The 144,179-nt window shown below is 45.3% G+C and overlaps 4 protein-coding genes across 4 annotated transcripts; 3 read left to right on the top strand and 1 right to left on the bottom strand.

The window, feature by feature from the left end:
- The first annotated feature begins 49,442 nt into the window (after positions 1-49,442).
- Positions 49,443-78,474, top strand: LOC146196009 (arylsulfatase B-like). Its single transcript, XM_084596902.1, has 9 exons — positions 49,443-49,523; positions 53,875-54,034; positions 54,716-54,828; positions 55,281-55,391; positions 59,532-59,657; positions 65,673-65,799; positions 67,255-67,554; positions 73,469-73,986; positions 78,276-78,474. Exons 1-9 carry the CDS (start codon positions 49,443-49,445, stop codon positions 78,456-78,458), a joined length of 1,719 nt encoding a protein of 572 aa, XP_084453028.1. The 3' UTR covers positions 78,459-78,474.
- Positions 78,475-89,254: 10,780 nt separating this feature from the next.
- LOC146196008 (uncharacterized) lies at positions 89,255-92,677 on the bottom strand. Its single transcript, XM_084598003.1, has 2 exons — positions 92,449-92,677; positions 89,255-92,180 (listed from the first exon to the last, which is right to left on the bottom strand). Exon 2 carries the CDS (start codon positions 92,122-92,124, stop codon positions 90,964-90,966), a length of 1,161 nt encoding a protein of 386 aa, XP_084454129.1. The 5' UTR covers positions 92,125-92,180; positions 92,449-92,677; the 3' UTR covers positions 89,255-90,963.
- Positions 92,678-101,959: 9,282 nt separating this feature from the next.
- Positions 101,960-104,681, top strand: LOC146196007 (alpha-(1,3)-fucosyltransferase fut-3-like). The gene is made up of 2 exons (XM_084598002.1): positions 101,960-102,096; positions 102,849-104,681. The coding sequence occupies exon 2, from the start codon at positions 102,856-102,858 to the stop codon at positions 104,392-104,394; it is 1,539 nt and encodes a 512-aa protein (XP_084454128.1). The 5' UTR covers positions 101,960-102,096; positions 102,849-102,855; the 3' UTR covers positions 104,395-104,681.
- Positions 104,682-133,244: 28,563 nt separating this feature from the next.
- Positions 133,245-133,781, top strand: LOC146196006 (uncharacterized). The gene has a single exon (XM_084596901.1). It carries the CDS (start codon positions 133,245-133,247, stop codon positions 133,779-133,781), a length of 537 nt encoding a protein of 178 aa, XP_084453027.1.
- The last annotated feature ends 10,398 nt before the right edge of the window (positions 133,782-144,179 follow it).

The following is a 144,179-nucleotide window of genomic DNA, read 5'->3' as shown; positions in this document are numbered from 1 at the left end:
TCAGAGACTTGGAATGGGAGCAGTTAGGGATAAGGGTAGATGGAGAATACCTCAGTAATCTGCGATTTGCTGATGACATTGCCTTGCTAAGCAACTCGGGAGATGAACTACAAATAATGATTGATGACCTAGACAGGAAAAGTAGAAAGGTAGGCTTGAAAATCAATATGCAGAAAACTAAGGTAATGTTCAACAGCCTCGGGAAGGAATAGCAGTTTACATTAGGTAGCGAAGTACTGGAAGTAGTAGGCGAATATGTCTACTTAGGACAGGTAGTAACCGCAGATCCGGACCATGAAAAGGAAATAACAAGAAGAATAAGATTGGGATGGAGCGCATTTGGCATGCACTCGCTGATTATGTCTAGCAGCTTACCGGTATCGCTAAAGAGGAAAGTATATAACAGTTGTATCTTACCTGTACTCACCTATAGCGCTGAAACGTGGAGGCTAACCAAGAGAGTTCTACTTAAGTTGAGGACAACCCAGAGGGCTATGGAACGAAAAATGGTAGGGGTAACATTAAGAGATAGGAAGCGTGCAGAGTGGGTCAGAGAAATAACTCAAGTTACCGACATTCTAGTGGAAATTAGGAAGATGAAATGGACATGGGCAGGACATGTAGTGCGAAGAGAGAATAACCGATGGTCGCTTAGGGTAACAAACTGGATTCTAAGGGAAGGAAAGCGTAGCAGGGGGCGGCAGAAAGTTAGGTGGGCGGATGAGATTAAGAAGTTCGCAGGGGTCAAGTGGATGCAGCTAGCACAGAACCGGGTTAAGTGGAGAAATATGGGAGAGGCCTTCGCCCTGCAGTGGGTATAGTCAGGTTGTTGTTGATGATGATGATGATGATGATGACCCATGAATCGAAATGCGGTGCGGAGGACAGATCGGCTGACTAACTACCACCATCGAAACGATCGAAAAAGCAAAATGAAACGCGCTGCTGTTCTATCCGTTTTGGTCATATAAAGCAGCATAAGCCAAGGAGCCGCGTAAAAAATGTCAGTGTAGGCTTCCTCGCGTTTCGCTTCCATAGAAACGCAGCCGGTGCGGCCGTTACTGTCCTGTATTCAGGCCTGGCAATCTACTGCTGTCGCATTTCTGAAGTTCTAAAAAAAAGTACCTCTCATTGCTCTACATGCGGTAGACGATGGAGTGGGGCTTGAATAGAAGCGTCTTTCACTGTGGCGGTGTACATAGCCCGTGTGTAGCTTTATCGATAGCCCCCAACTCAGTGACAACTTGCAGATAGCTGTGTACAGACTGCTATTGTATGATTCTCTTTCGCAGCGTGATAAAATGATTGAGAGCTTTTCACTCAGTTTGGCCGACGGTCGACGAGCCCCTGAAGCACAGTGGCGCAGGATGCATAAATAACTATGCTGAGGTAGCGCTCGCCGCGGCACTGTCTCGCCGGTAATAACGGAATCATGTCAGTTCTACGCTTTATCGACATTCATTCTCGATGTTTCGGAAACCAGTTATGTTATAATGTGCGCAGATTGCACTTAAAATATGAACTGAACAGCACGAACGAAACATTTCGCCAGCAATTTCTCCAAAGAGAGTCTGTTAACTGTAGACCGCGTATAGGAAACCACGGTACAAAAGCGAGAGGGGGTAGCGGCAGCTCAGGAGCAGGAGATAGGAGGTGGTGTTGCTTTCAGTTCATTGACGGGTTTTAAGAGAGAAAGGACAGAATAAATCTTGATGGCGTCTGGTCACAGAAGGAGAGGGTGATGCCGATACTGGTAAGTGCAGTCCGCGTGTTTCATACCGTGTGAGTTAACGAAAATTTGACTATCAGTGTAAAGTTTTTCAATACTCCAGGCTCGCATATTTAGTGCGCATACGCTAAGCTTATAAGATGAATTGAATCATGAGATCTGTTTTGTATTGCAAAACCAAAAACATGGCAAGTACTATACATATTTAGACTACAGTCAGGGGCGGACTAAAAGCGCCCATCAGTGTAGATGAGGCAGAAGATGAAAACGATGAAGAGGAGGACATCTGAAGCTTAACTTGAATGACTTGGTGTTAAGAACGTGCATAAACCGACTACATAAATAACGCAGTGGAAAGACACGCTAATCTATTTGCCGAAGTCAGGTTCAATGCGCACTGCCGGAAAGTTTTTTGTTTCCCTTTTTTTTGCAAGCGGTTGCTCAAAAGAGGCGCCACAGCAACTACTGCGAAATTCAAGAATTCAGGTAGCCCTGCTTCTGCATTAAACGATTTGAAGCTATAGGTTATTCGCTGCGTTTCTTTCTAGAACTAAAAGGGCTATACGGCTATGTTGTTTTTATCTAAACATTACATGGGTCTAGAACAAATTTTAAATAAGAAATCGCGGTTCCGCTGCCTTTGGTTTACGTAGACCACCTATGGTCGAATTCACGTAAAATCGCCAGTCCCTATATCTGCGTTTGAATGAACAGCAGAACGCGACTTGTAACGTTTAAACATCTTAAGCTACAGTGTAGTGACCAGGAACTGTCCCGAATTCCTGATAAGGCTTAGCACACAGAACGCGGAGTAGCTAATATTGAACAACAGATGCTCTCCTATGAACTTCCGAAACAATGTAACATGATCCGCAATAACACCACAACTTCTATCACCTAATTTTCAGTGTTCTAAATGATACGTGCCCTACATAGTCGGACTCGCTTTCGATGTCAAACTATCGTCACTATCCCGTCAGTTGACAGTCGGTGCTAGTCCTGCCTTGTTTTTTGACTATCCGCTGTTCTTTGCACTCATTCGACAAAATGTCGTACAGCAGCATTTTAACGCTTATATTTTTCTTATAGTTTCAGAATATATTTTGTTTATTAACTTCGTCTGGGAAGTGCGCTAATACAGCTGGATATAATGCCTTCCACTGTGTAGCAAAAGGTGCTGTTGTCGTCGTATATCTGTCGCCAACCTCACCTCTTCGCTGTCGGAGCTTGGCCAAGGCTCGAGGCCCGGTGACAGCGGCACTTCGGGAGACACTGCAGGCGACCGCTGGATGTCTGATTGCGGTGACCTGATGTGCTCGTTCTGCACTCGTCTTTCGTTCATGCTCTGAATGGGGCTGAGCACCTGCGAAAAGTGAGCCAACCCGTCTAATCGCTGCGCGACGCAGCAGTTCACGATCTCGCTTGTATCAACATGTATATATATATATATATATATATATATATATATATATATATATATATATATATATATATATATATATATATATATATATATATATATATATACATGAAGGAAAGAAGCCAACAGTCGGCGAGGCCAAGGAAAGCATTGGGGATTATGTTTTATGTCTTTCTTTTTAATTTTTACTTGATTAATAACGAAAATGAGTAATATAATCTGCTTAGGGGAAAGATATTTAAACACAAAGTAGAAGAAAAAACAACGTGCCGATGATGGGAACCGAACCCACGACCTCCGAATATCGCGTCCGGTGCTCTTCCAACTGAGCTACATCGGCCGCTGTCCCCCCTGCTACTTTCTCGGGTATTAATGTTGTCTGTATACAAACCTTGAGAGTGTACCATCGGCACGTTATTTTTCCTTCTACTCTGTGTTTATCTTTCCCCTAGACAGATTACATTACTAATTTATGTGATTACCGAAGTAAAAATTAAAAAAAAATCAAATTACAATCCCCAATGCTTTCCTTGGCCTCGACTGTTGGCTTCTTTCCTTCATAAATCTCGGGCGCCGCATGTGTGTAGACGAACATTCCACGCATTATATATATATATATATATATATATATATATATATATAGTCTAAAGAAACTACAAAACCGTGTTAAAAATACAACAAAATATTCTGTAATGCTGTTGTAAATGTCAGATGTTTCTGTAATTTTGTAGTACTTTTTTGTGATTCTGTAGTTTTTATGTAGTATGTTTCTATTGGTCTGCACTTCTATAGCACTTTTCTGATGTAACTACAGAACGTTCTGCTGTCGCATGTTTTCTGTCAAAAAGCGCCCATATATTCTATCGTAACAACTGAAAATATTCTGTAGTTTTTTCCAACTTGGATGGCTCAGCTGTCAGAGACATTCTAATGCCCTCGTTTGGAAGTTTTCTTTCCAAATTGCTACTTTTCAATTTTTTTTTTAGCATGATACGATTTGTCTGCAACGGAAGTGACGAAAATGAACATGACTGGAATTAGGGTGTTCAAAAAGAAGTGCAAGCGCGATAGAAAATTTATTCCTCGAATCAAAACCGCTATAAAAAGCGCGTCAGTGGACAACCTTCACGTTCAAAAACATAAGCAGCACTCGAACTATTTCCTCGGCAAACAACGAATTGCTTAACCTAACCCTGATTTTTGTGGCATGGCTACGACGCTCAATCTCGGGCGCCGCATGTGTGTAAACGAACATTCCGCGCATTTTCTTTTATTCCCATGGCCGCATGTCACGTACTGACAAATACCTTTCTATACTGACTACAGCACCTACTGGGAGATAGGTAAAGAAAGAAAAAACTTTCAAACAGTTTTAACTGCTATTATAACGCGGCTGACAGATCTTTTCGTCAGGTCGATTATTTCAGAGGCTGACTGGATGCGACAATCTAATGCTTTTTATACAAAGATGCTGTCTCTGTACTAAATTCACTGAGAGGGTTTATTTGGTATTATGCCAATATTCCTATGCAATATTGAGCGGCGCAATATCACATTACGAGACATGAAGTCATCAAACTATACTTCAGACCATGAAGGATGAATAATAGCGCGGAGAGTCGCAAGGATTATAGAACGCTGCAAGTGGAGATTTAGATGAGATTATGAGGCGGAAAAATGTGATTCTCGCGTGCACATTAAACCTTTATTTTACTCAAACAGCGCCAATCTATTTGTGGTGGTCCACGTTAATGATATTTTTACAGTGGAATTTGCCTAGATTCGTCAAACTCTGTTTAAGCATGCAAAACAATGCTTTGTCTTCGCGACCGAAGGATACGAATCAGACAGGCTTGGCCTCTAAAGAAATGCGAGACACACCGTCTTCCTTGGCCTGTCTCGAGAGGTGCGCGCTGTTTTTACCGCACGATCTCGTTGAGACGGGCAGTGCCAGAACCCGTGCAATGGCCGTTTCAAATGCGTACAGCTCGCGCAGCCTATCATATAGGCTTCTTTGGCGGCGCCGATTTATTTAAGGTTCTTTCGCAGGCGACATTGATCTAGTTTGAAGTACACAGACAGATTTCTCCAGCACCACTACTGTATCGCACGTAGAGGAAGATAATCAAATTTTAACTATAAATAAGCAGGTCCGTTCGGACAAGATGTTTTCTGAACAGACTTTATTAAAATAAAGTGGGGAGTTTCACTACAGCAACCCACAGCCGGGAAATGATCCCGTGGAGATTCCCCTAATCTCTCCTGGGAAGTAGTGCAAGGAGAAGACGACAAATGAAAAGGGATTGGATTGAATGGAATAGGGTCATATGAGATCGAAGGAAATGGTGAGAGCGTCGAATTCGCCAAATGATCTATTTGATTGAGTCGAGCTCCTTTTTGGGTCTCCTAGGAGGACGAGCACTCGCTTTAGCCGATTGTGCGATACTTGACCTCTATAGAGCATCCCACCACTGCAAGGCGCTTGTCGAGTGTCCGACGTTTGAAACAGGTCCCCTAACGTGAGGCCGCTTTTTCAGTTCCCTGTCCCCCACGCCAGGTTCTCACACCCCGACCCTACCCGTGATATTAGAGAAGTGGATTTCGCCGCCGTGAGGAGTTTTCCTTCCTACTTCAAAGTACTAACCAAGTGATCAGAGGTTGGACTCTGATGCACTCTGGTAGACACCCGTTCCCTGGGTTCCTGAAGTCCCATCCTTGCTATGCAGTTATGCCCGCTGTTAGCACCGAAGGTGACATCCTACAAAGGATGCACTCCCCTCTTGGTATTCTACAGATAGCCTGTTGCTCACAGGGCTACTAACCGCTTCCGTGGTAGACGCTTCCGCGCTCTTCCCGCGCTCCTACGTGTGTCGGTCACGTTCGGAACCATACTAGGTGCTTTAAAATTCTCCCTTGCTGCTATTAACCCCTGACACCATTTAAGAGTGGTACTGTGTGCTTTAGCACCTTTTCGTACTAGGCGTTTCCACACCTATATGCCGCCAAGCAGTTTCCAAGTTTCGGTTCTACTACCTTCTCATTTGGCTGTTATTGCCACCAACTTTTTCTCTCTTTCGTTCCTAAAGCACAGTTCCCTAGAACCAAGCCTTGGTTGGCCCCAGCCGTCAGGCCTCCGCGAAAACCCGCTCTCTTCGGCAACGGAAACCAATTCATTTGCTGCTGAGTAATGCCTCTTTGGCACGAGGGAAAAGTTTAATCCAGCATTCAGAGCCAATGAACTGAGCGCCACCGTTCTCTCGGCAGCAGTCAGACCGACACTACCGAGTCGGACATCGCTTTGAACTCTCTAGATTACCGCATTCCACGCGCCCTGTCCAGAACCATTTTGGACCTGCCGCCGCAACCGGCAATGGGATAACGTGGGCATGGCACGCTCACACTGCCAAGGGAGCACGTTGACTACTCGCTGGGAATTTGCCACCCCTTAGTATGTGCCCCGGCTGCACCTGTAGTGACCGCTGGCTGTTGTAATTGAGTAAAGGCAACCGTAACAAAATTGGCCCACTCTACCGAGGGGGGGAGGGGGGGGGGGAAGAACTACGCGTAAGTCACCCGCTTGATTTTAGCAGTCTGCAGCCGATTTCAAGCATCCCTGGCATATCATGACGGTACATCGCTTGTGCGAAAATTCTGGAGGAAGCTTAAGCTTCGCCTTTGAGGGTATAACACGACGGCGTTGATGGCAGCCGTATACAGCTTCCCTTGCGGTTCCCCCTTCGCCTATATATAGGCTCTGATTGCTTAATTACTTAAGATAATTAGTGCTTATAATATATCGCAAATTTATTTTAGCATACATGCCAAAGCTGCCAGGTTATCAAGCAAGCGGCCGTAAGCAAGCGCCCAGCATACAGCTCCGCTTTAACCAAGCCATAATGCGTGGCTTTTATGGCCGACTCGGCGTCTCCGAAACTTGGAAGTTGAAATGTTATCTCATCTCAGATCAACCCGAGTCGACAGCTCCTCAAAGTGTGTGAAATTGTGGGGTTTCGATCGGTGAAATAATCCTAAGCAACATCAATGCTCGGCTATTTCTTTTAATGCCACTCTGGCTATTGGTAGGTGGTGCCAGTTATACCGCCCGCTAAGCCATGTCCTTGCTTTTTCGCTCATAACGTCGACAACACCGGATTTCTGCAGAACAGATATTTAACACCCTCGCACTAAATTTGGAGACTTATTCCTTTCCATATTTTTTATTTATTCCTTCCTTTTTTTCTTCCTGTCTTATTATACCTGCAATGTATGTATCGCTCAAGGTTTTTGGACTCCAAGCCATAAAGACGGTTAGTGTTAGGTCCAATGCCCAATATAGTGAATGTGTAAGTACAAGGGTAAGCGGGTTAAGCAGCAACGGCTCTTAGAAAACTAAATGTAAAGGAATGGCACAGCAAAACTCACACAGGTTTTACACTTCTCGAGAAAGAATAGCCTACATGAGGGTACAACATATCGTTATTTTATCAATCATTAGAAATACCATATCAAGATTGGGCATCATTAAACTTGATTAATCTTTTCCCGTAAGGATAATGGCATGGCAAGTGACTGACATTGCGATAAGCGGCAAGTCTCGTGGTTTTATGGGGAGTCTGAAGAGGTTTAGGGAAGTGGGCAATTAGGTTTAAGGATACTATGCTATAGTCTTTAGTACAACTAACCGGTAGCAGTCTCAGCTATTTGAATAAAGGCTCTGTTTGTGTCAGGGCCCTTTGAAAATGTAACAATACTATTCAATAATATTAGCCAGCGGCCGATTTCATCCAGGGAGATTATATTTACGTTACAACAAGATTCTCTAGAGTTGCTAAGCTGGTTGCCAAGAGTTGCTCTAGAGTTGCTAAGAGTTGCTAGGCAATACGAAGCACAGGAAGACAAACACCCCTGAGCATTTTGCAACAAGCAACAGGTATAAGCAAGTTTTGGGCGTACACTGCGTGCCTGTTTTTTTCTAGCTGATTGAGGCTTTCAAATATAGTACCCAGATAATAAACACTGAAATCGTTAAAGAATCCCAGGTTATCAAAATTTCCGGAGCCATTCACTGCGACGCAGCTCTTAGCCTGAGTCGCTTTGAGACGTTAACACCAAAAACCATACCGAACCAGTAATTTATGACAGTAGTTCTAGACTTGCATCATTAGACGTTTAACTGGTCATAAGTAATTTCGACCGCTATGAAATATATTATGCTTTTTTTAACGTTCAATGTAACTTATTCATAATAAACCGTGTCGAAACTCCTTTCGTTCCTCCAGTTTTAGTTTCTAATCCATGCATTGTATCAAGAGATAAATATTAGGGAGATTTCATCGGTACACATTATGGTCTAGCAATGACAACAATTTAGGAAGGCCTTTTGCATAAAAGGAACAGAACGATCGGACCAGGGGTCGTCCCCTGCGGCACACGGCTGATGCAGAACGGTTACTGGGTGGGTCTCTGACCTCCGTCCCTGTAGCCGGAATCTTGTGTGCAATCTTAAGTTCACTAGGATAAATCACATGGTCTAGCAATGACAACATTTTAGGAAGGCCTTTTGCATAAAAGGAACAGAACGATCCGACAAGGGTCCTCCCCTGCGGCACACGGCTGATGCAGAATGGTTACTGGGTGGATCTCTGACCTCCGTCCCTGTAACTGGAATCTTGTGTGCAATCTTAAGTTCACTAGGATAAATCACTGTATCTAGAGAGGGAATAATCGGTGCATGCTGAGAGAAGTCGCCTCTCTATGCCATACTTTATCAATCCAGAGGTATCCCATAAGAATCAGCTGCCTTACTTCCTTCGTTGGCATTACTGTAATTACTTCAAGAAGATCTCTAAATCCCAAAACTGATCGAAACCCTGTTCAGGAACTTTTGATCACTGACAGCCTGTGGAAGCAGCCCGACTGTGTGGAGACACATATTCATGAAATACCCGTTGAAATAATCCACTTCTTCCGAATCGTCCCCTTCGGAAAATGACTGAATGTCACAGGGAGGCCCATTAGCACCATGCACAATGTGTCAAAAAGGTTTTGTGCTACTATCACTTTGTATTGCACAACCAGAGAGGTGAATTTTCTTTCTCGCAGTCACATCAGTCCAGCTGAGATGTCTTTATTTGTTTGAACTTATTTACAAAAATCATTACTTTTCTTACAAGGTGATTTATGATAGAAATTTTTTCCTTGATGACAGCGTAAAATCTTAAGTCTAATCATGGGGCCGTGGCTTTTCGGTATTTCATCTTGGATGTTTTTACTGAGCATTCAGACACAGAAATATTACGTCGCGTTAAATGGGTTTTGTATGCTATGCCTTACGGAAATCCCATATCTGCTCCAGATATGGAACATATGCTGCCAGATACAAATATATCAGGCAGCAAATAAGACCTTATTTGGGCCAGATAAGGTCATATATGCGCTAAATGTTGCCCATATATGGCTCAGATTTGGCCATATCATGCAACATATAATCCATATCTGAACGGGTGACGGGACCTTATATGGCTTGATCAGGGGCATATATGGTATCCTCGCGACCTTATGTGGCCTGATAAAGGGCATATATGTCATCGTCATGACCTTATATAGACAGACCAGGGCCATATGCCTGGCACAACAGGACTTTATATAACCTCATCGGGGCCTTAATTATGTACGCGCCATAGTGATTGTATATTAGCAATATATGGCTTTTGTCTACCTTCTGCAAATATTCAATATTGGCATCATGTGGTCGAGCTTCAATTTTTCTACACTCAGCATGACCTGCATGCATAGTGTTAATTGTATCCAATTTAGAAAATAGCTACGACTCCTAATAGTTCATATATTCTGCAGATTTTGCTCTACTATAATTATTACACCATATGTTCCTTAATCCAGGAGGGCGCTGGGTTATGGCTACATGCTCCTCTTTCCGTCTACTAACTCGCATTTTCATTTAAAATGCGGCGGCAGTCCGGTGCAAAAACGCATGGTCGGTTAAGTTGAGCGATTCAAAATATCAAGAAAATGATGGCAGTTCAGTATACGGCCCCCTCCGAGCTGTCTAGACGGTGACTCACCCTCAGAGACAGCTGGCGGTTGCTACGTGGAGGGCCGCACTGGCTAGACAGTGACTCCTCCTCTCCCACGTTCTCTTCCCTCTCAAACAGCGGCGGCCCCTGCGTCGTGGGCTCGCATTTCATCTCTCCTCCTCGCTGCCACGCTCTATACCGCGTAGGCCGCGAGCTCTCCGTTTTGTGTGTGCTTGCTTCTTTCCCCTCCCCCTTTCAACTCCGTGCGCCTAAGCACTTGTCTCGTTCCTTTCGCTGTAGCAGACATCGGAGTTCGGTGCGGCTGGCGGGCGTGCTGCATGTTGCGTATGCTGGTGTGTGTCTGTGCCAGCGCCTGTTCGCTATTAGCTGTCTGCATGTAGCCAAAATGCGACAGCAAACCTACAAGAGCTTCAGTCTGACTGTTGGCACAGAGGAAATTACTGTGACCCACTGCGGGTGCAAGCTGCCTCCCCAGCATTGGCAGCGAACCTGATGGTCGATTGAGCTTTTCGAGGCTTCTGCTCTGGGTGGCCCGGCCAAATATTCACCATTGCGTCGGATCGCACCCTCATCGTGCCGCCTCATCTTCACGCCCGATCACCAAAACCGTGAGCGTGACACTTTTTGTCGGGAACTAGCACTTGCCAGCCTCAGGATATTGTTCACTTTATTATTTTCATGGAAAAAAATTCCAGTCAATAAATTGGATGGTAATTGCGAGTATGTGATGTTTTTCCGTACATTTCAATGCTAATTTGTCTTTCCCTCCAGCAATTTTAACAAATTTCAGTGGGTGGATAGGGTGCTTCGTTGTTTATTATTATTATTATTTGCACTACCTAAGTAGCTTCATGCTTGATTTGGTTTAGGGGCAGAGCAGTCGCTCTCATGACAAATGCCATCGGACATGCTTTTTTCTTTGTTTTCTCTCTTAATTTCGAAAGCAACCACGAGTTAGGCGCGTTCGCTCATTTTGCACTGCAGTCTCTGCTTAACGTAACACCAGTACTTCCTGACAGAGTATATGTACTTTGCTAAGGTTTAGGTATTATCAGCAGACCCAACAGTGTGTGTTTTATTGCCCTGCGTTCTAGCGGTACCTTTTCCGGGTATCGACAAACCTTTAAATTTCCTTTCTAGCCGTTTATTTTATTTAGCTTCGCAAGTAAACCAGCTCAAACTAAAAGCATTTACTGGTTAAAGCTCTGTGTGTAAATTAGAGTAGAATAAAAATGTAATATCTAATTTAAAGGGTAATGTCTTTCACTTTAGCTTCTCGTGTAGACATTATTCTGTTCAGATATCCCATTAGTTTGTTATAGTATCGCGCCTAAATGAGTAGAATCTCAATATTTACTAATGGATGAGCATGTCTTTGACCCTCGGTATACACACGTAATTCAGGCCCGTCTTTGAGCGATTCCATATAGGCAGGGAAAAAAGAAAACCTGTGGTTTCAAAGCTATTTCCTGTAAGGTTTGAAATAAAAGGGGAAATTCAGGTTTCCTTTGGCAAACTGATTGAGCGTGCGTTTAGCTGGAATACTGAAATTGTCTTGTGTGTGTTGTAATAAAGTGTTATGTTGATATGCAGATATATAGATCTATAGTTCAAAACCTACATGCCATGCGGGCTAGATCTTTAAATCAGGAAATGGGTTAACAAGGCATATCTGACCAGATATGCCTTATCTGGTACTCGAAATCAGGAATTGGGCAGATCAGGCAATACAACCAGATATGCCTTATCTGGTACTCGAAATCAGGAATTGGGCAGATATGCCTTATCTGGCCTAGATCTGTCCTAATATACCATATCTGCCCATTTCCTGATATACCTGACGTGGATTTTTTTATAAGTCCAGATATGGCATTTTTGTAAGGGATATTAACACCATGGTTAGAGTTGTTATAAAAGTTCGGTATGCCTGACACATCGCGCAACATGACAATCTGTCTGCGTATGCGATGCGAGAAAGGTGCTTGAAGTTTTAGCACTTCTGATCTTTTGCACACCAGGAACATTGGCATAAAGCCCGCTATAGGTTAGCTGCATATACCAGCGCATTGTCCGGTTTCAAATGATATTTCATTTGACAGATGCCGGTAAGTTGCAGAGGATGGTTTTTCAAAATGTATGCCACTATATATAAAAGAAGTACAGCACGCACTATAGATATGCACGTTGACCACAAAGTATGTTTCAGAACACGGCAAAACAGGACGAATGCTTACATAATTAATTATAAGGAAATGCCTTACGGAAATGCCATATCTGGACTTATAAAAAAATCCAGATCAGGTATATCAGGAATTGGGCGAGATATGGTATATTAGGACAGATCTAGGCCAGATAAGGCATATCTGCCCAATTCCCGATTTCGAGTACCAGATAAGGCATATCTGGTTGTATATGCCTGACCTGCCAATTCCTGATTTCGAGTACTAAATAAGGCATATCTAGTCAGATATGCCTTATCAACCTAATTCCTGATTTAAAGATCTAGCCCACATGGCATGTAGGTTTTCAACTATAGGTTTATATATCTGCATATCAACATAACATTTATTACAACACACACAAAACAATTTCAGTATTCCAGCTAAACACACGCTCAATCATGTTTGCCAAGGGAAACCTGAATTTCCCCTTTCATTTCAAACGATACAGGAAAATAGCTTTGAAACCACAGGTTTTCTTTTTTCCCTGCCTATATGGAATCGCTCAAAGACGGGCCTGAATTACGTGTGTATACCGAGGGTCAAAGACATGCTCATCCGTTAGTAAATATTGAGATTCTACTCATTTAGGCGCGATACTATAACAATCTAATGGAATATCTGAACAGAATAATGGCTACACGAGAAGCTAAAGTGAAAGACATTAACCTATTAAATTAGATATTACATTTTTATTCTGCTCTTTTACACGCAGAGCTTTAACCAGTAAACGCTTTTAGTTTGAGCTGTTTACTTGCGAAGCTAAATAAAATAAAGGGCTAATAATTGAAATCGACTATTGAAAGGGAATTTAAAGGTTTGTCAATACCCGGAAAAGGTACCGCTAAACCGCAGGGCGATAAAACACACACTGCTGGGACTGCTGATAATACATAAACCTTAGCAAAGCACATATAGGCTGTCAGGAAGTACTGGTGTTACCTTAAGCAGAGACTGCAATGCAAAATGAGCGAACGCGCCTAACTCGTGGTTGCTTTTGAAATTAAGAGAGAAAACAAAGAAAAAAGCTCGTCCGATGGCATTTGTCATGATAGCGACAGCTCTGCCCCTAAACCAAATCAAGCATGAAGCTACTTAGGTAGTGCAAATAATAATAATAATAAACAACGAAGGACCCTATCCACCCACTGAAACTTGTTAAAATTGCTGGAGCGAAAGACAAATTAGCAACGAAATGCACGGAAAAATATCACATACTGACAATTACCATCCAATTTACTGATCGGAAAATTTTTCCATCAAAATAATAAAGTGAACAATATCCTGAGGCTGGCAAAAAGTGCTAGTTCCCGACAAGAAGTCTCACGCTCACGGTTTTGGTGATCGGGCGTGAAGATGAGGTGGCACGATGAGGGTGCGATCCGACGCAATGATGAAGATTTGGCCGGGCCACCCAGGGCCGAAGCCTCGAAAAACTCAATCGACCATCAGGTTCGCTGCCAAGGCTGGGGAGGCAGCTTCCACCCGCAGTGGGGCACAGTAATTTCCTCTGTGCCGACAGTCAGACTGAAGCCCTTGTAGGTTTGCTGTCGCATTTTTGTTACATGAACACAGCTAATAGCGAACAGGCGCTGGCACACACACACACCAGCATACGCAACATGCAGCACGGCCGCCAGCCGCACCGAACTCCGATGTCTGCCACCGCGAAAGGAACGAGACAAGTGCTTAGGCGCACGGAGTTGAAAGGGGGAGGGGAAAGAAGCAAGCACACACAAAACGGAAAGCTCGCGGCCTACGCGGTATAGAGCGCGGCAGTGAGGAGAGATGAAATGCGAGCCCGCGACGCAGGGGCCGCCGCTGTTTGAGAGGGAAGAGGGGAACGCATGAGAGGAGGAATCACTGTCTGGCCAGTGCGGCCCTCCACGTAGCAACCGCCAGCTGTCTCTGCGGGTGAGTCACCGTCTAGACAGCTCGGAGGGGGCCGTATACTGAACTGCCATCATTTTCTTGATATTTTCAATCGCTCAACTTAACCGACCATGCGTTTGTGCACCGGAATGCCGCCGCATTTTAAACGAAAATGCGAGTTAGTAGACGGAAAGAGGAGCATGTAGCCATAACCCAGCGCCCTCCTGGATTTAGGAACACATGGTGTAATAATTATAGTGCAGCGAAATCTGCAGAATATTTGAAATATTAGGAGTCGTAGCTATTTTCTAAATTGGATACAATTAACACTAAGCATGCATGCCATGCTGAGTGTAGAAAAATTGAAGCTCGACCACATGATGCCAATATTGAATATTTGCAGAAGGTAGACGAAAGCCATATATTGCTAATATAAAGTCACTATGGCGCGTACATAATTAAAGCCCCGATGAGGTTATATAAAGTCCTGTTGATGCCAGGCATATGGCCCTGGTCTGTCTTTATAAGGTCATGACGATGCCATATATGCCCTTTATCAGGCCACATAAGGTCGCGAGGATACCATATATGCCCCTGATCAAGCCATATAAGGTCCCGTCACCCGTTCAGATATGGATTATATGTTGCATGATATGGCCAAATCTGAGCCATAGAAGGGCAACATTTTGCGCATATATGACCTTATCTGGCCCAGATAAGGTCTTATTTGCTGCCTTATATATTTGTATCTGGCAGCATATGTTCCATATCTGGAGCAGAAATGGGATTTCCGTAAGGGAACCACAGGTGGCATTTCAAGAGGCACCTAGAAGCTTCGCGTCTGGGAATGCATCTTGATTAGATGACATGCACCGTGTAGCGCAGCAAGTTCTGCGCGGGCTCTTAGGCGGGGAAGCTGAAGGATCCGCCGCACGGTGTTTTTGAGCGGCTGTTATGTAGATTAGTAGGACAGCGACGGGTGCAAAACGCTTCACATTCCGCCTGCGCGCTTTTATTATTTAGGAGGCTTTGTTGGAACGTTCATGTCGGGAATTATGGACACCCGGGAAAATTACTGGGCGAAGCTAGCCATAGCATAGTTTCGTCATCCGGTTTCAAAAGAACGTCGCCACTGAACCTGACCTAGTATGATTGGGGTGTTATATTATGTTATATCAGAGGAAAACTGCTACACACAGAAATGGTCCCATGTCTGTGTGTATAATTTCCTTTTGTTCCAGTATGAGCTCGATGCTGGCGGATCACTGCCGCCACAGTTTTACACACAGCTTTAAAAGGGGACACTGGAACTTAGCAAGTCTAGTAGCTCAAGCCGTGATTGGGAGTTCTTGCCCGTAGTTTCTACTCGCCGTTCAGCTTCTATGTATGTCAGCCCCAATGACAATGAAAGCATCATGGCCACCGGGAGCATAGTCCGCGATGGCCATACCCTGCCAAAGATTTCCCAGCGATCACCGTGAGCAGTAATCAAACCACGACGCAGGAAACTAGATCTAGCAAAACACTTCCGCAAATAGTACAAACTAGACTATTGAATCCGAAAACTTAAGGTTCACGCAATGCGATCTTCTCTAGTAAAATAATTCACAGATGAGCACAAACCAAAATCCACCAGAAACAATTCACGCTACTCTGTGGCATAGTCGTTCCGTACATGGTAAGTCACCACGCCGAAACGAGCCTGTGCCCTTCCCATATACCTGCGTTAATAACCCTACCGGTAATGGCCGGGTCACCACCTCCACACGCTATTGGCCATAACAGGGGGAAGATCATACATTTACATCATATATCACAAAAATGGTGCTTTCTTTTTCATGAGGGGTTATAAATCGCAATTTATTTACGTGTCTAATGGTATTGTATCTTTAGGAAACATTGAACCAGCTTTACCACCATCATAGAATGGCGCCAGGCTGAACAAGACGATGTAAGCTGTGGTGGACAGTGCGGCAGGCACAACAGTCACTTTACCTTGATGTTGGTCCTGGATCTGGTGCGTGGCGATGGCGGAGACTGTAGGGAAAAAAGATCAATTAAATTTTCAAGGCAATGTAATGCTGGCGTCTAGTTCATGCTTTCGAGATCTGTGACATGCCTCCTACTTGGTGCCCGCAGTAGCCCCCAATATAGCCCGAGGGCTATAATTGTTCTAAGCCCAGGAACCGGTCATTTTAATTTTGAACTTCCTGACAGGAATAACAAAACACACAGAATGCTTATATAAAAGCCAATAAGCACATCCAACACCACAATTTCATCGAGAAGCCGCTGCAATCTGTCTTGCTTCATGCACGTGAAGCAGAATGCTGACATGTGGACACCGCCTTTACGATCTCTTACAGCAGCGCAACTCATATTCCACTCAGCATTCCAGTTTAGTGCAGAAACGGCAAGCTGTTCTGGACATCATGACTCTGTTCTGTCAAATACCTTAGGACATTAATTTTGCTGTGATAAACCAGTACTGATATTAACTTTTTCTTTTTATTCCAGTGAAATGGTGGTGACTGAGACACTTTCAACCCTCATAAAAGAGAAAGAGCACTTTAAAAGGTCAGGTATTGAGAGCCGCGCACCTCGGTAACTTGCTTGCTTGGCATCTCTAATGGTGGGCTGCGAACAAGGACAGGTGCGGGTCCAGAGACGGCCTCCGGGAGAGTGTCTGGCTGAAGCACTTGGCCAACCTTCGCATAGCCGAGGTCGCTGTATAGCACGTAGTCATCGGAGGATGCCTGATGTTTTTGTCCAGGTGGGAAAGCATAAGAATGGCTTTGGTAAGCATCTGCTTCTGCGTTAACCGCCTGCGAGGGACGAAGCAGTCTTGCGGTCATAAATAGGAGTACGCCTGCATGGGTAATTCTCTGTACAACCAGGCGGAATACTAGGGCCTAATCATTTCGACGAGAACAGTTGCCAGACTAAAATGCAACCTCTAGCCGCAATGAGTCTCAGCGCAGTTGAGACCGGCTCTTGTTTTGGCCTATTTAATTTTGCTTTGCCCTGAACAAATGTTCTCATTTCAGTTCTACCGCCTACACATTATACTCCTGTTAAAAACAAAAACTGAAAATTTCAAATATTTCTAACATGCAAAATGCGATACAGTTATATTTCACCCTTAATCTGGGACATGACTCAACTGCGTTAATGGCTTGCGTCTGGCTCTCATTGCCATTCGCGTGCATGCCATTCGCTACTCTATTGATCAACAATATTTCAATTGGTGCGTCTAATGCTTCACACATATTCATTAACGTGCAGTCTTAAGCTACCACAACGAAAGTAAGACCACCTCTCATTGATATAAAGCCACGCTTTAAGAAAGCCGTACAGACATTTTATGTGGCGCAGGAGCAGCTTATCCGACTCGGGAAACAAGTGTGCCGGGCTCGATCCTCCTCCTCTCCTAACTCAGCCGTGACATGTCATTGCTTGCATTAGATGACGCGCCGTCCAATCCAATTATTTCCTGGCAATAACACTTCCTAGCTATTGCCTTCCAGATATATGTTTGTGATATATCGCCCATGCCGCAAGTCAGTCGGCACGCAAGGACACATGGATGGAGGCGTGAATGGTTGGATGTATGGGTCCGTTTCTTTTTTAACGGTGTGACGCCAGAGGCCACTGTCCTCGGTACTTTCTTAAGGTGCTGTAAATTCAGCATGTCAAGCACATCTCCCAGTACGGGAACCGATATTCAGTTACCCCAATCAATGCTTTGGAGAGGAGTGTTATTACAAGAAACATTGCGTGGCAAAGCACTAAAAATATAGGCGTATAGGCGTATATATGTCTCGCTTATTGATTACCTCGGTATACTTAACGATTAAAATCAGAAGTCCTAAATACCAGCGCTTAAACTGCGCGTTGCGAAGCACCTCCTCGTCGGCCGAGATACTTTCCGCCACTTTTTAGTTGCAAAAAACGGAAGTACCTTGGAAGTATCAGTATTTACCATGCTCACTAGATTGCCCTTGTGATAGGTTTGACGTGTTTTTTTTTTTATTTTGCCATGTCCTTCAATAGTTAAGGTGTTTTACTCTGCAATGATTTTGCACAGGTCGTTCGGAGCTCTCTATATAAACATGCCCGACGTACGAAAAGTCCTAGACATCGTAGAAACTGTTGTGTATAATCAAGATTCTCGCTTGAGCGATTTGTTCAGCAGAGCGGTCATTTACTGATAATTTAACGAGCACAAAAAATCGGAAACGCTTCTTCAAATGGTTGCAAACTAATTGCCGGATAGATGGTCTACGAGCACGGGGACTGAACAGAAGAACGGGGGCTGAATACTGGAAAAACCACAAATATTGCATTTAAATATGCGCTAACGTCCATATTACAAACGTGACAGCAGAAAACGCAAATAGTCGATGACAGACAAAGACAGTTTGATCGCGGCACCGCCTGCTATTAACCTCCTGTCTGCGCATCCCGCTCAGCTAACGACAAAGAAAACGCGGCACCGATTCCTCGCACCAGCATGTTGTGAATATCCTCGAACAAGCTACATTAACGGGGAAGAAGCCTATGATGCGTTCCAAACGTTTTGCCCTCTGCCATTAATGGCAACCGGCACCAGTCAGCCAAAGCGGCGTAGCCTGAAGGCGCCTTTAATAAAACATATGCACAGGTGCCGTTCGGGGCGCCACATATCTATCGCAATCTGCGCGACGTCTTCTCTGACGCTTTTCACAAAGGCAACAACAAACAACAAAATGGGGTAAAAATGGGTCGTTGCAAAACAAAAATACAAAAAACAGCCTCAGATCCGCATGACGATTAGTCCTTCCAGGGCCGGGCGGAAAACCAGGGACGCCGTGGCATATCAGAGGACGCTCATCAGAAGATACCACTTTGTTTTTACAGCCAATCTAGCTCTTGACTTTACTTGCTGGATAATGAAGAATTCTGTGCCTGCCGTTTACAAGACTCGGAGAGAATAGATTACGAAATTTTATTTGCTCTATTTCTTTTCTGCGGAAATACTGTAGCCAGTGGCAAAAAAGCTAAATTTGTACGTAACAATATCGCATGTCTAGTTATTAGGCAGCATGATCTAAAAATGAATGGTTTGGTTTGGTTTGTGGGTTATAACGCCACACAGCGACTAAGGCTATGAGAGATGCCGTAGCGGAGAGCTCCGGAGATTTACACCACCTGCGGTTCTTTAACATGCACTGATATCGGACAACACACGGGCCCCACTCCGGTTCGCCTCCATCGAAACGCAGCCGCCGAAGCCAGGATGCGGTCCACAGGTAGGTGGGCACAGGTAGTTGTGCGTGGTAACCGCTACGCCACATCGGCGGGGCTAAAATGTATGAATGACATCGTTCTGCACCTGTACTATTCTCGCTCAAGGGTTTCGCTCCTCATTTAACCGCGTCAGTTGGCAAAAATGAACGTACCTTGCTCTTTTTTAGTTCCGTCATAATATTCAGTCCCAAGGAAGACGTCCCTAGCTCCTGGTTTCTTCTTCTCCTTCTCGTTCTTGCCTGTACACCTATGGCACATACCCAAAGTGAGGGCCTGGCCAGGTTTTAGTGCAGGTACAAGAAATGATTGCATAATCCTGACTTGGGCGGTACAAAATATAAGTTAAGAATTAGGAATCAGGGTTAGTAATATGGAAAATTATAGCATTTGTACGAACCAACCTTTTAAATATACCGAGGTGCCTCGTCATTCTCTTCGCGCTCTGAAATTCGCGATTGAAATAAAGAATAGTTATGAGCACTGAGCCGTATGTGGGCACTTAGATGGCTTCAATTCAGTGACTTTAGGCGACCTGATGTGCCCACTCAATGGCCCGAACTTTCCACTGACTCACTGATTATCGCAAAGTAAACCCATGGCTTTCATTACCAAATATACATTTTAGCCCCATTACCATTTTCTATTAAAATGAAAGTACTTCTGGCGCTCGCATTGCAAGGAAGCAATTTCTTACCTCTCCAATAGTATTGTCCCCACTGGTAGCCCCAGGAATATATACAAGCCAATTTCAACCGTTAATGTAGTTACCGGTTGCGAATGTTTGTCTTGTTCACTAGTTGCTTCTCTATTCCTATCGGTTCTCTCAATTAGTGCTCTCATCGACTGCTCCTCAACGATTTGTACCGTAACATCTCCTGTCCCCTAATTATCCGTCTTAGATCCTTTTTATTCCTTATCTATATTAACCACTTTCCTAATTCCATGTACTCCTATATCAAACTATTTGCTGAGGATTTTGTTCTCTATAAAAAATGCTAAGTCCAAACGACTGCTGCCTCCCCCGGGCTAACCTTAACAGTACCTCGAAATGGTGTCATAAAGGCTAATGACACCAAATACCATCACATGTAATGCATGAGAGACTCGTATCTGGAAAATAGAGTTTTAACAAATTAATCAATCAGTTAGCCGCTCCTACTCACTGGCCTAATCTGGCTTATAACGATGCACGTCTTCGTCTAGTGGACTGAAGTGACGCGTGGGGTCTAGAGGGGACGGGGAGGGTGCTGAAGCGCTAAAACGACGTATTTCCTTGGTTCAGTTCAGTTCAGTCGTTCAGTCGTGTCCGACTCTTCGTGACCCTATGGACCATGTCACGCCACGCTTTCCGGTCTCTCACTATCCCCCTAACATCACATAACTTCATCTGCAGTGCCTCGAGGATGCCATCTAACCATCGCGTTCGCTGCCTACCCCTTCTCCGGCGACCCTCAACCTTTCCCAACATCAAATCTTTCTCCAGCGACTCCTCTCTTCTCATCAGATGACCAAAGTAGCTGAGCTTTAACTTTAGAATTTGACCCTCCAATGAGCAGTCAGGGTTTATGGTCGACAATATCGACTGATTTGACCTTCTGGCAGTCCAAGGAACTCTCAAGAGTCTTCGCCAGCACCACAATTCAAACGCGTCATTTCTTCGGCGTTCAGCCTTTTTGACAGTCCAACTCTCGCATCCATACATCACAACTGGAAAGACCATAGCACGAGTTATATGGATCTTGGCTGGCAGACTAATGTCTCTGCTCTTTACTAGGCGGTCGAGGCTAACCATTGCTCTCTTTCCCAGAAGCAGGCGTCTCCTAATTTCATGGCTGCAGTCTCCTTCCGAAGTAATCTTGGAGCCCAAGAACAAAAAAATCTGTCACAGCTTCCACTTCTTGTCCATTGATGCTCCAGGACTTGATAGGGCAAGACGCCATGATCTTTGTCTTTTTAATGTTCAGTTTAAGCCCAAACTTCTCACTCTCTTCTTGTACGCGCATCAGAAGTCTATTGAGTTCCACTTCCCTTTCTGCCATTAAAGTGGTATCATCCGCATATCTAAGGTTGTTGATACGTTTTCCAGCAATCTTCACTCCAGCTGAAGACTCGTCCAGACCGGCCTTCCTCATGATGCACTCTGCATATAGGTTAAATAGGCAGGGCGACAGTATGCAGCCCTGCCTCACGCCTTTCTCGATCGGAAACCAATCAGTAAGACCATGCCCAGTTCTGACTGTGGCCTTTTGCCCTTCATACAGGTTCCTGAGGAGACAGATGAGGGTAGGATGGGGGTTGTGCCTGTCAATGTTTGTGCCCTGGATGATGAATTACCGTTTTTCTCTCTTTCTTTATTTCTTTTCTCACTATACTATAAAAAAAAGAGCCAAGGGAAGCGAAAGGAGAACGTGTCCGTGACAATTGATCATTGCTTTATTCTGTACCGTGATGCTATGTTCTTTTGGGGCATTCTACAATGAACTCTTGAGAAGGACATTGATATTACATCATATAGTAATAGATTTTGGCCTGTTGACAGAAACTCTGTTGTGCCTTATAATCTGTTTGTGCTGATAGGATTGCTCAGTCGTTACAAAAGCCGTGGGATGGACAGATATGCCGGGCGATCATAATGTTCCAAATCCGTGTTTTGTGAGCAGTACGTGTATATGCTGCACGCAGAGAACATCCAGACCGGTTGCATACCCATATGCATGTGTGTGCGTCCCTGAATTTTAATATTTTGATAATGTTGAAGTGTCGGGTTAAAGTACGGTGGGCTCGTATCAAGCAGCCCGGCAACTTCAGAGAGGAATAGTTTGAGTAAATAACGTTTTTAATATTTTTACGGATGTTTTCTCATGCAATAAAGAAAAAAATCCCGGGCGTGCTGCAGTTGCCTAAACTGTTCCGCTTGGTATCCAAGAGATGGAGGTTCAAACCATGTGGAGAGAGAATTTTTTTATTAATTTTTATCACCTTCACGATAGACAAGGCCAAATATGCTGCGCGTTTCACAATCTCGTAAGTGGCGCGATGCTGCAATTCAGAAAACTAAACTAGGTACGAACGGGTATAGAGAAGCTGCTCTTAAGATGTTTGGATCGCGATATAAAATTATCCTCAGCCATTAAAAAGACATGTCCAAGGGGTGCATTCTGTTTTTGAGCAATACAATAAATATGACGGAGTTGTCATATTTCTTTGATGGTGAGGGGCGGCTCAGATGTTGTGACCTCGCCATTTCGGTTCAGCGGTGGCGAACTGTTCGTGTGTATGTGGCTGTTAAGCAGCAGTATAGGAAAGTGTTTTTCTTGTCATTGACAAACCTCCTGCTCAAGGGTCGGGAAATTTTACTGTTGGGAGATTTCAATTGCTTCTGTAACAAACACGATAGATCAGTATATCATGCACGCCATGGCCTCAGTGCTGCTGTTTCACTGACTTAGTTTGTGAGCATAGCCTTGTTAACATTGGCCCAGTAAAAACGATAGTATATATTTCACGCACTTGCAATCGTCTTCGAATGCCCGATTTGGTAGGATCTACGTTTTTGCTGGCACATTATCTACTGTGCATGGATACTTGGTGAGAACGATATTTTTTGCGACCACTGAATGGTATCTGCTCGGATAGGAAAGCACACTAAGCGTCTTCTCCAACCGCAGTAGGAGCTATGGAAACTAAATAACTTCCCTCTTTAAGATGAAAATTTTCAGCGTGCTGTCAAAAGCGGGATCTCCTTAAGCAGGATGTTAAAAGTCTTGCTAATTGAAGCATTGTTACCGATCACATTCTTGAAGCATCTTCGCATTCGTGAACTGAAGCGCATCTTGAACGAAGTGTATCAGTAGGAAAGAATTTCTCCGGGCTTGTATCTTGATGAAATCACCTAAAGCGCAGGTACAATAGTTTAGTGCAGAAAAATATCAGAGTGCCTTGATTAGGTCGCGAACACCGAGTTCGTTATAGTAAAACCCTCTTGCCGCGCTTTTAATGATGAAAGCAAGCTGCTCTTTCCAAGGAGGTTCTATGAATTCGCTGCGAAAGTAATACGTACAATGACACGCTAGATATCCTTAGTGCCTTCTTCAACTATTATGCGTGGCTCTTTAGCGGTAGTAATACCACAATTAGTAGGTCAAATTTCAGTACTTTAAAAGATTTTCCTTGTCTTGAAGACGTGCAGCGGAAAACCATTGAGGGGCCTATTACTTCAAATGATGTTAAGTTGACCAATTGTTAATTACTGGGCCAGAAGTCCCCTGGCCCGGATGGTCTAAGTAGTGAGTAGTATCATCTGTTTATTCCTAACTTAGCACCTGCCTTACTGGAAGCTTTTAGAGCATTTTATGACATAGGCTTGTTGCCTCCCACGTTCTATAATGGCCGCACCATATTGATCTCGAAAACTATGGGCGCATGTCGTTTAACTGTTGAAGATTATCGTCCGATATCCTTATGCAACATGAACCATAAGGTATTTGCGAAGGTTCTTTCTTCTCGTGTGCAGCATGTGTCATTAGATTTATTAGGGCCACACCGAGTATGTAGCATCAAAGGCTGTAGTATACAAAACCATATTCCTATTGCACGTTCCATGTTCGAAAGTGTCAAATAAGATCAATCAAGTTGCCCTAATTCAGGGTCAGATGAGGTCAATCAAGCTGCCCTAATTCAGATTTGCTAGCGAAATATTTTTATAAGCTGCTTCCCGATTATTTGTTTGCTCTATTCATCATCGTCATCATCACCGGCCTGACTATACCCACTGCAGGGCGACTTCCTCTCCCCTATTTCTCCAACTAAGCCGGTTCTCTGCTAACTGCATCCACTTGACCCCTGCGAACTTCTTAACTTCATCCGCCCACCTAACTCTCTGCCGCCCCCTGCTACGCTTTCCTTCCCTTGGAATCCAGTTGTGCAAACACTGGTGATGTCTCGCTTAAAGGAATTGAAATAAGTTATAAATCAGCCACTATAAGACAGATTGTTAGTCAAAACTTAACCAAACCTATTCTGCTTAAATAATCTCTTCGTCAGGGGTGCCCGCTATCGCCTTTGTTATTCCGGTTATATCTTGAATCCGTATGTCGTAGTATCATCACGAACAAGGCAGTTCGTGACTTCTCACTATCGTATCGTGAAATTAAGATTTTGGCTTATGCTGATGGGCCTAACTGAGCGTTATGTTTTATATTTCAGGTATGCCTCTTAGCCTTGATAAATCAAACGGGTTCTGGCTTGCTTACAGGACTAGAAAACTTTATACCGGCATCAGATGGGATTCCGAAGACATACAATATCCGGTGATTCCCATGCATCAATATCGCAATAGTAGGCCTTTCTGGGATTCGCAGATATCTTAAGTTAGGCAACAAAGCAAGGCTTGGATGGGTATGGAGCTGTTTCTACTTGCACGAGCACACGTTTGCCGCGTCTTCTTGATCTCGAAGCTTATCTCTGTCATGCAGGTGCTGTATTGTACAAGAAACAAAATACGATCCATGCATAGCATTTTGCTACTTTAGTTTGGCGCTCTGAAAGGGAGCCTGGGCGTCGAGACAATTTATTCCTCCCTCTGGAGGCTGGTGGAGCGAGTCTTCAGTAATTGTTTGTTCATCAGCTTGCTTCAAAGTTTTCGTTTTAAACAAGTCCTCCCTTCAGCCTAGTGGTGTATAGATAATTATGTGCCCATTAGCCTAATTGGTTTTGCTCCCACTGGTCATAGGAGCGAGGGTCTTTCGTGAGACTTTCTTAAGGAAGTTGCCGACACATACCATTCGCTCACCGTACAGTTCTCTTTAGAATACCTATACAGTCTATCCAGAAGACAGACGCCAAACGTTCTGATGGAGATGCCATTTTCTGTACCGATGTTTTTGCAGCCTTACTTCCTCTATCTAGACAATAGTGCATTAAATATGGTGTAAGTAATGTAAATACCATCCGCCTCAAAGACAATATTTTTTAAACTTCACACGTGAACATTAATGTCAAAACGTGACTTTATGCAAAAGGCAGTTTTGTGCCATGGTCAGTGGACTGTCGCCTGTGTCAGCAGCCTGTAACTATACATCATCACCATGTATATTGCCGTGATGAACTGTTTTTGGGGCATTCTTCAACGGACTCTTAAACAGTACATTGATATTATGTGCTCTACTATAAGAGTTTTGCCAACAATGGAAACTTCTGAGGTTCCATGTGATGCTCATGGGACTGTTTAGCCTGTGGAAGAGTCTCATGACAAATCGCCACACAGAGCCACCGCAGTCATCGAAGTCTCTGTTCAGAGAACAGTGTGCTATGGTGGGGGGGTATATGCTGCGCAGGGTCGACCTCCTTCTTAGTTAGCTTTACTTGATGCATGCATATGTCTCCCGGAATTTTGGTGTGTGGGCAAAGTGACAGGTCGATTATGTTACGATTGTGTATGACAGGTTGCGGAATGCGACCTCGTTAAATAAGGCTTGAAATACTTCCATGGTGATGCTGGTTTTGAGCCCCGGGTCAGGACGAATTTTTCTTTAACTACGAAGTTTTTGAGAAAGCTGTATAGCTTTCCTTCTACTCCACCTTAGGGGATTCCTCTAAATATTTCACTAATACTTTTTTCTGACTTTTGAGAAAGCTGTATAGCTTTCCTTCTACTCCACCTTAGGGGATACCTCTAAATATTTCACTAATACTTTTTTTCTGACTGATTGCAGGCCAGAGGCTAAGAATAAAGCACAAAACAATTTAACATCCCACTATGTGTTCATTTTCAAGCAAACAATACGTAGTTTATGAAGAAATGGAAGTAAATAGTCGCATTATGCGACTTGACAAATCGCCTATCAGCTGTCAAGGGGAAAGCTGAATAGCGTGATGCGCTACAGCACTGCCGCTCCTGGCGATTTCTTTTGTGACATGGTGCCGTCTGTACTCTCTTCAGTTCTCTCAGGGTGCCCTCTTCACTCCTACATATTCCTCTGACGGCTGCCTTTGCTCTGACTCACGTTGTGCGTAGAGGTATTGGAGGCATAAAATTCGTCATCAGTGCATATTTACTGCTACTGGAGGAATAATACCGCTCGCATATCTTTCCAGTTACCCTGTCCTGTACTTTCTGCATACAACAGACCCAAAAAAACAAATTAATCGCATTTTGTCACCTACCTTTCTTCTTACCCCAAATCACATGTCGTGCCCATGTACATTTTTTCATCTTGATTTCGACTACAAATTTAATAACACAAATTGCCTTGACTCATACTGTGCGCTTCCTGTCTCTTAATGTTACAAATACCATTCTTCGTTTCATAGCTCTCTGAATTATGCTCAATTTAAGCAGAACCCTTTTATTTACCCTCAACGTTTCTGCCCAAAAAGTAGCGTTAAGATACGTCTCATCCAGTTTCCCCTTCTGTGATTTTGATAAGCCGCCTCGATAGTCATCACCTACGAGCACTTGAAGAATTTGCTGTATCGCAATCTGATTTCATTTTCAGCTATTTTTATTTCCTAGTCCGGATTTGAAGCTACTACCAGACCAATATAGTTGTGCAGACCTGCTACTATACTCCTTTACACTATGCTAAAAGGATTTATCTACGCGTCTCCCCTGGCGGCGCACGGTACGGGTGTTGTATGCGTTACGCTAATGGTCTTACTGTTCGTGCCTCTGAGAGGGGTGGTTTCTGCAATCGCAACGTTAAGGTCTCCATTAAAGCATACTTTTGCCAAGGCTGCTGTTCTCATTTTTTTCCACTCACTACATATCTAGTTCCCACACGATGTCATTCCCTGGCCAGAGTCCCCGTGCTGGTGCCCGTTCCATGACAATGTTGGCACGTGCTCTTCAACTGTCTCGCATACTGCGATAGATTAGTTGCATTCACGCACTCACGGACTACCTTCCGCTGGCCGAAACTTTCAAAGTCTCCTAGAGCTCGAAATTGAAAGGCCATTTTGACTCTCCTCCAAAAATTTCAAATGCTACCTTGTTATGGCCGAAAACCACGGGTCAGTGCGCAATAATCTGTGCGGTGCAGTATATAGACGGCGCTTAACACACAATGCAACTCAACGTTTAGGCATAGTTTATGCAGTTCGTTCGGCTTAAAAGCTGTCGGTGTCATAGTAGTAGTGGTTGCCGGCCCCGCGTGTCGGAAATAATCAGCGGTTCTGTAAAACAACTAACTGGTCGTTTAACATTGGTTGCACTCGATGGAAGCGAAAGCTTCATGTACAGTCGTGAGCAAAAGTGGTATAAAACACTCAGTCGGTGACGGAGCTCAGGAAAACTGCACATAAATGCCATGTAACGAAAGCGACAGAGACAACGACAGTTACACGTGTATGTGGATGAAAGGGGGCACCGCCACTGTTGTCTCAATCTTATAGAGCTATTGTTAGATGAAGTTGCGATGCAGTTTACCTGAGCTCCGCCATCCGCTGAGTGTTGTATACCACTTTTGCTCACGACTGTACGTGCATATGCCGATTACCAAGCTTGGATTAAACATACTGTACGTTTCTCCAAACATAAGGCCTGCTCTTCATCGGTCTCTTCGACGCGCCACCTATTCAGGGCCTTTTTCCGACGTGCCTTCTTCCCATTCCGACGGGCTACTGTAGCAGGGTGTTCGTCCTCCTCCTCCATCTCGCGCAGTGTTGTAACCTAGGCAGGAGCCCGAAGACTCCTAATTGTACACGTATCGCCCATTTAGCGTCCTCTACTTCCAAGACAAAGTGACGTCAAGGTCACATCCCATGACCTGGACCGACAGTGAACTCGGGCCTCTTGGTGGCCTGATGTCCTCAAAATCACATGGCGACTACCAGGCTTCACACAGAAGTTTTACCAGTATTTCTCTCTCAAGGTGAAAACCGTGCAACCCGACATCGCTTCAAACGATCTTGACCTTGACAGGGACCACGGGCCACTTGATAGCTTACGTCACTAAGGCCGAAAATGACATGGCCAACACTAGATCACGTGACCTTGACCTTGAGCGTGGCCATGGGCCGCTTAGTGGCCTACGTGACTATGTCCCAAAGTCGCATGGCGACCACCAGGCTTAACACAAAAGTATGACCTCTAAATCTCCCTCAAGTGGACAAACCCTGCATACTCGATGGCTCGAACTACGTGGCGTAGTGAAGCTTTCGCTTCAAACCGCATCATAGTAATTTTTGTTGTAGTCATTGATGAGTGATTGGCATGTGGTAGACAACTAGTTGATAAAATATTTAGATGATATTTGAACTTAAAAAAATTAATAAAAAGAAATAGTTGGAAAACGCAGGCGTTCAAAAGTGTCGAATTCCTCAAAATGAAAAGGCAATGTCTGATGATGCTAATGAAGAGAATTTGTATGTAACTGGTCAGTTGCATACCTGAAATAATTGAAAAACTAAAAAATGCAGTCTATGATGTCACACTGATCAGAATGGAGAGCCACGTTGGCTGATGCTAAATATCTGTATCGGAAGAAATAAAAAAGTTAAAGGAAAACCTAGAAAGTGTGAATTGAAAATCATTGTCCCTGATTATGAAAGGTCATCGCTTCATACCTTTAGCGGCGAAGCTTAACTGTTCTCCCAATTTTTGTTGGGTATTTGTTTTCTCGTTCGGCGTGCTGTATCTGCGAAGTCACCTGGGTTGTACGCTTCTCATGTCGTTTGAAGTGCCTCAAGCTGATATATAAAACAATGAGCTCGGGAAAAGTTAAGGAACGACGCACCGTGGCCTACAGTGACAACATGGTGTCTACCGCCTATGCAATATTAACTGGTGTAGCGCTGGGCTTTCACGTGCTAGCTCTTTGCAGTGTCTCGCGTTATAAAATATTAGAGCAGGAATTAGGGCAAAAAGAAAATTTGTAGGGATGTTATCTTAGATGACAGAAAAATAGATCAGAACATATAGTATATGCCACGTTTCGAAAAGAAAACCCAAGGTAGCGTCGCCACTCTCGCCAGTGTAAATTCCAAGAGATAAAATAGTTATGAGCCAATGTTATGAGCTGTTTCTTGGGACACACAGAGAGGGGGATGTTATGCTCACGTTTTGACATTTTTACTCTGCTTATTTTTCTTGTCGGCTTTCCTTTATTCAGACATAAGAAGAATATATGGCAAGGCAGGAATGGTGTTAATTGGCTTAGCGATCATTCAGCCAAATGTTACTTGAATGTAGAAACACCTCAGTATTAAAACATGCAAGATCTTGCACCAAGAGTATAGACACCCAGATCTCACAGATACATGCATTCACAATAGTTGTCATTTAACACTCTGAACGCCATGAGTAGTAAAGTTCAGTATCTTCAAGAAATACTAGAAGGCGAAACTCTTCCCCTCATATTGACCTTCTTTCGCGCATATAAGCTACATTTGGCACCGATTCTCCGGGCATTTCTGTCGTTTTGCAAAACGTGAGGAAACCCTTCAACTCTGCAACGCAAGGCGCTCTTAAACATAAACACACCATACAAGATCAAACCGGAAATCATCCTCACATTTAATGCTGCTTGTTTTGGCGTTCCCTAGTTACAATTTTTTTTTATTTTTCAACGATGAAAGCAGGTGGAAACGTGGTCTAGTGTCTCGGTGTATATGGACTGCTTTGCCGGCGTTCTGTGTATAAAATAAATAAGAGAAAAACTGCCTCAAAATAAAATACTGAAAATCAGACGAGTTCAAGCGGAAATGACAATGGTGGCTGTCGCATGCAGAGGCCCCCAGCTGCTAAGCGGCGATACTGCTCTTTATCGGAAACATGCGAGGGCACCGGCTGTCATTGCTACGAAGATATATGCTCGCCCTGCTCAAAATCAAAATGAATAACTTCGAAGCAGATGGCTTCATATATTTCACCTGGCGGAGATCGGCTGTTTTAAGGGATGGCTGCCCTGCTTATTCTCCAACGGTGCCACGCGCATTAATTTCAGCAGCCCTGTAGACTAGAAAGCATTGGCCTCCCTTTGGACAAGTGACGTTCGACTTTAGTGTCACTAGCGTCGGTTATGCGATAAATTTCGGCTACACTCTACGCGGAGCGTACAAACCCAGACATTTTCGAAAAGTGTATTTTATACACGCAAATTATCGCATACAATAATTATAACATAACTGTAATGCACCTTTGAATCAACGTTCAGGACACTTCCAATTTTGAATTTTGTTTTTCAAAATGCCACCATCTCATCGGTTTTATCAAAGTATTACCACTTCGGTGCTATATTTGAGCCGATTTTAGAAGCGAGGCTTGGCTACAATTAGAAAATTAGACGATGCTCATAAACGTGTTTATAACGTTTTTTTAATAATAATTCAGCACATAGACCTAAATTTATAGTAGATGTCTGTGAAAGCTGCACCTTGGCACGAATTGAGTTTGGTGAACTCAGGCCACTTGGCTTGAACAAATTTAGGACCATTCCGCTTATGAAGTCGACTCCCTTCCATGATAATGATTGCAGAGTAAACACAACACGGAGCAGATCTATAAATGACCTTCTAGTCTATGTTCCGCTTATCCACCTCGAAGCATACAGTGAAATCATAGCATTTATCATCCATTGCGGCAGGCAGCGTGGAGAAAACTGGACATCTGCGGCTTAGGCAATAACTAGAACTCAATCAAGGATTCCAGCCCGCATCTCGTCTGGAGGAAACGGCCGACCTGAACGTACACATGAATTGACTTTGCATACATACACTATGGTGAGGCAGCCAAAAATAATAAAACATAATGTTCTGTCAAACTACTCACACTTACATTTATATTAGACGCTCCTCATGGGAAAATCTAAGTAACTTTCCGTGGTGTTAACCCTTTCACTGCCGAGTATTTTGGGGACTACAGCACGCTATCTGCCGCATATTTTATTTTTCAAAGAACTATATTGATAAAACCAAATAATATGTACAAACACTGCACGATGGCGGGCGTTTTTTTACATATGTGCTCCGTACAAATCTTATGCTCGTGATGCGCTACAATGCTGTGCAGGATGTGTTTAATTATTATTTTAATTAATCACTTCATATTATATATTGGTTTTTGCATTCCTATACCACACGATCACTTCTCCGCGGTCTTCGTTAGAGCATCTCTTTTGCTCAGCTTCTGTATTGCTATCAATTTTATGTGAGTCAAAATTCGTCTTCTTGTTGATTTTTTAAAACATGGCAAGTCATAATTCATTGACACTTCTTCATTCTCTTCGACCTTCAAACAAAGGACGCACATGGCACACTGCCTTGCCATGGATACACTGCTGACAACGAGGAAGCGACCCAGTGATGATGCGAATAGAGACGCCTGCGCTCCAAGTATTGTTTCAAATTTACCCTGCAAGTTTTTTGCGCTCATGTGGCTTCTCCACAAATCAGGCGACACTTCTGTGTCATTATTTTTACGTCAGTAATATCGAGACTGGCAGGAGCTTTAAAGGCAACACAAATATAGTCAGAGGTGGTAGGGAGTGTGCGTGTGCTGTCTTTTTAGATATCTTAGGTGTAGCAGGTAATGTGTGCGAAGAAAATCAGCATCTGCGGTGGTTAGAAAAATTTACAACTCACTAAAGCATACCAAACGACATCTAGTCTAGAGAAAACGCCCGTAATGAATGCACGAATGCATTCATTTCTCCGATAGTGAAAATATTTACACTCACGCTTTCATTACCCGCTGTTCATTGGGAAACCTAATTGGCACTCCGTGATGTTAAGGAAACTCGCTTGAAGCGGCTCTCTACCTGATTTTCTAACCGCCGTACAACACCACAACAAAGGGTTAATCTCTGAATAAAAGGCTATGCTACGGTGAAATGTATGATTTGACAGCGGGGCTCAGTGAGATACAGAGGGCGACAAAGAAGGAGTATGAGGCAAGTCGTCATCCCGCATTCTCTCCCTTATCCTTTATTTTCCTACAAGGTCTCTCTGTAAAAATGAAGTGCCAGCTACGTCAATAATTCACTTATCTCGAAGAAAGCTCCAACACAATATGAAAAATTGTCGCATTAGGGAGGAAGGTGGTAACATTCAGGAAGGTGTCGCTGCGTTATATAGTACAGAAACCCACTAACGATTTATGTCGCAGTCATAGCCGAGTTGTTTGGGCGCCCATCTCGGCTGCGGAAGGTGGTCAGTTCGAAACTCACCGCCGGACACCCACCGGTAAAATAGGGTACAAGCGTCCCCCGGCCCGGTGCCCGGCTCTTTCAAGGGTGTGCGTTTGAAAGAGGCTCTGCTAACTCTACTGTGCTCTTTCGAGGGCTTAAAGTTTCGAACTAATGGCCTGCAAAGGCCGGGCTGCAAGAAAAAAGCGGGGAAAAAAACTCGGCGGGCTGCCGAGAAAGAAAAAAGGGCCACATAATGGGCTTTTGCCGCACAAGGTGGACTTATTGTTATCCAATGGCGGAACTGATCACTGTCACATCGCAGCAACGATTTGAAACCTAAGACCCCTTTCTCAAACATTTCACCCCAAAGAGCCGAGCACCAGGCCGGGGAAAGCTTGAACCCGTTGAAAAGCCGGCGGGTACCCGGCGGCACCAGGGATCGAATCCGGTACCTCCCGAACACGAGGCGGATGCTCCACTAAAAGGCCAGACTTTTTTTTTATTTGTTGCCTAATTTATTGCCTATTTATTAATTTATTTTACAGATAAAGTACATTACTCCACACACACACACACACACACACACACACACACACACACACACACACACACACACACACACACACACACACACACACACACACACACACACACACACACACACACACACACACACACACACACACACACACACACACACACACACACACACACACACACACACACACACACACACACACACACACACACACACACACACACACACACACACACACACACACACACACACACACACACACACACACACACACACACACACACACACACACACACACACACACACACACACACACACACACACACACACACACACACACACACACACACACACACACACACACACACACACACACACACACACACACACACACACACACACACACACACACACACACACACACACACACACACACACACACACACACACACACACACACACACACACACACACACACACACACACACAAACACACACACACACACGCACGCACGCACACATAGAGAGATAGAATATTACGCGACAAGTGCACAACATGGGTTAAAACCACGCGATTTATCAACTGTGACGCGAAAGAAACTTTACAAGGACTTGTGCGATGTCTTTCTCCCGTACCCATTGTACATATCGTTGTACTGTGCAGGTCCATGGAAGTCAGTCCTTAAACGAGTAAAAAATATGACTGTACCAGGGGGAACAAACATTTTTTTTTTCAAGCTCCATAGCAGTACACTAGAAGTTAAGACTAAGTTAAAAATGAAAGGTTTTTTGTACCTTGGGGAAATCACTGTTTCATATGCCGCAAACAAACCGGAAACTATCGAACACGTTTTCTTAGACTGTTGGGAAGCCTTTTTCTTCTGAAACATTCTGCAACGAACAATTAAAAAAGTCCTACCTGTGGATGCATTCGGAATTCGATTTTTACCAATTGAAGATGATGATGGGCTATCGCTGGACATGATCATGCTATTGGGCATGCACAGTATCTGGCTATCCAGAATGGCTTTCAGGCATCCAGACGTTGATGCGAGGAAAATACGGCACTATTTTCGCGAAGCTGTTGCGAGTGTTATTGAAGTTCTCAAGACACAAGACGAAGTGCTTGAGTGGCTTCCGAGAATGGAAGTGTTGCTGCAAATGACTGATTTGTAATGGATCACGCAGCTCACAAGGGCACGCTTCTGCGGTGACCAAATCCTGAGAAGCAGAAAAAGACAAGAATCAGCTCCTTCAACGATGTCTGGAGCGCTTAATGAAAAAAAGAAGCCGAAATTTTCCTCAGGATTTGAATAGGGGAGGCGGGAGGTTATTCCACGAAAGGTCGACAAGTTCTCCAAAAAATTTGTCTGACCAAACAAGGAAACGAATAAACCGGAACGTTTTAGTGGTAAACTTGAAATTAAACAGCGAACTAGTACTCCTTTGTTCTAGGCGGGTAATATCAACCTGAAATCCACGCACTTCGTGACAAGCGAGACTATTGGTCTGGCCTGCGCTTTCGCTCATGTTCAACGTGAAATACACTGCAGACAGGGTTAGAGAAATAAATAAAAGCACTTGTCTGTATTGCTCCATCCCTGATTCAGTGCCTTAATTGACGGCTTAACGGTGGCAGTAGTCGTCAGGATAAACATAATGGCCATTTAGGCTTCCACAGTGCCTCACGGTTCCAGTTAGGGTTGCAATCTTCAAGTACCATACTGTGCATACGCGGAAACATCCTTGAAAATCTTCGTAATACTACCATCATCGTCGTGATCATCAGGACCTAGTGAATAATAACAGATTGGAAACTAACGCACCATCGGCGAGACGTCACGAAGGATAATGCCCAAGTCGCACGCGCACACACACACAACAGGGGCCACTCAATGGCCCCGTCCTAGAAGCTCGTGGTTAAAAAAAGCGCAGTTGCAGCCGCAGTACGCCCCACTAGCTCTGAGAAATGAAAATGATTGCGACATGAAGGCTTCTGCAGGAAGACGCAGGAGGATATCAAGTGTGTCAAGAATTGACTTCGGTCATTCTCTGTACTATTGTTGGCGTATCTGGTGTGAGACAAGCGCCAGGTTTCGTGTGTTATAACATGACTTTGTATTTCATTCTCCTAACTAACGCATCATGCCTTGCTCCACTAATAAAGGTTCATTCATTCATTCATTCAATAATTAATTCATTCATTCCTTCTTGGCAGGCAGAGAGCGATACGGTCATATTTCAAATATGCGGCGGCACTACTTCTCTCTCAGGATGATTACGAAAACTGTCAGTAGCACCTCTTTTCTAGCACGACACTGTAGTAACTGAAGGGATTGTGCGTAGCGTTGAAATGAGGATGAGAGCTCTGTCACAGATTATGAAGGCATGTAAGCTAGATTCCCAGATTCTTCTGCAATGTAAACAGTTTTGCTTGCGTTAGGAATGCGCAACCCTCGTAGAGTGTTAAGATACAAAACGTCTTTGCGTGCATATCAAAGAAGACAGTCAAATATATTCAGGATATCTGGAATCACATCCCTGCGGTATGACCTAGGCTTTTTTCGCATCATTCGCATATTCCTGCCTGTAGTATTTACAGTTTTGCCTTAGAGACTTCACAGTCTCAAAAACGCTTCCTGGTGGCTTTTTCAGTTTTCCACAGTTTCGAGAATCAGCGCCTAAAGTACTGTGGAGAACAGTATAAATGACCTGAAGAACAGAACCAAAGTCTAATTCGTCTCCAAGTTATTGTGTCCGTGATTTTGTTTTGTCGTGTTTCAAAAAAACTGACTGAATTGCGCGTGCGTGAATGTGTTTTACAAACGAAGCATATCAAAGAAGAGAGACCAAAGAAAGAAAAATCTTGTTTTTATGCTGGTTTAATTTAGTTCTCTATCAAATATTACAACTTGTCATCACCGAGACTCAGCGACAGGGTATGGTGCAAATATATTGAATATATTGACAATATTTTCCTTCAGTCGGCCGTCAGGCAGAGCTAGAAGCCTAATGGGGAACTTGAATGACTAAATAGCGTCTATAAATTAATTACCTTCAGGCTCCCAATCGATACCCCGCTATCAAGGAAAATAAAGAACGTCCCTTTACAGTGGCACACAGTTATCAGCCCGAATGTTTTATCTTTCTGGACTCCTTTCAAATCTTTCAGTATATTAAAAATAATCAGCTTTGAAGCTTTAAGGCTTATATTTTAAAGGAATAAATTACCATTATTTTTTCTTTCGTTTTAATGGATTACTTGGAGAGTTAACAAAATGTGAGCAGAGGTTGGTATAAAATTCAGTGTTTTCAGCAATGATGCTACTTTAAATACATGCAGGGATTTTCTATCCTGGAAACCGAAAATCTTCAGTTCGAAATTTTGCCTCAACAGTTTTCTTTCACAAGTCTACGCTGAGAACAGTATTTCAAAGAAAAAGAGTAAAATTCAGAAAATGAAAAAAAGAAAGAATCTTTCGACCTACAGTATGTTTCCTCTATACGCAGTGCCTGGTGTCACCTATGGTACCGGAACCATGAAAGAACGCAAACATTATCTTAATTCATAAGAAAGGGGACAATAAGTACCTAAAAAATGACAGACCAGTACCGGCTTATACTGTCTGTTGTGTATAAGGTATTTACAAAGGTATTCGCTAATAAAATCAGGAGAACCTCAGGCTGCATTCAAGGAAAATACTGAGCAGGTTTTCAGAAACGGTACTCTACTATCGATCATATCCATACCATGGCCCAGATGATACAAAATGCATGGAATACGACCAGCCTTTATACACAGCATTCATTGATTTCGAAAACGCATTTGATACAGTAGAAACCTCGGCGGTAATGCAAGCATTGCGAAATCAGAGTGTTGACGAGCCGTACATGAAATTGCTGGAAAATATATATAGTGACTGCACAGCAACCACGGTTACAAGAAGACATGATATGCCCAGTACTATATACAGCTTTATTAGACTAAATATTCAGAGATCTGGAAGGGGCAGTTAGGGATAAGTGTAGTTGGAAAATACCTCAGTAACTGAATTTTTCTGATTGCATTGCTTTGTTAAGTAACAATGGGGATGAACTGCAAACACTTATTGATGACCGAGACAAGAGAATTAGGAAAGCAGGCTTGAAAATCAATATGCAGAAGACTAAGGTAATGTTTGCCTTGGGAAGTGCAGTGGGTATCGTCAGGCTGAAGATGTTGATGATGTTTCTAGGAGTGCAGTGAAGAGAACGCGGTAAATATAAGCAAAACAACTGCAAAAATATCAGTTGCACTAAACTCCCCAACAATGAAGCCGAATAACATTGATAAACGTAATTCAAAGTGGGCTTCTACATTTACAAGAGCAAGTGTAGAACGTCATTTTCTTGCCTTACCGTTTTTTTTTTTTTCACTTCATTGTTACTCATCTTTGTTGGCTCACAAAATTCATTGGTTGCCGCCAGCGACAACAGCAGTGCGGGCCGGAACTGCGCTTTTAGTATTTTCGCACCTTGATATGTAGTTGAGGGCGACGGCAGATGTTGTTACGAGAAACTAAGGTTTGGATGAAACAAGAGTCGCCGACAAGAGAAAAAAACAGCTTTCTTTTGTCATTTTCGCTCTCAGCTCAGGACCCTGTTCTCAATGGTTCCCTTTAGAAAACAAGGTTATCGGTCCAGGCGTCACAACGTTGTCGATGTCAAAAACGTCCATTTTGCATCCCTTTTATGCTATAAAGCGTGCACCACAGCAGCTAAAGCGGTAATTTACTTGGGGTACTTCCAAGCACGCTTTAGCTTCTGAATTTTTAATAGCAATGAAAGGGAGCCATCACAATCGGTATCTTAAAATTCTAAAAACGATTTTTTGTCATTTTTTTTTTATTTGAGGGAGGCGTCCTTCCTTTAGAACTATGGTTGACAAGATCGAGCCTAAAGGGAAACAATATGACGCCCTTCCGTTCATAAATTAATCAAGGTGACGGATGTGGCTTTGAAGGCAAAACGTTTTTGAATTTTGTTTCTTAGTGACGGCTTCCTTCTTTTTCTCTTTTCTCCATCGGCAGGTTCATAGGCTGCAACTGCAGGAATAATAGTGCAACGGAAGTTCAGCTAAGAATACTCCGTATGCAATTTTTCTCAAGGATTGCCGCAAACCAGGAGTGCTAAAACCATCGCGCACCATACAACCATACACCAAACATCATAATTAATATTTTATACACTCATTTGCGGATGTGCTCGAGCAGGATGTGGACAGCGCATGCGCAGTGAGCGAGCGCGAATTTTGTTATAAGTGTGATGCACGCTAGGCAGGCTGCTTTTTACGGCGTGAAATGCGGGCCGCTTTGCGTAGCGGAAACAGACTTTGCGTCGGCGGCAAGGACACCGAATAGGCAAGCCGATGTGAAGTTACCTTTTCGCCACACAGCACAACCATGTTTCTGGGACAGAAGTCCCGTTGGATATTCTTCCACAGGCTGTGGTAAGCAAAAGCTTGACCTGCTAAAAGGAAATATGCGTTTATCGTGCTTTTTTTGGCAAACTAAAGCGGACGATCCTGATGGCAGCACCAGAGCCTTGTCTGATTTTCGAGGTCGCTGTCGAGGTCGGCGCACTCTGATACCTCCTTCTACCTCATTCCCTTCATGAAAAAGCAATGTCATGTGTCTCCCATATCCGTTGTAGCTGAGGTCAGAGAGTGCACAATCGCGAACGCACGCATATAGAAAGCATATCCCATATGTTTATCCGCATGTCTTAATTTGCTCCCATGCTATATCATCATGCCAACGCCGCGAAATAAAAGAACGTAGCATCAGGTTGCCGTTCTCGAAAGTTAACTCTGACCGAGAGTCGAAAATATCTACGCGGTTGTTTTACTCAACGTATCTGTAATGCCGTTCTTATTAATACCTATTGTCAACTTAAGTTATTTGCATGAGGTGGCGACCAATAAGTCTGCTTAACATCGATAGAGGGAATAAGAAGCAGACTTTAATGTACTCAAACGTAGAAAGAACAGAAAGGTTGTTTTGCGAGTTGGTAAATTACGATTGGTAAAAGCTGGCTTTTGGCATCTGATTTATATTCAACGCTGTTTTATAAAAGCAAAAAAAATCTTTATTTCAAACCAGTTGCATTCTGCGCGTCTTCAGACTGTTCCGCCTTTATCTTCTTTTCTTTTCAGCAGCAACGCAAAGTCAAACCACCGTGTATTAAGATATCAGTGGGCGCTAACTATTCCTAGCATGTTTGAGATCTGTAAGAACACTTCACAGCATGACACTTTAATCTTTCTGTGCTCATTTTTCCAGTCGAACTCATTATTTTCTAGGAACTTGCTTAATTTCATTTTAACAGAACGTCTGCAAATACATAAAATATCAAAAAAGCGCAATAAGAGTGTGCATCAACGACGTTATTAGCCTACGGTGCTTTTTACTCGACGGGGGATATTCGGGAATTCCTATTTATTGGGAAGGATTGAATGCGTCAGATCTGAATATTACAAACGGGAGCCCTTCTTTTATGCTGAAACTTGCCGATATGATATTTTGTTTTGAAAACCTTTATTGTATATTTTTTAGCCCCCAAGCTAAATAAATTATGCTCAAGCCGCTTTGGCATCTGCGCCATGATGAAAACCGCAAACGTGGTGAGCTGGAAGCTTTTAGAAGTATGGAAACTCTGAAAAGTGAGAAATACCGCTACCTTGGGTGGAAACAACTGTAAGGTCTCGCTCACGGACAAAGGCGGAGTGTCAGCAAATGTAGCTTACCAAGGAGATGTGTTGCGCGAGAGGCACAGGAAGCATGACGATGAGCTTGCTTCAGAACGCATCATGCATGTATGAGATATTGTGGATGTAAGTGGTGACGTAGTCATGAAGTCCTAACAGTAGGAGGCTCTAAACCTTCTAAGGCAAGTAATAGCATTTGGGAACCGGCAGGCGCTGAGCATTAAATGCATGTGTCTAGAGCCGTAGCCAGCGGACTCTGGCGAGGTTGAGGAAACCACCGGCGTCAGAGTATGACCCGCATCTAGCCGGTATAGTGATTTATCAGCTTTTGAAAGCGAAGCAACCTGGCAATCATACCGTCGGCAAGAATCGCGTTACCGAAAAGATACCGTCTTCGTGATCTCACGGGTAATTTATTCGAGCTACATAATTTTCACATCGTTACCCCAGGTGGCTATATTGAAGGAATCAATAGCGTGAAGGCAGAGCTCCAACTGTTTCGACATGAAACGTTTAAAGGGGCTTTGTTCTATTTTAAACTCCGTATATTTCTATATGAGCAACCACTTGATCGAGGCAAGGTTGACAGACGGCAGACTGCTCTTGGGGGCGAAATATTAGAAAATCTGTTGAAGGTTGCACCTGAAGTGATGCCCCTTGTATCCCTTATTCTTTCTTTCACTGTTATAAGAAATTTATTGGGGGCTTTGCTATACCAATCAGATTTCGCATGTTCTCTTCAGCCTTAATTGTCCCAGATTTCTCGATAAGCATAGTGCTGCTTTAAACCAGTTTCAAAGGAAGTAAAATTTTGCATTACTTTCTCGCTGTGACCATAAAGGGTGACCATCGTGAAAATGGGACTTATCAAAATTAAGTAAAAAATATGGGTCACCAACCTTTCAGCAGACGCAAACTTCAGTTAACACTACTCTTTCATGTTGCGAACACTTCAGTATTTGTTTCTTAGTTTGTTTGTTTTTTTGCCAATTGAATGCGTACTATTCATCTCACGGCTTTAACATAAACTATTCATTTCGTGGCTGTTTTCTTTAGGGTGGTTGTTGGGGAAACTGGGGCACATACCTAAGTTCTCTGTTGGCGCCAACAATTAACAAAGGTGCATGTGTCGTCGGGTAAAAAAAACCCTAGCACTCAGTAACCTCCAACGTTTCTAGAAAATGGATGCTAAATAGTACGACACTCTGAACGCAGCACAAATACTCTTTCCTCAAAATCACGTGTGTATTTTCTCTGACACCACAGAACTCAATTTTTGCTTTCGCTGACGCCGAGGGTAACGGCCACGGCTTTCCTACCGCACGAGCTGCATGCTCTTCTATCGATTGGTTAGGGAATCGTGTCCATGCCAGGACTCAAGTGCCATTCTTCCATGCCACCGCCGAGTGCGCTAACTAATATTCTACGCTGAATTCTTGAAAACTAATTCAGAATTTTTGTCAATCGTAAGGAAGCCGGAGGGCGGAAAGGCAAAGGGAGCTATGTTTTCTTCTCAACGTGACACAAACAGGGCCCATGACTTTTTACTGCTGTCTTTAAAGCACCCCACGCCCGTTTTTTTTTTTTTTTACATAAGAAAGAAAAACAAAAATAAAACTATAAACTGCGCCATAATTAGGTGTATTAAGAAAAAAGCACATTGTCGGTTTGCGTTATCATCGAAACCTATCGACATCACCTTAATAAAAAACTGAAAATGCTTTGAATAATCAGTATTTCACAAACCATGTCGACGCAATCCAAAAACGTAGCAATTTGACTGGCAAAAAAATTAAGCAAACTTGTAACACAGGATGACAATCGTAGAGGAATTGAATTAAATGGTTAAATGTTTTGAGATATAAAAATTAGCTTGAAAATTTATTAAGCAGGTTAGTCTTGACTGTTATTATTGACGACGAAAAACTTCTCATTTTGATAGACAAAAGTACTTTAATTTTGTTAATGAAGCTGACATTATGGCCGTGTTTGCATATCATAACAATAGCTCTGTAATATGGCACAGATAGACGATTTATATTGATCTTCAGCTCAACTCAAGACTTTATTTCCCAGCTACACATTATAAACCTATAATTATAACCTTCGCCTAAAAATAAACATCCCCTACATTATAAACCTCTAAATCTCGCCCAATGCATATTCCCCCCTACTATCTGCTGATACGAATCCTGATATAAATGGCTTAGCAAATCAGCATTAAATATCTATACTTGTAATATTCTGAAGGTCACTACAAAATATCTTAGAAAACGTTTCTCTTCTTGAGAATTTGAATAAAGGGACCACAAATTTAAAAACCCACGCTATCGAATCAGAAACTATCTTGCAACAAATTTGCACTGTTAGGCAAGACATGCACACTTTCAGCAGCACAGGACAGTCATTGGCATATCTGCCTATTTCACAAAAGTGCTTGACCTTATAAATCAAAATTGTCTGCGGAGAATAGAGCGCTGGGGTTTTGTCGGCGTACAACGTCACTTGTCAAATAATATCTAAAATATCGACAACAAGCCGCGATTTCAATTGCTTTCTGCCACAACTTTTCCTCTTCCCTGTGCTGTCTTCAGGAGAGTATATTTGGGCCATTTCTTAATCCTTGTACTTGTAGCATCATCAATGCAGTTACCTTTCACAATTTAACTTATACGCCGAAATACGAGCATGTTCTACCTGATAGAGATGAGAATAGTTTAAGTAATAATTTAGGTGATGCTGTTTAATACATGCTCCAACGCCACGAGGAATGAACACACAAAAAAGTTAGCAAATAAACTTGATTATAAAGAAAGTATTCATTTCCAAGCCAAGAGTAAACAGAATACTTCAATTTCAATTACGTCTGATCTATTCATTTACATTTTAAATTTTGTCCGCTGAAAATAGTGCCGCAGTTCAAAGCCTCAGGAGCTGTGCCTAAGCCAACGTTCTGGGATGATACCATATCCTGCATATTTCAATGACATCGATGATACTGGTTACTTCTAACCAAGAAATCTTAGCGCTTTGTACCGTTTGGTGATCGTTAGTTCTTTACTTGGTATTTCATCCTCGCCTTATTTACTCTAGCCTAACCTGGGGAAAACATAGAAGAAATAATGAACAAAGTACTTGTGCAGAAACAGCCCTAATTATTGCTAAAATACGGCCTTGGTCACTTGCACACAAGAAATGATTTATAGAATAATTTATTACACTGACAAAAACCTATTACTATGATATAGCTCAGAAACCTAAACAGAAGGTTTCTTTTGTGTAGCAGAGCTTTTCTTTTCAATCCTCAAGCTTGACAATGCAAGATGAAAGCTACAAGGCAAGAAATTAAGACTTTCGGGTTAAAATAATTCGAACAGCATATGGTCATCAATGTTTAGAAAGCCGAAGCTTTTGCCATTTCTTAGCTGGATCTGGGTGTAAGTCAACAACGCAATAATTAGGTTTCACAATTTCGAGGGTAGTTTGGTCTCAAAAGTTTCTTGGTTGTTATATAATTTCGGGGACAAAAATCAGTCCAATTAATCCTTTGCAGAATATTTACATGTATTTCACTACGTTACTTGTATTTTTACCTGTAGAGTGTTTTTGTCTTGTTTAAATTTGTTTAAATTATCAAGGTTTTTTCATTTCTTTTTGCCTTGCGAATGCTTTTTTTTTTTACTGCGCAAGTATGCCCTTCGGCATAAGGGTCTAAATATATTGATGCAGGCCTGTAGCCCCAATGAATGCCAACAGCTCTCGGTGATGTGGCCCATGTGTCCATACTCTTGTCTCAGGCGGTCTGGTAGGGTGGTAAGAGTGGCTTCTAAGGTGTACCTTGCGGGCTACGTGAGGACAAGTTGTTAGCAAGTGGTCTAGTGCGGCCTCCGTTGCAAGAGTTGGGCTCATAGGCCAGTTCAGTGGGGCAGTTCAGGGGGGCGGTCTGGGTGGTCCAGGAAGATTTTACAGCAGGCATTAACGCAGCACCCACGTGGATTCTTCTCAGCGCCAGGGAAGGTTTGATCCACACGTTGGAATTAAAGCACGCATGGAGCGGCGAAGTAACTCTTTCGCAGGCATTACGGCGTCTCTTGCGAACAACTTTAACATAGACAGAGGATATGTCACCCTCTGGGAACAGGACGCATCATCAGTTTCTGTGAGATAGTGCGTAGTGTGGGAAGCCCACATCACATGCACAGGGCAAGAAAATGTTTGCATAATACTGCAGATATCGTTGATGATGTCAAATCTATTAGCTATACTCCGTAAGGCTCAGATTGCTTGGGTATATTTTGTATGTAGGATCAAAATGGTCGGCAATGCAGCACATACGCTAGTGCAGCGCTAAAAGCTTTCTATTGATCAATAGATGTGAGCAGGATGTTGTTTAGTAGCATTATGAACAAGTTCCACAATGTGAGAAAGCAGCAGCATCTACGGTAGCGCTGGAAATGGGGGTATAACCCAATGAGTAGTAAATAATGGTCACTACTCCAACAGTCTAGTAATCTATCCCATGAAACAGCACGTCTGGAGAGGAAGGCAGTGAATGACGACCATCCCAATGTCGTTTTGCTGTGCCTGTGGAGTTAAGGAGCACAAACTCTGCATCAATAAATGCGTCCAGCACTACACTTTCCCTCACAGTAGAAGAGGGATAACCCCAAGTTTGATCCGGGGCATTAAAGTAATCTCCAACCAAAATTGGACATCATGGGTATGTGTAACGAAGGTGCGTAATCCATCCCAGCTGTATTCTAGGTGCTTCACCACTGCACGGACGTATGTAGCACGAGACAAGAATTATATCTGTTCGGGGGAGGCGAACTAGCACAGCCATTAACTCTTGCCATTTGTTGCACCATGACGCCTGTGATACCTTAGTTTGGGTGCAACAATTGGCTGCATATATAGCCGTTTTGCCGGGTGTCTTGGACGTAGCACTGCTTCGACAATCTTGGATGCTCGGGCAATAGTAGGCAATGAAGCCAGAAATCGGGGATAGAGAATTAGTTTCCTGTTAAAGTAATGCCCACACAGGAAGTTTACCAATGCGCAGTTGTGTACGAATCTCGCCTGTCTTGTTGACGAAACCAAAGCAGTTCCATTACAACACGTATCTATGGATCTTCAATGTTGGATTCGTATTTAGGAAACTGGAGGAAGATCAGCAATTAGCCTTTGTGGCAGTTGTTACAGTTGCTGTGCCACAAAATGGAGCTGTTACACAGGAGACAATGTGCCAGGTGCCTGTGATTCACAAGGGGCGAGCGAACTGCGAGCATGTGATTGAGATGTAGGAGGATGATCAGAAGGGCGAATGAACGATAGTGCAAGCAAGGCTAGTCTTTGGAAGAGACGTTGAGTCTGCTCCTGCAGAACTGCAAGCGCTTCGTCGACAATTTCATCTGTAGGCTCATCTGGGAAGTCCGAGTTTAGTGGTCTTCTAGAGAAGCGTGCTTTACGCGCCGCAGTGCTTGAGTATAGTTATGCGTCGCGAAGGAACTTTCATTTAAAACAGGTTTTTCAGTGGTCTCATCATCATTATGTTGAAGGAGCGAAAACGGTTCGACGTTGTCGATTGATCATTTGGTGATTCTTGTATTGGCTGCACGCGATGTTTTTGGGAGCGCATGCGGCGTTTCTCTATGGCGCGGCGCTTTACTGGGCAGTCTTTGGACTTAATGCCATGGCCGTTTTGACGGCCAAGGCCACAGAACCAGAGTCCTTCGTAGAGACGGGCGCTAGATATGGGCAGGAAGCTCTCATCTGGCCTGGGCCGAAGCACATATGACAATGCACCACTCCAGGTTTGTACAGGCGGTGCTGAAAGATTTCCCCATAAAGTGAGATGCTAGCCGAAGGAGACAGAGGTCCTTGCACAGTAACCAGACATGTACGCCCTTATCCATGTAGCAGGCTTCTACCACCTTGTATGCAGAACAGTCCAATATTTGGGCGAAATATCCCGGTCGGCACACGACACAATGTCGAAGGTCCGATCCAGATGCGAAACAATCTTGTACTGTCAACACGGTGGTATGGAGCATATCAGAGGCAGGCAGAGTTTTCAATTCCCAAAACCGATCAACGTCGGAAGGGGAGCACACCCAGACGTTTATACTGTTAGTAGGGCGGCGAATAGCGAAGCCTTGAAGTCCTGTCTTTCCAAGGCATTTGTCTAGGGCCGGTTGGAGAAGACGATGGAACAAAGTTGCAACATCAAAGCACTCACGCGGCGGCACCACCACCTTTTAAAGCGGTGACTGTCCAGGCTGAGAAGAAAGGCGTCCTTTCATGTAGGCAGTTTCTTGGAAACATGTTGCTGACTCAGCTGTCAATTGGGCAGCTCGCTTGATGAGAGACGTGGTGCCTGGAGCACGAAGGCGTTCCATGAGTCTGAGTCAAAACTTCGGTGAAAGACGATAGCAATCACCAGTGCGACGTGGACAACAGCTACACGGCTTATCAGCACATGTAGCAAAGCTGCAGTGATGGCATTGAAGAAAATCGTTGGTGAAATGGGCAAAGCTGATGCATTGCTGATGGATTGGCTAGACGCAGGCTTTTTTTGGTTTTTACAATGCTGTCTAGTGCAATGTGATTTCCACGAAGCCAAATTTACTGACGCCATTTTGTATGCTGTGGTCGCAAGAGAGGCTCGTTGCTTTGTCAAGCTTTTGTAAGACAGCTTTTACTTCGGTATCCCTGCATCATCATGCATGACAACTTGGGAGGAACTATTTTATATTACTGTTGCTCAAAGCCGTGCCTCAGATGCAGTAAGTAGAGCTCAGCATGGCATTCCAAAGTTCATTATTACCAAGCGCAAAGCAGCAACAACTTTATTTGTCTTTTTGCACTGGTTAACAGTCAACCCGTACAATCGAGCCCGCTGACGAAGTTATTGAAGCAATCTGTAAACATAGTTCTATTTCTCCCTGCTATCTTTTTTACAACCTGTCGCCGTTATTATTTAGTGTTTGTATTTCTCTAAAAGCGAGCTCTAAAATTGGCGATTCTCGCGTTGCGACGTTGAGGAAACAAAACGCTCTAAAGATTTTTGCAAGTGATTGGAATCTTATACCCCACACCTTCTATGTGGACCACTTGTTCTGATGCTTAACACCTCAAGATCATTCGTTGGTCCCTATTTCCCTGTTGTGAACTGTGACGCATAAGCCTTTTAAGCTACTTATCCTCAGAAAATGTGGCCGACAGTTCGCGCTTTCTCATTTTTTCAAACTTAGTGAAATGCATAGATATAAAGGAAAATTAGTGGCCTTTTGGGCTTTTACTTCACATTTTTGCTCTTTTTAACAATTATATCCGGCACCTTCTCACCAACCGACGACAATACCTGATTTGGAATCCAGCCAATCTAAATCAAGCGGTATGCGTGTGGGCTCTTTCATCACCTTTATTACCATGACATCTTACTCGCATGCGTGAAGCAAGTATCCGCATCATTGCGCTTATTCAACTTTGAATGAGCTGAGTAATCTGGAAGCGAGCCCTTTTCGCTCGTCATACGATACTGCATGCTACTGCACGTGAGAACTTATTTCATTGAATATGTCCGCATACTGAAGCCAGTTATCAGGAAGTGTTTCATCCGTGAAAGCTGGGCCTGAATGCGACTGGTGAAAAACAACCAGCGTTTTGTATAAATACCTCATCGACTGCACACCCAGCAGCTTCAGAAGACGAAAATTGGCGTGTGATGCTGTAGGTCTTGACTGCCATTAAGAAAAGGATCGCGTTTGGCTTTCAAAAATATCCCACGAATTTCAGCGCAAGACGAACGCAGCCTGAGGCTTGTTCAGTGTGATAAAACCGGTTGCTTCGTTGAGCTGGTATTTGAAAGCAGTTTGTAAAATCGGGCCGTTTTCGCTTGGTTACCTATTCACAGCTAAGACCGAAAGATGAGTTGCGCCTTTTAGACCAGCATGGAAGACTGTGCCACAGTAGAACACAAGGGAGCTGGCTGCCTTCAGGGGCATTTGAATGAGCTATTATTGGATGAACCGTTGCAGAGCACAAATTCTTAACAAGTGATGGGCGTTCTCAGAACAGATCCCACAGTATCGTTCCTATCCGTCGAGGTGCATGATATGCTTTACAGTATTCCTCAAGATCGACTGCTTGAGGCTGTGGAAGAATGAGTCGACAAGTATGGGAATGCCTGGCTCATGGACCTGTGTAGAATCAGTACTTTTGAAAGTTCTGGCTGTGTTGAAATTGTAATTCACTTCTCTGCATTTAAGACTTGTTGAATCACTGTACGCATAAAGCGATGGCATATGCAATGCCAGAGGCACTGCACCCGTGCCCTGTGAAATCTTCCTTCCTGTAGGTCGTCGTGTCCTTAATGAGCATTCCCTTCGTTGGGTATTTGAACACGCTCCAATATCAAAATGACGTTCTTTTGGTTGCGGATAGTTATGGGTGCGCAGTCGAAGAGGTCGCGAGAAAAGCAGGCTGCTTCCCACCAGGCTCATCCAGATCTACGTTTCATGCACGAAACACTTTCTGATAGTTGCCTTCAGCTTCTGCACATTGCCATTAAGATTTATTCTCTCATGTTCACGAATTATAGAAGACGAGGAGCTAAACGTTCTTGCTTCCTTATGACTAAGTTCATTCAAAGCTGATTAGGCATGATATTGCGGAATCATGCTCAAGCATGCGATAAAGAAATCGTACCAACGCAACAGCACAAGGCGAAGGAAAGCGTGGGTATGCAGATCGCTCGCCTAAAGTTGGCAGGATTCCTTAACTAGGTGTTGGCTTTCGTTGCTGTGAAACAGCTGACGACTTTTGTGAAAGAGAAAACAAAAAAAGGCACAGGAAATGAAGGAAAGGAATTAAGGGGTTAGCAGTTCTTCCGCATTTTCAAACTTGTACTGACAGCCTATAAAAAGTGGCCTAAAGATATGAACTGTCAGTCGTATTTTCTGCGCCTGAAAATCTTAAAATCTTTCGCGTAAAAGTTAACGACCTGGAAAAGAAACCCAAGAAAGGATAACAAGGTTGTAGCCTGCGTAGAGGGAGTGGCGCACAAGATACCACTCTCTTGTGGTGCAGTCTATGTGTGTCAGATCGGCAAGTGCATTAATGACAGGTTCCGCCAGCGTAATAACAACTCGCAAGTCACAACTGGCAACCTCGCTGCGAAATGCCCAAAGCATAAGTTTGAGCCCCTGTTCAAATAAGATGCCGCGTTGAAGAAACAGAGCGCAAGAAGCAGGAGGGATGTGAGAGTTTTCCAATGGAGTTTATAACAAATGAAAGTGGGTATTTGCGCGCTTATTCAGTTTCATTGACTGGGAAAGAAAATTTCTTTATTAGGCCAGAAAATGGGCAGGTGTTTGACTTCTGCCGGGTACATGGCCGTGTACATGTTCTGAGATACCTGACGGGAACCTGTTTCAGGAATATCACAATCATGGTCCCCTTCCTGGTGCTGACAAGTGTCCGTGCTGCGGGGAAGCGCCCCAACATCATCTTCATCTTGGGCGACGATCTGGCAAGTACAATATATGCACTCTTTCTGCTGCAGCCCGGAGAAAGCTGCTGAAAGAGATTGATAATCTAAAAGACATCCTTCCCACTTAGGTGGTGGAGATTGCTCCCTGCTAGACCCAATGGATGAAAAGCTTAGCTGCGCGTCGTTATCACAAATGCTGTATTCGGGAAAGCTGCCACTGGGAACGCCCCGGTGGGTGAACAGCCACGGCATAGCCCTAGTTGGTTGATCTTAGTTTTTAATTTTAGAGAAACTACAGCAACTTCAACGATTTTTATCATTTTTGTGTCCAGGGCACACCTACAGTATAAATAAACCCAAATTCGTATTAAACCAATGAATCATATTATTACACTTCGCTGCCATAGGGAGCCTCTGTCGCACTACCTCTGCTGTCCGTACTATGCCATTCAGGTAGCGTAAAAGACCAAAGCTCTGATGACCCGTCAACGGCCTTGTCATGTGTGACGCTGTTTTTATCGCTTGTGTCGCACCCAGCTGCCTGCAGCAGACATGGCCTTTCCTTGGCTGAGAAAAAGTAGGAATAACTTTACCGAATATAACGAAGTTGCTTGAGCTTGTGTCAGTGTCTTTTTCCATGGTGCCACTACCTTAATCTGCCCTGCGGACTAGGTGTATGATAACCGGTTCGATTAGACTCAGACATACCGGTAACATCGATCTGGTGCGCAGATTTACCGTTCTAGCAATTAGATGTGTTATAAGACACACTAGAACGTTGCACTCCTGAGCAAGTGCAATTTCAAGCTACTATAGAAAAGCGGGCAAAATGTTCTCTATATTTAAAATCTCTATCGTACAAAAACGGTGGGTAGAGGTAGAACATCCGCCTGGCGTGCAAGAGGGCCTTCTTTGAGTCCCAATGTCGCACATTTCTTTACCGGAATAAATTAAAAAAGAAACATTTGCGTGCTGATAGAATTGCATAAAGACATTTTGGGTGCGACCTGACGCCGGTGAACTCCACCGGAAACATACACTCTCTTCAGAACAGGATTTGGCAACCGTGGTGTACAAAGTGACCGCAAAGCCCTATAAATACTCTGATAAACCATGGGCTCTCTGTTCCCAACGGCTGTGGATCAACTGACTGCTGAGGCGGTCAGAGCTGTGACGCAGCGCAGGGTGGTACGAATTTCTTCTTCCGCACAGGCTGCCATTGAAAACTGTCCCTGGCAAAGTTTATCGCCGATAACCTAGCTTGTGACGCTAGTTTATTAATCTTCTTAGAGGAACTAGCGAATAGGAAACAGAACATCCTGTAGGGTTAAAGGTGTAGTGAGGTGTATACTGTGCTAAAAGGCTTCTGTATTGTGTTATCGAAGTTTACCGGAGAGACAGGAATTAGAAGTAGGGTTCCTTTTGAATAAGTATATAGTTCGGTAACCTAGATGAATTCTATATCCTTAATGAGAGGGTGGCAGGCATCGTATTAAGTTTAGTAAATAATTTAAACTGAGTGTTGTAGAGGCGTATTGCCTATATATAATCAGAATGTCCGGGAAGTTGAAATCTGTAAAACGAGGAAAGTAAAAACGTAGTTTACTGTACTGACGGGCGACACCAGTGTCACGGCAGGCAAAAAGCCAGCTGAAGACCAGGCCGTGGTTGACTATGTCATTAGCTGTAGAAATATAAGGAGGGGGGGGGGGGGGCAGTTATTCGTTGAGTTTGCAGAGCGAAATAGCCAAAGAATTATGAATACCTTCTTCAAAAAACGGAAGAACTGGAGGTCTGCAAGGAATAGCCTTACCGGGGAGGCTAACATTGAAATTGACTTTAATACTTTACTCCAAGTAGAGGAAATCCAGAAGGTGCGGTGGAGTGATCACAGAATGGTAAGCACTCAACTTAGTCTCGATTTCAAGAGGGCACGAAACATGTTAGTAATGAAGAAGTTTGCCAAAGAATTAGCAGTGAGAGGAAAGGTAGAGGAATTCAGGATCTGGTTACGGAATAGATATTAAGCTTTAACCGAGGAAGACGGCCTTAGTGTAGAAGCGATGAACGATACTTTCAGAGATATATTTACTTAGTGTGCGATGCAAATAGCCGGTAGGATAGTAGGAGAAGATACTGGTAAATTACCTAAGCAGCGAACGATTTGATTAAAAACGCCGAAGTATCAAAACCTTATATTCAACAAACAAGATAAAACTGGCAAAGCTGTCAAATGTAATAAACAGGTGAAATGTTTCCGACCTAAGGAAATATATGAGGTAAGAGACAAGGCGGGCAGTGTCATCACTAATATGGACAAGATAATGAGTGGCCTATGAGCTACATACTTACCTATACACTAGCCGAACCAGTCAGGACAATGATGAGGTAAGCAGTAAGGAAGAGCAATCAGACGTTCCGCCAGTAATGCAGGACGAGGTTAAAAGAGCCTTAGAAACTCTAAAAGGGGGAGAGTAGCAGCGGAGGATCTGATAGCCAGATAATTATTCAAACAGGAGGGGATATAGTGCTAGAAAATTCAATGCCCGGTAACATTGCCGATACCGGAATCACGGAAGCACACCAATATTATCTTTATTCATAAGGAAGGGGACGCTGAGGACTTGACAAATTACATGCAAACCAATTTATTGTTCGCTGCGTACAAATTATTTATTAAGGCAGTTGATAATAGAATCGGGGCAAACATGGGCTTCAATCAATTAAAGGATCAATTCGATTTCCGGCAATGGTAATCTACTATAGCTCATACCCATACTATCCGCCAGGAGATAGAAACATTCTAGCAATATAACCAGCTCCTGAATATAGCATTCTTTGATTACGAAAACGCATTTGACTCAGTCAAAATTTTCAAAGTCATGCAGATATTGTGAAATCATGGTGTAGGTGGGCCATATGTGAATGTACTGAAAATATATATATAATGGCTGAACAGCAAATGTATTTCTACAAAGCTAAAGTAAAAAAAAATGTCCATAAAGAAAGGGCTTAGAGAAGGAGACACGATCTGCCCTGTACTATTCACAGCTTGCTTAGACGAAGTATTCAGGAACCTGGAAGGGGGCAGTTGGGGTTAAAGTTTGATGGAGAACATCTCAGTAATCTGCGATTCGCTAATGACACTGTGTTGCTAAGCAACTAAGATGATGAACTGCAAATAATGATTGATGACCTAAATAGGAAAAGCAGAAAGGCCAGCCTAAATACCAATCTGCACAAGACTAAGGTAATGTTCAATAGCCTCGGGAAAGAACAGCAGTTTACAATAAGTTGCAGAAATTTAGGTGGGCGGATGAAGTTAAGAAGTTGACAGGAATCAGGTGGATGCAGCTGGCACTGTATCGGGTTAATTAGAAAAATATGGAAAAGGCAATCACCCCGCAGTTGATATAGGTCGGTTGATAATGACGATGATTATTATTTCCCAGTTCGATCGTTTTACTTCATTGTCTAGTGGGACAACTATTCCTGACAAATAAATGCTCAATGAACATTGGTCTTAGCTACAGAGAATGGCTTTTATGGGTGTGACGAGGTTGCTCTAAATGAATGGCTGGCTAACAGAGCATCTGCTTTGAACAAAGAAGGAAAGAGGGTGAAATTTGCTTCTGTACTGCAAAGTATATACGCATTCATGAAACACTCCAAAGGATATGCCGCCCGTGTTCTTTTTGTTTTTCATTTCTGACGCAAGAAAGAATTTGAGGGGAAAACCTTTACTCGGAATCAATTGAGCTTGTCCAGGCTTTTTTCATAAAGAAAGAAGATGTCTGTGTCAATTGTTCATTGACCATTTGTAAAACAGAGAGCGTAGGTTTAAAGAATGCACGTAATCCAAAAGTCAGTAGTTCGGTTTAGTTAAGGTGTAGCCTACCCACACGACACCGGCTATAAGGAACACCGTAGTGGATAGATACGGGAACTCTCACCTATTTTGTCATCACACATTACGCGGACGCGTTGAAATTAAGCTCAGTTCAAACGCAGAGGCGATGTATTGGCTCGAGCATGTATCTTAGGGATCAGATGCTAAGAGCCCTAACGGTGGTCACCGTGACAGGGAGATATCAGAACTCGAAGGCATAGAATATATCTGGAATCTTTTGTTCACATTTTCAGCAGTTGCGTTATGTTATTGGGCCGCCTGTATGGTACGTCGCAGAACCAGTGTAAGACGCAAACAGGCAGAGGACACTCGCTGCTATGCTTACTGAAAGGGCACGGGTCTACGGGCATTGCCTTCCCCACAGAACACCTTAGCGGTGTAGCAAATATTTAGTACCAGCACAGTGTTTTGAAATCCCTGTGTTACCCTGCATATGGGCCAGTTTTGGCGATTAACTAATCGTTTTTATCCACACCACAGGGATGGGCAGACACGTCTCTTTTCGGATCCTGCCAGATCCCCACGCCAAACCTGGAAGCCCTGGCCTCGACCGGAGCTCTCCTCAGCCAATACTACTCGCTGCCAACATGCACACCTTCACGGGCAGCCATTCTGACAGGACTTTATCCAATCAGGCTGGGTGAGTGGCCACTCCTATTACACATTGCAATTGGTTGCAATTACATGAATTCATACACTCCAAGTCAAGTGGCAAGATGGAGGGCAGTTAACATGTATGACATGGTGAACACGTTGAACGGATAGAAAAGCGGGGTTGTCAAGCTGCAAATAAAAAAAAATATTAGATACAGCGTTTGTCAGCAATCGGTTGTCATCAAAAGTGTCTGTGAGTCAAGAAGGCAACTATGTGGCTAACGAGGGACTCTCATGCACTAAAAACCAATGAAGCTAACACAGAGAATGAAATCAACAAGTGAAGAGAATGCTTCTATATTGTTTTATGAATTTTGGGGATGACACGCGGCTATGCAGACTTCACCCATCCATCTCTTATTCATCACTTTTATATCCACTCACCCCCTTACCCCAGTGCAGGGTAGCCAACCGGTTTCTTCTTCCGGTTAACCTCCCTGCCGTTCCTCCTCCTCCTCTTCCTCATCCTCCTTGTTGATATCAGTATTTGGAGCCGTCCATTTTTATTTCAAAGATAATTGATGTGAAGGTTTAAAAACTCAGCCACTGGCAAAAGTATGGCAAACGTTGACTCCTGATTTTTGCAGCCGATGAATCGTGCGAACTCTGATGCACGCTAAAAACCTCAATTATGCTTCTGCCATCAAACACGCTGTTGCTTGTGCAGGTCTTCAGCATGACGTCATACACCCTGCTGAGGACGGTGGTATGAACACCACCGTACCAACAATGGCTGAGCAGCTTCGAAAGCTTGGCTATCGGACCCACGCTGTTGGGAAAGTGAGTGCATGCTCGCTGTAGGCATAGTTGATTCAACAAATTTAGTGGGGATCTCCTTGACCCCTTTCAATACGTGCGTGAAGTCTATCATCGTGGCCACAGGATTTCAACGCTTTAGCGATTGAAGTTTCAAAACCCTCATTGAGATGAGGACTCTTGAGCAGCACCTACCTCGACTCTGCTATCACGTTGGCTATGAATAATGTAAAGCATGAAGAACGACGATATCAGCATTCTCAACGACTTGCAGTGTTGTTGGCGATGACAAAGTCAGGTCTTTGAGGCCTTCAAAAGATTCAGGTTGTTTATGATAACATTTCTGCATTAAAAGTGCTTTATAGCAAGGACAGAAATGAAAAAGAAAAGTTAGTCCACAAGAAAAACAAAGAAACTAAATATTAAAGAACAGCTTCAGTGCGTTCACATTTTCATTTTTTTCTGGGCTTTTGCAGTGGCACTTGGGGTACTCGAGCGTCATCTACACGCCCACAAGAAGAGGTTTCGACACTTTCTTCGGCTTCTACAACTACGGACAGGACTACTACAACCCGCTAACAAGCATGGTCAGTTCCCCTCTAATTGCTCTCGTTGGCGTCGTACTCCGTGTAACACAATTTTTGCTTGATATCTTCTCTTGATTCGTACGTAAACGCCTTCCACCGTGTTTTGATTCTATAAATAGCGGCATGCATAAATTTCCCAAGGAATGGCTGTTCTCGGATACATGATTTTTAGAAGCAGCATAAAAAAAATCTTCCTTTTTTCTCGTTTTCTAATATATTAGTATTAGAGCCCTTACCACAACATAAGCATCGCGTTCCCTGTAATGAAACTGCCTGATGCTCTGTCCTTCGAGATTGACACGTGTTCGATCAGCAATCACGTGATCTCATACCGATTTGATAGCGAAGTGTATGACGTCACGAGCAGTTGTGTCGCGTACGATTTGGTAATTTACATGGCTTATCACTGACTTGTCGCCGAAGTGGTTGGCGTCAAGAGATCAATGTGACAATGCAAGCTTCTACCTGCTCAGAGTGAGGTCGTTGGCTACACCTACATTTCATAAGTGCTAATAACAGTGGACACTCAATTATCCTTGAACCAAGTTTCACGAACTTAAGCCTTCAGCCACAGCCACAGCTGCCGCTTCACCTTGACTCACTTCTGCGCTTGGTAAGCTTCTCGCCATAGGACTAGTCTGGCTTCTGGTTGTTCGATGGTCTGGGCTGGTCTCGGCAGCCTGCGTTGCACGGTTGTGGTCTTTGTCTTTAGAGTGCTTCCTGCAAGCCACGCCCTTCTGTTTCACACCGCCTAGTAGATTCGCCCGGCACAACGTTCGCGCACATTGCCAGAACTCGTCCCGATAATATATGATTATGACGTATTTACTTAGGATGAATGAAGGGAAAGTGAAAATGAAACCTGATGAAGACGACTATGTTAACTGTACAGCACAACAGTATAGCAGTCGGAACTTGATAAAGATGACGATGTTTGGTAAAATTCATAATAATCCTCATACAGACGGCATATTTTTTTTCGGTAGTACTATAGGCTTATTGTAATTACGTATTGCAGTTCCTCACAACATTGCATCATAGAAGAGTTTTAATTAGGGCAGTGAATTATACAACGGTTGTGCACCCTTACGTAATTAAAAAATTATGCTGACTGCTGTGTATAAACAACAACGGTTCATGCCAGATCATTTGTTAAATGGTTCACATGTGACGTCCATGGCAGTTCTCTGCTAGGACGCTTTCTCATTTTCTTAGGAAAGTCATTCTTCATCGAACTTCACTGTTATTATTATGTCTTATGGTTTGCTGGCACGGGGAAATGCGATATAAGCTATCTTTCTTAAATTAAATTCCAGCAAATTTTTCTTGAGACACCTAGAGAGGTACATCAGGTTGTTGTTCCCATTGGATTCGAGTTTCCACGTGAGAAATATTATAAAGATATTATCTTCATACCTAATTACCTCTGGTGGTTCAGGTATTACGACCACATAATTTATAGGTGTCATTAGGAGAAAAGATCAGAAAACATCAGAAAGGCCTGGGCTAGATTTAGGTTTGATGAACTTAAGCCTGTAATGCAAACAATTTAAAAGCGATCATAAAACGTTCCAGGACACCGTTCATATAGAACTGCTTTTAGAATTATGCTGTACTGAGTATAATCGAATGCCTTTTTGATATCCAATAAAACGTCCTACTGTGAATTTTCTCTCCTGTATGTTAGCATTTACTTTATCTTTAATGTATAATAAAGCCGGCTCCCTAGATTTACCTTTTCGAAAACTATATTGGCCTTCCATAATAATGTTGTTTTTATTAGACAGTGATACCAATCGTTTACGAATGACACCAAGAATTGTTGACCGCATTATTCGCATTTCTTATACTGGTCTCATATGGCTTTAGGTTATGTTAACACAAAGCAGGTGTTTTGAAGCAGAAGCCGGGTGTGTTCAATAGTTACAATGCAATGGTTTTCAGTCAGTGCTTGGCAGGCAGTTTAACAAGGAGAGCGGATGTACTCATTCTTTATAACGCCGTATCTTGCCGTCACTGCTCGCCGGACTCTCACCGTCCTTGAAAAGCCCCCGATAACATTCTCAAGATTGTGAGTTTCATATGTCGACAATGCAGGGAGTGATGTCGAAGGTGGCAGTTTGACTTGCTCTTCTGCGGAGCACTTTGAGCGAAGATTTTATGATTCCGAAATTGTTTTGTCGTAGCCTGGCCAATAAGTCTCTCTATACACATAAAATTATACACAGAATACCAATCAGGTACTCTGTGTATCATACTGTGAGTTTCTGACAACAATCCCCCCCCCCCCCCCCCCACCCAGTGCTCTCCAGCGCTGGTCCTGTGCAGAAACGGGCTACTCTTTTGTCTTCGCGAGCGCTCTGTTTAGGAGTAATTCCGTGTTTCTATGTTGTGTACCTCCGATGTTCTCGATATGCCTGGCACTATAAGGACGCGTCAGTGCACTGAGATGACGTTAAGGGCGAACCGGTGCTCAAAAGTTGTCTTAGAAGGTATAGTTTCGACCGTAATGACCGTCACCAGATTGGATATGAGGTCAGTGATCAGCCCCTGTCAGGTCAGGGCGTCCATGCCCAAAATAACCTCACGCGAGGGCTACATCCAAGACTGGGAAGGTGACAAATTAACCGCCGAGTTCGCAGCCATTTTGAAGCATCACTAATCGTTCGAGATAATGTAGCCACCGGCATATATGCGCATGTGTGCGTAGTTTATCCACCCACGTGGATAAACTAGTCTCAAACAGCTGGCAGTGAACACGTTAGCTGGAAATCGGGTGGGTGATCGGGCTGAAATCCTTAGCATTGCAATTTCCCCTTTGAATAACTTATTGTCCATATGAAAGGCCATTTGTGGCTTTTAAGCATGGCTTCCTTACACAGTGAGTATTCAATTCCACGTTCGACCTCTAATCCCTACTGACACTTGGTACTAAGTGCGGCATGCCGTGCAACGTTCGGAACTTGGTTTCATGCTTGGCGAAGCAGCGGCTTGTTTAGTAGGATAATTTATTGGAGAACGGATATTATGCACAAATTTTATGAGTGCCTTTTTTTTGGGGGGGTGGACATAGAACACTTGAAAGAGTTACGATAAGTAAGCTAGCTCTTTCAGCTAAAGCTACAATGAAACGCACGCTGCTTTCATATCCTTATTGCATGTTCTGCAGGGCTTTTGTTTATCAGGAATTGCTGTGCACGACGTTAAACAGGGCAGCGTATTCGGTTGCTGAGCCAGGAGTGATGTATGTACATCTGATGCGGACACTAATTGATCGATTTAGCTCTATAAAACGTTCAACTTCTGACATCATTGTCAACTAAATGCTATTTGATGGCGCAAACACTCTGGTTGAACGCAGGTGGTGTACCTGCAAAACGTTATATGAGGGAAAATCATTCTCTCATTGACAGGGTTTAATAACGCATTTGCCCTATTGCTGCGTCACTTGGCTGTTTTGATCACCAGGCCCAACTGTACTTATTCGATGCTCGTATGCCACTCGTTGATAGCCGTAGTTCTATGAGACCCACCCACAAGCACCCCACAACTCCGCTAAAACGCTGACAGAGGCATGCAGGTAAATACGTCAAAAGAACAACGGCATACGGACAGTTAAGAAAGGCTAACACCCAGAAGCAAGGGACCATTCCGGTAACGTCTTAACGCGCCAGTGAGCCTGCTTTGTCAGTGTAAGTTCACGCACGGCTAGAGGAAAATTTTTAAATTCTATAACTACCGGCAACCAACGCAGTGTGGAAATGATTTTCGCGTTTAAAGCGCATTTCTTGCCAGAGATAAAACTGATTATCATTTTTTAAAAAACGAAGATGTATAAAACCCATTATTAGTCCGGAGCGCACAATTTCCGACCAGGCGCTTCCGCAATGTCACAACGAATTCACCAATTAACGCGATATATTGAATGCTGCCGGTGGCGGCTGTGTACATATGACACAATATTTAAGGTGCACCAATCGAAATGGTATTATGTCATGATCTTTGGTAGCTTTTTGAAATGTGCTTTTCATGGCCTGGTGGTACCTAGTTTCCATTTAAACCTCGGAAAGACGCATTCTGCACGGAGGCATAATGCGTTAGGCGAAGTGTATCGTTGTTCTCTTTGTTGTGCGCGTGTAGGGTACCACGTGCGGCGTGGACATGTGGGACAACATTGACCTCGTGACCAACACTCATGGCGTGTACAGCACCACGCTCTACACCGACAAGGCGATCGACATCATCCGTCATCACGAGAAGAAAAAGGTGCGCTGTTCGCAAGCCTTTTTCGTTCTTGTTGTCCTTACAGTGCTATTTTACCGCATACGGTTCAGCGATAGCTTGGCGGCAAAGCATCTACTTTGCCTGCAATACAAGCGGTTCGATTATTGCGTCCGCCTTATTCTCGAAAAGAAGCAAAAGTAAGCTAATTTCTATTTGTATGAATAACTACGCGAAGAAGGAGGCTTGATCTCGAATTTGATCTTATAAGAATACACCAATCTACACCCGAGACTCAGTCTTGAGAAGCGACAGCGGAGTTGAATGAAGAAGCGATGAGACGTGAGGCAGCGATGGTGCGAGGAATCTATGGCTATTGACAGGCCGCCATTGGAAGCTAAAGCTTTCTGTGTTTAAATGTTCAACTTCATCCACTGCAGCGGCTTGCCAAACAGTTCGTTTTGAGGAAGTGGCTAGTATAGATGGGGGTTGTAAGCAACATTGCTGTGAAGGTGCGGGGGTCGTAAAAAGCAATAAAGTGTGCAAAAATTGGGCAGTTGAGAACTAGTTGTGAGATTCGCGATCCTTAAGTATATATCTGACAGTATATAGACATCTAATAGAATTATCAGAGGAGGACGAATAGGTGAAGTTGTTAAAGAAGAAGATTCAGGTCTACTGTCCCGAAGTGGGAAGAAATAATGAAGGTATGTAAAGACGAACCAACGAAGTAAAAAGCATGGTTGGAAACCACTAACCACTTGCGTAGGCACAGAGCTCTCTGTATCGACGGACATTTGGCGGAAAGCTCTCGATTATTGGCAGTTGTCGAAGCCATTCTCTGAGAACTTGATCTCAGTTAGTGATTGTACATGAATAGGGACTTCAATAGAAAGACTTCCACGACATGGAGAATTCCTTACCTACCCTATACTGAGGGCATTCAGAAAACGTGCGAGCTGGTGGTGCGACGACACGCAGCCCATTGTATCTGTATTACTGGTATTAACCAGACAGATAACGAATTGCAGTGGTTCCTGAATTCACGACAAAGCCACAGGCCACCCTAAAGTTTCTTCACGTGATGGTAAGCCAGTTGCAGGCCGCAAATTCACTTGAGGGCCCAGAGGTTGTAAGAGTCCATACGAAAATTGACCAGAACTCTAGACGCAAAGTTGATCTTCTACACGTTTTGAACTTTAGTCGCCGCGAACACTCTAATAATTGAGAGAACATACAATCTATATCGTGGTAAGCAGTTAGTGCGGCCACGTCCACATGGTGATAACCTCCCGTGCCGAGCTGCCCTGGACATCTTTAAGAAAAAATGAAATGTCATTTCGTAGTTTCGAATTGACGTACTTCTAGGGTTGCACAAATGAAATGAACGTAACATTTGTTCGAAAGCACTACATGGGATCGGAATACCTGGAAATTGTTGGCCTAAAGTTGCGGTCCTGTGCTGGTCTCGGACTCGAGCCTGCATGTAGCGTGCCGATGTCAAGCGTTTGATTTATTACCGTAGAGTGAAGTACGTTTGAGGTGCTACAGCAGTGACGTAAAGCCACGGTACGCGTGAAGGACATGCTTTCGCAGCCCACGACTGTGTCCCGCTACGTTTCAGGAGTGGGCGCTACAGTGATACAGTTGGAATGGACATAACAGGTGTTCATTCAGGAATGCCATACGGTTGACGCAGTGTGACCGGTCATACGTGCGCTGACGGCTACACAAGGGTGGCTTTCATTGCTGCAAGTGTTCCTTTCATCAAAGACAAGTGGGGATTAAAGAGCCTTGTACTAGCATTTTCGCCCACAAAAGAAAGTGAGTGACAGATCGGCGAAAACATTGTGCGCAGGTGTGAGAGACTGGGAACCGAAGCAGCCGTAGAAAGCAATGTGATATTTTTATCGATTAAAGGGCGAACCTCATTCACGCACTGCAGCCCTACGTAAGGTTAAATTGTCGTACGCATGTGTTTGAATAGTTATGATGACTGTTATGATGACGCCATTGTTTCTCCACAGCTTCTTGATTTGCTTGAACATCTGATGCGAGCAAAGGCTCCTGTAAAATTATTTAAAGAGAGCGGCCTTGCAAGCTGGTTGCCCCACAAAATATTCCAATAAAAAGACACCAGATGGAACTGAAATGTTGCGATGATAAAGTTTGTTTCGTGAGAGCACGACATGTCGGATTCGGGCTTCCTGCCGCTGCATTTTGCGCGGCTGCCGTCCGCTTCCCGTGTTCTCTTGCTTCCCTTTCTCCTGCCTCATGCGGCGGAGAGGTGTTCGGATGGCTTGTCAGTCCCCAGCTTCGCTAAGCGTCCCAATGGCCGTTTACCATTTGCTCTTGATGGCGGAAATACGGCACCGCTTCAACCGCAGTGTTCGCGCGACGGGTTGAGTGGGGCTTAGAGAGAGGCCCCTCTAAGACATCGTAAGGTGCGAATGCTGTTCTTGTCTGCCGGCCTTTTTCCACTCAGCCCGTTATAGTCTGCATGACCGTTACGGTCTTCTTTTCGTTAAAGAACCCCAGGCGGTCGAAATTTCCGGAGTCCTCCACTACGGCGTCTCTCATAGCCTGAGTCGCTTTGGGACGTTAAACCCCACAAACCGACCAACCAATATTTATGTTGTTCAAGCGGCGGTAATTAATGCAGAAGCGAAACGTCCTTCTTTCTTCACGAGAACGCCTGGCGCTGCCCAAAGGCTCTTTTATAGCTGGATGACGCCGTCAAGAAGCATTTCTCTGACTTGCACGCAGATGGCTTGGTGCTGCCGTGGCGATGCGCGGAAGGGAGTCTGACGAAGAGATCGGGTGTGCTCCTAGTTTATAACGCGGTGCTTGCAAAGTGGATTTGGTTGTACATTCGATGCTGACGAGAAACATCTGCTGTCGCTACGAAAAATGCGAGCCTGGTCATTCCGCTTTGGGGTAACGTCGGTCGATGTCAAAGCTTGGCTGACAATCTTGGTCAAGTGCCTCTTCCACGGGTTGGTCGGGTAGGGGGAATACATCACGGATGTCTGCTAATTCATCGAAGAAAGTGATCATCGTGCTCTTGTTCAGACGTCGGCATTCATCGGTGATGTTCATCTCCAGCACTTCAGCTTGTCCTCTACGGAAATGGGCGATGCCTCTTGCGATGCCAAGCCTTCGTTCTGAGAGGTACTGAGTGCTTCCTTCGGTGGTTTTAATGTTCACTCTACCCACGCCGACGACGACGCTTGATCTGGCCGGCACGGTAAATTTTTCGTTGAGGAACTTTAAGAGACAAGATGCATCGACGTCCTCGTAGTAGGTATGACGTTGTCCACCGAGATCTTTATGAGCTTTGATGAAAGCTCGATGATCGCTCCGATGTTCATTGAGACTACCCATGCCCAAAACCACGTCTCGTGATCAATACTGTACAGCCACAAAGCAGGCAGGATAACTACGACCATTTACTCTCAGTCCCGTTGTTTATAGCCCCAGTGGCCTAATAAAGTTGCCACCGGCGATGCCGGTCAGCAGGCGATCTCAAGTAGTCGTCACTTTCTTGAGCTGGGCGGCGAACGATCCGCTGAAGACTGAGTAGACGGTGTTTGTGTTCACCAAAGCGGTGACCATGCGAAAGTCCACATCAACTTAGATTACTTATTCGTGCCCTTAAATTGCATGCATGGTTTTCGATATTCCATCTCTGCTTCGTCATGAGCTGAGTTCGCTGCCGGGGCACACCGTCGTCACTGCGCTTGTAGGCATTCTAAGTTTGAGATCTGGTGCCGTCGAGTACATCAGCAATGTAACTGCTGCAGCGTCGTCAATAGCCGTCGTCGGCGGAGGATTTTCAGTAGTTGGTTGAGCAGCAGCCTGACCTCCAAAAGTTGCTTTCTTAGCTCCTCTGTGGGGGCTAGGGTAATTAACTCATGAAGCTTCAGCCAGGCGACGCAGATCGGGAGCTGAACAACGATGGGCAGCGATATCAACGGCTTGGTGACTCTGCCCTGCGCCGGTGTGAGGTTGCGGGGTGCTGATTGCAAAAACTTTGAAGGCCAATTCGTCTATACGGAAAATGGCAGAAAATGTGGCCGGCCTTACCACAATGAAAATACAAACATGGAGCGGTTGCTTTAGGTCCTATAGGCGTCTCATTTCCTAAGGCTAGAAGCGTGTTCGTAGAGTTGGCGGGCGGGGACCTATGGGCGTCTTTCAGGAGTGGCTTGTTTACGACGAGAGCAGCTTTGCGGGTCACGTCGGAAGTCACGCAATCATAGTTCATCGCTGTGTATTCTTGCGCTGGAACCGTCGGAGCCGTCGCTTGATGTAAGCTCAGTTCAAGCTAGACTTCTTTTTGGACAACGTCTGCGAACGTCGCCACAGGGAGTGTTCGAATTATGACAGCAGTAGGCGGAACTCCTCTCAGACGACCTTTCAGATGATATCGCGCAGTTGTCGTTGCCCAGAGACGTTTAATCGGAGTTGATGGATAAGACGTAAGCTGGGCGAATAAGCTTATGGATGTTGTTTTTATTTCAGGCCATTGTAAATTTAATAAGAAGTGCCGCTTTCAGCACCACGTATGTATAGCAAGCAAGTTGCCGATTGAAAATAAAATATTGAGGTCGTGAACCAAATAATAATTTTGAAAGCAAAAAAGAAACTTGGTTATCTACCCACGGGAAATATATTTTTTTTAGTTTTTGTTGTTTCATGTTTAACGTGATACTGGCTGACTAAACATAGATGTTAATTTTACGTTCAGGCCTTCCTAGTTTTCTTGATGTTCTTCCCTTTTCTTTGTTGTCTGACATGTTTCTCGGTTACTAGCAAGATAATATTAACTTGAACGGATCACTTGTAGACACTGCTCGAAGTGATGGCCAGTACCGGTTTGTATTTCCTGTTACTGTTAAGTGGGCTGGAGGCTTTAAGGTCCAGTTCCTTTATGGTTATTAGATAGCTGGTGTTTGAATCAGAATTGACTTAGAATAAGCTACTTCCCCCTTCCCAACAACCAAGAATTGATACTGGTGTTTTCCTTTTCCCCATTTTTTTCTTTTCTTTCTTCTCCCTCCTCTAGAATGTTAGAGTGCCGGTCTCGGCAGTCAAAAGGCCTCTTCATGGGGGACGCTTCGTGAATGAAGGTGGCAGTAGTTTTCTGAGGGTTCCTAACAGGGCCAATGCCAGGCTGCGGTTATCCACTTTAAGATGTTTCGCCTCGAAGAAACCTATGTATATATAAATTGGAAAAACGGAGGTAGAAGCCGAGATGGAAATAAGTGGATTCAGTTGAGAAGCCTCGACTTCGATGCTCAAAATTTATAGTGTTCGCTGAAGGATAAGCCGAAAAAGTGCAAGCTCAAGCTGAACTTAAATCTCATAAACAGAACCAACCAAGAAATCTCTTAATCTGTGTGCGTGCACGCTTCCTGCGAAGATATTCACAGGTTCTCATGCTCATTTTCTGACGTTTTTCTATTTCCTTCCTCCTACGCTAATGCCCTTCCTCCTACGCTAATGACCTTCCTGGCGGCGCAGGCATTGTAAATAAAAATGTGCGAGAGGTCACTTGTGCAATTAGCAATAATCAAATTGAAGGTGTACCCAAAAAGTTGAGAAATTGGATTTCTCTGTTGCTAATAATTGTGACAGTGATGTGGTTTGAATTTCAGAGTTTAACATCCCATAGCTACCAAGGCCATGAGCGACGTTAAGTGGAGGGCTCTAATAACTTCGGCCACTTGTGGTTTAGAATAGCCTAAATATTTGCCTAAATAGGACAAAAACACTGTAGAGAGAAGCAAGTGAGGTTCCTTATTTTACTGTCGCTTTCTCGAAGCGAGACCTATTTATTCAGTTTTACTCCCCTATGGAAGTTTGCTGTAATTCCTAAGACATGAGCACCGTAATCACACACATCATGCGTTCCGTCTGCCATTCGCTGGGACTTCTGCAGCTGGTGGTTGGCCTTAATCTTTTCATGTCCCGGCCTCCACTCCCCTTCAATGCAGAACCCTGTTTGATCTGAATTTCCTATTTGTCTCAAATCCCGCTCTTTGTTTCATGGCGCAGCCCTTGTTCCTTTATTTTTCACCGACTGCTGCTCATGGAATGTCTGTGAATTTGACAACCGATGCTCCTCGGAGGAACCTGGCTAAGTTTCCCTACATCGGTGACCGAAACAGGACGCTGCTAGCTGGTGAGAAAGCATTTCTATTGCGGAGAGCTTCAGCTTGCGTGTAAAATCGCACTCGTTTTCAGATCAAACGAATTGGGGGAAAGTTATATCCAGGGAAAAATTATGTTGTTTTTGAAGTTAACTGTTCTTAGCATCTTCAGTGCTCCTATATCAATGTAGCGCCCGTCGAGCGGTTTTTTACCGCACAAATGGTGCAATACTTCGACCGCTGTTCACAGAAGGAAGGTAAAACGTTTTCCATGGTTCTTTGTCATTCTCTGCAGGTTTGTATCTCGGAATGAAAGACGAATATTTGACAAGAGAATTCTATATTTTAACAAATTCATTGCTGCATTTCACCTCGTAACGCTCATAGCGAGAAGGATTGATTGCCACTGTTTCGAGTCGATAGCAAAGAAGCATAGAATGCAATTCAGCACCATGCTCGAAGGATGTCAGCGCATACAGTTTCCCAGCGAATTGACCTGTTATATCCGAATCTGTTTTTTGTTGTGTTTTCGAGCCTATGAATGCGCTATAATCGTTTACACGGGTTGGTTTATAAATACAATAAGATAATATATAGAGAGTGAGAAGTTGTTTTTTATCAGTGCCCCTTTAAGCCAAGATCTCGAGTGGCCGCTTTAAAAAACTTGCGACACTTTACCCTCCTCCTTTGAAGAATTTGACAAGGCTACATTATTGGCTCGTGCGCCTGCTCTCAACCCGCCTAGACATGCAGCTTCCTGCTATACTTGCGCCCATACTTTAGCTGACAATACAAGCACAAATTAAATTTCGCGATCGTGCAGTTCATTGTTATGAGAATCTCAAAGTGACAGGTTTTAAGAGACGCTTCGGAAGGCACCAGAACATTCGATCATTACGGTTCTTTGATGTGAACGTACATTGCACAGTGCATAGGTACCTTCCTTTTTGCCTCCAAAAGAAACCAGCTTTCAGGAACAGGATTCAACCAGCCTACACATACAGCTTCCTGCCTATACTTGCTGCCTATACCTGAGTTACTGTTGTCTCAAAATGTAGTTTTTCTGTGATCTCAATGGAATCATCCACGCGACGATTTATATACGAATGCTGCTACATATCCGTACTAACAGATAAAATACGAAAGCAGTGCATGGCCGTCTTTTTCTGCACCTACCCTGCAGTGAGGTTTAATCGACCGACCCTGCTTTCAAACGTTCCATAATGAGGCAGACATTAGCGGTACTCAGAGGACCCTGATACGGTACTATCGCAGTCAATCTGTTCTCACTGTTAGGTCTGGAGCTCTAAGCAGCTATTTCACGGCTTATCAAATCAGTTTATCCATATCTGAGGACCTATTTACGTATACGTCAATCTTACTATAGGTAAACGTAGCCTGAATCCTTTTTCTCTAGCTTCTTAACACACTCGTTGCTAACTAAGGGCTGTCTAAACTGTGTTGGTTCTATTTTTAAATTACTTCAGGCACCATTGACGCACTGGACGAATCCATCGGACGTATTATGAGAGCCCTGCAACACAGACGCATGCTGGCCAACAGCGTCATTGTGTTTGCCAGTGACAATGGAGCTGGTCCTTGGGGCCCCTATTCGAACACCGGCTCCAACTGGCCTCTACGAGGAGCCAAGGGAACAATCTGGGAAGGCGGTGTCCGCGTCCCGGCCCTGGTATGGAGTCCCCTGCTAAATATAAGCCGAGGAGGCGTGCCTGTTCACGGAATTGTGCACACTGTTGACTGGTTACCTACTCTGTATTCAGCGGCAGGTAAAACGAAACTATTGTTATCGTATTGTTGACTCTAGGAACTTTGCTGCATTATGCAGTTTTGCGGTTGAGAACGATGTTGCAGAATAAAATTAAGCGGGCGGCGGCTGCATTCCTGGGGCGCGATGCAAAACCTCGGGCGGAGATTTCAAATGTTTGGAAAATTATGCGCTGCTTGCTAAACAAGGAGACGGGTGAAAAACACACACACACAACACAAGCGCAACCTTGTCGCAAGAGCAAGTAATGTGAAATCGCTCATCAGGAAAAACTCATGCTTTGTCAGAAAGAAGTCATTTATATGATCCTGATTTCGTGCGGAAAGCAATACATAGGACAAACGGGGAGATTTGTAACAAGAAGCGCCTTGAACGTCATAAGGGCTGCGGGAAAAGCAGCCACTTCGGGAAGCTTGCGCAGCATTGTGGGTGGTACAAAACAGGCTGCAAATCCTTACTACATGGGACTGAAATTGTAGTCAAGCAAAAAGAAAGAACTGAAAGGGAAATCATAGTAGCCTTTTTAATTGATCTAGCCGAAAGAGAACCATATGTTGGTGCACCATCTGTAGCTTTCACAAAGGATGAATTAGTTATGGTAGCAGAGCACATGCAGAGTGGTGGTCGTCGTGATCAACACATCAATGATGCTGGCTACAAATGAGACAGTGTCTAAGAAAACGAAAAATACGGAGAGACAGGATAGTAGGGAGTGTCTTACTTCCTCCCTACATGTCCGTATTTTTCGCACGGGCGTAACATTATGTTCGTCTTTCCAATAAGAATTAAACAGTTGTAAGTTTGCGCTTGTGTTGTTTGTTTGTTTCGTCCATTCCCTTGTTTAGCAAGTAGCGTATAAGTCTCCAAATTTGATCGACCAACTGGGTCTTGTGTTATTGGTATGTCAAATGTACAGCGTGATCAGCAGAGAGCGCTGCCGGCTGAAATTGATCCTAGTTTTCCGACAACGGTGGAGAATATTTGCGTCTTTTACATCCCTTGGATAGCTTGACACCGATCAGCCATGTACATAAGCGTCCTCTATCATTTTAAATCATCCAATTTTGTTGTCAAGATATTTGTCCCTTTCTAGCCGATGACCTGACGCTTAGCGCAGGTTTACTAGACAAAATACAGTCACTGCTATTTCACCTTTTGTTTAATCTCGCTATGCTATGTATATATGTTACATATGCTCATTTTAAATAGACTTATGGTATATAGGGATATGTTTTCAGCAGAAAGCAGCACCCTCTCGGCGCATAGGCGTATTCATGGTCTTATCACGCTTTTCTCTGGCGAAGAGTATACATAATTTTTGTGCGTGGTGTAGAAGCTCTTTCATGTGTTTCTCACTGCGTGGTGTTTGTGAATGTTGTTTCTCTGTGTTCCGACTATGCTTCCCTCTACGTTGATCAAAGAAGGCTGACAAGCAATCTTTTTGATTGCGTCTTATTTCATCCACTCCGACTTATACCAGGAAACACTTCAGAAAAATGGTTTGTTTGTTACGAGTGCTTGGACCATCGTCCCTTTCTGCTCGCAAAACGTCAGATATATCAAAGTGGTCGGAATTTCACTACCGAGAATCATGCTTCGTTCTCTGTTATTTTATGACCGGAGGGGCAGGACAGTACGAAGAGCTTGTGCCATGATGCAATATATTTCTTCTAGAAAGATGTCTTTCCGCTGAGACAGAAGACATGGTTCAGTGCTGATAACTATCTCACTCGGATCATGAAAGGTTGCCAAAAGACTTCTCCACTCCTTAATTCGGCGCTTCTAGCTAGAAATATGACGTGCTGCAAGCCATTTCCTGAGTGAGCCGGCGAGAACGAAAGCATTGAAGCGCTTCACGGGTCGTGTAAAGTCTGTGTGAATTGTATCCATTGTATCCTGTACCTGTTCTGCTCTGGACCGCGTTTGAAAACGCACGTGCACACACGTTTTATCGATTTCTTTTACATGGTTTGCATCCATAAATACCCTTTTTTGTGTCCTTGCTGAGACATGTCTTACAAAGCATAGCTCTCGCATGCACCTTCATTTTGAACGTGTTTCTTGTTGTGAATGACTGATGAGTGCTAGCGACGTCATCAAGTGACCTCTCTAGTACGTAAGCATCTGTGGATTGTATATGGCTTGGACTCTGGCTTCATATAAGGCAGCCCTTTAGTTTACACTGGTAAGCTAAGCAGGCGTCAAATTCCTGTTATCACAAGCTTTAGTAAAAGAGGCCCCCCGAAGGATCCCACGTCAGCAGGCCGCAAAACGAGCGAAAAATTTTGGCGACGTTGAATGGCTTTTGTTTAGCTAGTGACGCAACTGTGGCTTTTTATGCATGGAAAGAAGAGGAAAAAGCAAATAATAGCACAATAATTTGCGGATAAAAATGAACTGAATGAAGGAGCAATTAAGGAAGGCACCGAGCGATCTGCTATACATCCAAAAATAGGCGGGAAACAACCTTTCACTCAGGCATTCAGCGGTCTTCTATAGACGTTGGTTCCATTCGTTGATAATGCGTGGATAAGAATGAATAATGTAGTATATCGGTCCGAAAATTAAATATTTTATTTTTCTGATCTTGCCTCTTAGAGCGAAAATGAGGAGAAAAAAGTAGATGTCGTTATCTATTCTAAATGCACCGAAATACATTTTGTAGAGCATAGCCGCATGTTTTTGTAGCCCCTGCATAGTAGTTCCTATCCCAAGCAATCCTCAATTATTGTGAAATAAGACGTAAAGTTGCAATTATTACAAAAACATAAACGTGCTACACGATTCTCTATCATTTCGAACATGTTTATTTACTAAAATGAAACATAAATGACTGCAAGTCATACCTCGTCTTTCGTTGAACTGTGCACAAATAGCACACATGACTTGGCCCACCTGGGTTCCGTATGGGCAAGTTGGGCTTAGACAACTACAATAACACCCATGATCAAGCAAGCAAGCCCAAATTGGGCTTGCCCCTGTTTTTTCTATCTGGGCATCATATAGGCATAGAAAGGGCTGAGTACATATTCCCACATCAGGCCCTCAAGGGTACCGCTTGGGGAATGTTAGGGCCGATTCAAAGAAACTTTGGCCTTTGCGTAGAAAAAGCCTGGGCTAATCTAATTGGGGCTGCTTACTCAAAAGCCCCATAGGTCCCGCATGTGCCGCGGCAGGGCTAAATTCGGGTATGCGCGCACATTGCCTACATGGGACCTTGGGGGGTACTTGAAGGGGGTCTGACGGAAATGTGGGCTTCATGCAGAATATTCTTGGGCTGCCCCAAATGCGGCTACCCACCAAAAACCTAGATAATTTCCACATGGCCTGTAGCGGGGCAGGAAAGTGCTCCTTCCCGCTTCTGCCCACTTCGGTCTCTTTCGGGGCACTTTAGGGCAGATCTGATACAAATGTGGGTCTCAAGCGAATAGAAGACTGGCTACCACGAGCGGGGCTGCCCACTCAAAAGCCAAATAGGTCCCGCGTGGTTTGCGGTTGGGCTGAAAAGCGGGCATATCCCCACGCTGCCCACACGGGTATTTCTTGGGGTACTTGCGGGCAAATGCAACATTTGTTCGTAATCAATGCAGTAAAAATACGATTAGCCCAATCGGGGCTGCCCATGAAAGGCCGCAGTGGGCCCCAAATTGGCCGTAGGCGGGCATACCGCTCTGAAACGTCTCCGTGGTATCTTTAACGCGCCATTTCATTTATCTAGTTCATGTTATACTGGCCGCTAATTGCCTCTTCTGGAGGTTTAAGATTACTGTCCCAAGCATATCTATGCCATGTATAAAGGCTATCTATTCGTACTCTAAAAACATACTTAATTATGCAGTATTGGCAGAAAAAACGCAGCAGTAACTGTTCCGCTTTACGAATATGTACTGAACTACCTCCAAAGTTTATTCCTGCGTCATTATTACACACACAACACCGAAATAAATATTTAGATCAACATTTTGGTGATGTGGGACAGCACACATGATTGTAGTGCTGGGAATAAATCTCTTATGTTACTGAGTGTCGAATACAAGGTAAAGAAATAGTGCTCAATGTTTAACACTTCATGATTAATGGAACTTGGGCAACCCCTATAATGCCAGATTCAACCTATGAGAGCAGCACGTGGTCTAGCCCGAAACGGAAAGTCCATTCGAGTACAATTCAGGTATTAGTGAGATTAACCAACTTAAAACCTTGATCAAGGGGGCACACCGCATGCACAAACTTAGGACCTATTAGTAGGACCTATTAGAAGTTTGGGCTTAAACTGAACATTAAAAAGACGAAGATCATGGCGTCTTGCCCTATCAAGTCCTGGAGCATCAATGGACAAGAAGTGGAAGCTGTGACAGATTTTCTGTTCTTGGGCGCCAAGATTACCTCGGAAGGAGACTGCAGCCATGAAATTAGGAGACGCCTGCTTCTGGGAAAGAGAGCAATGGTTAGCCTTGACCGCCTAGTAAAGAGCAGAGACATTAGTCTACCAACCAAGATCCGTATAACCCGTGTTATGGTCTTTCCAGTTGTGATGTATGGATGCGAGAGTTGGACTGTGAAAAAGGCTGACCGCCGAAGAAATGACGCGTTTGAATTGTGGTGCTGGCGAAGACTCTTAAGAGTTCCTTGAACTGCCAGAAGATCAAATCAGTCGATATTGTCGACCATAAACCCTGACTGCTCATTGGAGGGTCAAATTCTAAAGTTAAAGCGCAGCTACTTTGGTCATCTGATGAGAAGAGAGGAGTCGCTGGAGAAAGATTTGATGTTGGGAAAGGTTGAGGGTCGCCGGAGAAGGGGTAGGCAGCGAACGCGATGGTTAGATGGCATTCTCGAGGCATTGCAGATGAAGCTATGTGATGTTAAGAAGATAGTGAGAGACCGGAAAGCGTGGCGTGACATGGTCCATAGGGTCACGAAGAGTCGGACACGACTGAACGCCTGAACTGAACTGAACTGAACTGATTAGTGATTTTGGTATGCTGCCCACATTCGGCTGTCTGGGCTGAATGCGGACAGCCCTCTTTCGGCTGCCCACATTAATACAGATTGGGACCGATCGCGGCGAAATCGGGCAGCCCTCGCGGGGCCCCTCTGGGTACGTGTTGCCAATCCAGCATGGGCCCCGTATGAGCTGCCCCCACGGGCCCGACGCGGGCCCCCTCGTCATAGCCCACTTTGTGCTACTTGGGTAGGTATCGCCTTTGATAGCCAGTATTTTTTTTTTTTGCGTATACGATGACACGCTCTATTTTGTCCAATATATCCGCGACTACGTCATAACGGATAAAGGTGCTTTCATCCAATATTTCATGAGCACTGATTGAGCTGCTTCAATATACTTGTAACCTTGTGTTCTGGGTACACAATAGAGTTTTGAGTCAACTTATCAAAACGGTCCCCATTTTTCGTACGTTGTTATGTGCGCAATGTTTAGTTTCATTTCAGTTTGCTTTTATTTTCTTATAGACCCCATTCTGGGGGGGGTTATCACAAGCAAGCATAAAAAATTTTCATGTATTGGTGAATGCTGCAGGCCGCAAACGAACAGACATGTAGCACTGAAATGAACTCCTTATATGGCTGAGTTTAGACGAGGATTTCATAGTCAGTAGGCTACACTGCAACTTGGAAGATTAAATCTGCCAATAAACCCATGTCTTGTGTTTCTAACAGGCAAAAGAAATAAGCTCAACGGGAGGGGAGAGTTTGGTGTTGTTATATATTTTACTAAAACAAAGATCCTCTAGTTGCGCAGAGACAAAGATTTGAATACACGAAGTTGTTCAAATAAACTGTCACTTGGACGATTTATGGGAGAAATAGTAATTATATTCTTTGTGTTCCGTTCTGTTCTGCGATCGAACTGAAACCTTCCGACTCAGGTCCTCTACCTTCAAATGCTTTTGCAGGAGGTCAGCCGGCTGATTTGGGCACATTGGACGGTCTCAACCTGTGGCCGTCGCTTCGTGCAGCAGGACAAGAAAAAAATGCCTCATGGCCGCGGAACGAATTTCTCGTGAACCTGGACATCGTTTCCGGGCAGTCCGCGTACCGGGACGGCGACTACAAATTAGTTTCCATCACCGAACCGGTGCCGCTGGGTGATCCCAGCTTTTTCAGCGACCCGGACTTCAGTCGAAATATTCCTACGGCAGGAAAATCACCACCATGTGGCAGCCTTGCAATGTCGAAACATCTGGACAGTCTAATGACGTCATCTCTTACGTGGAAGACGCTTCAACGTTTCTACGCTGAGTCAAGGGACATGCCAACAGTCCCTTCTGACTGGCGTCGTCGCCCTCTGGTACACTGTGATCCCAATAATTCATCTCTACTAGGACCGGAGGGACCACGCGAGGGATTCTACCTGTTCGACCTCGCGCAAGATCCTTGCGAGCTTAATGACTTGTCATCTCACCAGCAGTCGGTAAGAAAAGTATGGAACTGCCTTAAATATCTTGCACTCGTTTCAGATAAGACGAAGGCTTAGGCGTACACCTTCTTTTATGGAGAAAATCTATTTTCTCACAAACTATCCTGTTAAATATAGATGGAAATAGACTTCGCAGATTAGCTGCATTGCTCACTGCATGGTGCCTTTTAATCTCGTATTTTGATTAGCTGCATTGCTGCTTATTCATTCCGCAATCCTGGCGCACCAAAAGACGGAAGGGAGAAAACTGAATCGGTTATCATCAAACCCTTTGACATTTATTAAACAACTTGTAGGGACGATAAAAGTATATGCGGCAGTGCGAGGCATATACGCGGTTGACACTTCTTCACATCGAGGAATTGCATTGAAAAGGAGGTGAGCAAAACAAAGCACACCTTTTTTATGATTCTCTATGTCCTGGTGCTGTAATTGTTTCTCACATCAAACTTTTATAAAGCAGAATAAAAAATGGCGATATGTTTATAAATTACAAATATTGGTCACGGAAATGATTTACATGCACCGCCCGTGCATGACGAATACTACTTTTGATCGTATTTGTACCTGTTCTACTCATAAAATATATGTAGCACTCAATCTGAATAACTATAATACTCAAGCAGTTGAAAATCAGCTATGCGTGGCGGACATATCATTTTCAAAACTTGTCGTCTTTTAAATGTGTTTCAGCTTCTCGCGATGAAACACAGAAAACAGCAATTGGGCTTCCAAAACAGTTTGAAGACCACTAGGAATCTATATTTTTCACCCAACCTACCGGAAACAATGTATCGCTACTCTTAAACCTCATAACTAATAAACACGGCTATCTTTTCATGCACTTTTGAAAAGACACACGGCATACCAGGGGATATTCCAGGTGTCTCAGCGTTGTCAATGGCTTACTAAACAGTGTCTTCTCTTGAGGCTGCAAAAAAAAAAAAAGATTTTTTCGATGACTCTTGATATCTATGTTTGGTTTACTGGTCGCTTCTTGTCAATTAATCATTTTTAGGCTCTTCTCTTTTTTATTTTTTTGGCTGCAATGTGGAAACAAAATGGTGTTGGAGAGACGTGTCTTGGGGCCATATGCGCTCAGATGACTTGGGAAGGACCATAAGTATATTTCGTATTTTATAAATAAGGAATATATTCCTTTCTATAATTTTACAATAGTGAATAAATGCTCAGATTAGTCAGGACGATGTACTCTATACAAGAAGAAATATGCCCTGTTACTATGCGCAACTAAAACCAGACTATACTGACATCGCTTTAGTTATCGTGAAAAATAATGTTCATACTACTGATGAATCGGAAGTATACCAAGCAGTGAGGGAGAAGTCTAAATCGATTAAAAGTATAAGAGTAAAAATATTGTGCCAGTATGGCACTGCGTGTGAAGTATGGTTGCCCAGTTCACAGTTGCATGATGATTAGAGACCGCGCAACTTCCTTTTAATTTGCAGGAATATGCCCTCTCCCTTACCCACAAACCTTTATATCTTCAATGTATAATGAATACATCAGCCCAATGTATTCTACTTCGCTGCCCGGAAATAGCTCAGGCCGCGGCGGCTGATTCTCTCTGCGGGCGACAAGCTAGGAGCTAGGACCACAGATGGTCGCAATTTTGGAGCCATCAACTGCGTCATCTCGTAGACCAAGTCGCTTTGGGACAACAAACCCTAAAGCCAAATGAAAGTAGCAGTTAAACCAGCCGTACCTAAGCAGTCGCAGTGAAGGCATACAGGTTAACGTTAATACACACAAAGTTACTGGCAATCAGTCGAAAGCACAAGAGGCATAAAATATGGGATCACCATGTTCATCATCATCAGCCTGAATATACCCACTACAGGGCGAAGATCTCTCCCATATTTCTCCAATTAACCCGGTTCTGTGCTAGCTGCATCCACTTGACCCTTCGAACGTCTTAACCTCATTCGCCCACCTAACTTTCTTCCGCCCCCTGCTACGCTTTCCTTCCCTTGGAATCCAGTTTGTTAGCCTAAACGATCATCGGTTATCCTCTCTTCGCGCTACATGTCCTCCCCATGCCCATTTCTTTTTCTCTATTTCCACTATAAGGCCAGTAACTTGAGTTATGTCTCTGACCCACTCTGCATGCTTCCCATCTCTTAATGTTACCCCTACCGTTTTTCGTTCGATAACTCTGCGTTGTCCTCAACTTAAGCAGAACCCTCTTGATTAGCCGCAACGTTTCAGCCCCATAGGTGAGTACAGATAAGATGCAACTGTTGTAAACTTTCCTCTTGAGCGATACCGGTAAGCTGCTAGTCATAATCTGCGAGTGCTTGCCAAATACGCATCATCCCAATCTTATTCTTCTTGTTATTTCCTTTTCATGGTACGGATCTGCAGTTACTTCTCGTTATTTCCTTTTCATAGCCCGGATCTGTGGTTACTACCTGTCCTAAGTAGATATGTTCGCTTACTACTTCCAGTTCTTCCCTACCTAACTTAAACTGCTGTTTCTTCCGAAGGCTGTTACACATTAGCTTAGTCTTCTGCATACTGATTTTCAATCCTACCGTACTAATTTTCCTGTTTATGTCATCAATCATTATTTGCAGTTCATCTCCTGAGTTACTTAGCAAGGCGATGTCATCAGCAAATCGCAGATTACTGAGGTATTCTCGATCTACCCTTATCCTTAACTGCTGCAATTCCAAGTATCTGAATACTTCCTCTAAGCAAGCTGTGAATAGTACTGGGGAGATCGTGTCTACTTGCCTAACACCTTCCTTTGTGGGAATTTTGTTACTTTCTTTATGCAAAGCCATGGCTGCAGTGCAGCCACTATATATATCTTCCAGCGCTTTCACGTACGCCTCGTCTACCCCCTGATTTTGCAATGCCTGCATCACCGCCGAAGTTTCTATTTAGTCAAATGCCTTTTCGCAATCAATGAATGCTATGTATAAGGTATGGTTGTATTCCGAGTATTTTTCTATCACCTGGTTGATGGTATAGACATGATCGATAGTATAGTACCGTTTCCAGAAACCTGCTATTGGGTCACCATGTCATCATGTCACCATGTTGAGTCAGTAACAAATAGGCTTAACACTCAATGTACTGTATACGTCCACCTTCCAAGTTAACGTCCTTTTTCATCACGTTTAACTCGGAAGTAACAATTTCACATTATAAGGCAATTTTCTGCGACAATCTTCGAGCGCGTCCAATCATTTTAAAAACGCAATTTCAGCCCTGCTAAGGGGAACTTGTTTCCAGTCGAACCTCAGTGATTTGCGGATGGCCCTACGCCCAATTTGTGCGCTGAGATCCAGGCTTTCAAAGAAGACGCAATTGGCCGGGTATGGTCAGGACGGAAATCTTCGAACGCTGACCAATCTTTCTAATGAAATCCCTTTTCGACCCCGCAGCGGGGACCTTATTCGCAATTTCAAGACAAATATTTGAACGCATTTGAAAGTTTTGCCTGACATGATTTCATAGAGATGATAAGCGGATATTGACTTTAACGTTTCAGTCTCAAACTGTGCAAAACAAAATCAAATACATAAGTTCACAACTCAAAAATTGTGCTTGTTCAAAATTTCTGGGGTTTATGAACCATATATATGAACCACCTACTCACTGAGATATCTAATACACAGGCTTTTCCCTATGAAGGACTTCACCTATTTTCGCCTGCATGCACATTATTCCCTTCTGCTGGAAATCGCATCATAAATATCTCCACGTGAACTTTGCCTAGGGAAAATTTAGCATCGATCGATTCAACAATCTTTCATGGCTTAGCTAGCTCGAATAGTAAATGCAATGCAAGAGTCGTAGATATATAATACAACCAATATCCGTCCATTATATTGAAATTTCTCTGATTACTGCACTTCGATATTGCCACATGGGGTCGACCTAAAGGCTCCTGGAACATTCATTATTGTGTCTTGAACAAGTGATCCGCTTTACCTTAAATCACCACAACTCTTGTGAAGGCAGCCTGATATCCAGTACAGTTTGAACCCTGTTTTTGGAAAAGGTACATTCTTTGACTCATCGGCCGCATCTTATGTCATTGCACATTGTAATGATCTTACAGATGCCGCAGTCTGTCCACAATATTTTTACAGCCATTTACTTCAAACAAATTTCAGAATTTTCATTTCTGTGTGTTTTCTCAGCATTTTCATTTACTTCCCCTCTAATACATGCTCTAAACATGTTCCAGCAGTGTAAAATAAACTATGAACTGAAACCCCGCTTTTTCCACCCTTTATGTATTCCAGGTGGTTGCCCAGATTTCCGGTAAGCTCAGAGCATACGGAGCCGTAGCTCAGCCCCCCAAGCCGCACACGATGGACCCGAGGGGTGTTCCCGAGGTCAACGGCTGTGTCTGGGCGCGCTTCGAGGACACATCTCAGACGTCGAGCCGCACTTGTCCTTGCCCCAAACAGATGTACCGGACATAACATTGCAGTTTATTAATAAAGCGGTTTTTTTTTACTTCGGTCGTACATAATTATAATTTGCTGAAAAGAAGAAACAACCACGCCGAAGGAACTCACAGACAAGGATGCTGCTGAAATGACAACTGAATTTTTATTGCAATTAGAACTATGTGTTCTTTTTCCTTTGGTGATAAATTTTTCACGGCAATGGCGTCAGTAAAATAAGGTTTGTTATGTTGTCCCTTCACTTCTTCGAGGTGCTCGCCCATTCGGTGCGCGACGTGTAGTTCACACAAAGAGAGACGAAGGACGGAGGCGAAAAGCAAAGTGCTCATATACTGTGCGATGTCAGTGCACGTTAAAGAACCCCAGGTGGTCGTAATTCCCGGAGTCCTCCACTACGGTGTCTCTCATAGGCTGAGTCGGTTTGGGACCTTACACCCCACAAACCAGACGAAGGACGATGAACTTACCTCCACAGACAAAATTACTTTGTAAACAATTACAGCACAAATGCAAACAAAAAGTTCACGAAAGACAAAGAAGTGGCTACGTAAACTACAATTAAGGGAGGCTGACTGAAAACTAAGCGCAGCTTCTCGAGCTGGCACGCTACATGCACTTAAGTTCAAAGCTACTCATTTCACGACTTCGCCGAAGCAAGGCCTGGCTGCTACCGCTTCGAGAATCGGCGACCGCCATGGGGCGCGCCCTCAAAGTTAACCGCGCCCGAAGCCTCCAGAATGAGGAAGGGGTATTGGAAGAGTGCACGAACAAAGCAGCTCTAGCTAGCTATGCTCCGGCCCTCTAGAGAAACTTGGAATTCTCTGGAAGTTTGTGGCCTGCACGCATGGCCTTCTCAAGGACACGACAGGAGGAGCACCGGGTCCGTGCTATGGGGTTCATGCTTGGCTTTTCCCGCTGTGATCCGTCGAGAGACAGCTTGACGTCCTTGCCGGCGTCGGTGAGGATGCGGAGTGCCGTGGCCGAGATTGCCTATCTGGGCTTCTTTATGAATGCCTCTCAATTGTTCCACTTGTGCAACTTTCTACGCCGGGTGTTCTTAAAGAGTTGAAAAAGGACCATTACTTCCTTACAGCGTCATTCCTAAAGTAGAGCCAATTAGATTTACAGCGAATTTCTGTATGCGGGAAGGCTGCACATCGCTGTGTTTATGCAAGATCCCACGCCAAATTCTAACGGTCACAAGACCAATACTTTTAAGGCGAAAGCCTTTAATGGTTCATACCAGCGGCAATGGTCCTTTCAGTCCGGCCACGAGAAGTATCACGATTCTTCGCGAGATTCCGCGGGATACCGAGGGATTGTGACATCGCCTGGTGACGTTATTGGCCATGACGTCCGGGACAGTGAAACGCACATCATAATTCTTCTTGTTTACCTTGAGGAAAATAGTTAAAAATAAATCCTGTCTCCACCGGTAACCGACGAACCTGCGCTCTTGATCACCAGCCGAGCACTTTAACCAACTGCGCCATGTGCGGGATCGTGAAATGAGCTTCCTAATTTTTCTTGTCTACCCTGAGGATAGTAATTCAAAATAAATAAGTAAATACTGTCTCCACCAGGAATCGAGCGACCATCTCTCGGATACCCAGCCGACTGGTTTAAGAAACTCCGGCACGCCAGGAATTTTTTTTGTTTTCAGCATGATATTTATTACGCGCCTATAGGTACAGGAAAGAGCTATATACTTTACAATATAATCAGCCTGTAGCCGGATGAGTCCAAATGAAATATACAACACAACTCCATACAACTACCACACGTCTTAGCCAAATTTCACCAAAACGGAGGCTAGGAAAGACAACACATTAATAACGGGAGCCAGTCCGGTTGATAGTCACCATCTTCGTAAGTGTCTCTCAACTAGTCCACCATCTCGCCGAAATGAGTACTGAGCGAAACCAGAGGTTCAGTATTCCGGTCCAACATACGTGTTTTTCACAGGCTGTGCAGTCCAAGGAGGAAAATTATGTCAAAGGGTTCATGGTCATGTTGGGTGGCTCTAGGCAACGCACACTGTTAGAATTCGAAATAAAGTTTTCTTCAGTTTTCTTTGTAGAACGTCCCAAAATAATATCGCAACTTTGCAGACAATAAAACAGTGTTCGGCAGTTTTAGTTGTATCACATAGCCGACAATTAACAGAATAAAAGATATCTTTTTGTGAAGCCACGTTTTAACAGGTAGAACTTCAGCATGAATTTTTAAGAAAAACGTTTTAGCACAAGGCAAGATCGACATTTTACGTATTCTTTTCAGCACATCATGCCGCGCACAATAAAAATAGAGATAAGGAAAAAATGGAGGTGGGAAGAACGCAGATATGAATTCTTTGTATACACTTTTCCGTGAAACAGACAATAAGTACTCATAGGGAAAGCAAACTGCCAGAAAACGCACTGAATTGTAGACTTCCTTCTTAAAGCCAAATAATAAGGGCCGGTCAGTAAAATTGGAAGAGGCAAATAAGTTGGGAAGAAGGTTCACAAAGTTAGTTTCCATGGATACTCTGATAATAGGATGGGAGCTAGTACAAAAAAAAAAAGAAGAAACGAGCACCTAATTGTCTGACATAGGTGTCAAACCTAGTCCGTCAGCAGAAACAGCAAAAATTGTGTCCACGCCAGGACTCAAACCACCATCCGTCTGTTCCCCAGCCAGGGCGCATGCCATACTCTGGTGTCTCGGACTGAGGGCGCCAGTCAGGACTGCTGCCATATCCCCACTGTCTCCTGAATAAATATGCGTTTACCAACATCTACTGCGACTTCCTAAGAAGTAGTCTAGCACAAGGACGCCACAGGGCACTGACGGAAAGGACAACAGTTGCAGGAATTTAAAAATAGAAAAGACCAGAATATTAAAAAAGCAAAACAAAAATCTGACTGGTGGTCCCAGTTGTGCTTTACAGCAGGGCATATCCACATTACTGTTATTGCCAGTGTATGATGGCTCGAGGGCAGTTATCAATGAGATGTTGTAAATTGTTTCAGATCTCTTGCGGTTCGTTTATCAACAATAAAAGCAGAACGTATCGCACAGAGCGAAACAAGGTCCGCACGACCAAGAGTGGCCAGCCTGCTTCAGACGCCTATTCTGGTAAATTGAAATTCTTTTCCTGTATGACATTCTTGGATGCTACACAACCATCGTCATCGGCCAGGACTGTCACTGAAGCTTTCGGCTACAAATGTGAATTGGTAAGTGCTGCCTCACTATCTACACATCAACATAACCAGGATGTGACATGCACTAAAATATAAACAATTTTGCACCAAACCTATTCCAAAGTACCTCTTTGCCTGTGCTCAAGCTTGAAGCATCGCAGCATTAGCGTCGTCTAAATGTATGTGCTATTGTGGCTACCAACGGACATATTATTTCGGTGTGTTTTGCACATCAGTCCGATAATGACGCCACATGCTGCAATTCGGAGAGGGCGGCTGACCCATCTCTAGACACAAGTAATGTGCTGCTGGATCCTCCAACGCTGACACCCAACAGTCGCCCACACAATACAAATTGGGGTCCATCACAGGGTGACACCTTCCAAAAAAGGACGGCAGCCATCTAAAAGATTGCTGATGCTTTTCAGCAAAATGATGAGGCTGCAACTTATTTTGCAAAGGGGATGGCAGCCATGATGTGTTCTTTGCCACCCCGTGACCTCCTCAGGTGCCAAAAAGATTTGCTCAGTTTTACAGAAATATGTACCGAATGATGATTGAATGTCTTTTCTTTTTATTTTTTCAGCAGCTCTTAATTTGATAGTGTAGTCATCTGCAACTTTTCTGACTACCTTAAGCACGAATTCCTCTGTGGCACTAAGAGCACTGAACAAGTGTAGAAAGGGGAAGGGGGGGGGGAGCCTCAGTTTGCAGGTCAAGCCAACGTTTCGACAAGCAGACTTGTCTTCATCTGGACGAAGACAACTGCTTGTCGAAACGTTGGCTCGACCTGCGAACTAAGCCCCCCCCCCCCCTTTATCCTTGCTCAGTGCTCTTTTGTACTGTGTTATTCATCTTGTTCCTCTATTCTGTCTGTGGGAGTACAAAGTTAATTGTAAAAACTTTGTTGCCTAAGTCAGAAGAGATAACCATAACGTCAAATTACAAGCTCAAAAGTTTCAATGCGCCTGGCTCATTTAATTTAGGCAATTACCGAAAACAGCTTTTGTTTACTTTTGTGTGAAGCAATACATATGGCCCATATCATGGCCCATGTTAGCAACTGCTGTGTTCTTAGGTTGTATTCTACTATAGAAAAATCAAGGCGCTCTAATTTATATAATGTTAGTTGCAACTGCATTGAATTTAGCCTGTCCTTAGCGATATTTTTTACTTTGTTTTACTTTGTTCGTTGGGAATGGAACCAAAGTGCCATTCCCAACGAAGTGTTGGCTATAGTTGCATACCCATTCTAAGTAACTTCTTACTTTGCTTTGGTGTCTTGGTGTCACAACAGCATTATGGTCAAGCAACCGTTACAAGGTATGGTAAGCACATTCACTTTAACTCGTTAAATTCTACCTGACATTTTGGGCCCATAAAATTAAATGTATTATAAAGGCTGATGTTTCTTTTTTTTGTCATCAGCTGAGTGTCATAACTACTGAGCCATGGCAGCAGCTAATACCATTAAAGCAAATATTTCGGCCTTTTTGAGTTCAAATTATCAAGGTTTCTAATAATTTGGTTTATGGTGTTTGACATCCCGAAGTGACTCGGGCTGTGAGAGACACAGTTTATAATGTGCTGTAGCTGTAATGTGCCATTAAGAACACGCAGTTTCACATAGGCAATATATTTATTTTCTGGTCACAAGTTAACCGAACATTTACAAATTCATCTGATGCTTAGTTTCTCTTTTACCTTGTTTCACATAAGTTCGTGAAGTCTTTGATAAGGGCTATGACATGGTAAGTCTGGGGTAGTGTTGCTGCTATGGCAAAGTGCAAATTGTTATAGAACTACGTTTTAATACTCAAGATCTGGGATGCTGTTTACATTGTGCTTATAATCCATGTTGTGAACTGAGTTCTGATACAACTGAATCGACAGTTTTTACACAAACGAGATGCCCTCAAAGTGAAATATTTTAAGTTGAATATATTCAGATCATAAAACAAAGCTAGATATTCATCTTGAGTGTACCTGACTAGCCAAGTGGCCTAAATGAACAATGCACTCGTTGTTATCAAATTGTCTTTCAATACTCAGGAACTGTGAAACTGTGTCCATTGCACTTTTTGATGCTGACTATCATTTTTAATATTTACTCAGTATTGTATAAATTTTGTACCTCTATTTATTCTGCAGTTATAAACTGGGTTCTAATACAGCTCACATTACAATCCACTGCATGTTAATTAGTCAGAATGCACCATTTTTCTTGGAATGAATAAATATTCTTCATTATTCGTGTCATGCATTCCAAGGCAGCTGGTGTTAAATAATGCAGCTTGTTGCAGCATTAGCATAGCATGCGAACGAACAGCAAACATCACTACATAAATCAGGCATATTATGGGAGGAAAGATTCAAAAAGTAAATAAAAAAGCACAGAAGCACAGTGCACCAATGAACAGCTAGATCGCCCTTCAGCAAAGTCGGCTAGGAGGCTGCCTGTACCTGCTGATGTTCGAATGCACCATGTCTCTTTGCCAAGGCACAGTTCCTTGGCCACTGAAATATTCACAAAGAAAGTCTCGAAGTGCACAAGCTGCTGCTCTTGGGCGACTCCCATGGGCACATTGAACACCAAAGAATGTGTCTTGTGGCATTGCTGCGCTAGCATCTGCAGCACCCAGCAAGTCGGAGCCTAAGAAATTGTGGAGGGCACATGCAGCTAACACATAGATGCTGACACGCTCCGGTTTTGCCTCTATTGTACTATGAAGGAAACGGAACCTATTTGCCAGGATCCCGAATGCATTTTCCGCTATCCGGCGTGCTCTTAATAGCCTGCACAAGAGAGTCATCGTAGCTTAATGTAAATCAGTGTGTAGGGCTCATAGTTTCAAATAAATACATATAGACCTCCTTCATGTTTGCGAACAAACAAGACGATCGAGGTGGCGCTGCTCTTGTCAGCGATCCCACGGTAGGCAAAAAGCACGACCGCGGCACTGTGGCCAAGCTTGTCAAGGCTGTGTTATTGTGATTTGTAGGCGCCTTCTTGGCAGACCACATGCTAGTATTTCGTGGGCCTCAGCGGTGAGGACTGAAGCGATAAATTGAGAAACTCTACGTACACGGAGTGCAGTGTACGCACCCGCATGCCGTACCGATGAAGATTGGGTTCAAAGCGCACAAGAGAAGCGTTGCTGCCAGCCAGGGAAAATGAACGACGTTGACACCTATTTGCTGTTTTCTCACAAAAAAATTAAGCGCGGAACGCATTGAGGATTACAAAGCTTCGGATGCTTACAACTACTTTGAGTCGAGTAATCTGACGGTGATTTTTCTCGCTCATAAATAGCGCGTGCAAACCGCAAACGAAGTAGTCCGCTCGAATCATATCATTGCGTTATCGGATGATTCTTCACACCGGGCGGCAGATGAGCGTTCTTGGTAACCACGAAACACCTCGCTAGCATCGAGCGGCTGCATGGTTAAGATGATTTAGGTTAGCACGGCAACAGTAGCCTTGACACAACACGGATTTGCGTATCATTTCGTTATTCGTTGAAATCACAACGCTGCGCGTCTGTTTATATCTGCTCTGTTCGTGGGCGGCAGTCGTCGTTAATGGTAGCAATTTTATCACGGGTAGTCACGCCGTTAGCTTGCATTACAATTACGAGCAGCAGCAGCCAATGTGGTTACGTGGGTTCCGGTAAAAAACGACCCAGGAAAAAATGGTCCCGGAAAAAAGGGCCCAGGATAAAACGTCCCTAAACAGGTGCAATCAAACGTACTGCTAAGTCGAGCTTTCGCTTTGCCTGGTGCTCGGCTTATTAGCGATGAATTGCGCTCATTGTAATAAACTTTTAGTGTTTTATCTTGCATCTTTTATGGTTTTAGCTTGAGCATTATTTATGTTTTGATCCCCGCCGTTTTATTTGTTTTTTCAAGTTCTGTAGTTATTTTACTAAAGGCTTAGACTTAGTTTCTTCGTGTCTAGCCGCAGTAATGTATGCTACAGTGCTTCCTTCTACCCGTCCGCTTGAAATTTGCAAAAAATTGTAATGATGCCGTGCGTTCGCAAAAAAAAAAAAAAAAAAAAAAGAGAACATTATGGTGCCGAAATTTGTGCGGTTGAGAACAAGCACGTCTCTCAAATTTGTAATACTAGCCGGGTGATTAGAGCTATAAAAGAGCGATATTTCCTAGCTTGGAAACTGGGAACTATGCACTGCATACATAATACTCGCTGGATGTTGTATAGTGGTGGGGTTCTTTTTTTTTTCGCAATGCTTTCTCGCCAAGCCTTCTCCAGTTCCTGTAAACGTGTAAAGCATCCAGAGGACCCAGTGCCCAAACAATAATTACATCTATTCTAAAAAAAAAAGCATCCAATAAGATGCTTAATTTTTTGCGAAGTGAGTTCCGGGCAGTTTTTCAGTCAATTTCACGGTGACATTTTTTCCTGGGGACCGCTTCCTGAGGGGACCTTTCTGGGCGTTTTTTCCGGGGCCGTATATTCCAGGGACCTTTTCTTCGGGGCTGTATCTTCTGGGGACCTCTTTTCTGAGGCCGCTTTTACCTTCACCCGTGGTTCCGTAGTTATGGCGGCCCAGTTCGGTCTCGGCCACTGTGGCCGCGCTAATGTAGGATAAACCCCACAACTCGCATTCACAATCAGCCGCTGTGCATACAAATAAACGCGCTCGGCATAAATAAAAAATGCATCTCTATTCCAAAACAGTAGCTACCAACGTGAAGTGGGAATCTTCATCAGGAACTAAATTAAAATAATTTGACGTGAACGCGGCGAAGGTTAGCCATGCAACATATATATCACGGATTGAGGTATGCAACACAGATCTCTCGCGTAGCAGCTCACTGCATGCGCATATACATACAATTACCAAAGTGAAAAAAAGAACGGGCTTGAGGAATAGTTTGCATATATAAACATCTATGCATGCTCCAACAAAGAAACAGGCCTACGCATTACAACATATATATATGAATGCCTCGTCTACATATGTTACCTGCGCACCCACGCCCGCACCGGCATTAAAACAGTACCAAACAGAACCAAACTTAAGTTATTCGCGACCTTTCATCCGGTAGACCGCTCTGACGTAAAGGTAAATAAGCTCCAGTTTAGCCGTGACGAAGTGTTCGCCGCATATTCGATGAGCAGGCGGCGGTATCCAGCCTTGGCGCTTCACCGCGGCGGCCCACAACAGTTTACGGCGACCATTGTCGGCCAGAAACCTGTGCAAGCTTACTAAACTTCCTCTTGTGTGCCTTTCAGCACATGTCATAGCGACGCGATTAGGCGGCATGGTGCTCTGCATTTCCCGGCAGCCATCGCACAATCACGGTAGGCAAAGTGACAGAAGCGTTGTTGTGCCTACCACGCGAAAGTCACTAACGACGACAGCGCCACCGCATTTTCATGACGTAGCCGGAGTGAAGGAGATCTATAGGAATTAAAGCATGCCCTAAGGTGCTATGGCAAGCCACAAAGTGGTATGCAGATTGATTAAATACGCAACACACTGATTATGGTTATCTGTAGTTGAATATCCTTTTGTCCAGTGACAAGACGTAGCCAGCATAGGGCTTCATCAAGTGCTCAGACAGCGGAGACGCATCGTCTCCAACAATACCTAGAGGCACAGTCAGCGTGGGGGAGTGCCCAATTTTCACTGAAGCTGGCAGACCGGCTTTGTTGTTATCGATAGCTTTGCACAGGGGAGTTTTCTGCCATATACCCCCATCCCATTGTGATCCCGGAGCGCCAATGTCCAAATAAGTGAATTTATAGTTAGAGTCCACAAGGGCAAAGAGAATAATGCTAAATGTCTTTTTATAATGAAATAGAGATGCAGATTTTTGGGGCTTTATAATGCAAACATGTTTTCCGTCGATGGCACCACAACAATTTGGAAATTGCCATTTTTCCTTGAAACCTTTAATAATTGTGTGACATTGTTCTTCCGTTTTTGGTGATTTGCGGTAGTCATCCTTCAGCTCCAGGTATATGGCCAGACAGGTCTCAAGTAAAATGCCATTTACAGTCGAGTGCCCCAACCGGAACTGGTGGCTCAGTGAAAACAGACTCCCCTGAAAAGCAAAGCAAGCACTGAATAAGTCGCATGCAAATGTAAAAACAAAACGAACATCATTGCAACGCCAACACAAGTTATAATAGGAAGTGGAAGAAAAAGAAACCTTAGCTATTCTCATGAAAAATAAAAAAGGATATTGCATTGGCATGCGACACTGTACCTGTACTCACCACAAACGCAATTAAACTTCCCACATCTCCCACACCCCCTTAATTCAGATAAATTATGCATGTCTAATAACGATGACGTATATACACGTCTCGCGTTATTCAAATATCCACATGTACCTTTTAAGGAGCCGGTGACAGGATTCATTCCGGGTATGCGAGAAGTAGCTTCCTAAGGCACCACTTACTAACCTAATGCTGCTGCTGACATTTGCTCCCTAACTTCCTTTCGATCTGATCCTGAATTACTGTTTTCGCTTACGCTAAACATAGCGCCTATGCACACTCCTAAACTGTATGCTTACGACTCGGAAACTGCCTTCTGCTTGCTATAAGTGAAAGTGCTCACCTGATGCCAGGAAACGCAGGGTAACTTGAAGCCTGGTTATCGCTGTGATGGCATTCCGCATTACGGTGTCCCGGCGCTAGATCCTTGGCTGTACACGGGCCAAGAGCTAATGGAACTGTTCGTTGCTGACATGGAGCAGGCGCTTGTACAGTCGAGCGCGATTTGAACGTTATCGCGCGAGCGTCAACCAGCCTAGCACTCCAGGGCACCCGGCGGCCGGGTTTGGAACAGGAAAAAGTCATGATTTCGCAACCGTCTTTCCCTCGTTCGCTGTTCCATACAACAGCCATCACCCCCGCGACAAACTCGCCACCCTTTCTTTCTATTCTAAGCTTTCCATTTGTTGCGATAAAGTATCCAATTTCAGATAATACCGAAGAATACGTCATGCGGACAACGATCACTGCCTGTTTGCAGAACCAAACGAAAAAAAGGAAGTGATGTCCCTGCAGGGCGTGACGACTGCTGAAGGAACAGCAAAAAGAGGGAGGGAAGCTGACTTGATACCTCCCTCATAGCCTCCCTCGTCTCGGCAGAGAATTCTGGGCCATGGCGCTGTTGATGTTCCCGGTCGACGCTAGCGTGATAACCTTCAAATCACGCTCGACTGTACTTCTCTGGGTCAGTAGCGAGCAGCTCCTTATACAACTGATTTTGCACGCCAAGCGACTTTTTCGTCAGCCATGGTTTTACCCAGCACGATCTTTTGCTGTGCGCAATATCACCTGCGTCTTAATCATCCTCTGAACTTTCAACGATGACAGCCAAAGCAGCTAATCGGCGCTTCTTGTCGCTGTACATTTTGGCTCCCTTCTCAAAAGACCGCGCGCGCTCGCGCACCATTGCCCTAGAACGCGACGCCGTTGCGTAAGAGCTTTCGGAGCGAGATTATTTTGGGCAACTCATCCTCGCTGTCGTCTGCTATTTCTTCCCGTCGTGTGAATGCTAGCCGCGGACTGACCGACCACGCGTCAGAGGTCACGTGACCCAATCGCTTCGCTATCCAGTCCGTCATGTGAATCGGCCTTTAGCGTGCGCTGAAATCGTATAGCCCACGGGAGCCTTGCTTTTCGCCTCCACCGAAAAGCGGCCACCGCGGCCGGAATTCAATCCCGCCTGCTCAAGGGATTCAAGACCCTCATCAGGTGTAAGGGTACATTGCGGGGTTTCTCAGATAAATAACAAATTAGGACGATAACAGAGTTTTACGAAATAGCAGCTTTGGAAAACTACGCCATGTGACAAGGTACTTTCGCACCCTAAAACGCGCTTGAGACCAATTTCCCCGGCATTAAATGCGAAGCCAAGCCGAACACCAGGACAAGAAACATTTTGCACCTTTTTTATATCTACAGACGGTAGAAAGCGAATCTCACGCCTCCCACATGCCAGGCTAAATCCACTAGGCCACAACTGCTCTACAAAATCAGGTCGGAAGGAACTGTTTCCTTGGCAATAAATCAATTTGTCTTTATAATCACTAAATGCTTGTCGTTAAGCCAGAGACATAGGATTTTTATACGCACCTGTAAGTTGAAAAAAATATATAGCTTCAGACCCATAGCAACATCCTTTTATTGTAATCCTGTCTAGGCAACTTCCATTGCCCAGGTAGCACTGCAACTGTTTTACTACGTGCTTAGAGACTGCTCCTAACGGCCTCTTAGTGCATGACAGTCATTAAACTACGTCCTCAACGATTACAAGTTCATGTTTGTCTGATAGCATTTTAAGCTTTAACGCAGCCAAGTCAGCCGACTCAGTAATGTGCGGTTTCGACAAAGGCCGCAGGTATGGGAAGGCAACTTGCCTAGAAAATCATTAAGAGGTCACCCGAATTTGCTCCCACGTTTCACTAGCCTAATATGAAACTGATCCGCGCGGCAAGTCTTATATATAATGAAGCTTGCCAAAACGTCTTTTAATGTCAACAAGCGATAATTGTCAAGAATGCTGTGCAAATTTAAATGCAGTCGTCAATTGCGTATTTCAAGAATATATTAGCGCATCTAAGTCACTACAGTATTTAAGAGGCTTGAAACCTTCAAGAAACGTATGCGGTAACAATTTATTTTCTACGAGCAGCAAGAACATGACATTAAAATGATTGCGCGGATTTCATGGCCGCTTTTGAAACAACAAGTTCACTGTGGTAATTTACTCTTTCCGGCTGCATGGTCTTTAAATGAGTCTACACTTTTTCCTGACCTAGTTACTAGCTTTTGTCCTTCCACTTGAGCACGACACTTTTTCTTCTGTTTGTCACACTGTGACAGTGACGCCTATGTTTAATTCATAGCAGGCGTAATTTAATAAAGAACTCCCAGACGAAATCGGACTGATCGGCTACTGCAAACGTATCACTAAGGAAGCTATCAAAGGCATCGCATAGTGACTATTTGGCGACTAAAAGATACGTGTAAAATTCGAGAATACGCCACACCTCTGTAAACGAAGAATGAATGCATTCAGCCGCGCAATCTTAGAAAGTTGAAACGTCAATATGATTTTCGAGGGAGTGGATTCGGTTTGCTCGTTCCCAAAATAGGACGTATGCACTTTTAATTGCTTTTAAATTTTATTTCAGCATTGCCGATAGGACATTGGAAAAAGACGTTCAACTAACAAACACAGGTACACATTGCAGATTTGCACCTGCCTTTCGAGAGACGGAGTGTCAAGCCCCTCGCATGCAACGCGAGAATGATTTTGACGGCGCCGACGTTGGAGGATGCTTCAGTCTTGCACGATGAGTGACTCTCGTAGGAGGTGGAACGGCGTTCGTTGGCAATCCTTCCTCCGAACCCACCACTTGAAAACGTTCGTGCCATGTTTTTTGCCGCGTGGTTTCTGCCAAAGCGCATCGCACAAGGCGCAAAGCCGGTCAGCCAGCGGTGCAAGCCTGCAGCTACGCTTCCAAGCTAAGTACTTCCTGTAAATCAGCTGGTTGTTAACTAAACGAGCGAGCAACGAGACCAGCTGATCCGGCTGCTTCATTTCCGCAGTACTGATTACGGACATCCGGGGAAGCTGCAGCATGACGGTTCTTGACGTCAGCACAATGGGCACCAGGTCATGTTCGAACGCCTCGTATATCACGTCATAAGCGCTTTGGAAGCACTCTGGTTCCCAGGCGACGATGATGAAGTGGAACCGCTGTGCAATGTAACGGACACAGTCTCGCAGCGATGCGCACACAGTGTTCCCGCAGGCCGGCAGAACGTGAACGCTAACAGCCGGAGCACTCCGGGAAGTACTTCCTGCGCCTGAGCGGCGAGCGCTTTCCTCGAAGGCCGCCTTTTCGCAGTCGCCAACAATCCAAGCGGCCTCCCCTTTAGCGGTCAAGACTGTTGAGGGCGGGTAGAGATTGTCAGGTGAAACGCAGCTCCATGTCTTTCTCGGAAAGGCGACATTAGCGTCGCTCCACTTGAACAGTTCCCACAGTGCAGAATAGGCACGAGGCCAGCTGGTGGGTAGCTGGTGTCTGGATGCCCAGGACACCCAGAGCTGACCGTCGGCTTTGTAGGTCGGTAAGCCCACCACGTTGATTTTGTCGCCGAACAAAACAACTGCATCACTATCGATAGTGCGATTTCGGTGCTTGGTGACTTCGCAAATATGAATTGTCTTTTCGTCAGAAATACAACTGGCTATCATGGGACCCCCTCTGGGACCTGTGATGGACGCCACCGCATCCGTTTCTTCAGGAAAAGAGAACACTGGCGGATCCCAAAGTAATATTCGCGGTATCATCGAGTCGCCGACACGTTCCCACCAGGGCAGCCATGATGGAAGCTTCAGTCTTTTCCAAGAAGGGGAGGTACCAATATTAGCATATACAAGGCTGCTGAACACAAACCCCAGCATGGCTAGAGAAGATATCAGAAATGGATGCATGGCTTCAGCGTTGCTTGGTTTTGCTTCGAGACGTCCCGAAAGCCTTGTTGCGAATTCTGCCACAACAAAAATAAAATAATTGTAAGGTAGCCCTCCGCAAGAACGACACAAAACTTACGAACTGAGTCTAGTCTAGTAGGCACCGAGGACTCAGCACCAAGCGAAAGAGGAGTCTTAATTTAGCGAAAAATATGAAGGCATGAATGCTGGCGAAACAAAAGAGACACCGGTTGGCTCGGTTTTAATGAGTGGGATTTTGCCTCAAATATAAATCTACTTTATTTTATGAAAAGTCGCACTTATGCAATTCATCAAAGCACTCACCCTAAATTGCCGAACGCATACAGAATGCCTTGGTGTCCTGAAAGCGGCGAGCCACTAATAACGCGGCGGCCTGGTTTGCGATGCAATTCCACATGCGTAAAAGCAGATAGGTTGTGCTTAGGTTGATGGCTCTTACACATAAAAAAGTTCAAGATTTGTGTAGATCGTTTACCGCTGTAGGCTTTCTGCTCAACAGTAAGCGTATCAATGCAGATCATTCTAACTGCAGCTTTTTACAATGACGCAAATGCGCTTATCGCACAATCCGTGAAAGTCATCTGCGAAGTGCTATCAAAACTCATTTATCACTTTATGCTGGTTACAATAGCTGAACCACACCTTGAGCTAAGAGCTTTTTCTTTAGGCTGTGCCTCTGACGTCACTGCTATGTTTTCGTCCGCTTGTATAATACTTCTTTGCTCAAAAAAGCAGGTGGGCTGCTCTGAAGGGAGTATGAAATTACTGCCCCCTGGAGAGCCAAAGAAATGGTTTAGAGTTATTGTTTAACATTCCAAACTAGCTCAGGTTATAAGAAAGGCCATAATTGAGGGCTCCGGAAATTTCGACTACCAGCGGTTCTTTAACGGGCCCGGACATCGCACAGCACACGGACGCCTTGCTCTTCGACTCCGCCGAAAGGCGGCCGCCACTACCGGGGTTCGATACCGCATTCTTGAGCACAGCAGTCGAGTGCCCTTACCACTGCACCACCGTGGCGGTGCTGGCAGCGAAAGGACAAAAAAATTAAAGCAACATTGAAGCCTTGCCTTTTTATGTGCGACACGACAGCGTTCATGGCTCCCGTTTGTCGGCTGTCCGTGTGCGCACTCATTGACATACGTGCACATTGCAACTAGCCTAATTAGGAAAACTGTAACTTTCTCGTCCATTATCCAACACATACGGACTAGCTAGCATGCAGTCCTATGCCCACAAAATGTGAAAGACGGCCCAACATGAAAAGAAATCCCGATGCACGTATTAAAGTTGGCATCCCGACTTCTTCCTATGTTCCTCGCATTCGGGAGGTACGGGGTTCGATCCCCAGTACCGCCGGGTACCCACCGGTTTCCAATGGGTACAAGATTTCCCCTGGCCTGGTGCTCGGCTCTTCTGGGGTGAAATGCTTGGGAAAAGGGGCCATGAACCAAACATGTTGGTTCAAGAAAAAAAAAAAAAGGGCCACATAATGGGCTGTTGCCGCGCAAGGCGGACTTATTGTTGTCCGATGGCGGAACGAATCACTGCCACATCGGCGCAACTATTTGGGAAACTATTTTTTTCTTGAACCAACATGTTTGGTTCATGGCCCCTTTTCCCAAGCATTTCACCCCAGAAGAGCCGAGCACCAGGCCGGGGGAAATCTTGTACCCATTGGAAACCGGTGGGTACCCGGCGGTACTGGGGATCGAACCCCGTACCTGTCGTAAGAGCCTGCCTGCATGGCAGCGTATCTAACTGGATTCAAGGGAACTGGAGGGTTGGATTCTAATGTTGCCCTCCGTAATCAAAGTCGAAGACTCATTAGACAGTGCCTCGAAAATCGGTCTTGTAACGTGGCCTAGTGATGTCACACAACCCGACGACCAGTCAGTCCACGGCCATGTTGCTTTCACATGCAATATTTGCTTACGACATCATTTTGCTAACATTTTTTTTTAAATCACAACGCCGACGCCGACAGTGGACATTTGAGCGACAACATTTTTGAGTAACGGGGTCTTTGCGAATAGGAAGGCAGTGCAATATCATACGCTCAATCAATGCTCGCGACGATGACTTGTGGCATTGCCTTGTGCATTTGTTACAACTTCTGCTGCGTTTAGTCATCTTAGCTTCATTGCCAAGTGCACATTGTAAATGCACGGATCACGAAATGCAGGCAGATACATAGAAATTTAAAACAACCTGAAAAGATTAGCCGCGCCCGGAATCCCTCAGCCTGAAGCTCGTAAAACCTCCCGTTTTTATTTCAGAATTGGGGCGTGCGTTTGCCGATGTGGTTGAATCGGTGGCCACTTTGGCAGCCAAGGGGGTTTATTGATGTCGCCTTGGGCAGATAACAAGTAAATTAACAAAACCGGCAGTCGGCTATACGAAAACAACACGATTACGCTCATCTGTACTGTTTACAGCTAGCTGAAGGGCGCGTTAGATTCATATACGCATCGACGGAATGTTTTGCTATTTGGTCTACGAATCTGTGTCTGCAATTAAAATGTTTTTAGGGATCTACCTCTACGTTATCAGCGTTTTTAGCTCTGAAATTCCGTAAAAGAAAAGCATCGGGCCATAATAGCACAGCACAATGTTAGTGCGTCTGATATTAGTAGCCAAACCCTCGCGCTTCATTGCGTCTAGTGCAGCGAAACATTGCAAAAACCTTTCTCTGGGCAAAAGCTATCTCCCTGTGTCGCTGTAGGTGTACTTGTTAGGTTATGCCGTGTTCGAGCCGGCACGCGTTTGTAAGTAAGATAGCTGCGTTTCATTTATGTTTCACTCATTGGCGGCAATCTGATAAGCATACGACCAAGCTAACCTAATAGGTAGGTGTGTCCCTTGACAGTGCTTTCCGTTGCATGAAATTTTTAAGTGAGTGTGGTGGTCTAATCTGTCAAAACAAATGAATCAAACTCAGTTTTGCACAACACGTGGCAGCTTTATTCGGAAAAGGTTGTATATCATAGTTGGTTGCAAAAGTCGTTTTTGCCCTTTCGTAAAATTCCATGGTCGGAGCCCTACTACAAGCTTGTCGCGCACCATTGTTTACTCATCTATTTTATGCAATTGTTTTTTATACGTGCTAGTAGACGCTTCCGCTTGCTAGTGGAAACGTTTTAAAGCACAAATGGAAAACTATCCTAGGGTAGTTACGCACTCCAGAAAGCTCAGTTTTCAGGCCTGCCTTACATCAAAATACATTTGTGTATTGCCATTGAACGTTTCGTCTCGGTCTCATATATGGTTATTTTTCGTACTTAAGGGGAAATGGGTGGCTTTAGAGCTCCAACTTTATTTTATTGGCTCTTCAAAACTCCTAGTATTCAAAGACATAAACAAACGTCAAAGATGTCGTTCTGTTTTATTTACAACAAATTAGATCATATTGTTGTCAATAAAAGAGAACGCCATCTTTGATGTTTAATAAAATCCGTCTGGATTACCTTCTGTACTTCTTAGCTATAAGGAGCGAAGGCGTGGTGCAATATATTGTGTGAAATTGTAAAAAGAATTGTGAAATTAAGTTTGTTTTTATTCTTTACAATTGAATGCTTAAGGCTGGCTCTTAGAAAAAAAAAAGCGGCCGCGGTTCTATTTAGTGCCAGCGGAATGTCGTAACATTTTATTTCCTCAATATCAGAAGCCTACTCAATGCTTGTAAAGCTCGTTTTATTGTCGCCAGGGTTGATGACAGCCTAAGATGAGAAGATCGCCTTTTCACGTAATTTCTGGAAGACAGGCCAATAGTAACCTGTTTCCTTACCCTGTAATTTTCTCATGGCGAGGTGCATTGGTATCGATGTGTTATCTAGCTAAATATATATTATAATTTCTCGTTTATTAAAAAACATTCATGTGTCCTTAATAGTGTTCCCATAACTAATTAATATACTAATCAGCCGCTATCACCTAATGTAATGCGTTCAAAGGCCACGTTAGCAGTTTGTAGTTTACATATTTTGTGTTTTACGTTTATTTAACACCATGCGTGTCATTGGTTGCCGCCACTGTCACTCACGCGCCATTAAACTCCATTAACAGTTATACTTTACTTTGTGTTGGCTTTTAGGCTTCCTTTAGTGGCGCTGTTAAAAATTGTTCAAGCACAAGAAATGCTGTCAGTACCTTTCATTTCTTCAAACGCTTACTACGGCGCAACGAATATTTTCAAATTTTTTTAGGACACTTGTAACTTTTAAACAGTATCCTTTAATGTTTTAGAACCAGACTAAACATCTAAAACGCTCTTTCAGATGGCCCGAGGTGTTGATGTACTGTAAACCTGAAAGAAAAAAATGTGCCTAGGAAATTATTTGAAATTTCCCCCAGTGTGTTTGTCACCTTTCAGCTAAGATTATGGGGTGTGTTAGACCGAATATTACTGAATAAAATGTTTAAAGACTACGTTAGTGCACTGTATAACGCGCAGTTCTTAAATATGTGTCGACAGCCTTTTGGTTAAGTACCCTTTGCTACACTGAGCGCCTGAAATGTGTATTGAAGCGAACAACGGAACTTAAGGTCATTGTCATTTTTCAACATAATGGAGATATCAAAATATGAGATTTGCGCCTATATATAATTCGGAACAACTCCGCTTGGGAATCCATATGAAACTGAAGACTCTCACTAGTTGAAAGTAACTTGTTATAAAAGAAAACTCACAAAAGCATTCACTTATAAAGAACAAGAAAAACATTTTGTCACTAAAATTTGTTACACAGATATATAAAATCTTAAAATATGCAAATGCCGATAAGGGGAGAAGAGAATGAAAACCAAAAATAATTAGCAAATGGGCCTTCACCACAACGCTAAGAAAGTAATTGTAGAATCTTGAACTCGCTCTTAAAAGGGAAACCGCGCAAAGGGCCAAACGAAGGAAAGCAGTGGACATGATCGATGCGGACTTACAACTGTTTATTGGGACACAGCCTAAACATTTCGTCGACAACATTGCGTATGCATGCCGAGCGCTCACTGCTTTATCGAACTTAAGAACTTCAGTTATTTTCACACAAAAGAATCGAAGCTACGCAAGCACACTTTTGTGGTCTATATCTGTGTACTTTTATTTCTTCCAAATTTTCACGTGATTACACATCCTGAGCGCCTCCGATTATATTTCTATGCTCGAAACATGGCCTGGAGTCATAATAAGAAGGTCAACGTTTTTTCAAATGCATGCCACTGTGAGAACAAAGTTAATTACTGCGCTCTTGTCGACGCTTATTGGGGCAGCGTCCCGTCTGTTCCACGTAAACTGAACCGCAGCTTAGCAGTATTTCGTACACTACTTCAGTTCTGCAGGAGAGATATTTTGTTTTGTGGTTGATAACATTGACTTTCTTTCTGAATCTTTGTTCGTGAATTGGCACAGATTGGATAACTTGCAGCGAGCAGAGAACACATCTGCATCCAAATTTCTTGCTACCATCTCCAAGGCGTTCGGGGTCTTACGTAGTACATAGCTTTGTTCTTCTAATTTCCATCTCTCACGGTTATCAGGCAGCTTGAGGCTGAAAAGGGGCCTGTAGTTTTCAACAGCTCACAGGCTATGGCCTTAAAAGGCGCAGGGGAAAACCCTGCGGACCATAGGCGTTTCAGTTCAGTTCAGTGGTTCAGTCGTGTCCGACTCTTCGTGACCCTATGGACCATATCACGCCACGCTTTCCGGTCTCCCTACTATCTTCCTAACATCATATAACTTCATCTGCAGCGCCTCGAGTATGCCATCTAACCACCGCGTTCGCTGCCTACCCCTTCTCCGGCGACCCTCAACCTTTCCCAACATGAAATCTTTCTCCAGCGACTGCTCTCTTCTCATCAGATAGGCGTTTCACATGAGTGGAAAAAATTGTGTGTAGTGTAGCTCTGGTTAAAGCGGGTAGAATTGCGTTAGCAATACCTCCATGGCTGGTCCGCTGGCAGGAGCTGCCAATTTGGTTCTCTCGTTTCACATGGAAAGGTTATGTCAGAATCAGCCTGTCAGGCTACAACATGCCTCACGAAACTCCGCAGCCTCGCGCAACTCCTAGGATCTCTACGCGGGACTTCCGAGAAATCGGTGTCTGATCTCAAGGCTGGCCTTGCTTTCCGGGACGAAGGGTTATAAACATGATGGACAGATACGACTGGGGTAAAGCTGGCGATCACGTTACCCCTATGGGCCACTAAGGCACGTTCACACGGCTTGGTTAAAGCCGTATTCGGCTCGGCTGCGGCTCAAGATCAAACGTGGCCCTTCCCGGGACTAGGCGACGGGCTGTAGCTTGGCGCTGTATTGCTAACGCAATAAAACTGGATTACACCTAGTCAAAGCATAACTACAAAAATGACGACCTTAGGCAAGAGGGAAGAGCTACTCTCCTAATGAGTTAGGGGCGACAGGAGTTATGGGGTTAAAGTGCCTTTTTCAACCTATACATATGCGTCCAACCGAAGTGATGCGGTTCAATGAAAATCAGCATTACACCAGAATTAGCATGAAATTCGAAGGTAAATTACAGGCCTGAAGTAATATATTTTAAAGAATGTTTGAACTTCTTTAGCTTAACTTGTAGGTTGTCGTCTGGACGAATTTCTCTGTTTGCATATTGCTATCAGATAGCTGAACGGAGGTCTGCTTGGGCATTCGCGCTCAACTCTCCAGATATGACTAGCTTCTGAAATTCTTCAAATGATCTCGAAGACAAAATAAAAGAAAAGCGCCGTGCACCAAGCGCTTAAAGCTTGATTTAATATTCTTTAGGTTTTCATTTTGCTTTGTCTCCTTCATTCGTTACACTGTGGCGCAGTATGCTGATTGATGAGAGGTTTCGAAGACACCACAGAAAAAGAAATGGAGTCGCATTCCAAAATGGACGCAACGGCTTCCCTGGGTGATATGGTAGCGCCCGCACAACACTGGCATCTTATAAACAAGCCCTATACCTAACAAGGTATAGGGCTTGAGGTAATGCTTGAGGGTTTCTTTCCATCCGCCGCTCGAGGATAGAGATTGCCCTTTTAAACTCCTGTGCGCAAAAACCGCACGTTTTCTGGCCCTCGGGGTAACTGTCTTCAGGCATTTCACAACTTACGTAGCTATGGAATGACAATAGGCCTCCATCCTACCGACCTCCCGTCTACCTGTGGCTGTTGTCCATGACCTGGATGAACTCGAGGTAAAAGGTCGGATTGAAGGTTTTAAGAGTACAATTATGGAAGTGATAATTTTTTTGTCACTAGATAGACCGACAAAAAGCGAATGCCACGTTGTGCAAATAGGTCAGAAAGGGTTATTTAGCAGAATGAGGTTTCTCTGCATCTGCAACAACATGTTTCAAGCTTATCTACAGAAGACCCATTATGTTAAGGAACACAAAGAAACTCGTTGACGTCCTATAGCCGTTAGGGCTGGTGTTTTCTTACACCTTTAGTATTTATGTGGTGGATTTGATTTATTCTCTCCCCTATTCAACTATAATGAGTTACAGAAGTCATCTCATCTTGACAGACATTGACGAGGCAGTCTTTCGCAATAACAGCAGTATTTTAGCTGATGGCTTTCTTCAAGTTGATTATTTTTACCTGTGTTCAACACTTCTGAGTGAACAAAATGACCTTCATTTTCCAACAAAATGAATCTCCATAGGCTCAGGGACGTCTCTTATCCTAATTATGTTTTCGCTTGCGGGACTGACACAATCATGGACTGAAACAATGTTTAGGTACATGGACGGCTAATTTGCGTTTGTAAGGTCTGCAGACCATTCTGGAGCTATCGGTACGATGATGAAGATTTCGAGCAGAAATGCCAGGAACCAAACCAACGTTTCCTGTTCAAGTAACGGATGCAGGGAAGGTCATTGATCTATGCATCAATGTGGGAGCGCCGCCTTTTTTCGGCGCCCCCAACTGAGTGTCGATTGGGCGTCAAGTGGGTGTCCAAAAGCGGGTCCAGAACTTCACATCGGCACGTTCGAACATACCTCAGTGGGGCATCGCAGTCTCGTGATAGACATTATTTTTCGTGTGGCCTTGCTTCGATGAGGTGGGCTTTGCCATTGCTCTTCATATTCAAATAAAAAAGACAGTCGCCCTCTTAAAAGACCTTTTGCTTATACAAGCAGAGTTTTGTTAAAAAGGCTCAAAAAGAGCGGTGTGAAACCGCCACATGAGAGCAGTTCGGTAGATGGGAGTTCTGTTGTCATGCTGTGCATGTACAAGTTGTCTTAAAAATCTGAGAGCGACGTATGTAACACGTGTGATTTTTGAGGCACCAATAAAGAATAAAAGGGTCTTCCCATATGGTGGCTACTATAACTTCGACAAGACAGGCATTTGCATCAATGTGCGGCTGCGAGAATATTTGATGTGATAGTGAATGGGCCCCGTGTCAGTGAAAATATGTTGTCGTCGGCGTATCAAGCGTATATGGAGTCGCTGTTAAAAAATAATCGGAATAATTAAATAGCAGTCCCAAAGATTCAGGAAAAAGTCCAAATCAAGTCAAAAAAGGTAAGCAGGTTTCTTAGTAGGAAAAAAAGAAAATCGAGAATGGGATTGTGATACGTTAGGGAAGGTACTACGTGATTAATCCGAGACTATTTGTTTTAAGAACACGTTACTCTTAGGCCACGAAAGCTTGATAACTCAGGAGAGTTAGAATAGGACCTGACAAATGCCTAGCGAATTTTGACTTAGTGGCGCGTAAAGATAATATACACTGATGATAACAGTAATTTAAAGTATGCTAATTAGAGTTAAATGAAACCGAACAAGGACTGAGCGCAGTCGCAGTCCGCACGTCAGCATTTATACGCGTGAACTTCGGTTCGTCTTGGCCCTGCCGTAGACAAATCCGCTCGTCTAATCGTTAGCTAGCTGACCAAAGCTGCCCGTCAACCCTCGTTTTTGTTTTTGTTTTTTTACTTTGTGTGGCCATCTTCTTCATCTCGTTCTATCACTCATTAAGAACTAGTAAAAACTTAAAAAGTGGCACCGACTTAGAAAGCGAATGTTGTTGAGTATAAAAAAAGTAAGAAGAAGGAATGTACAGACCACAGCAAGTTTTTATCTAATCACTCGCAGGCTAAAATGGCGAACGAATAGCAGGAAGGCGATGGCGAGTTCATTTACCGCGATCGCGTTGTACCCTCAAAGTGGAGCTTATGCAGCCCCCAATTTGTTTTAGGGATCCCGAATTCCTGCTCCTGTCATCAAATACACCACATGCGGAAAGAAGGCAGGAGGCAAAAGCAAAAAGGGAAAAAAAGAACTTACTCTGTAAGCTTTGTGACGTCAGGCTCGAATTTTTTATTGTCATGATTTTTGAAAACAGCAAGTTTCTGAAGCCTGTCATATCCGGAAAGTCGAGGCGAACTATATGAGCCATCCCACACTCAGCTGTACAATAGCGAACCTGCGATATTGTTTAGCCCTTATCGGTGAATACCAGTCCATTTGTATTCTTTGGCTTAAGCCAACTTTTCCACGCGTGCTTACTTCGAGATCGTCAATGTGATTTTGCCGGGTATAAAAGTTTAATTTACGAGATCACCGTGACTCTTCCCTTCTGAGTTTGTGTCTGTCACGCTCGTTTTATTATGACACCTTGCGAGCCTGCGATCAAGCGTAATATATCAATATCAGTAAAGTGGCGCAGAGGTACGATACTTATATTCTTTTCCTGGTTTTTCTTCGTGAGATAGAGAATGACTGCGCAAGTAGCAGCAAGCTTAGAACTCGGGAGATAGCGGTCAGTACGGCTGTTCGCGGAATTATCGTCCTTTGCGATAGAAGACTGCAACGATATTAATACGTCATTTGCTTTTCGGCGAAAGTTGGGTCTTAAAAAGCATGAGCAGCCATCGAAACAATTCATTTTTACATTAGGCACCAGTAGACTGCGACGCACTTTATACGTGGCCTGCGACTAAAAAGGTAAGCATCGGATCTCTGAAACAGCTTTACCTTCCAATAGTTTGCTGCCGGGCAAAGTACAGTGTTTGTCAAATGAGTAGAGCCCAGGAGGTCCGCTTCTGAGCCACATCGTGCGGCTTGTAATGCATATCCAATGTTTCGAATCTCTTGAGGTTAAGATTTTTTTTTTTCCTACTCTATAGAATAGAAAGAATCTCTAGTTATGCTAAATCAGCGGCATTACACGGCTCCTTGGTAATGCCGTGGTTTCTACTTTTTTGACAAAGGTTGTACATCATGCGTTATGCTGTGGTTACCTCTATTAGTTAAACTATTCATTACTTTGCATCCTATGAGCGTGTCGTGCTGTACAACAATTTACCCCTTTTTAGTTATCCAGAGAATAATTTCTATCAACCGTATTTCAAAAGATATGTAAGAAGCATTTTCTGTTTGCGTTTTAAGGGTGAGGCGGCAGAGGATAGCATGTCCTCTGTCATGAAAGCGACGAGAGGGCCTTTTTTTTTCCACCACAAATTCGTGATTCACATACTGGTCGGCTGATACCTTTCTAACTGATCCAGTCTACGTTTTTGTCAGCCTGAAAACAGGTTTCAACAAATCGGTCCATATGGGCCGTGTAACGCTAAGTCGTCACTGCCTGATTTTTTTTTTTTTCAAACCAAGTCCACCGTCATTTATGCAGCCTTGCGTTAATATTTCTTGCGCACGTCGGCTGTCTTCGATCCTGAATGACTGTTTGGTCTTTGCAGCTCTCCCATGGCTGACGACGGTATTCGCAGGCGTACCCCCATCCCGCCGGAATTCGCCCAGGCTGCTGACATCGATTCCGATGACGAGCTTCAAGCGGCTCGCGAAGCCGCTGTTGAAGACCTTCAGAGTGCTCCGAGCGGAACTGTCGACGCTGAGAACATAGAAACACTCGGAATGGAGGTAGTAGCCCCCGCGGAAAGCGGGGAGGTAGAATCTGAGCCGCGTGCGGGCTCCGCATCGGGTGAATCATCCGAGCCTACGGAGAGCACAGCGTTACTCCTGCTGACTGAACGCCTCGCCGAGCTCATTCAGCACATCCGGAACAACGCATACGGCTACTGCATTGCAGCTGTAGTCGCCCTAATTGCTCTTTTTGCCGTAGTAGTCATCGCTTTGGTCATGGGAGCGCCTACCACCGTAGTGGAGCTTTCGCCGCCGATGCCCGCGTGGGTTTCTTGGCGACAACGTACCGGTGACGACGGAACTCCTCGAATTTTGCTGTGGAACCACACTGCCGGACCTGCACAACGGCGGACATATAACCCTGCTGTTTGCTCTACCAAGAGTAAGCGTACCATCAGGTGCACTGTCACCGAAGACCGCCAGCGCATCATGGATAGCGACGCTATCGTCTTCGAAGCAGACCGGCTGGGTTCCATGTGGGTGCCGTCCAAACGTGCCGACTATCAACTCTGGGTCTTCTGGGCCAAGAGCCCACCACCACCAATGGGAAACACAGCGTCCGGAAGCTCGTATCTATCGCTTCCGCTCATCGCGACTAAGTTCAACTTGACCATGGGCTATAGGTACGACGCAGACGTCGTTGTTCCTTACAAAGCGTGGCATTGTACTCTTCCCACAGACAAGCCACTGCCGGCGCCCAGTAACAGCTTGGGTAGCTTGCAGACCCCACCCAAAACAAAAAAAGATGCGGCCTGGATACTTGGTGACTGTGAGCGGAACCGCTTCGAACGGGCCATTAGGTCTTCGCGGGAAAATGGCGATAACCGCTCCCGCATCATCACTGCAGACAGTAATGCTGATACTGTTCGCCTGCAGCTGCTTTCGTCTTGTGGGGAACACCAGTGCTCGTCGTTAGCCGACTGCATCCGTTATGTAGCCGAGAACTACCATTTCATTGTGGTGTCCCTCGTTCCCGAGTGCTTTGAGACCGCTTACGAGGTAATTTATGCGGCATTTGAGTATGACCTTGTTCCCGTCGTTCTTGAGCCACCAAACACAAAGTTGGAGGTCCCGAATGAGTCTATAGTCAGTTCAGCGCAGCAGCAAGGGCCAGGTCAACTAGCCGCGCACCTGCGAGGCCTCCTCGACAATCGCGAGGCGTACGAAGCACACTTCGCCTGGAAACGACATTGCGCCGTGGTGGAAGCTGAGAACGAGCTGTGTCCGCTGTGCCGGCTGCTCTGGGAGGACTCCGACCGCCGGCGTCTTCATCCTGACGTTCAGGAGTGGTGGACCCAACGTTCTCGTTGTCGGGACGAGCCACTGTTTGGCTTAGACTCTGCATTCGTGCCCGAAGTTTGAATAGCAGCTGCCGTAACGGAAGTTTCAGTTATGCCGGTTTTCGGCGTGTTTTCTGTTCGTGACACAAGGAAATGCCGTCGCGGCCAGCGTATTCGCGTCTCCGTTCCATACAACGGTGATATAATTTTGGCCGCCACATGTTTAGAAGCCTATTTTAGTTAAGGCTTTGCTCTAGTTTTCTCATTGATGCAGCGATATTTCAGCCGTGCCACACTGATTTTCTTCCTGTTTTTATGACAATAAATGTTCGTGACCGTCAGACTGGAGTGCACTCGAGATAGTGTTCTTTTTTCTTTGCATGAAGCAAACCTTTCTTCGGCAGAGTGCACTATAAATTGCATCAACGCAAAGAAAAGAGCACGAATAGAGGCAGCCATATTAGTGGCTGAGCATGTTTGCTTCATCGCAAGCGCAGTGTGCTTGCACCCTTCACTTTATCCTGCTGTTGTGCGCATAAGCTCGATGCAAAACTCTAAGGTTCGCAAGTCCAATGCCAACGTTTGTAGAAACGAGGCGGAGACTTAATACACCATAATGTGAGCATAAAACCTTGCTCCGCACGTAATTCAATTACTGAAGTGCTGCTTATAAGAAGGGCACTATCCCTTTCTCTGCTGTGGTGCATATTATTTCCTTTAAAAGCAAACGTACGAATAGTTCTCGCAGACCAACTGTTCTGCGTTGCAGTTAACCTCTTCAAATTGCGGTGCGACCCGTCCTAAGTGAACGAAGCGCAGGCATGGCAAAGCTGCGCCTAATTCTATTATTGCCGCACCAACACAAAGCAGAAGCGGGCAAGAAAGGCGTGACATTATTCTGACAATATTCTGGCCTCTTTCGCTTCATCCTGTTTCTGCTAGATAACGACTACTAGCCGCCACGACACACGTTTCTGCTATGCATAAAATTCAACTTTATAAAATTCCGATACGTGTGCCATGGGATTTCAGCACTCGTTTGAAAACAGTGTGTACAATCTCCTAGGTCTGCTCTGAAAGTGTGCAAACTGTGTGATGTAAAGTTTATGCGGCAAAGAAGTACGTGATTTTTTACATTGCCGTTATCATAAAAGCTTATGCAACGCTAATGCAGCGCCGGTGACACTTCACAAAATGGTGATGGTTTGGTTTGTGGGGTTTAACTTTCCAAAGCGACTCGGGCTATGAGAGACGCAGTAGAGGGGGACTCCGGAAATTTCGACCACCTGGGGTTCTTTACCATGCACTGACATCGCACAGCACACGGGCACATTGTTTTTAGCCACCATCTAGAAGCGACCGCCAAGGCTGGCATTCGATCCCGCATGCTTGGGAACGGGCCAACATGGTGATAGTGCTAAACCGCCGTTTCCCGCGTTCGCTATCCGGCAGTAAGGAAGCACAGCAGAAAACATTTGCTGTGATGCACAATTTCACCAACTTTTAACGGGGTGGCCATGGCCATTTACTGTAAACGATGCTGTACTGTGTTTCCAAGGAAGGAAGATAAAAAATTAAATCGGAGTTCGTGCAGTGCTGGTTTCACTGACATATTGCGTGGTAATTCAAATTGCGGGCTAATGATTGTAAAATATACGGCAAACCGTAAACTGGGAGGGTGCTTAGCCACTTTAGAACCGTTCAATGGTGTCTTGTTTTTAACGTAAAGCTTCGTAGCGCTAGGTAGAGCTGGTCCTCTCTAGGCCTTGTATTAACTCATTTTTCTTTCAGGGAGAAGAAGGACAAACTGATTCTATGCGGTTCTGGTATTCAAAAAATGACGCAAATACTGCGCCATTTCTTTTCCTATAAACCAACACACAACTTCACCATGAGCTAGCCATTGACCTTCAAGAAGCCACAAGGCAAAGTATAGCTTCAAATCTACTTTCCTTCCTTTTCCCAGAACATCCGACCGCTTGAAGTGTAACCTTGTGGACCACCTTGATGTCGCACCATATGGTCATGACCTTCTCTCTTTGACCTTTGGTTGACCTTTGACATTTCAAATTTGGAGCTGGGGAGAGAGTACAGTGGGTTGGTGCACGTGATTGTTAAGTGGGTAGCGTCTCGTCGCAACATCGCATGATGGAAACAGCCATCACGTCATCACGAAGAGAAACCGCGCCTCAACTCACAGCCGGCCATAGACGCCAATGGAGATGATGCGGCGCTTAGCGTGTCGTAGTGACGACAGTTACATCGGGCTACAAAAGAGTTCTACCAAGCGTAAACATGTTGTAAAGCTTTCGCCGAATACCATGTTTAACTATGCCAGACCTCAGCTAACATTTTACTAGGTGCCCTTGCACAAGATTCTATAGGGTAAGGGACCCAGTCTCTCACTGTGTAGTAGAATACTGGGGAGCGCCGTTTTTGTTGCATGATTCGCCATAGTTACCTGCGCCTGCTGAAAATTGAAGATAAATGGACAGTGATTCTTGCAGTTATGAACGAGCGCGAGTACTTGTAAAATGTGCACAGCTGATTCTTCGTATATTTCAGCTTTCAGCAGGCAGGATTGCTGCTACAGCGCAATGGATGATTATTTAAAAGCAATGTCCTATATTGGCCGTATCCATGTCATAGCCCTGCTTCCAGCGATTTTCAAACAATACGTGAGAGCTGAACATTGGGATTGTTCACTTGACTGTCCGAGCCTATATTGCGCAAGTAGTAGTAGGACAGTAACGTTTAAACAAGAAGAATTTAAGGCAAGTTGGATGTCACATACTTTCAACTCATCGCCAAAACGCACGTCCAGTGTTTTTTCTTGTTTTTTCTTTTACAGAAAGTTGTGTTACATCTGGCTCTGCGCCGGTGATGCCTCTGATTATGACGGGCCTTTTGACTCTCAGCAAACAAGCTGGTGAACCTAAGTAAAAGTAGCTAGCGTCGCCGGCTCTGCGCACCGCACGTGGCGAGAAAAAGGAGCGCAACGCTTTTGCCTAACTGCCCCCGACACGTCACGCACAATAGAGAGCGTGACCTGCAAGAAAGGTGCCCCGTTCGCCGCTCGGCGCGTAGCCGCTGAAAGGATATCAGGTCTGCCCTGGAGCTGCGCGGTTCTCTTTCCAGCTATTTTCATACGCAATGCAATTGGTAGAAAATATATTTATTTATTTGTGTATTAATTTATTTATGTACAAAATACTGCGGAGTGAAACGATCCACGCAGGATAGAGAACACAAATTTGATAACATGCATTATTCGTTGGGAAAACCAGCAATACTAAGTCAAAATAGATTTACACAGTGAATTACAGTAGCACAAGTAATCAGTTGTATCACTGTGTAAAAGAACATACCGCGATCACGACCGCAAACACAAGGAAGCACACAGGATGCTGATCATAATCATCGTTTGCAACCATAAAGGCAGACGTACAGGAGAAGAATTCAACGCTGTTGGGCCGAAAGTGGAGCGAAAGCGGCTGCGGAACCAGATTACCCGGCTGCGAAGTGGACCGCCAGCAGCTGCGTTTTGATGGAGGCGAAATGGAGAGGCACCCGTGTACTGTGCGATGTCAGTGCAAGTTAAAGATCCCCAGGTGGTCGAAATTGCTCAGTTGTAGTCGGATTCTTCTTTCGTCCTATGCACATGTGATGCCTGCGGACGCTTTCCTGCTCCGCTCAGTCAGGTCTCGGTGGCGGCGCCCGTATCTGCTATGAAGCCGCTGCCCTCCTCCTCCTATGTAGCACACTGGCGGAACACATGTGCAGCGGCGCGGGTGGGTGCCATTATTACGGCGCATGCACAGTAGCGGCTTGTGCTGCGCACGATGAACTTGGGTTTTCATGTCCTAATGAAGCTCTCGCTTCAATATAAAGGGCCAACTTAATCCAGTTACTTAAACTGATCACTGTAAATTATTTGCGCATCTCTGTTTGAAACTATCTCCACAGTTCTTCTGGCTTTTTCTGGTGGCAAATTATGTTAATTTTTATCAATTCAATCCGGCGGGCAGCCGGAAAGCGTTTAGATTAAATATTTATGCGCATTGTGTCCAAAAAAGCGCGCGGTTCGGCATATTTTTTTTTTCGTAAGGAAATAAAGCCTGCCGCAGAGACGAGCAAGTTTAATTATATTCAAGGGATTACACATGGAGAAAAACAGCACACATATGATTCGAATCTTATCCATCGAGAGGGCGCTTTACGAACACCTTTTTTTTTTTTTTTTTTGCAGCTTGAATCTATCAATGCATAATTAAACGTTTATAATAAATCTAATAATGTGTGATGTATCGCTCTAATGGGTATTGTTTTCTTTTTTGTTGTTCTGATGACCGCTCGCACAAAAGACGAATACAGTGCGTCGATAACATAGATTCATAAGCGTGCTAGTTTGAAGCAATGCAGGAGTTAGGTGCAGAACCAGGTGAATGTATGCGCGACTGAAATATTTATTCTTGATCTGTACGTGATTAGCAAATACCGAAATCACGGCATATGTTTACGTGCCACTCACCGCAGGGTGAGCCAGCTCTACAGATGCAAAAAAAAACGTCAAGTATAGAGCAATGCTTCAGCAAAATGTGAGAACTGAACCTATCACATTGTAGGGAATCCGTTCGCAGTGTGCATTCGGATGCGCAAGCTTTCTAGCATAAGCGATATTTTTGGTTGTGGATGTAGAGAGCCAAAAAAGGGCATAAGTTATCATCGTTTTAGCACGTATGATGCAGTTCCCACTAGCAACGAGAGCAAACAAAACAAAGCCAACAACAAATCGTCATATGGCAAGCACTTAATATAAACCGTATGTACTATAGTTTAATATAGAATGGATATTGAACGCGCCCATGAACACATGCTTTATTCTTTGGGTCTGTTTAGCGCTATATGAGTAATCAACTGAATAGACTTGCCAAATATTCCTTGCTGAACTATAGTAGGGTTATATATTATTCCCCCCAAGTAATGTAACATATATGAAATGTGGATTTAATAGATGGTTTGAACGTCTAGCGCTGGCAGTAATTCGGGCACAGAGGGATCGGAATACCAGCCGCAGTGAACAGCTTCAGCGCGAGAGAGATGAGCGCCGGAGACCAGCGATGGTGGTGATGGTGATGCCGCAGGGTTGTTTCTTCTTCGTCTTCTTTACATTTCCCCCGCGTGAAGAAGTCGCCATCCTGGCGACTCACGGGGAAGGGACAACCAGAGGGTTGTAATACGGCTTGAGGCGGCTAACATGGACAACCTCACGGCCGCGGCGGCGGTGGTCGGAAGAAGGGGTGACTGGCTCGATGATGTAATTAACAGGGGATGTGCGTTCCAAGACGCGATAAGGTCCGTGGTACTTCGTTTCTAGTTTGCTGGTGGCAGGAACGCATAGCCAAACGAAGCTGTCGGCCAGGAACGTCGGAGCAGGGGTATCGCTATCATGCTGATCTTGGCGATAGCCTTGAGTGTTGGAGGTAAACGTGCGAGCTAGCTGACGGCAGTCCTCAGCCTTCTGTACAATATCGGACAAAGCACTGTACTCAGAGGCATCTGGATGGTATGGCAAAATTGTGTCCAGAGTACAAGATGGTTCACGGCCGTATAAGAGATAGAAGGGCGAAAAACCAGTTGTTGCCTGGGTGGCAGTGTTGTACGCGAATGTTACGAATGGCAGTACCTGATCCCAGTTGGAGCTCCCAGATTCAGATGTAACATACATTGCGAGCATGTCCCCAAGCGTAAGGTTGAAACTCTCCGTGAGGCCGTTGGTTTGCGGGTGGTACGCGGCTGTAGCCCGATGTATCGATTTGCAAGACGACAGAAGCTCTTGGACTACTTCGGAAAGAAAGGCACGACCTCAGTCGCTCAGTAGTTCGCGAGGGGCGCCGTGTCGAAGAATGAAGTGGTGCAGGAGAAAATGGGCTACCTCTCGGGCTATCGCCGCGGGAAGTGCAGCAGTCTCCGCATAACGGGTCAGGTGGTCGACGGCGGAGATGACCCATCGATTACCAGCGGCACTGCATGGTAGCGGACCATAGAGGTCGATTCCCACACGATCAAACGGGCGAGCTGGACACGGTAAAGGCTGGAGAGGGCCAGCGGGGTGGCGAGAAATCTTGCGTTGTTGACAGGCGGTACAAGAGCGAAAGTAACGACGTACGAAATTGTACATTCCCCGCCAGTAATACCTCTGACGAATTCGATCATAGGTTTTTAGGAGGCCGGCATGAGCGCTTTGCGGGTCAGTGTGATGGTGGGCACAAACCTCGGAACGGAGGTGGCGCGGAATGACAAGAAGCCATTTTCTGCCATCTGAGTTGTAGTTCTTTCGGCAGAGCAGGCCGTCCCGAATGGTAAAATGGGAGGCCTGTCGGCGGTGTGCCCGAGGATGCATAGCCGCGGAAGGAGTGCCAAGGACATCTAGCAGGTTAGAAACCCAAGGATCTTGTCGTTGCTCGAAAGGCATATCCTCAATGGTGAGTGCTGACAAAGAGGCTTCAGGAGGGGATGATGAGTTAGGCGAACGCACCGGTGACCGAGAAAGAGCATCGGCGTCAGAGTGCTTCCGGCCAGAGCGGTACACAACACGGATGTCGTATTCCTGAAGCCTGAGAGCCCAGCGCCCGAGACGGCCAGACGGATCCTTGAGAGACGCGAGCCAGCAGAGCGCGTGGTGATCTGTAACTACATCGAAAGAATGGCCATATAAGTAAGGGCGGAACTTCGTTATAGCCCACACGATTGCTAAGCACTCCTTTTCGGTAACGGAGTAGTTGGTCTCGGCTTTGGTAAGAGCACGGCTTGCGTAGGCGACAACGTATTCGGAGAAGCCAGGCTTGCGCTGGGCGAGGACGGCGCCGAGGCCGACACCACTGGCATCGGTGTGAAGTTCTGTACCTGCAGTAGGGTCGTAATGGCGAAGGATTGGCGGTGACGTCAGAACATTGCGCAGCGTCGCGAATGCATCATCGCAGGCTGGCGACCAAGAGGGGAGGTTAGGGGCGCCTTTCAAGAGCTGTGTAAGGGGGGCTATGATGGTCGCGAAATGGCGAACAAAACGACGAAAGTACGAGCAGAGGCCCACGAAGCTTCGCAGTTGCTTCAAAGTGGTCGGTTTCGGAAAGTCAGCAATGGCGCGGAGCTTCTCAGGATCAGGCAGAACTCCATCTTTGCACACAACATGTCCGAGTATTGTGAGCTGGCGGGCACAGAAGCGGCACTTTTTGAGGTTCAGTTGAAGACCGGCGCGGGTTAGGCAGATGAAGACCTGGCGAAGTCGAGTCAGGTGGGTCGGGAAGTCTGTTGAAAAGACGACAATATCATCGAGGTAGCATAAACAGATGTTCCATTTCAGGCCGCGCAGTACAGTGTCCATCATTCTTTCAAATGTGGCTGGGGCGTTACAGAGTCCGAACGGCATAACATTAAATTCGTATAGTCCGTCTGGAGTAATAAAGGCGGTCTTAGCGCGATGCTCCTCTGCCATGGGTACCTGCCAATATCCAGAGCGCAAATCGAGTGAGGAAAAGAATTCGGCGCCTTGCAAGCAGTCTAGAGCATCGTCGATTCTTGGCAGGGGATACACATCACGACGAGTAATTTTGTTTAGGCGGCGATAATCAACACAAAATCGTATGGATCCATCCTTCTTCTTAACTAGGACCACAGGAGACCACCATGGACTACAGGATTCTCTAATTACTCCGCGTTGCAGCATGTCATCGACTTGTTGGGCAATAACACGGCGCTCAGTCGGGGACACCCGATGCGGCCGCTGATGGAGAGGTGGGTGAGCGCCAGTGTCAATGAGGTGAGTAACGGTCGTCGTGCGGCCCAAGGAAGATTGCGGGATGTCGAAGGAGGAGCGGAATTGGTGTAGAAGGTCAAGAGGTTGTTCTCAGTGGCGCGGCTCTAGAGCGCTGTCCACAGAATGGTCAAAAAGATCCCGCTGTAGCGGATCTGAAGCCACACGAGTTGGAGTCAAGGCGTCAACTTGGCAAACAGAGAATGACAAATCATCAAAGGCGAACAGAAGGTCCACGGGCTCGATGCGGCCGAGGCACTCCCCTTCGATCAACATAGCGGGAGACGCAAGAGGATTGGCTACCAGAAGTGTGCTAGCGCCGTTTGTCATGTCAAGGACGGCAAACGGCAACGGTAAGTGGCGGCGGCGGCAGACAACGTTAGAGGGCACAAAGAGGACTGTCGCGGCGGTGGTAAAAGAGGCAGTGAGGGGAACCAGAACAGCGCTAACGGGTGGGATGGTTGTGTCATGAGCTACGAGGAGTTTGGCCGCAAAACGAGGACGCGGCTCGTGGAGCAGGGCATCAGACGGTGCATCACTTGATTCAATGAGCTCTACTTGAGGACTGGCGCAGTCAATGATAGCATGATGCTTGTACAGGAAATCCCAGCCGAAAATGACGTCATGAGAACATGTGGGGAGGACGACGAATTCGATTAAGTACAAGGCTGCAGCAATGACGACGCGAGCAGTACAGACAGCTGTCGGCTGTATACTGTGAGCGGATGCGGGACGAAGCGATAGTCCCTCGAGGGGCGTAGTCACTTTTCGGAGGGAGCGGAAGAGTTTTTGGCTGATAACTGATACAGCGGCACCGGTGTCGACGAGCGCAAGAGTATAAACACCTTCAACGATGACAGCAGTAACATTCGCGGGATTAAGACGAGGACTTTGAAATTCTGTCGAATACGCAGTTCGTGCCTCGCGAACTGCGGCGGTTAGTTTTCCGGCTGAGTAGCGGGTCGTCGGCGCATTGGCGAAATGGAGCGGCGACGTGGTGATGGCGAACGACGAGGCAGGAAGTCCGGAGGATCGGGGGATGCTGTTGGAGGGCCCGATGGAACGGGGAACTGAGGGGCCAAATAAGGTGGCGCAGGCCGTGCAGCAAAGGCCATATTTATTCGGCGCCGGCAGTAGCGTGTAGTGTGTCCAGGGATGCCGCAGTGGTAGCAAATAGGCCTGTTGTCTGAAGTGCGCCATGGAGATCGTGTCTGAAGCAAGGGGGGAGCGAAAGCTGTTGGTGCCGACCGCATGGGGGGGGCGAAGCATAGGCATATGCTGGCTCAGGAGGTGAACTTGAAGTGACTTCGGCATACGTGCGACGCGATACTTGAGGAGGAGCCGGCGCGAATGCTGGAGCGTAGCTCAGTGGCGCAACGCCGTACGATGACATTGTGGGCGTGGGGAACGGCATTGAGGGTGCGACCGGAGCTGATTGAGGGACAGGATTAGGGACGACTTCAGACACATGCTGCTGGATTGCACGGCGAAGCTCCGGAACAAGGCCAGTTGGTGTCGACTCCTTAATATATGGCTGCAGAGACAGTTGTCGCGCGACCTCCTGACGTACAAAAGCCTTGATGTCTTCAGAGAGGCTAGATGACTCCCTCTCCGCGCCAAGTTCAGCAAGTGATGCTTGAGACTGGCGAATCAAAACACGCTCCTTGCGGAGTTCGTCGTAGCTTTGACAGAGGTCGTATATTTCCTTCACCGTAGTGGGGCTTTTGGCGACGGGCATGTTGAAAGCGCCGTCATTAACTCCTGTGAGGACATGACTTATTTTAACGGCCTCAGTCATGGTCGGGTCAACGCGGCGACACAAATCAACAATGTCCTCAATGTAACTGGTGAACGATTCACCGGGCAGCTGTAGTCGCGATCGAAGACGCTATTCCGCGCGGAGTTTTCGGACGGTAGGGCGGCCAAAGACATCAGAAAATTTGGTCTTGAAATGCGCCCAGGTGGTAAAGTCGGACTCGTGGTTTCGAAACCACAGATTAGCGACGTCGCTCAAGTAAAAAATGACATTATTAAGCTTACGATTGTCGTCCCAGTTATTGTGGCGGCTGACCCGTTCGTAAGTGAACAGCCAATCGTCGACGTCGTCATCACTGCTTCCACTGAAGGTAGCGGGGTCCCGTTGGCGAAGGGAACCTGTGCAGGTGACTGGCGGATGTAGGTGCGATGAAGCAGGCTCCGTCATTGTGGTAGTCAACGTTCTGCTTCAAAGTTCCAGGACGAGATGGGTACAGGGAACCTCAGCTTGACCTCCACCAAGTGAAATGTGGATTTAATAGATGGTTTGAACGTCTAGCGCTGGCAGTAATTCGGGCACAGAGGGATCGGAATACCAGCCGCAGGAAACAGCTTCAGCGCGAGAGAGATGGGCGCCGGAGACCAGCGATGGTGGTGATGGTGATGCCGCAGGGTTGTTTCTTCTTCGTCTTCTTTACACATGGTTGAATTTCATGTAAAATACTTGCAAGAAAATTTATTTTTTTCTCTATGGAAACCCTTGCCGTGGTTTGTTTACTTTTTCAAAAACGAAGCCTTAAAAAGCACAACAAATTTGATTGCTAGAAGTGCCAGCTCATTCTTCTGCTCCTCGGAGCCCAACTTTCAAACCTCCACACTTTCCACGTCGGGTAAAACTGTCAACTAGAATACGCGCTAACTTTCTATAGCTTAAACGAACTGGCTGTGAATGGACTCTCTAGCGTAAACCTACACTTGAAAGACAACCAGATAAGTTCAAAAGACCACCTGTGGCAAATTTCTGATTGCATTTTGACCTATAGCTTCGAGCATATATGGCAATGTTTTTCGTGTTTGGTGAGAAATCCGAGCGCAGCCCTCACAACGTCTCATTCGCTGCTTGTTACGAGCTGCATATCCCGCCACGGGCTCAAAAGTTTATTTGTCTGTACTTTAAAATAATGATCTTCCTGCGAAAGCGAATTAGGCGGGGACTCTGCGTACCGAAGCAGGACGTATTTTTTTTCTCGCTTTTTTATTTAGTATCCGCTTAGATATTCCGGGGTGGGGGGGTGCTATAACGTGCGCATTACCGAATTCTTCCCTATGCAGAAATAAAACCTAGACAGGATCAAAACATTCGGCGAGATTATGTTAAGTTATCGTCACATTTTAGTGCATTGAATATGCAGGGGTTATAAAACTACCCGCTACAACAACCTTCTTACCTGCATTTCTTCAACACTGAGCGCAGCGGCATTCCATATGGCCTCTTGACTTTGTGTTCCTCTCAGCTGGCCGAAATGTCCAATATTCGGGCGAATGACGATTTTATAGCCTTCCGCAGGCAAGAGCAGCTATTTTGATGTGACCGAGCGTAGCGCCAGTTGCCAATCAAATTTTCGGAAACGGCAGGATCTCTCTGGAGGCGGCAACGATACTTAGCCAACAACCACTGAACAGGAAAATTCAGATAATCTTGACACCAGCGCACGCTGTCGTCCCTAGCAACGATGAGCTGAATCGAGCACTCTACTTCCGGGCAGCCATGGGACCCCACGACGACTAAGGTAACGAGGAGCGGTTGCCAAATTATGAGAAAATAATCAACAATTATCCATTAGCACCTAGGCTGCTACCCTCTACATACCAACAATTGAAAAACAAGGAAGCTGCCTGCATGGAAGCGCTTGCAAACTAATAGTACCTAAATCCGCTCTTGGAGTACCATATGAGCCCCGAGACGACAGAGCATGAGAGGTGCTTTCACTGTGAGGCTAGAGGGACCCTCGACCACATAATATGGGAACCCCCCCCCCCCCCCCACCTTCCCGGTGGGACAAAATAAAGGTACTAGAGATAACTGGGAGACCTTGCTGCAAAGCTTGGACCCTGAGCTCCAGCTGAGCATCATCTACCTTTAAAGTCTGGCAAGCCAGGCTTTAAAGGGACACTAAAAAGAAAACCGAATTGGGCTTGCATCGATAGAATGCCAATTCCTTATTACAAAAAATCCACTCTTACTGAAAACAGAGCTCTTATAAGGTAGTAAAGAGAAAGAACAGAAATACAGGTATCGCCGTCACAGCCGAAACTCGCAACTACAAATTACGTGACGCGCTAGGAATCCTGGAGGCAGACAAATGCGAATTACGTTGCCCGTTTGAATGCGGTCGTAGATTTTGTCTCGAATACAATAACACGCTTTTATCATACGTAAACGACGGCGAAAAGACAACGTAAACGTTGCAAGGCAAATACAAAAATATACTTGGAGGCGCCACAGGCGCCCACTTCAGTTTCGGTTATATTCCGGCTCAGGCACTTCGTGCGTGCTCGGATAGTTTCAAGTTTGGACCTGTAGCGCCTGAGTTACGAGCTTGGAGCAGCAGATGCGCCTGGCTCGTTCACATTTGAGCATTCGGCGGAGCGAGCGAGCGAAATCCGCTGCCGCCAACAAGCTCCTTCGTTCACACTTCTGCGCCAACACATCGCCGCCGTAGCCGCTTCGACTGCGAGCTCCCGTTAGCCCTGACCTGACCGCTAGACTGCAGCTACGTACGCCACGAAAAGCACACATATGCTAAGTGCTGAAGGAAAAATGTATTATCCTTCAATTGTTCACGAAATCATGGCACATCTGACCCACATACTGCGGCAACAAGACCTTCAATGTGCTATTTGCAGGCATCGTAAACAGAGGGGGCATACTTGCCGCTCATACCAAGGAGAGCGCCTATCTATTGCGCTGGTCGCCCGGCGCAAAAAGGGCCTCGGGTGCAAAATAAGATCTAAAAATAACGGAGCACAACAAATACATTAAAAGATGAAAAAAATTAATCGACTTGTAGAAAAAAAAGATCGCCACCCCCAGCTGGATTCGAACTCGCAACTGCTTGCTCCGTAACGTTCGGCACTAACCACTCTTTTTTCGTGGAGGGGGGGCGTACATCAAAGAACCATAAAGATTTACCTATTAATCCTTACGAATTATGGTACTTACCCAGGCAAAAAGAGAAGGGGGTTTCATATGATGTAATCATGCTAGTGGGCATCCACAGTATATGGCGTTCACGCATGCAGGATATTACTGTGATCCTGATGCGCGTTCTGCACGAATTTTGTTTCCGGGAGGCTCTCCATTGGTTTATCGAGATTGTGAAGTTTGACGATGATAATCCTGATTGGTTGCCAAATGTATAACCTTTCATGGATCTAAAAGAATATTAGAACGACGAAGCCAGCCCCTGGAAGGCTTGTTATATTAACGTCTTGTGGGGTTGTGTTGTCTTGCAAAAGTCGGGCAATAAAGAAAAAAGAAGCGTGCCTTGTGGTAGAACATCTGCCTCGTGTTCGGGAGGTACCAGGTTCGATCCCTGGTGCTGTCGGGTACACACCGACTTTTCAATGAGTACAGCTTTTCCCCGGCCTGGTGCTCGGCTGTTTGGGGTGAAATGTTTAGAAAAAGGGATCATAGGTCTCAAATAGGTGCTCCGATGTGGCAGCGATCAATTCCACCATCGGAAAAAAATAAGTGCGCCTTGTGCGGCAAAAGCCCACTATGGGGCCCTTTTTTCTGCTTTTATCGGTCAACCCGGCCTTTGCAGGCCATTAGTTGTTCGAAACTTTAATTCTTTGAAGGAGCACAGCACGGTTAGCAGAGCCTCTTCCAGACGCACACCCCTAAAAGAGCCTGGCGCTAGGGTCGCTTCGCCGTTGGTATCCAGAAGGCGACCGGCAGTGCACGACGGGTCCTCCCGTGTGCACTGTGCACTCCGTGCCTGCTATTCCCCGGCATTTGCCGGGAGTGGCGGCGGGAGATGACCGCTCGCGTTGCCGGCTGGACCCAGCGGCTCCCTCTCGTATTCTCGCGGAAACTCGCGTAGACGTCTTGGTAGCGCATCCATCGCTCGTCTCCTTCTTCTGAGGGTAGGTATTTACCTCCTCTTCCAGCCGGCGCTGCCACGAAGCTCGTTGGGTTGGTGGTGATCGGTCGCGGCGAAGGGGCAGGCACACAGTGCACACAGTGCTCGAGAAAACAAATTTCTGAAAAGAGCCCGAAATTGAGCTACTTAGCGGAGCCTGGCATTCGCGGAGTTTATGTGAATCCTGCCATCGATACTAGTGAGTTGTGAACCTGTTCTTCGACAGAAATCAGCATCAATCCTTGTTTCTTTAGAGCTCATATATGAGTCTCGTACACACTCTGTTCGCCTTCTGGCGGACCTCCTTCTCAATCGAATGTAAATTTTGTGGGCAGAAACAGATTTATACCGTACGGTAGGGGCATGGAGGGCTATATATTACCTCAGTCACTGTAACACAGCCAACGTGGAAAGAATGAGAGGTAGACCTCTCCAGCTGGGAGATCGAGGGCCAGCGAGCCATCGTAGGATGAGCGAAGACGGCGACCTTATCAAACAGAATCCAGTACCAAGGTGGCGCAGTGGTTATGGCGCTCGACTACTGTTTCCAAGGACGCGGGATCGAACCCCAGCCTCGGCGGCTGCGTTTCGATGGCGGCGAAACGGAATGGGGCCGGTGTGCTGTGCGATGTCAGTGCACGTTAAAGAACCGCAGGTGGCCTAAATTACCGGAGTCCTCCTCTACGGCGTCTCTCATACCCGAGTAGCTTTAGGACGTTAAACCTCACAAACCAAACCAAACCGATTCAGTGAACCTTCCTATAATTCCCCGTCCTTTTCCTTTCAATAAAACGTTCTCATCGTCATCATCTCTTTCTGATTTCACTCCCAGCTTCCTCCTTTCCTTTACAGCATTGTTTGTGTCTTGACGAAAAAAGTATGAAGGTACTACTACTACTAATAATAATTGGTTCACAGGAAACGGAAGGCGCAGCATCTGTCATACTTGTTTTGCATGCGCCTGAACCGCACCGTAAAGAAAGGGAGGACGGTGGGAATGGAAGTTGAAGAGAAAAAGGCGTACCGTGGTGGAGGACTCCGCTCTAATTGCGACCACCTGGGTCATTTTACCGTACACTGACATCGCGCAGCACAAGTGCGCCTCTTCGTTTCGCCTCCATCATGACAGATACCGCGCATTTCGTTTCCTGTGGTTCAATTTATTTTAATTTAAATAAACAATGTCCAGAGAGTTGAATTATATGCATGAGAACGTCTGTATAAAATCAAAACGAAGCATAACAAGTGTAAAATGCATAGCAAAGTGTCAAAGGGGCAAGCAGGAGTGCTGCGCACCTACTTCGCATCTGAAAACGACGCTAGGGGATATTAAGATCGGGATTCTAGACCGGTTTCCGCGGTCCCTGCAGCGAGCGCTTCCTGCTGTCGAGCGAGTGCTGGTGAGCGCCTGACGTCCGCTTACAAGCTCGGTGCTGCAACGCAAGGCACCGGCACACTTAGGAGACGTCTTGGCGTTGGACGTGTCTGGGCTTGTCAAAGAAGAGGCCGGATATTTTGGCGCCTCAACGATCGCCGGCGCTAGACACTGAGTTCCATTCGCCCCGCGACGGGAACTCAGTGCGCTCGTGACTGGGCCTCTTTGCCCACGGCCAACTACAGTGTCCGGATTGGAAAAGTTGAAGACCAACGGCTTTCGGGCTCCTATAAAAGAAGGCGCTCGGCCTGTGGTCGAGCGAAACCCGTCGGGACCGTCGTGAGAGTCGTTGCGTGCCGTGCTGCGCGCCTGGAGCGGACGTGTGAAGCCTCCCTGGCCGTCGCTGTATGACGACAGTCGCGTAAAGCCAGTAACTTTCGGCTCACATGCCGGTATGGATGTGCCCTGTGCCATGATTGTAATTATTGTATAGATTCAACTCTCGTTCACCTCATCGTGTGGACTTGGAGCCTTATATACCCGAACATGGACCAAAATCGTGACAGGGACCAATTCGAGCGGATGTCTGGAAAACAACTCCTACGAACGGAACGTGCGGGTTTTACTCTTTCTCTCCTACGGCCATAATCTGCTCAAGAAGAGACATAAGCGCCAAAAGAAAACAGAGAAGTGTTGGGGGGGGGGGGGGGTGCGTTCTCGAGCTGTCGTGCCGGAAGGTGACCACCAGCCACGAAGGACGGGAAAGAGAGAGATGCAACCACGCTACTCCAGAACGAAGCAACAAAATGCGTTATTCAAAACACTCCCGGTTATGCTTCAGCTTAGAGGGCGCAACTGGTAAGTCAATAGTAGTCAATAGGTGGCTACCCAACGTCTCCCCCTTCAAGCAGAAGTTCAAGCGGTCCAGTGGTACAACACAGCGGCCGCTACGGGTAAACACAACATCATTACAAGAGTGTAAAGGAGGTCCTGGTGTTACAGGTGGCAGATTAGGTGCTGCTGCCACTCCTCTTAGGTGGTACGCCTGGAACAGTATGGGATCCGCTGCCCTCAGCACGAAGGGAACATGATTTCGATGATGCCTTTGCAAAGTCGTTGCTTGCTCTGTTGTGACTATAAAGGACAATAGACGTTGTGTCTTAATCAGAACTGTAGCACGCACTTGGTCAGCTCGAACCCTGACTAGTTCACCTGACTGAAGTGATGGCAGATACCTGGTGCAATGACGTCGAATAAAATTCAATTAGTAGCTGAGCCGGGCTGAAGCCACTCACACCTGGTGTATCCCTATAGCTGAGAAGAGCCAGGGGCGAATCTTTTGCCATAAAGAAGATGCCTTTCACAGTGCGAATTGTTCGCTGCGACTCTCCAAGAAACTGTTGGCAATGGGGGCTACTGCCCTAATTCCCTGAAGTCCTTCATGCAGAAGTGTCAAGACTGCTGGCCTCATTTTGTAGGGGATCAGAAGGCGAGTGCCTTTGAGGAGAAGACAATCACAAACAGAAAGTTCATCCTCACTAATCCATACTTTGACACGTGAAAGCACTTCCTTTGACTTCTTTGGCCAGCCGTCTTGGCAGAATGCGATGAGCGTGCTGCATTCTCCGTAACGACTTTGGGCATTCCTGATATCTTGTATGCTCACAGAAAGCCCATCTGGAGCGGGAGCTACGATTTTGGTTCTTCGAGGTGCACTAAGTGAAAACGGTGCAACGTCTTGTTTCTAGCGAATGGTGTACGCATTTCTGACGTACCGAGGCCACAGAATAATTTTGCATGAAGTGTTGGCTCATGGTGTTTACCGTACCCAAAAGTGACGAGTTCATGAGCTTGGATGGCTAGTAGACCGGGTAAATGTACTGAAAGGGACTCAATGGCGTAAAGACGCTGGGAACTGGTCTTCCCATGCTAAAATAGACGTTCAAAATACGAGCGCCGTAAACGCAGAGGTTAGCCACGAGATCCTGTCAAAGAAGTAGCAACTTTGGTCACCTCGGCTGGTACCCCGGACAAGTCACTCGGGATTACACATACTTTAAGTCCTGAGTACTTCGAACTGATCTGTATGGTCATCTGTGACATCCGCTAACCTGGCTTCAGCTGGCACCTCGAGAGTGTGCAATGGATAGCAGTGAGTTTGGCCTGCCTCGACTTCCTGGAGCGGAAACCTTCGGCAAAATATCCTTTCTTACAGCAGCAGTTGCAGTAGAGCTTTTTGCAGGGTGCTCTGAGCGTGGATGAAATGCGCGGCCGCAGAAGAAACAGGCCGGATTGTCACGATAGCTTTCCGACTTTGCGTCCGTTGAGCGTGTTCTGCCGCCGAGCGGCCGTCGCCAAAACGTTTGCGTCTGACCGTCACGTGTCCCATCTTGCCTCGAGTTGCAGCGTCAATGTTGACTACGCCTTGCGAGGTAGTCTATTTGAGTGAGCGTTCCTTCTCCGCGTTGTCGGACTGGTCAGCTTGCGTCCAAGCTTTTCTTGGAGTTAGCTTCTGGGAGAGAAAAGCTTTTCGAAGAGGCGCGTGTCGAGCAATCCAGCTACAAATCTGTCGTGGACCAAGCGTTCCTCCACTGCCGGTGAGATATAGTTGCAACAGTTGACTAACTTGAGCAGTTCGGCATAAAATGCGTCCATGTTCACGCCAGGTTATTGAACGCGCTTGTGAAAGCGAGAGGGCTCGTACAGTTCATTACATGGATGCTCGAAGGGCTTGGAGGAAGTTTTCGCAACAGCGTCATAGGAGGCTAACATGGCAGCATCAAATGAAAAAGTTTCTAGCAGCGAGCGAGCTTCCGAGCCCACTGAGTATCAGAAGCGCACGTACTTGCATGTTTTGCGGCGCGTTCCGAAGCTTGTAGACGGTGGCATAGACCTCGAAGCAAGACTTCAATGCGGGCCAACTTGCCGGATTGCATACGTCGAACGCGTCAGCGTAGCTACTGGGACTCCTGGGAGCTTGCTTGCGGGAGTATCTTTCTGCTGCTTAAGGTGGTTGATAGCTGCTTCATGCGCGTATTTCGTGCTGGTGTCACTTCTAACATCATGTTGTGTGAGCCCTCTCGTGCTTTCCTGCCGTGAGGCGACCACCTGTCATGAAGGCCGGGGGAAAGAGTGATGCAACTACGTTGCTCCAGAACGAAACACCAAGCTGCTTTATTCAGAGCAACCCCGGCTGGGCTTCACCTTAGAGGGCGCAACTGGTAAGTTAATAGGTGGTGACCCCAACAGGAAGCAGGTCATTCTGGGTGACATTCGGCCATTTAGGCGATTATTGGACTCAGACGGGTGGACGCCGCGCAAAGCCTAACGTTAACTCCGATGCTTCGATACCATTGTCGGCAATACCAGCTGTTACCTTGGGAGCAACGGTTGATGCGGCTCACACAGCAACCACAGCAGAGCTCGACTCAGGTGACTGGAGGCCAGTTGTATATAAAGCATATGACTCAAGAGTAGCCACATGAACAGACCCACCTCACCACTACAGCAACGCTATCAGCGAGGCACCTAATCTGAACGCTCGACCCGCGTCCAACGACGGTGCAGCCATAACCGGCAGATGCCAGACACCGGCCTGCATACCACCTGCTACCAAGTAGGCCATATTACAGCGCAGCGCATCAGGCAGCTGTCATCACGCCCACCCAAACTGTTGCAGTTGTTCGCCCGTCAGGTAAACTGCGATTTCGAGAGACGCGAACATCTCGAAGACAGTGCAGATTCAGCTCAAAATCACGCTACCGGATGACTTCTGCCTGCGCATTCACCCGACCAACAATGCTTTCACCTTGGGAATTACGCACGTCCCAAGAGCTGAGGCACTCAAGGCGCTGGCTTCTCTCACCATTGGAGACCGAGCCTATTCATGGGCGGCCTGCGTGGCACTGCTACCGGGGGCTATCAGAAGAGGCATCACATACGCCTATCACGATTAGAACCCAACGCAACTATACCAAGACCTGGTCAGAGAAAAACCAGAGTATACCATACTAGCAACCCGGCTCATGGGTGAGACGCACTTCATCCTAATCACCTTTGGCGCAATCACAATACGGCGTTACATCAAATGTTTTGGAGTCATCCACCGCGGCACCTAATACCGCGGCCACCCGGACTCCTGCCCCAACGGCAGACAGCCTGGTCACCGTCATGACTTATGCCCAAGCCTCGTGAACACTATCTGTCCCCGCTGTGGAACGCAGCATCCGCAACAAGACCTCCCTCGTACGCCCAAGTGCTGTTTGGAGAGGGTTCTCACCTTACCGGCACGAGATCTTGTAAAGGGCGCAGCCTTCAAGCCAGCTACGAACGCAGCTACAAGAATCGGTCACACCCAAGGACAATTTTGCCTAGTTTTCCGGACTCACCGAGCCCATCAGGCCTGGAACATCTCCCCCTATTCCTCCAAGAACACATTCATGAGTGTGGCTACCAGTATACAATATGCATTTGGGAAATCTCAAAAAAGGCAGCGGCCGGCTAAAGCGGAAACTACAGCACCCCGTCAACACATCAGCAGACTGAAAGTCCAGATAAGTGATATTGCCATGGGACCTCCCGTTATCCCTTCCCCCGCTCCTATCTCATATCATCCTCCCCCACCTAACAAATTCACCACCCATACCTTTTCCAGCAAATCAAACCCTGCTTCCCCGCTTAATTCGCTAGCAATGGAAATTGACACAGTACCCCTACAAATTTAACTCTGTGCATAACGACCTCCCTCCACCTCCTACTCGCTAGACAACGTACCAACCATACTTGATTCATCTGATGCTCGCTTTGAGGCAACATTTCAGGAAGCTATAACTCATATCAACCAGGAATGTACAACTCTCAAAGAAGCAGTAATCCACATTACACAAGCGACTGGTCTTTTTAATCTCAAATTATAGGTTCTAAATCAGTAATTCTATGACCGCTATACGTGTGTTGACTCCTGAATCACTTCCTACGCAACCTGCCTCCCGAAGCGCATGACCCCAAACCAACAGGAAAAGATAATCCTCTCCCTGCTATAGCTCATTCATGAATCCTTCCTTTCGTTATGACTGCCTCTCTTATAGGCGTTCATAATGACTGATACAACATTAATATTACTGGCTGGCAGGGAACCTACTTGGGCTCTGGCCAGAAGTGTCATGTGGGCCACAAACTGCTGTCCTGCGCTACGGGACCCGACATCCTTGCCGTACGGGAACTCTCTTACCTACTCACCCTCCCAATGTTTACAACTATTTTTCCTCATCTCCTGTTCCCTCTCAAGTAGCACTTTAGTTAGACACTCTATAATCATCATCCAGATTGCTTAGCGATTCCAGGCATTGATAAACTTCGAATTGCACTTGTGCCTCAAAACGGTGGAGCAAAAAGGGTTTCATCCTAAATGTATACAGGCATCTTAAGTGCCATAAAGGTAGCCACGAACAGCTATTCACTCTTGCGAAGCATGTAACAAACACGTGTTCCACACTCATCGGAGCTTTATTGCCCTCCTTACTGTCTGACGCTACCTACACGACACACCGAAAAGACGTCGGGTGGGTTACACCCGCATAAAGCCGGTCTGTCACTTCTCACCAACCCTACCTTTCCTACCTACACAGGAGCCAGCGCCTGAAGAGACAATACCAGACCTTACATGCGCACATAGTCTCCCTAACGAGCTTTGGTACAATACGAAGGAGAATCTAAGGAGGGAGCATTTCATCATCGAAGATCTAAACATTCAACTGTCCTGCAGGCCTCCCAGTGAATAAACTTCTGCGGAGTGGGAATCTTGCCGGCCGTGTAGAAAATCCGCGCCTAAGCTCCCGTCAATGGCGTCATCGAATGATCCAAACTAAAAGGCGGTGTGCGCGATCTGTAAATTGTCTCCTACCAGATGACTGCCCAAGCGACAATGTTGCCTTTCGCCTGCTACATTTATGGGATGCTTGAGGACGCCTAGAATGACACTGTCAATGGCAGCGTTGGAACCGGATGCTGAGACATCACCTCATTCGTCTTAACAGAGTTATAGACACGCATGTAGAGACTGTTTCACGAGAAAACAGGGATCTCTATGCAACAAGCTAAATGAAAATATGAGTCCATCTCAGAATTAGAACTTTTTCAGCACTTGGTAGACACTACTAAGGTTAAGACTACTGAAACAGATAACATCACAAAGCTAATATATATTCGCGGTACTCCTGCACCAGAACTCCTCCAAGAACTACGAAATCAGTACTTCGCCACTAACCCTTCTGTGCATGATACACCAAGAAAATGCAGGCCCCCTAAAGACTTCATCGACCAACCCACCACAGTAACAGGGGTGAAGGCTCTGCTTTAGCGGCTTAGCATATCTTTAGCCCTGGTACATAATAATAAGATGGGGTACCCAATAAGACAATCCGAAAATCTCGAAGCATAATATATTGCAGCTCTTAAGGAATACTTTATCTACTGCGGAAAATGAGCATCCTTCCGCAGCAAAGGAAAGAGGTCTAAGTTATCTTTATACTGAAACTTGGGAAACATCTGCTCAATGAAGACCTCAGGCCCAACTCTATCACATCTTCGGCCGGCAAATGAATGACGAATGTACTCTAAACCAGGCTTTGTGAATACATCGAAGGCAGAAATCTCATCCCCAATTGTATGTTTCGATTTCATCCTGGCCTACCTAAGCAGGACGTGTTCTACAGCTAAAACATCACATTCTCAACTGCCAAACCTATTGAACCAAAGCTATTCTAGATATAGATCTTACTAAGACATTCGATAATGTTAAACACTCAGCAATCTTTCAGAACCTAAACACTGGAAGCCGGCGCCAGGTTGTATAATAACATCCGATACTTCCTTAGCCAGCGCTCAGCCACATTCACCTTCGGCGACCGCTGGCTACCAGGGATCACGCTGGATGCATGACGCACGCCCCAGGAGGCAGTTCTCTGCCATATGCTATTCAACGGAGCAGTTGTTCACCTAACTAAAAGACTAGCTCAAATACACAACCGTTTCAGTGTCTGCGCTGACGGCATCGCTCTCGGAGCTAACCGCTGAAGTGATCCCGAAATAGGACACCTAAAATTGGCCCTAACCACCATCCACACATATGTACGGGAACGTGGCCTAACCTGTTCCCCGTCTAAGTCAGAACTCTCTCTACGCCCTAGGCAGTATGATTCAGGCAGTTCGCCGATTTTTCTCAAGCTGGATGCCCATCAAATCCCACCACTGTCCAAATCCGTATGCTAGGTCTAGTTCTTCACTCCCATTTCGTGCACAAAGAACTCATAAAGACTCTCCATACTATCCATACACAAACTAGCTGACTGATTCGCCGCGTAGCTAACCGCTAGGCTGGTTTACCCATGCTTACTCTATAAGCCGCGCCACATGCACCCTTCCATACCTCCCTCTCAAACAAAAGAAGAGATACTAGGTAAAAGCGTTCCTACGAAGTTACACAATGGTGGTTCTGCGACTTCCCCCTACACATCAAACGCTCGTCTACATTTACGGCACAAATATCCTGTCTATCCCACTCGGCCTCTGGGCGCACTCTATTACCCCAGTTATGCCTAAGGCCAGTTATACGCCCTATTGACGTTGTTCCCCTGTAAGGCCGCGGTGGCCCTTTGCGCGCCGCAGAAAACGGCGATGGAACGTTCTCCAAGCTACGAGAGAGCGACGCGACCGATTACGTCATCTCGGCCCCCGCGCTGCGCCTCCTCGCCCTCGTCGCCATGCGCGGAGTCAAGCGTGCATTCCCCCGCACGGTCCCGGCCCTCCTCCTCACTTCGCGCGGGAGGGCCGCGCATGCTCATCATGTGCGAGAAAATTCGAGGCCTCTCCAGAAGGACACGGGGGGAAGGCATAGCTTTGGCAGCGCTAAGCTGTTTTCCGTTCCTCCTCTGCGCCTAGAAGGTTCGGCGCTGGCTATTTAAGAGCGCGCCGCGCAGTTACTGACGGTTCTGGTTCTGATTCAATTCTCGCTCGGAGAAGACAGCGTAGCAGGCAGGCTCCGACTGAGAAGTCGTAAAAAAGAGCGATGCGCTCGTTTTGCAGTTAGTTTTTCGCTCAGTCTCTTTTGTAAAGTGTGTCGCCTCTCTGTCTCGTGTGAATACGTTTTCTATACCCTGTGCTTCGTGTTCTTGTTATATAAAGTTAATGTTCGTTTTGTTACTACAAGTTCATTGGCCTTCGTCTCAGTGTGTTTGCGTGTGAACTACACGTCGCCCGCCGAATCGAGGAGCACCTTGGAGAGGTGCGGAAGGTTTAAAGAAGAACCTGGCTTTTACTCCCCCTTTCTCCTATATTTCGCTATAACCTAAACATAACTCCCATCCTTGAAAGCATGCACCCTGAGCGAGATGGAAGCGGAAAACAGCCTGGGCTCACGACCTTCACAGATAGTACTAGCGAGCACCAAAACGTGGTCTACGTAGACGCAGCGGAATATACGTCCGGCTCCCGTATGTCCCTAGTTGTAGCCGACAATCATGCAAAGCTTCTTACTTCCAGCTTGGTAATCACAGTTTCCACCGCAGAGGCAGAAGAGGCAGCCGCCGTGCTTGCTCTCATCTCTCAATCTGCCACAACACAACAAATATATCTGACTCTAAATCTGCTTATATAATTTACTCCAACAATTATATATACCGCGTTGCTGCTCACATTACCCTTCTGGGAGCCTCGACGCCCTATAAGCCTCCTCTAGACGTCAGAGCATGCCGGCCACTTTGGCAACCAGGAGGCTAATTCCCTAGCCCGAAGTCTTACATGCCGGACAAGAGGATAGAGCACCCACTACAGGTTGTAGAGCGCCCGCTCTCCATTCGTAATATTTTCTCGTACTACCGGGACAAACGAAGAGAATAACACTCCCAGTCCTATCCCCTCGCCATGGGGCAGCCCGCCCACTAGCGACGGTGGCAGACTGGGGCTACTCCATGCCCTACATTTCTACATGCCCGATACCATGACTTATTCTTCTTCTCATTCAGACCTTGCAACAAACTTAGAGACTTCCTACGCGTCCTTTTTCAAGCCTCACCTTCCCTCATCCTCACGACAGAACGTCGCAGAGTCTTACTAGACATCTCCTATGACCCGCACATCAGCCCTTACCAGTGCAAGAGGATCTGTTGTGCTATAAAGAGGATTGCACTCTAAAGAATTCATTTTGGGTTGTGTCCCCTCACAGTGATGTAGAACCCAAATGTCATGCAGGGAGCTTCACCAACTTCAGCATAAACGTTACTACCCCCAACACATACTTGACATTTGATTAAATACCCAAATTAGCGCCAAGATTTAATTGGCATACAGGAAAGGAAAGGCGCGGTGTCTGTCACACTCTTCTCTGTGTACACCTGAACAGCGCCGCATGGAAGGGAGGAAGGTAGGAGAGGATGTACAACGAGAGAAATGGTTACCGTAATTGGGGTAATTCGATTACGTGGATAACTTTAAAGCACACTGACATCGCACAGCACACGGACTCCTCTCCGTGTCACCTCCATCGAAAGGCAGCCGCCGGCGGTCGCGTTCGAAATCTGGAATATACATTTATTTAAATGTATATCAACGCATTGCGGTGTCTCAGTGGTTACGGCCTTGGCTGCTGTTTCCTCATATCTTTCCTAACCTTTCTTTTTTTCCCCTTTCGACCACCTGTCACATTATTTAACTGTGTACCCTAATTCTCCTTTTCCTTCTACCCGCGATAAAATAGTGGTGCGGGCAGTCTACTTCAATTAGACTCCGCTACACGCGGGATCAAATCCCGGCCTCGGCGGCCGCTTTTCGATGCTGGCGAAAAACAAGGTGCCCATGCGCTGTGCGATGTCAGTGCACGTTAAGGAACCCCAGGTGGTAGAAATTTCTGGAGTCCTACACTACGGCGTCTCTCATAGCCTTAAACCCCAACGTCAAACCCCACAAACCAAACCAAACCAAACTCTGCCGCTAGTGTCTGAAGTATCCAGGTTCGAGCCCGCCCTTGGCGGCTGCGTTTCGAGAGGCGAAACACAAATAAATCCTTGTGGTGGCCGTTCTCACTGTTGTGGCTGTAAGAAGCAGGGAAAGAAAATGCACGGGCCTGCTACTGGCTCTGTAGCTGAGCCACCTCCGCAGCCTCGTGCGGACAGAAGAGAAAATAGAGAAGAAAGAAAAAGAAGAGGGAGAGAAAGACGCGCGCCGCAACAACAGCCGTCGTTCACCACCGAAGCAGTGGCTTGTGCAATGACGGCCTACAACAGACAAAATTCGGTGGCAGGCTAGCCCCCGCCGCAAGCGGCGGTGACATACCTGTACCAGCCCCATCAGGGCCAGGATTAGCTACCCTTCACCACCTCCTGTCCCGTCGGTTATCGCTGCACATAATAGATCCTCAAGTAGTTAAAACTGTTCCGGAGCCCTCAAGAACTCCACCTGTTCCACCTTTACTCCCACCTCTCTCCTTTCCCTTACAGCGTGGTTCAAGCGTCTGACAATACAGTGCCTACTCATGGAACGAAAGGCTGTGTTAAATAATAATAAAATGCGTGGCCCTCTTATGGTGAAGCTTGAACAGCCTCATAATTTAAGCCGTCAAAATGTGTACAACCTCGACAAACCATGCAAACCATGAGAAACCTTGCTTAACAAGCCTGTCATTAGTACAACTCGATCCGAGCCCCACCGCGTTGTTGCAGTGGTTAAGATGCCGGACTATGCTAGAGCACCCGGTTTCGATACCGACTGCCGGCGGCTGCGTTTCGTTCAATTCGAAACAAAGAGGCGTCCTTGTGCTGTTACTGCTGTGCGATGTTAGTGTATGTTTCTCCCCTGGTCATCGAACTTACTGCTTTCTCCTTACCCCTGTTACACGGGCACGTTAACGGCCATTAAGGAAAACGGCAGTTGGCCTTAACGGCCGTGCACTTTGCGCTTTCACTCCCACCTTCCTCGCTTCCTCTGCGTTGCTTCACAGGTGTCCTCGTTAAACGTGTGACAGATATTGCGCCTTTCGTTCCCACTTCCCGCGCTTCCTCTACGTTGCTTCACAGGTGTCCTCAATAAACGTGTGACAGATACCGCGCCTTTCGTTTCCTTAAACCAATTATAGGTAGGTTATAGTCATGAATAACCCCCTAACGCTTTTCATTAGATATTAACTGCACCTTCTTCCGTTTCCTCCAGCTTCAAAAATTGCGTTCCACGGCACCCCCCACGGACGTGAGTGACTGATTAACAACGTCTCTTTTTCGCTATTTTGTCAGTATATGCTTTTGCATCATAACAAAGAGTAATCGCGTTTTCGTGTGTATGAGGTGCGAAATGGCAGCTTCCTTTTTAAATACGCTTCTGTGTCACGACTCCCTGGGAACAAGTTTTTCAAGCCAGCGCTTAGTCTTGTTTTGAGCCAAGTTCCAACAATTTTGCACAAAAACGAGCCGCGCACTGATGTAGTGCTTTTCCCATGATATTGCTCATTATTTACTGCCGAGTACGATAGACCTGACTGCTGCAGCTGTTATATAAAATAACCGAAAATGCTAAACATCCGGTGCTAAGGTCTCTCAATGACGCTCGAGTAGCAACGAATGCGAGGTTTTGTTTATGCTGGTGGGTTCATGCCACATGTGTGGAATTGAAACTCGGCACTGTCTGCTTTCGTTCATGTGAATAGGAAGAGGGAATTCTCGGTGCCCTCCGCTCTTTGGCACTTGAATCTCTTTTTGCGTTTTGTGTATTGGGACTGTGCGGGACTTTCTGCATAACGTTAACTGCACATAGACAGACACCGAACTTTCAGCCCACCGGGTTTGATTGCTACCTACTGGCACCAGTCGACGTCCTCGTACAGGAGCCTTTCCTGCTGTGAGTTCTCATTCGTTTCTGTTTTAAGCAATGACAGGAACGTATTTAACGTCTTGTTTGCACGAGAAGGGTAAACTTTATTTTCGTCGCCTGAAAGCAGTGAAATGCTGTGAGGGTATAGCCTCAACAAGTTGAGGGCTCTTGTCAGGACCTAAATCTGTGTGTCCGAGTCAGAGCTGAGCAACTCGCCAACTGTTCACGCAGAGCCGAGTGCAGTTAGTGCCGGTCATCTTAGTTTATTAGTTTTTGTTTGTCGCTTTTCTGTTCCCATTTCTCTGTCGGCAGCTGAAACGACAAAATAACTCTCTTGTTCGAGCTCCTTGGTTTTATCTCCAAAGCATTCATACGAGCCTGAGATCCATTAACTATCTTCCTTATGCTTCACTTGTGGTCGACCTGTCAGATTGTGACGTCATTGTGTTGCATTTCGCGGCCTAGAAAGAAAATGAAGAAGCGCTTAAGAGGGCACTTATCTCCGCGGCAAAGCGTGTGATAATATAGGTATTCGCACACACGGATGATAGATTTTACTTTTATTTCCCCTTTTTTTATTTTCAAAGTTTTTCTATTTTAACGCAGTAGCGTCAAGGCCCCGTGTCGCAGAAAAGCCAGCGTCAGCGTTATGGTGGTAACGCGAAAACATGAAAGTAAACAAACCATAAACGCTAGCGAGAATCTGCAGAGTCGAAAACGGTTCCTTCGCAGTGTAAGGTGAGCACGCAACCACTCCGCCAGGGAACTTTTTTTTTTATTTATTGCCGACTTGGACATTCAAAACAAGACGATGAACAATAAAACGTGCCAGCACACTTTCGCATGACACGGCGGGTTAAAAATTTTTCAGTTTTACCAAACTGTCAAGCACATGAATCTCTTGTGGCTGCTCGGGGAGTGTCATATGCACTTCCCTGAACCGCACGTTCTCGTACAGAATTGACTTGTATATCTGCATTGTTAAACTGCATTCCGGTCTTCCACAAGCTGTGGAGGCCCAGGAGCATTATTGTATCAAAGGGAAACTCCTCTTGTGCAAATAGAGAAAGTATTTGTGAGGTGACGAATGTAGTACAGAAATTTTGCAGCTGCACAGATGCCCAGATAAACTGGGAAAAAAGCTGCGGTTTCTGGCATGGTAGCTGGGAGGTCACATCCGAACACTATTCTCGGATGCGCTGGTCAACCACTCCAGCATTGTATCTGGGAGTGCCCCTTGATTCTTACCGGGACCCAGATCCGTTCTGGCATGACCAAGCATCGAGCGCCAAGGAAAAAAGTGATGCGTGGCAAGGAAGGCAGTTGTCCATGTTCTCGCGTGCCACTATATGTAATCTGCTCCTTACTGCTAAAGTGTGGTACGTGATGAATGTGCTCAGTGCTTCGAGGACAAACATACAAAACTTCTCCGCCAGGGAACAGCATTGCTTCTCTCCGGATAACTGTGGACCTAATGTATTCATTGAAGTAATTATGACTGCGAGCTAATGTTTATTTGCGTCATTAGAATGAAACTAATTACGAAAGTAATAGTTAGGGAGTAGCGAAGAACACTTCCGGTTTGTTTACCTGTGATGGGGCGCTCACTCTGAAATTCCTTCGATGATACGGCGTTGCCAAAACAGATGGCGCGAGCCGTCGCTCGATTCTACCCAACTCGATTCAAAGTCACATACGTACATCCATCATCGTCAAAGCATTGGAGTTTAAATGCTTTTGCGATGAACTCTTAAAGGCGAAGCTAACCTACCAGAACTCACAAAATTCATAAATAACCACTGGGAACTGGGCACAGTTCCGGAGGCGTGCAAACATGCGGAGATAATCACGATTCCCAAGCCTGGCAAGACACCTAGTATGGACAATCAAAGACCCATGTCACTAACCTCGTGCTTAGGAAAGCTCTTCGAAAGAGTTGTTCATACCAGGCTGTAGAGCTTCTAGAGGACAATGACTACCTACCCAACACCATGTTTGGCTTTACGACAAAGCTGTCAACCCAGGATGTCCTTTTACAATCAAAAGATGACATTTTGGATCAAATGTCGAGCTGCAGCGAGAGCATAGTCCTGGCCATTGCCTTGACGGGTGCTTTCGACAACATCAGTCACAAGGCTATCCTCGAGGGGCTTTCAAGAACTAATTGGGAAGCAAAAGCCTTCCTCACGGACACAACTATAGGTATCGGCAATATCCGGTCTCAACGGAAAAACACACCAAACAAGGGAACGCCGCAAGGGTCAATCATATCCCCATTACTATTCAACATCGCCATGGTCTTACTGGCGGAAAAACTAGGCAAGCCCCGGGACGTAGTTCACACCATATACGCGGACAGTATCAAGGTATGGACCACTAAAGGGTCCACCGGAGAGAAAGAACAAAACTTGCAGGAGGCGGAAGAATGCATCGTGGATTTCGCAAGAAACAGCGGCATGGAATGCTCACAGGAGAAGCCGGAATTTATCCGAATGCACTCAAGGAGACTTAAACCTGGAAAGACATAGCTATTATTAAACGGACAACCAATAAAGGAAACGGATAAACTTCGGGTCCCAGGTAGGTGGCTCCAAAACTACGGGAAAATATATCACACGATCAAAACAATAAACGAAACAACAAAATAAATATGCGGAAAGATCCGCAGGATAACGAATAAAAGAAATGGGCCAAAGGAGTCCGACGCAATAAGGACAGCCACTGCTTTGGTGATACCACGACTGACCTACAGCTTGCCGTACCACAAACTAAACCAAGCGGAAATCAGTCAAATTGACGCCCAAATTAGGAAAGCATATAATATCGCGCTAGGACTCCCCTTCAAAGCATCGACGCAAAAGTTCATGGAACTAGGTGTATTCAACATCTATAACCAACACAGCAAAGCGGCCACATTCTTTCAGAAAGTCAGGCTAGCACAATCCGAGGTAGAAGGCACTTACTAACGAGACTTGGCCACCGAGACGAAAAAAGAGAGATAGAAAATTCGACTAACATACCACGAAAGATTAGGGGAACGTTAGTGGTCAGCCCTATACCGAAAAACATGAGCCCCATACACAACACAGGAAGGAGAGAGGCTAGGGCAGAGCTCTTGGCCGAAGCCTGGCAACGAAATCAAACTTCCTCTACGCGGATGCTTCCACGTACGGAGACCGAAAAGTGACCGAGACAGAATCGGGGAGACGGAACTTGGCCGTGCGGTCGCGGAGAAATGCAGTGAAGTAGCCGTACATCTTTGGACCACATTCAGTAGAGGCCAGGATGTTTAAAAGAAGATCATGGGCAAAGTTATCAAAGGCCTTACGCACATCAAGGGCCACTATGGCAAGAGGGGGGAAGAACGCAGTCATGCATGAGGAGAAAAAAGAGGTCCTGAGTAGACACACCTTTTCAGAAGCCAATTTGTTGAGGGGGAAAGAAATCTGTGAATTCAAGATGAGCGTCTAGCCGATTGAGCACCATCCGTTCCATGGTCTTTCCTAGGCATGATGTTAAAGAAACTGGGCGGAGGTTTTCAAGCGCAGGTTTCTTGCCTGGTTTTGGCAGTATGGTTATAAGTGATTGTTTTCAAGATGCTGGTGTAAGTGTATAATCTCAGTGTAAGTGTATAATGCTCAGAAAATGTTCTTTGTCCTTGTCAGAAAGGTTTCGAATAAGTGAGTACGTAATCTGGTCCTCGCCTGGGAAAGACGTCCGCTTTATCTGTTGTAGTGCCTAGTCTAGATCCCATAGGGTAAATGGCTCATCGAGTTCTGCATTGGAAGCACCAGTGCACAGAGGATAAAAACAAGGTAGGGGAGGAGGAATGTAGAGGTCGCGGAGTTGGGTTGTTAAGGCATCCGCTCCTAGTAGCGAATAGTGCTTCTCGAGAATGGGAACAGGAGCCGGTTGAAGCCCCAGGAGTTCTCTGAGTAAATGCCAGGTTCTTTTTTGCTTTTGCTTTAGCGTGCCGTTGATGGTGTTACAAATTTTGTTCCATTGATTTGTGTCAAGTGTAACGCAGTGTTCTTTAACCTGTCGCGTCAATTCAGTGACACGCTCTTACAGGCGAGAATTGTTGGGTTGAGCACGAAGAGTGAGCAACAGTCGTTTGCGCCTCTTCCAGATGCGTGCAAGGTAAGGGTCCGGATTATCGTAGGGAGCTGAAGTGGAACTGTCCTGTGTAGCTTGTTTCTGGGCCTGTTTGAGGGCTTTTGTCCAGCTCTGAAGACTGCCAGTAGTATGAACGGTGTCACGAATAGTGCGAAATGGATTCCAGTTTGTGCGGAAACTTTTGCGTTTACGCGGACGGGTACAGCTAGGTATAGTGATTTGACTAATGTAAGGGTCACTGAGCAGTTTTTCATCTGTTACCTGCCAGGTGACATCTCACCGCAGCCCACTGTGAGGTGTGGCATGGTGGATTGTCGGTGCCTGTAACCATCCCGAGTAATGAAATTTGGACTGTTATAAACAGTTATTTGAACTCCGTTTGATGTGTCGGAGTATGCGGCCAGGTTGAAAGGTACGTGGGTAACCGCAGATAACGTGCGGGGCATTAAAGTTCCCGCCCATCAAGAAGTCGGAGTCTTGAAACAATCATGAAGAAAAGTGCATAAGCGGTTTGAAAAGCGTGGACTTTGTAGGGGGGTTATAAATATTGAGAATGGACCAAGTCCGAGATGAATGATCAGAATACAGTGTAAAAGCAACGAGGTGACGTTCAAGATGGCAGGGGACGTTGATGGCCTCAAAACGGAGGTCCCGACAGATATAAGTGCTCACTAATGGGGAACAATGCATGCAGGGCACGGTAGCCCGGAATACCTTTAATAGCACGCGATCCTTGAATGAGAGGGACATGGAGCTGCGAAGGTAAAGTCAGGAGATATTGGATTCGATCGGTACTGAAGTTTTGATTGGTACTGAAGCTTCTGCTAGTCTTACTGTTCATAGCCATTCTTAGGCTACGTTAGCATGCTTCTCGGGGGCCACAGATGAGGATGCAGCAGTTTCTTTCGTGGCTGTAGCTCGACGGGGCTGTTTGACAGAATGAGTTAGGAATTCCATGCGTTCGTCATACTGCAGGAGAGTACTAAGGAGAGTATGCATGACTTCGAATGCTTGGCGAATGGCGGACATTTCTTCTGCAAGATACAAGATTATAGGGTCAGTACGATCTTTTATGTGGCGCATATAATTTTCAGATGTGATAACTGGTGTGAAATGAAGAGATGTGTAAGAGAAAGGTTTGGGAGGGAATATGGGAAGTGGTGTGCTTGGCTTACCCGGTGGTGGGAGTGTAGCTGGCTTGAGAAGCTGACGTGGGGCAGCTGGCTGTTCCTGGGCTTCTCGATGCCAGATATTGATTCGAGGGGGCTGTGCAGTCTCCTGATTTGCCGATGATAGTAGGGGGAAGTTATCGCGGATTGGAGGGTGGTGGGGTTGCGTATCTTTTTTGCCAGGGTGACCTGACGACGTTTGTCGTGTAGTCGATAGTCCATTTGTAGTGTGATGCCGGGAATTTTATGGCTTCTTCTGTTTTTGGTCGGAAGGTTCCAGTTGTTTCCTGAGACTCTTCCTTTGGTCATATGCAGCTTTGTGGCTCTTTTAGTCTTGTTGTTTCTGCACAGGGCAGGTCTGGTCAAAAGTAGGGTGGGTTCCACCGCAGTGGAAGCAATAGGCGGAACAACGATGTGGTTCATCTTTTTGGTTCAGCTGGGCTGAGCAGGTGGGGCAGCGTTGATATATAAGAGGGAGAGGGCAGTTCAGCAACCGATGTCCACATTCACGGCACCTGCTGCATTTCAAAGCATTGCACCTTTCAGGCTTGCATCTGTGCATAGCGACGCGCCTGCACTAGCCGGCGTGGCCCGCGGCGTCGACCGGTTACCATCCCTCAGGGGCCAACTTGGTAACAGCGTACTCGCAATCGACCATCGACTCACGATAATTGTGATGACCACAGCCGAAATGCTTTCTAGTCCGTGCCACCGTGAAGCTATAATGTGTACCTTTTTTCGGTGGTAACTGTTTCTGATATATTCTATGTTTCTTTACGCCGTTTCGAGCGTTCCGAGAGACACGATGATCGGAGCGGTTTGTCTCATAACACACTGGCGATTAACGTACAACTAAATCTAGAATTGAATAATGGGGTCTACATGCATAACAATCTTCGCAGCTTTTCTTGAGGCCACTCTAACAAGATGATTACTGCCAAAACGTTTACTGCAGGCTCAAAACAAAACCAATGCATCAGAGACCATAGCCCACCCCGCGGTCAAGTAAAACAGCAAAACAAATATATATATAAAACGAGGAAGACAGTAATTTACCGAGTGATGGGCCCATGAAAGAAAAAAAAACATTGAGCGCTTGTAATGCACAATACTTTACGTGTTTCGCAAGCTTTAGCGCTCCTTCGTGCACTACGTATAAACAAACCGAATCCTCGGTCTTCGCAACGCTTCCCGAAATGTTTACATACAAATAAAAATTAGTTACCAGTAAATTAGTGTCCTCGCTGCTGTGCTTGCCGGTTTTGAAGCTCCATCGCACTTTTTCCTTCAAGGTTTGTGCTACAGCTACGTGCTCAGCGACAATTACGTCTATGGTAGCAGAACATGATCGAAGAGCCGGCGCTCCTAAATTTGCCAGCGCTGTGAAACTCCACATGATAAAATGATTCCAGTGCGCAGTACAGTGAGTATAGGTATGCAGAACATTAGCTGCAAGTCCTGAGAACAGGCGGCAAGCTCCGATGGTCAAGGAATTGTAATTTTCAAAGCTGCAGCAATGGCCTGTACACTTCAAAACGTGAAGTTCCATTATAAATGCTGCTTTGAAGTACGAGCGCTGGCGTGGCCGAGTCATTCTGCTTCTGGACGCCGTAGAGTGCAAACGCAGGATGGCTAGCTCGTCGCGAGCTGTGGTAACGGCCAATGATGGGCGTGGAGAATCGTTTTTAGAAGGACTTCAAGAATACAAAATAGTACTGCCACCTCTGCCTACCGGGCAAGGACTGAAAACTATGCTTGTTCTTCACAGCGACATCAGTGGAAAGCCCACAAGATAGAATATTTCTGCCAACCGATGAAAGACGCCGGTGTCATCGAACAGGTAGGGGGTATCGGCGCATGCCAGATGTCTCATGTCTGGTTAGTCAACTTTCTAACCGAAGAGGCAAAGAAAACGTTACTTGGCTTAGGGCACATCCTTGTTAAAGACAAAAAATTAGTGCTTCTTGACCCCGAAAGGCAAGAAGTAAGACAAAGCGCACTGGTGCGCGTTCAACGTCAGCAACGATACGTTGAAACGCGCCTTTGCCGTATACGGCGAAGTGAAAGAAGTATCTGGCGAAAAATGGAAGACTGGTGGCTTTCAAAACGCTGAGTCGACCGCCCGAATTCTTCGGCTGATACTCGTGAAGGTGACAGCCTGGATACCATACCACATCAGATGCGTATCGGGAACGCCACCGTTTAAGTGGTCGTCCCAGGGCAGGCGCCGATATGCTTCGCTGCCACAAGACAGGCCACATTCGGCGTGACTGCAGTGTACCCAAATTCAATGAGTGCCACACTTTTGGACACGAAGAGGCGGAATGCGCGAGATCGTATGCCCGAGCTGTTGGAAGAGGAAAGTTCGCCGATAACAGCAAGCTGCACATGGATAAGGATGAAACGGAGAAGGCAGCCTCGAACGCCGCGGTTGATAAACGAACGGACGCAGTGCAGAGCAATACAGAGGGATACGCTGAAGCAGATACTCCTGCATCAAAGCTTAGTCCACCAGAGTCGAATACCACGAGCAGTACTACCGTTTCGCCGCAAGTTGCCCTAACTCCACTGGAAAAGACAGCATGACAGCTATAGACTTTGACTATGCGACGGCTAAACGGCGCCTTGATGAGGTGACTAGAGAGAGCCAGGAGCAGCGACTGCGGCGTCTAGAACGTCAGTGGTGCGTCGCCGATATGAATAAGCAGCGCGTCACGAGAGGGATACAATCGTCGTCGCTTCGTCGCGGCGACAAGCCGGAATCCTAGACAATGGCGGGACGTCATTACACGGCGCGGCGCTGTGCGCACAAAAGTAAGCCCCATACTGGCGTCCTGGTCTTGATAAGCGATGGCGTCGTTTGAAAGGCGAATTCTAGTAGCAACGCTCAATATCATGGGTCTGTCCTCCAGAAGGAGCGAAGATCAACTTTTGCGACTGCTTACACAGCAGGAACTAGATATTGTAGCGGTGCATGAGACCAAAATCGAGAGTCGAGACCTGTCCGACAGTATGGTGCGCCCTTTCAGCTGTCGATATGATGTTTGCGTGTGTCATGCGGTAGGGACTTCGGCAAGTTGTATGCTTTTGATCCGCCAATCGTTGGATGTAGTTGTGAAAGCGTTGTGACCACTGATAGCTGCCGCTGTATTATCTGTGACGCCACATTAGCTGGTTTGAAGTGGCGCATTATCTGTATTTACGCGCACGCTAATCCAGATGAGAGGCGAAAACTTTTTGGGAATATCGGCTATTACTGTGACACAGAACGTATGGTCATTTTACTTGGTGATTTCAACTGCGTATGCACGGCTCGAGACAAGACAGGTACTACGCCTTTCCGAGATGCGAGTACCGGCTGTTTGAGTGACATAATTGAGCAATGCCATCTTGATGATGTGGGCGATTGCATCGGAAACGCAACTGGAGCGCTTTTCACTCATTTCCAAGAAAGACACCATGCACGTTTGGATAGAGTATACGTATACCTGCCGAACTAATACCATACTACTATGAATAGCGCGTACAAGTGCCGTTTAGCGACCACTGTCTTCTTGTCTTTGGGACTGTAAAAAGAAATGGAAAACGAAATAAATTTGTATGAGAAAACTGGCAACTTAATGAGAGGCGTCTGAAACACGATAGTTTTGTGGGACAAGTAGTGTCAGCTTTTAATGAGAGGCAAATCGCCAGTAATGAATCTCAAGGGGGAAAAATGGGAACATTTAAACAGGAAATAAAGTTGAATGTCATTGAACGATCGTGTGCTATGAATTAGCAAGAAAAGGTGAAATAAAAGGCGCTCAGAAATGACCTCACGTTTCTACTGTCGCAAGAGTGCAAGCAGCCGGGCTCGTGCATGCATGGAAGAAATCCGTCAAGCAGGAATTGGGGGTAATAGATACGGAGAGATATCAAGGTGCGATGGTAAGGGCGAGAGCACAGCGCCTGTGAGCGGCCGAAATGCCCACAAAACGTGCTCTGGGATTAGAAAAGAAGCACGCCAGCAAGAATAGCACTTCAAAAATAGAACGGAACGGTATAGTCTATTCCGATAAATCGAATATTGACAGTGCCTTTTATGAATACTACCGCGGACGTTTTAATCACACAGAGGAAAAATCGAACAATTCAAGTCCAGTTTCCTCTCTTGTGCCAAGGCTGGATGACAAAACAAAAAAAGCGTTTAGAGCTGCCAATCTCCGAAGGAGAAGTAAATAAAGCCATTGAAGACCTCAACCTTGGGAAGTCTCCAGGACCAGACGGGCTTGCAGGCGCCCTTATAAGGAATTCAAAGACGATTTCGCCCCATATTTGACTACATTATTTATTGAGGTCTATGACAAGGATATGCTTCCCCCGTCTTTTCTAACAGCCCATACAATTTTAATACCAAAAAACGTTAACGAAGCCAAGCTTCAACAAGTTACCGCTTACAGACCAATCAATATCCCTGACGAACACAGATTATAAAATCTTCATAAAAACTCTAGCTAAAAGGCTTCAAACTGTAATGGAAGATTTAGTAGGCCCGCATCAGACCTGCGGCATTAAAGGCCGAACCATATATACTAATATCCGCAAGGATATTAGTATATATAGTGTTGCGACGCCTTGCATGAGAGCGTTGCCATGCTCCAGCTTGACATAGAGAGAGCCCTCGACAAGAAGTCGCATCATGTCTTGTTATCAGTTTCAGAGCATGCAAATGTGGTCTCAGTTATTTGCAAAGGAGTCGCAATGGCGTACAGACGGTGCACGACGCACCTCATAGTAAATATGAGGGTCGGTGAGCGCATCCAAGTGCAGCGCTCTGTACGTCAAGGCTGCCCCCTATCGCCATTGCTTTTCTGCTTGTATATTGAACCATTTTGTATGAGCATTATCGAGAGCAGCAGCGTCCGAGGTTTTCGTTTGTATGCAGCAGAGATCCGAATACTCGCGTATGCCGATGACATTGCCTTCTTCTGTACCGACTACGAAAGCATTCGCAGCATTCGCAGATATAAACGCGCTGCGAGTTTTGTCCCCGAAGCATGTAATCTTGAGATAACAGAAATTCGTGAATGCAAAGGAAGGAAGATAGCGCCTATCCAGGGCAAACTTTAAGGCTGAGCTTTCTAAACATTATATAGGTAACGATTGTACCTGTAATAATAAAATCACTTATCTAAAGCAACGGCACTACGTATCACAGACACCAAATATCAAGAAAACGAAGGGTTATCAATGCGACACTGTGTATTTAAACATTCAATTTCTTTCACAAAATGCTTGACTGGAACCATATTTATCATGGTTTAGTTTGTGCTGTTGCACAGGCGGTGGTCCTGGGTTCGATCCCTGGACCAGGAAGAAGTTTTATTTAACTACGAAGTTTTGTGAGAAAGGTAGCCCTATGGCTTTGGTTAGGGGGACGTCAATGAGTTGCTTCCTTATTACAAATCTACTCCACCTAGGAGGAGTCTCCTAAATATTCGATCCACACCATTCCTTGTTCTAGTTATTGATCAATTCGCTCTCGCCCTACCATCTGATCTCATTACCACTCTGGTTAGCTTAGTTGGTAGAGTGACTGCCCCGTGAAGGCGGGGGTCCCGGGTTCAATCCCCGGAGCAGGATGAATTTTTCTTTAACTACGATATTTCTGAGAAAGCTGTATAGGTCTCCTTTGCAGTCGTATGGCTGCGCTTCGGTGGATGTAAATGAGTAATTACTCCCTTATAAGAGTTTATATGTAAATCTGTAATAGGGATGTCGGTGCTGTTCGGTTAGGTTAGATTTAAAACAAGGCGGACATCATGCGCGCGATAAAGATTGAAATAACTAGGTGATTAATCAAAAATAATTTAGTAGGCCTGTTTTGAATGGTTCATATTATATACAAAATACATGCTGTAACCCTCAATGTTGAGCTAAGCTTTTAAAGGTTGTTATTGAGCAGTAATATAATAATAATAATGGGTTCACGGGAAGGGAAAGGCGCAGTATCTGTCACACACGTGTCTGTAGACATCTGAACCGCGCCGTAAGGGAAGAAAGGTCGAAATATTAAGCGTCAAAGTTGCACATTTCAAAGCTCGTTGACTCGGCTTTTCCCCATTACATATTTGTATCTTGGCGCCGCTATCATTGGCTATTCGTCAAATACCGACGCCTTTTGAGTATTTTATATTTAGAAGAAGTTCATGAATTGGGCGAACATGACATGCGTGGAGACGAATATCTAGAAACATGCAATTAGGGAAAGCCAACTCAAGGATCTTTCTACGTGGCTTGTTGACCGAGTTAGTTGGGTATTACATGTCCGTGTTTCTAGCGTTGTTTTAACATAATGATCTTTCTAACTCACATTTTTTTGGCATTTGACGTTTACGTTGAACTATGGTACCGTTTAAGAAAATTTAAGCCCGGAATTTCTTTCGATGTTGACGGCCTTCGACGTGACCGTATAATGTTACCCTTTAAAATAAGAAATAAAAATTAGTAAGTTATTTTACTTATCCATTTATTTACTCATTAACCTCTAATTCGAAAATGATGCCCCTCTTGCTGCCCTATAAATCCATATCAACGCAACTATTCCTGCTTTTATTTAAAAATTGTTTAACAGCAATACTTCTGCTGCACTATTTGATTAACAAATTGCAGATGAGTTTACTTGACACTTGTCCATAATGAAAGCCACGCTGAAGCATAACCACCTCCAGTTAATAAATGCATATATTTGATTGTGAAGTGTATAGTAACCAACGATAATCTGATGGATCGGAAACTACCTGTAATTAATGGTCAGAGCGCCATAGCCTGATTAAATGTATAGCTGTTGAATTACTTTAACGATAACACATAAATGTTACCATTTCAACCGATCCATCTTTTTGCCATGATATTGCCTAGGGCCACAAAAAAAATTATGATGGATGAAAGGTAGGTAAAAATAAATGAAAGTGGCTAGCTGATGTAATGCAGTCCAGGAGTGAAGGATGATGCAGCCCCTGCGTCAAGCGGCATATGACGACGGATTGTGGGGGGCAAGACAAGCTGCCACTATGTAATAATAATAATATTAATAATAATAATAATGTTTATTTGCCTCAAGTAGAATACACAAGATGCAGGAGGCCTGCAAAAAAACCGGTCAAAGACAGCTTGACGAGGCCGCAGGCCCCTTTGTACACTGGTCATTTCACAGCTTCGCCGAAAACAGAAGGCCACAGAAGAAATCTAAAGTCATATCGATAAGCACTGAAGCATGAATAACATCAAGCATGAAGCATAATGAACAAGAAGCAGGAGAAAAACAACTTATCACAACAGTGGTAAACTGTATAGCACATCAATCAATATACAAAATTAAGGCCACGCATCAACAATAACAAAAACACTACGCAAACCTACACAAGACCTGATGCAAAAATGAAATCGACAAGTAAGAAAGAAAACGTTATGCACTGCCATCACTTGGGCACGAAGCAAGTAGGAAACAGAAAACAGTAAGAAAATAAGTGTGAGATCATAAAATGAGCTTTTAAGTCTTTGCAAGAGATTTTTTCGAGGGAGATTTGGTCATGTTGCAATTCGTCCAGTATCCTAGGTAGCCTGTTATGAAGTGTCTGCATTCCGTACATTGATCTGTAT

The sequence above is a fragment of the Amblyomma maculatum genome, chromosome 3, assembly GCF_055883805.1.
Source record: "Amblyomma maculatum isolate TAMU_Amacu chromosome 3, ASM5588380v1, whole genome shotgun sequence".
Lineage (NCBI taxonomy): Eukaryota > Metazoa > Arthropoda > Arachnida > Ixodida > Ixodidae > Amblyomma > Amblyomma maculatum.
The sequence above is the reverse complement of the archived record's forward strand: the minus strand, read 5'-3'. Positions and strand labels throughout refer to the sequence as shown.

Coding starts and splice junctions, on each gene's coding strand:
- LOC146196009 (XM_084596902.1), top strand. CDS start 49,443: ATGGTCCCCTTCCTGGTGCTGACAAGTGTCCGTGCTGCGGGGAAGCGC. Junction 59,658..65,672: donor GTCATCACGAGAAGAAAAAG/GTGCGCTGTTCG, acceptor TTCATGGCGCAG/CCCTTGTTCCTTTATTTTTC. Junction 73,987..78,275: donor TGTCATCTCACCAGCAGTCG/GTAAGAAAAGTA, acceptor TATGTATTCCAG/GTGGTTGCCCAGATTTCCGG.
- LOC146196008 (XM_084598003.1), bottom strand. CDS start 92,124: ATGCATCCATTTCTGATATCTTCTCTAGCCATGCTGGGGTTTGTGTTC.
- LOC146196007 (XM_084598002.1), top strand. CDS start 102,856: ATGGCTGACGACGGTATTCGCAGGCGTACCCCCATCCCGCCGGAATTC.
- LOC146196006 (XM_084596901.1), top strand. CDS start 133,245: ATGTTTGGCTTTACGACAAAGCTGTCAACCCAGGATGTCCTTTTACAA.